This window comes from Dunckerocampus dactyliophorus, chromosome 13 (genome assembly GCF_027744805.1).
Source record: "Dunckerocampus dactyliophorus isolate RoL2022-P2 chromosome 13, RoL_Ddac_1.1, whole genome shotgun sequence".
NCBI lineage: Eukaryota > Metazoa > Chordata > Actinopteri > Syngnathiformes > Syngnathidae > Dunckerocampus > Dunckerocampus dactyliophorus.
The window spans coordinates 30,117,595-30,234,403 of NC_072831.1; the positions used below are offsets into that span (position 1 = coordinate 30,117,595).

At 43.4% G+C, this 116,809-nt stretch overlaps 5 protein-coding genes across 8 annotated transcripts; all 5 read right to left on the bottom strand.

Annotated features, from left to right (window-relative positions):
* Nucleotides 1-13,033: 13,033 nt before the first annotated feature.
* pdzd8 (PDZ domain containing 8) lies at nt 13,034-57,455 on the bottom strand. Its single transcript, XM_054796027.1, has 5 exons — nt 56,502-57,455; nt 52,150-52,275; nt 46,756-46,858; nt 19,188-19,350; nt 13,034-18,975 (listed from the first exon to the last, which is right to left on the bottom strand). Exons 1-5 carry the CDS (start codon nt 57,350-57,352, stop codon nt 16,640-16,642), a joined length of 3,579 nt encoding a protein of 1,192 aa, XP_054652002.1. The 5' UTR covers nt 57,353-57,455; the 3' UTR covers nt 13,034-16,639.
* A 6,826-nt stretch (nt 57,456-64,281) lies between these two features.
* On the bottom strand, nt 64,282-72,344 carry fbxo30a (F-box protein 30a). Of its 2 annotated transcripts, none has more exons than XM_054797322.1 (3): nt 72,156-72,344; nt 66,489-68,501; nt 64,282-65,817 (listed from the first exon to the last, which is right to left on the bottom strand). In XM_054797322.1, exons 2-3 carry the CDS (start codon nt 68,451-68,453, stop codon nt 65,614-65,616), a joined length of 2,169 nt encoding a protein of 722 aa, XP_054653297.1. In that variant the 5' UTR covers nt 68,454-68,501; nt 72,156-72,344; the 3' UTR covers nt 64,282-65,613. The 2 variants fall into 2 exon arrangements, with proteins under 2 accessions (XP_054653297.1, XP_054653298.1); XM_054797323.1 differs by having other exon boundaries at nt 72,130-72,344.
* Nucleotides 72,345-72,518: 174 nt separating this feature from the next.
* Nucleotides 72,519-81,164, bottom strand: si:dkeyp-110a12.4 (pancreatic secretory granule membrane major glycoprotein GP2). Of its 2 annotated transcripts, XM_054796922.1 has the most exons (9): nt 81,025-81,164; nt 79,166-79,254; nt 78,973-79,077; nt 75,533-75,693; nt 75,316-75,451; nt 74,814-74,908; nt 74,242-74,410; nt 73,937-74,051; nt 72,750-73,011 (listed from the first exon to the last, which is right to left on the bottom strand). In XM_054796922.1, exons 1-9 carry the CDS (start codon nt 81,110-81,112, stop codon nt 72,836-72,838), a joined length of 1,134 nt encoding a protein of 377 aa, XP_054652897.1. In that variant the 5' UTR covers nt 81,113-81,164; the 3' UTR covers nt 72,750-72,835. The 2 variants fall into 2 exon arrangements, with proteins under 2 accessions (XP_054652896.1, XP_054652897.1); XM_054796921.1 differs by lacking the exon at nt 73,937-74,051 and having other exon boundaries at nt 72,519-73,011.
* shprh (SNF2 histone linker PHD RING helicase) lies at nt 79,086-102,371 on the bottom strand. 2 transcript variants are annotated; one of them, XM_054796920.1, is made up of 29 exons: nt 102,205-102,371; nt 101,376-101,912; nt 101,186-101,315; nt 100,894-101,112; nt 99,874-99,952; nt 99,629-99,779; nt 99,437-99,539; nt 96,366-96,625; nt 95,326-95,856; nt 95,013-95,264; nt 94,875-94,953; nt 94,637-94,800; nt 93,472-93,728; nt 93,187-93,308; nt 92,899-92,987; nt 91,418-91,510; nt 91,244-91,351; nt 90,348-90,490; nt 87,826-87,999; nt 87,690-87,752; nt 87,392-87,617; nt 87,181-87,318; nt 85,536-85,637; nt 85,387-85,458; nt 85,111-85,299; nt 83,815-83,907; nt 83,476-83,741; nt 82,957-83,037; nt 79,086-82,076 (listed from the first exon to the last, which is right to left on the bottom strand). In XM_054796920.1, the coding sequence occupies exons 2-29, from the start codon at nt 101,901-101,903 to the stop codon at nt 81,977-81,979; spliced, it is 4,812 nt and encodes a 1,603-aa protein (XP_054652895.1). In that variant the 5' UTR covers nt 101,904-101,912; nt 102,205-102,371; the 3' UTR covers nt 79,086-81,976. The 2 variants fall into 2 exon arrangements, with proteins under 2 accessions (XP_054652895.1, XP_054652894.1); XM_054796919.1 differs by having other exon boundaries at nt 93,187-93,356.
* A 1,083-nt stretch (nt 102,372-103,454) lies between these two features.
* stx11a (syntaxin 11a) lies at nt 103,455-106,977 on the bottom strand. The gene is made up of 2 exons (XM_054796803.1): nt 106,818-106,977; nt 103,455-105,117 (listed from the first exon to the last, which is right to left on the bottom strand). The coding sequence occupies exon 2, from the start codon at nt 105,110-105,112 to the stop codon at nt 104,240-104,242; it is 873 nt and encodes a 290-aa protein (XP_054652778.1). The 5' UTR covers nt 105,113-105,117; nt 106,818-106,977; the 3' UTR covers nt 103,455-104,239.
* Between the last annotated feature and the right edge of the window lie 9,832 nt (nt 106,978-116,809).

Here is a 116,809-nt window from a genome sequence, read left to right on the forward strand (position 1 = left end):
CGTTTTTAAGCTTAAAGCTGCATGAAAAGTGGCTCTTTCATTGTGCACTTGCGTCATTGCCTTTTTTTTGCCTTCCAAGCAAAAAAATTACGTCTTTGGGAGCAAGCTAGCGGCTAGCTAGCGTGCCTGCTACTATTTACAACCGTTGTCGTTTTCAGTAATGGCAAGCTAGCACAGCGATCCTTTCACCGGCATGCCAGGCTCATCCCGGATCAGCTGACTGCTTCTCTCACGATACCCGCCGCATGTCCACACTCCATTCAGCTCAAGATTTTTGGCTGATTTTTATCGACTCGTCCGCTCGTCAACCCTACTGTCCACACGGCAAATTATTTGATGGTTTCAGACTTTCATCCACATGGAAGCAGCGTTCTGGGTGACCTTGCCCACAGGCCACTAAACCACTAAATGGAGAGCTTTGCCTTCCAGCTCAGCTGGGCTGCCTCTTCAACACCACAAATCACTGCAGAGTCCGCACCAAAGCGCCTGTCCATGTTGCGTTCCATCCTTCCCTCACTCGTGAACAAGTCCCCGAAGTGCTTCAACTCCTCCGCTTGGGGCAGGATGTCATCCCCGACCCGGAGATGGCACTCCACCCTTTTCTGAGCGAGAACCGTGGAATCCCGGAAATGTTTCCGTGTGGACTGGGCCATGGAAGGCTGACTTCAGAGTATTTGTGTCTTCTTTCTCCGGTTTTTGCTGAAAATTCAGACAATAACGAAAGCGACGCTGAGTCCAAATGGGAACTATGATGTAATGTCCATGATACACTCAAGGATGCTGCAGAGTTTTCCCATGGATACACTTTGGGGAACTGTTGTCACATCGTGGAAGGTGAAGCGTGTTGCTGCTGTGCTAACCAACGTTGCTTTGAAGAACAGCGTTCAAGTCCGTGTTGCATTCAAGACACGCCGTCGTTTTGGAGCATGTTTAGTACAATTTAAGGTAAGTTTAAAGCATCGGGGGTGTCCAAACTTTTTCCACCAGGGGCCGCATATGGAAAAGTCAGAGGATGCGGGGGCCATTTTGATACAACCCCTGGCAAAAATGATGGAATCACCAGTCTCGGAGGATGTTCATTCAGTTGTTTAAATTTGTAGAAAAAAAGCAGATCACAGACATGACACAAAACTAAAGTCATTTCAAATGGCAACTTTCTGGCTTTAAGAAACACTAAAAGAAATCAAGAAAAAAAGATGTGGTAGTCAGTAACAGTTACTTTTTTAGACCAATCAGAGGGAAAAAATTACGGAATCACCCTGTAAATTTCCATTCCCAAAACTAATATCTGCATCAGATTAGATCTGCTCGTTAGTCTGCAGTTAAACAGGAGTGATCACACCTTGGAGAGCTGTTGCACCAAGTAGACTGACATGAATCATGGCTCCAACACAAGAGATGTCAATTGAAACAAAGGAGAGGGTTATCAAACTTCTTAAAGAAGGTAAATCATCACGCAATGTTGCAAAAGATGTTGGTTGTTCACAGTCAGCTGTGTCTAAAATCTGGACCAAGTACAAACAACATGGGAAGGCTGTTAAAGGCAAGCATACTGGTAGATCAAGGAGGACATCAAAGCATCAAGACAGAAAACTTAAAGCAATATGTCTTGAAAACAGAAAATGCACAGCAAAACAAATGAGGAACAAATGGGAGGAAACTGGAGTCAACGTCTGTGACCGAACTGTAAGAAACCGCCTAAAGGAAATGGGATTTACATACAGGAAAGCTAAACGAAAGCCATCATTAACACCTAAACAGAAAAAAACAAGGTTACAATGGGCTAAGGAAAAGCAATCGTGGACTGTGGATGACTGGATGAAAGTCATATTCAGTGATGAATCGCGAATCTGCATTGGGCAAGGTGATGATGCTGGAACTTTTGTTTGGTGCCGTTCCAATGAGATTTATGAAGACGACTGCCTGAAGAAAACATGCAAATTTCCACAATCATTGATGATATGGGGCAGCATGTCAGGTAAAGGCACTGGGGAGATGGCTCAATAAATGCACAGGTTTACGTTGACATTTTGGACACTTTTCTTATCCCATCAATTGAAAGGGCGTTTGGGGATGATGAAATCATTTTTCAGGATGATAATGCATCTTGCCATAGAGCAAAAACTGTGAAAACATTCCTTGAAGAAAGACACATAAGGTCAATGTCATGGCCTGCAAATAGTTCGGATCTCAATCCAATTGAAAATCTGTGGTGGAAGTTGAAGAAAATGGTCCAACCTGCAAAGCTGATCTGGCAAAAGCAATCAGAGAAAGTTGGAGCCAGATTGATGAAGAGTACTGTTTGTCACTCATTAAGTCCATGCCTCTGAGACTGCGAGCTGTTATAAAAGCCAGAGGTGGTGCAACAAAGTACTAGTGGTGTGTTGAAGTATTCTTTTGTTGTTGTTTTTTTCATGATTCCATCATTTTTTCCTCAGAATTGAGTGACTCCATAATTTTTTCCCTCTGATTGGGCTAAAAAAGTAACTGTTACTGACTACCACATCTTTTTTTCTTGATTTCTTTTAGTGTTTCTTAAAGCCAGAAAGTTGCCATTTGAAATGACTTTAGTTTTGTGTCTTGTCTGTGATCTGCTTTTTTTCTACAAATTTAAACAACTGAATGAACATCCTCCGAGACTGGTGATTCCATCATTTTTGCCAGGGGTTGTAGTTTTTAATTTTGTAGGAAGGCTAAAAAAGATGCGACGGAGTATTCGGGCCGCATTGAAAAAAAATAATCATCTGAGATTTCGAGAATACAGTATTCCCTCGCCACTTCGCTCTTCACATTTTGCAGCTTCAGTGCTTCGCAGGTTTTTCCAAAATATTCATTTTAAAAAAAAAACAAAATCATCAAAAAATAAAAATGGAAAAAATACAGCCATATCGGCAGTCATATTGTGGAAAAAGGCGTTGTTTCATGTTGCTGCGTACCGTACTGTACTGTACGGTACTGTACCGTACTGTACCGTACTGTACTGTACCGTACTGTACCGTACTGTACTGTACCGTACTGTACCGTACCGTACCGTACCGTACCGTACTGTACATGCCACGGGCACTCAGACAAGGCGCGTGATTGGTTTCCGGCGTGACATCCACCAATGAAAGCACGAGTGTATTTATCCCGTGAACTGATTGGTTGCGCGTCATGGCAGCATCACCCGGCATCTTCCCTTGTTGTGTCTCGCCAGTCTCATCCACGCTGTTGACTGGCTAGCATACTGTATCTTGGTGTTGTGTTTGTGATAACTTTTTGGATGAGTTATGCCCTTCCGATGCCGCTTCAGTAACCTTCAATACGAAAGCGAAACGTGTGGTAACTCGCATAATAAGAGAATTGTGAAAATGGAAGCTGCATTGGCATCGTGGATTGCTGATTGCAGGAAAAAGTCAGTAAGTTTGGACACTAATATGAACACAAAGGCAAAGGCTCTCTACGACCAAATCTTGTCCGATGACGGCAATGAAGAGGCTGAAGAAGGTGCTGACGGACCTGACGAACCTCAAGCCAGTATTAGCGCTGCCAGGAGTGATTCGCCCCCTCGAGTCTCCGAGTGAACCTAAAGCCTCTACGAGTCAAGTGAGAGCCTCTCCACTACGCCACCAACACAAGCCTGTTCGCCTCTCAGAAGGCTGTTGATGAATGTTCATGACTGTGTAAGGTTTTATAGTGAAAGAGTTAAGGAAATACGTGTACTGTTGTAATCTTTCTCTCAAATATGTGAAGTATAAATACTGTTTACATATTTGAAACATTCTGGTACCCATATACACATACATGAAAATTCCTGGGGGGGCGGAATCCTACTTCGCAGTTTTTCATCTTTTGCGGGAGGTTCTGGTCCCCATTAACTGCGAAAAACGAGGTATTACTGTAAAGTCGTACATTTCCAGGTAAAAAAGTCCATTTAGGAGAACGAAGTGGTGACGTGAGGTCTGATGCTGTCATACGTCATATCATTTTCACCACTGGAAGAAAGAAATATTGCAATGGTAAGTCATAATTGGGAGATACAAAAAGTCCAAATTAGGACATAAAGTCATAACTGTGACATGAAAAGTCAAAATTATGAAATAAAATGTAAAAATTGTGCAATAAAGAGTCGGAATTATGGGAGCAAAAGTCCAAATTATGAGAGAATTATAAGATAGGAAAGTAACAGATATGAGATAAAAAGTCAAAATTATGAGATAAAAAGTCGAAAAAAGATAGGAAACTCATAAATATGAGAGAAAAACTTGAAATTATGGGATAAGAAAGTCAGAATTGTGAGATAAAAAGTCCAAATTGTGCAATGAAAAGTGGTAACATGAGGTGTGATGGTGTCATGCCCAAGGCCAAAGGTCACATAAGTCCCCCCATTTCATAGTTGTCTCAGGCAATGCCTGTAACATCAAGTTATCCCTTTTTTCTCATAAATGTACGACGTTATTCTCCTAATATTACGAGTTGTTAAAAAAAATACATTTAGGACTTTATTCTTCAAATCTCAAGATTATTTTTTTTTCCAGTGTGGCCCTAAGATTCCGTCATAAACCAGCGTATCATTATTATTATTAACACCTCCCCCCTTAGTTTGGACCCCCCTGATGCAGATGACATAGTGATATATATTAAAGTCATACTTTATTTGAATATGCACGTTGCTTAGAAAAGAACTTTTGCAACTATTTTACTTGCAATGTCACACTTTTGCAGAATCCAAGACATGATATCATTTTCGCCACTGAAAGAAAAAAGTCGCAACGGTAAATCAGAATTGAGACATCCAGAAAAGTCAAAATGATGAGATAAGAAAGTTAGATTTATGACATAAAAGAGTCCAAATGAAGGGATAAAAAGTCAAAACTACGAGATACAAAGTCAGAATTCTAAGGTAAGAAAGTCATAAATATAAGATAAAAAGTCCAAATTAAGAGAAAAAAGTTGAAATTGTGTGATAAGAATTCGGAATTATGAGATGAAAAAGACTAAATTAGAAGATAAAAAGTCGTCATTACCAGATAGGAAGGTCACATGATCATTTTGAGATGAGAAAGTCAAAATTATAAGATTCAAAGTCAAAATCATGAGATCTATTTTCATCTCATCATTTGGTCTTTTTATCTCATAATTCTGATGTTTTATGTCAGAATGTGGATCATATTTAGGATTTACCATCGGGATATTTGTTTTCCTTTCAGTGACGGAAACGGGCTTCCATAGTTTTGGTACTCCTCCCTGACCCAAAAGCGTCAAAATTGTTTATTTCAAAACCCGCGACTTAAAAGTCATTTATTTACTCACAAAGTGCTCATCAAAATCATTCATCAAGAAAAAGTCCATAAATGAGAGCATTTTGAACGTAAACGTTACAAGAGAGATTTGAGTGGCTGAACAAGAGCTCCTTGATGTTAACGTGCACATTGGCTAGAAAACAACAACTGCAATTGCTTGCTACGTCCGCCCTTTTTAGGAGAATAGTAGAACTCATTCAGCTCAGGGGCGGATCTAGCTTTTTTGAAAAGGGGGCGTGTGGCTGAGGCCGTAGGCCTATGAGCTGGTAATGGAGGGGTGGGGTCTGGGGACCCTCCCCCAGAAAAATGTTTCAAATTAGACCTCATTTCCTGCAATCTGGTGATATCTGGGGCCAATTTTATGTCCTTAATTTCAAGAGTTTCAAGAGGAATACATCGTTTAATCCAAAACATTCTATTTATAAAATGACCGGTACTAGGAGAAACCCATTTTAGCTCAATTTCCTGAAATATTTTCCAATTTGAAGCAGCTGTAAATTCCGAGGATTTGAGTGTAATTTGACGTCACTGGGGATCGCTTTTCTGGTTCATTTTCATTGAGAAAAGACAACAGTTTTCCTTATAGTCATGATGCCAGAACCTTTATTTTGCACCTCCACCTGAATAGCCACGTACAGCACACGTTCGATGTCCAATGTCAATGATCAGCCTGACGGTGGCTTCAGGATTAGCATGCGTCTCGCTTGCATTCTGGCATATGCGTCCACCACGCGCCCATAATTCAGATGCACGTCCCCATGGACATACATCAGAATCAGACCATTGAGTCTGTCCTGGCCCACTGATGACCTCATGACACTTTCCACCTGCTTCAGTGCGAGTTAGCACGCTCCACGCCTGCACTGGTCACAGGGATGATCAGCATCAGGATCAGGATCAGGATCAGGATCAGGATCAGGATCAGGATCAGGATCAGGATCAGGATCCTACGTGTGTTGGGGTACATCAGCCCATTTGCCTGAGCAAGAGCTTCAGAAAAAGAGCTTCTGAAAAAAATCGTGGGTGCCTCAAAACGGGGGGTGTACACCCCTCACACCTCCCTCTAAATCCGCGCCTGCAGCTCCTTGGCTCTGTCTGGGCCCCCTCCTGCTGCTTGGCCCCTCATGTTTGAAAACCACTCGTGTGGAGGACGTTGATGTGAGGTCACCCGAGTAGAATGATGTAGATGTAGGAGAAATAGAACAGATAGATCACAAACACACCGCATACCTTCCAGCTGCGTGTCGTCTTTAGCTGAGGATCAAGACAGGAAAATGTGCTAGCGTGACAGGAAAACGTGGGAGCGGGCAAGCAGTAATCAGCCTGTCCATCTCTTCACCGGCCTTCAATTACTTTGCTTACACAATGGGGTCCTTTTTTTAGCATGGAAACCCACAAAATAAGTTGCTAGATGTCATTTGTGAAGGTGGAAATGTCATCTCCTGCATACTGCATGTGATGCTGGGAGACTACGGCAACACTGGCAGATAGATTTGACAAAGTTTTATTCATCGATTTAATCCAACCTACCTTTGCGTTAGCATCAGGGACTGAAGTGTGGAAGTTGAACAGCTGCTGCCGTGTTCGTGTCCAAGCAGAAGCTGTAGTAGTTCTACATTTAATCAAAGTTACCTCAGATTTGTCAGATCAAAACACGTAAATACATGAATTTCTCTTATTATGTCTGCTATAGTTTATTGGGTAATAGAAGTGTAAAATCAAAAATCAGATTGAGAGGGTCGTCAACAGGTGACTACGAAAACATTCCATTTATAAATAAGGAATCCTACTTTACGGAAATTCACTTATCATGGTCGAGTCTGGAACCAATGAACCGCCATAAATGAGGGATTACTGTAATACGTTACGGAGCCATGTTTTGGTGACGATGTGCGAGAAGCCATGCAGTTAACCCGGGGTGGGAAAACTTGATGGTCCCATCCGATAATTAATCATTCTGATACTGGAGAAATTCACTGCATTCGAAACCTTAAAAAAATAGAACCCCTCCAATTGGATCCAAAACTATCTGGTAAATGCTGAAGTGAAGATTGCGAGACGTGTGGCAAACAGAAGCAGTAGTTAGCCAACACGCTTTGGGCCATGCGAGTGTCACAAGAGAATGAGCCGCACTACCCATTGAGCCAAAATCTCTGGCTGTTAACCCGATGTCCAGCCAGGCTCCTAAGGCATCAGGGAGTGAGGTCACACCGAAACGAGTTTATTTGACCATTAGCAGTGAAAGGACAGCCATGAACTAAAAGCCAGAGTGATGGGATCGATTCAAGCGTGTTTATTGAGGGTAGGTACAATAAAGCTTCATGACATCAACCTTCAGAAGAAGTGTCCTTCACAAAAGACGACCATCAACATTTGGACCTGCTGAAAAGCTGTGACGGGCAGAAGCCAGTGAAAAACAGTTTTGTGGTAGAGCATCAAAAGCGAAGCCTTTTTTTGTTTTTTTAAGTCAATTGCACCAGTGATGTTCCTATGCGCCTCCAGAAACTGGAAACATACGAGGGTCATTCAAAATGTTCTAAGCTTCACCCAGAAGGACTTGCAGGAAAAGACAGTTGTAACGCACTTGGTCCAACGATGCTGAAGCACTGCTATCCCATCACGGAAGAAGGTGGCATCCTGGCCCCCTAAAAACTCCCCATTGTTTCCAAAATGGCGACCATGTAGGTGCGATTTTAGTTGAGGAAACAGGCAGACGTCAGATGGATCCAAGACTGGAGAGTAAGTGGGTGGGGTCGCTCAGTGGCGGCTGCCGGTCATTCAAGGAGGGGAAGCTCATTTTTGTCCAGCCTATAAACGTGTTTATTTATTTCTATGTAAATTCTAGTATCTGATTGTGAGGGGGGGAGAAGCTCTGCAGCTGCCGCTGCTCGCTGGGGAGAGTAACCGCAAAGTGACACAAACGCTAGGCGCTTTTAACAACGAGGATAACAAGGGGGTCAGGCAAGTCTCCCGATCAGTTCAACTCGGAAAATGCGTTGGTGGAGGTTTATACTTCAAGATCGCTGATTCGCTCATTTCACTGTGAAACAAAAAGAGATTCCGCCTCAGACAGATCATCCAATCATCATGCAGAAGCCGTGCGGCTGGGCCAGCCCACTGCCCCATAGACCCCCAGGGATGCTGAGGGCGGGCGGGGGCGAAGCCCAGCGTTTATCTAATGACGGTCCAGTTTGGCGTAGTGGTGTCAGTAGACGCTCAGCGTCCGACAAGGCACTTTTGCACATGAGGAATGAGAAGGAAGTCCTGTCGGTTTCAGTGATGAACAAAGTCAAAGGTATTCCAGCGTATTTAGTCAATGAAAAGCACGCACAGCAGCACATATTTCATTTCAGGGGAAGCTGAGCTTTCCTTGTGCCACTGATCTGGCGGCTTCAGCAACTGGCAGCGTGAAGCAGCACGTTGTCCTGAAGCGAGAGCACACCTGCCCTCAGCTTCCCTCAACTGTGTTCACTCTGAAGCCAAGTAATAGTTTCTCCCTTTTCCAGGTAGTCTGTCATGATTACTCCTCCTGAATCGCACAACACCGAAGCCACAATCTTGCCAACAGACGCTGCATGCGCGAACTTCTTTTTTTGGGGGGGGGGGCCCTTTTCATTCAGGTTGGAATGGATGAGCCTGGTCACGAGTCAGAAGTGATCTGGAATTGTCCATCCTGTTGAGTCCATCAGTGGTTGAGGTTCGTGGACGACCTGACGGGGGTCATCTTCTGTGCAAACCCTGCCTCGCTTCAACTCAGCAGCCCACTTTTCCACAGTCGGAAGGGGAGTCCTGAGCAAGCGTCTGTACCATCCTTATCGACTTCCTTGGGGTCCAACCTTTCTTTTGCAGAAACTTTATGATTGCGCAAACCTTTGTTTTGTCCATCTTCAGATGTCACCTTCGCCTGCCCACCACCCAAGAAAAAATAAAGACGGAACACAAGAAGTGTCCGTGTGTTGCCACAATACAAATGTTGAGCTCCAGGTTTTTAGAACTTTTGGAATGACCCTCGTAGATCCAGACCACACAGAAGAAATAACAGAAAATAGAGATGTTCATTCTTCAGTTTGAGCTCCAAGAAAGGAATATTCACAACAACGAGGACTTCCAAGTGTCACGTGTAGAACACACAAATGTCTGCTACTGAGGGAACAACGTGGAAAAGGAAACTGTTTCACTGAGTGTGGTCATTTGGGGGGGGGGTGCCTTACTCCTATCCACTTTTCCCGTGTTTGATATCTCAGGAGTGCACGTTTGGCACCAAACCGCCTCTTTTCCTGCTTTCGTTCAAGCACGTCCTTAAGATTTCATGATATCACACAATTCATTAGGTGTAGAGATGCACGGTATCTTCTTTTCAAACCGATACCGATAACATTCTGCCTCTCATGTTTGATAGGATACAGATAACCTATAACAGATAAGATGGCTTCCGATTTTGATTTCATTGTGGGACATTTGATTTAAGTGTAGTTTGTGCACACCTGGAGGTAAGAAGGACTGGAACAAATTAGGATGCGACCAAGTGTACCTGTTGATTATATCATGACATGACCACTAGTGGGAGAACCAGAGTATAGGCGGGGAGGAGACCTGCTGTGGCCCAGCAAGGTGCACTGTATTCGGGCACACGCTCCGAGCAGCCGGTGTGACACCACAGAGGTCTCTGGCAAACCATCTGCACTTTTCAAACACAGCGGCGCTGGCGTTTCAGGTGGATGATAAAGTTTTTGGTGTTTTTTTTTTCCTCCCCCCTCATCATGGAGCATTTGGTGCAACAGGCACATGAAATGTCTCCTGAGCTCAGGGGGAAGTTACGTCTCAGGTAGGAAAAATAAGGAACTCCCTTGGGCATTTCTGTGTGGAGTTTGCATGTTCTCCCCGTGTGTGGGGGGGTTTCTGGGTACTCCGGTTTCCTCCCACATTCCAAAAACATGCATGTTAGCTTCATTGGAGACTCTAAATTGTCCATAGGTATGAATGTGATTGGTTGTCTATATGTGCCCTGCCATTGGCTGGACACCAGTCCAGGGTGTACCCCGCCTGTCACCCCAAGTCAGCTGGGATAGGCTCCAGCATGCCCCCGCCACCCTAATGAGGATAAGCGGTATAGAAGATGGATGGATGGATAAAGTCGGACTCTTACGAGAACATTTTGCAATGTGACAAGAACAAAATGAGAAAAATGTATTGTTTTACAAAATACTGCAATTTTATGAGGGAAAAAAAGTTTAGAAATATTACAAAGAAATAAGAATTCTACAAGATGAATCTCGTAAATTTACCAGCTAACTCTAGTCTCAGAATATTACAGCTTTTTTTCCCTCATGAATTTACGAACTTTTTTCGTGTAAATTTACGACTTTATTCCCGTAATGACTTTTTTCTTGTAAAATTACACCTTTATTCTTGTCAATTTACGACTTTATTCTCATAAATGTATAACTTTTTTCTTGTAAATTTGCAACTACTGTTCGTGTAAATTTCCAAATTTATTCTTCTAATACAACTTTTTTTCTCATAATTTATGCTTTTATTCTCATAAATTTCCAACTTTATTCTCGTAATATTATGCGTTTATACTTGTAAACTTACGCCTTTTTTTCTTGTACGTTTCCAACTTTATTCTCCTAATATTAGAACTTGTTTCTCATAAATTTACAACTTCATTCTTAAAATCTCCCATGTGTTTTGTCCCTGATGCTCTGTCTCCACTTAACCCAACCTGGATATTTTCAGGAAATGAACTCCACACCAAAATGGCCAAAGAGAGATAGGAACTGAGCTCTTCCAGATCTCCTTACGAGGTGGCCGACATGCTAACCACCAGGCCACAAACATTTCAAAAGAAATTGTTGGAATATGAAAAAAAAAGGGGGGAAAAGGAGAAAATCCCAAAGTTGAAAATTTTTCCCCTTTCACTTTTTTCTTGAAATATATAACATTTCTCAGCTTGCTTTACAAAACATCAAAGTGGCAAAATGACATGCTTTCTTTTTTCGCTAGAAATAGTTAGGACACCCCTGAGCTAGACGGATCAAATGTACGGCATTTTGTGGGGGAAACACGTGAAGCAGCACTCGATTGGCAAATGAGCAGACACATAAAGAAAGATGTGAATGTTTGTGAAAACCATTTTGGGAAAGACTCTTCCACTGATAAAAAGGACAAGGCTGGCTCTCCGGGACGCATCGAGAGCAGAGATAAATAAATAAAGCTCACGTCATGTCAGCAGACAAACATGGGGGCCATCAAAGCACTCCTGAACACAAACAGGATGTACGACGCCACGTCAAACACGCAGTCGTCCTCTCACGATAGAAAGACAAACACGTCAGCGGAGCGTCTAACATGTTGCAAATCCACCAGCGACTTGCGTGACGTTTATCAAACCAACATTGAGAGAATTGATAGAAATATGAAAGTCAAAGTGACAAGACACAAATCCGATGTTGACGCTGCAGCTGCTCACAGTTTCTTCATATAAAAGCGTCAACATTTAAAAGTGCTGCCAACAAAAAGGTAAAAGCTCACAGAAAACACGCTTCACATCCACTCGTCATCCAGTAGCAGGCTTCAATGTCCCCTCATGATCGATGCCAAGCCTTCGACACCGCCGCGTACTTCACTCATTTTGGAAAACAAGAACCGGGTGCACAACTTGCATTTTATTTGGGATTTCCTCTCGTTCACGCAAGGTGGGAATGATAAACACCAGCTCAAATATTTACACACAGTCTGAATCCGTGTACAGTCGTCCCTCGCCACGGCGCTGTTCAAAGTTTGGGGCTTCGCTCTACCGCGTTTCTTCTAAATAAATTCATGTTTTGTGGTTGAATACGGACAATTGTTAGGACAAAAAATATGCATCGTGTTCCCTCGTTTACCGTGGGGGATACGTTCCCAAAATAGCCCGCAATAAATGAAATCGGCGAAGTAGATTCTCTATGTTTTAAGGCTGTCAAAGCCCCCACCATACACTTGATGCACTTTTCTCAGACAGACATGAACATTTGATCACATTTCTCTCTTGTTTAAACACCTTTAAGTTCAAATTTCCTTTGAATTTTAATGATCAACCTACTAGGTTGAACACAAGAAATGATTATGTGACTCGCGCGTGTTTCACTCCTGTAACCGTGCTGCTTCAACCTGGCGCCGTTCCGCTGTAGCCTTTTTCCATCCTTGTTAAAACGTATCGCTCCTGTGCTGGTATTTTCCTCACAGTGTTAGCTTCTTCTGTTTCTTCTATTGTTTACAGTATTGGTGGTTAGCAAGCAGCTCACACGGTTAGCTCGTTTGGTAGCCATGACCATTGCAGGAGATGGAACGAAGGAGGTTGATTGACAATGGTCTACAGCCAATCAGGATGCAGAAGACAATGTGTGGTGCAGACAGAAGAGAGGGAATAGAGAGACACTGTGCTAAAGCACAGAACTACACACACTCAACTTCCCACGATGCAATTCTTCTTAAAGGGCCAGGCTTGGCTAGGAACAGCGTTCATATGCTGTCAATCTATAATTTCTACTATGTTACACTCTTCTGCACTTTGTGTGTATGCAAGCGGCCCCGCCTCCACCCACTGATACAAAGACTGTATGACAGTTCATGCTGTTGCTCTATGGAACAAACGCTCCAAGGTGCTGAAAGCAAAGCAAGGATGAACCCTCTTCCTGCCTGTTGGGAGGCGGGAGACGAGGAAAACAGACATGCATGCACATGGCGATATATTGAGGCCGGCAAAATGATCCAGTTCACTTTCATTTATTGTGGGATTAATTTATCATCCCAGGCCTACAAGAGTTTTTTTCTGAACGACAGATCTTGTGACGGCCCTAATTTTTAAGCAAAGTGTACATATTCTTGGTCCAAATTAAGCATTTTCTAGCATAAAAATGGTTAAATTAAGTAAAATACAGAGGAACCTCAGTTAGCATCTGACCTGGGTAGCATGTTTTTTGGTTAATGTCTAAAATTTATGCCACAATTTTGCTTCAGGGTGTTCTTAATCTTGTTTTTTTTTATCACAAAGCACCCTTCCTCGTTAGCATTCTATTAGCTAGCTAAACAAAATGGCAACCAAAACTGGAAGTTATGTTGCATGTTTATGACGTCAGCAGCAGTTGGCTCTCAAAAATGTTACCACAAAACACATTTTGATAGCTTTCCAATCTGCATAAAACCATTCTAAACACATATAAATGAGGAATGAAAGGGATAAGTGAACATTTAACCCTCATTGAAGACGTGTGTTCCCGAAGACGCCATGTGGCAGCGAGATCAACCACCCCCACGTTCCTGTTGTCAGTCACGTCTTCGATGACGGTAAAGTAACCATAAAGGGACAGTTGGCTTCATTTATCCCCTTCATTCCTCATTTATATGCATTTTTCATTGTTTTATGAATGTCAATCTGTAATTGTAAAACCATAAAAAGCTTTCTGGAAGCGATTCCTTGGATTTACTTTATTTCTTATGGGAAAAAAAACCTGACCTTCTGCACCAAATTAACGACGCTAACCAAGGTTTGGCTGTACAAACACAAGGCATCCAGAAGACGCATTCAAAGACGTGGTGACATGTAGTATTGTACCTGGGTCACTAGGTGTCAGTAACGTTACTGTAGCGATGGAGGTTTTGTGTAGTTCTATAAGAGCTGTGTAGTTTAGACACGACGTAACACACACACTGCTTGTGTTGGTTGTCAACTGATGCTAGCGATTTGGCAATGTTTAGCTTCTAATGTTAGCTATCATTGAATGCATAGCCAAGGGGAGGGAACTTTTTTGGCTAAAGGAGCCACACATTTTTACAAATGTATTTCCGTGAGAGCCATAGAACATTTTTTGACACTGAATACAACGAAATACGGCCTTTTTAAAGCAAGACCAACCATTTAAGAATATAATAAGACTTGGAATTTTTTCTTTTTAATAACGTTGTTATACTGAAGCTATCCACAAATATTATAAGAAAACTAGAAAAAATGTCAGTAGAAATGTTGAACAGGCCTGCCCTTTTTACGCTTTGCGTTTGCTCTCTGCAGGACGCAGCGAGTAGTATTGTATTCCTCACTAATTACTCTGGCAACGTTATTTTATAGGCAAAGACAGCATTGCTGGGGCAGCAGGAATACGTACGTTTGGGTCATTGCCTGAAGAATATTGTGCTGTATAATCCTTATATCATGTTTATTTCTCCATGAAGCCAAGAAAAGATAAAAGACGGTACGTCGTTGCTGCGTTTACATCCTGTCGGTGTGTTTCATTCAGCGTTGTCCTTTAAATTTGCTAAATTCCTGGTTTTATTTAGACGTTTAAAGATGCTTTTATTTTGAAGCGATGTCACAGTTACACAAAATGTCGCACCACCAAGGATCAAACCCTGGACCGCTAAGAGTGCGAGGCGAGAGAAACACCACTGAGCTACTGGCCGGCCTGTCACCCCCGCAGGCAGCGCAGCCTGGAAATGTGCAAGTGAGCCTGTTGCCCTGGAAGAAGCTTTTTTCCATCAATTACTTTGCCACGGTTACACAAAATGTGGCACACTATAACTCGCACACTACCCATGACCAGGACCTGTCCAATCAGGTGACGTATGCAGGGAGGGGCTCAGTGCACCGTTCATCCAGCATTAATGCTAGCAGAATAAGATATGATTATAGAACATTTGGAATGGTAATATGGGCTTGCAGGCCCATAAGAATGATCAGATACTTCTTATCGATAATGCAAGTTCTGGTGCTGCATGGTTTTGCACGGCACTCCTCATCTTTCTTTCCTTTCGCCATATTCTTCGTCAAAAGGGTCGGCTCTGCAGAATTAGTCAGTTGGCTATTTGCTTGACCTCTCAATGACCCGGGTAGGCTAGCACATTATCCAAAAATGGAGTTTAGGCGTCTGACCCAGAAAATGTTTTATATTTTGAACGTTACTTTTAACACTGTGATTTCTGGAATGTTTTACTTTAAAATGTCAATGGAAAATCAATCAACCAACCAATGCTATGGTGCTAAGAAATGAGAGCCAGATGCAGTCATCAAGGTTCCCTACGCTGGTCCAGCCTTGGCATCACACCCACACCATGACTCCAAGATGCCGGTCGCTTCTCTTGAGAGCCACATAGTACACGAAAGCGGGCTTGTGCATGTGCATGTGCATGTGCATGTGCTACGGCCAATTTTTCGGATGTTTTTAGTAACTGTGACAAATAAAGACATTTTTTAAACCACTACAGTCCCTTCAACTTGACAAGACCGAGTGCCATCAACTTCCCATTCGTGATCACCATGGACTAGACCAGCTTCTTGTTGAAGCTCTGTTGTCCATTGAAGTCTTGTGCAGATCTATAAACATCTTGGTGGTGTTGTGGTCCATTCTACTGGAGTCTTGTGCAGGTCGACAAGCTTGTCCCTGAGGTCAGCCCTTTGTCTTGTCCATGGTGGTGGGGAGCTTTGAATGGAAGAGAGTGTTGGTGTGACAGGTGTCCACATACTGACTTGAGATTAGGAGTACTTTCTTAAAGTGACAGGGCTCATTTGTGTGTTTCGTGGACACGTAACCACTCTGTGGGGGTCACAATGCTTGCTGGCTGGTGGGGGATCAAATTCTTATTTCACTCCATCCGATAGAAATTAATGAATAAACTTGAGTTTTTACTAGAGTTTTTCCTACTGTAAAATGACTAAACTGCTCATGCCCTTGTAAGGGGGTCCCCGATGTACGTCTATGTTGGAACTTCTATGTATCATTTTGACTCTATGTAAATTGAGGAAAATTAGAAATAAATTCTACCTTGTGCACCCAGTTCCTGTGTGTGTGTGTGTGTGTGTGTGTGTGTGTGTGTGTGTGTGTCCGTGTATCATCATTCCACCCTAGCAAATCAACGGTTTTAATAAATCATCAGGGGCCCAAAATGGACATATTCAATCCCACAATGAATGAATGTAAACTTCTGAGCAGAACTGTGCAGTTTTTTTCTTTTGCCATGTGATCTGCTGGAGTCGGTTTGACCTTGACAATAACCTTGAACGAGGATCACAAATGTCCACAAAAAAAAAAGAGGGCCACACTCAAACCGTTAGACGTTTCAAATGATCAGTAAAATGACATCTAGATTGGACAACATACCAGAAACGCTTCCCTTTACAACCCGAATGAATGGACACAAAAGGTGTGCAAAAACCATTCATCAAATTAACAGCAATTTTAACAAATACCCATAGGGGGAAAATCCCACCTGGATTTCCTTTATGGACCGTAAGACCCTTTCAAATGGACCATAGTGATCTCAAATGACCCCGAAAAACCACCAAAGTGTCACAGGTCCAAACATGTTCCTCTTCGCTCTCTGATTTAGTGGAGGGCTTCCACACAGATCTGTTCCTCAGTAATGTCATCCAACAGTTGGACTTCCACTGGGCTGCACATGTCACTGTCATAGACCTCCGCTCCCATCAGGGCCTCGTCTTCTAATCCATCTCCTTTTCCCTTAAAGCATTGCTGCTCTGAAGGAGAGGTGCTTTCCACTGACTCCAAGTCCTCGATGCCTGCACGGTAGTGGATCATGAGCAGAGTGAGTGCCTGGAGTCTTTCCCCGGACTTGGACAAGGCTGAACTAATCAGCACTTTACGCCTCGGATCTGCCGTCTCTCTCTCTTCCAACAGGAGAGCGTTGTTGTGCTCCAACTCCTGATCAATTTCCTGCTGCAGCTTGTCCAACATCAGTTCCAGTTTTTGGGAACGCTCATCTGTGGGTAAACCTCGGTAGAGATCTCGTCCTATCTCTTTCACAGCGATGAACACGCTATCGTCCAAACCGCCCTCCTTGCGAACAAGTTTGCTGCTTCCCCCACTGCCAGAAGGTTGCTTGGAGGGGCTGGCGCCACTCGTGTAGGTCTCTGTATCGCTGCTCTCATTGTCTGAGGTGTTGGGAGTCTGCTTCGGGGAAGGGTCTGCCGCTCCAGGCACCACATCAGCTACCTGCTCAACCAGACGAGTCTTGGGGACCTGCCGGAGATTAAGCAGCCGGGAGCTGGTGTTGATGATGTGGCGGGTTAAGCCAGTGGTGGCCCGATTAATGGTGAACTTGGCCTCAGGGTCAGCTCCTCGACGTTCAGTTGCCGCCACACAGAAAGGATTTTCAGCAAGGCATTTTTCCTGGCATTTCTTGTGGCATACATAGGCACAGATCATACACTGAGACGCTGCCTTGGTCCAGACTTTCTTTTTGCAATATTCACACCAGGTAGGATTTTGGAATTGGGTGTCCTGGAAGTTGTGACGAACCTCAACCAGCTGCACGGCGCCATATGCCAAGTCATCACGTGACGCTGCGGCGACATGGTCCCTCTCTCGCTCCCTTAGATCGTCATCATGGAGACTGCCCTCTCGCTCTCTCTCTGCCAGTCCTGGATAGTCTAACTCGTCCCCTGCTAGGTAACAGAAATTTAGAGTAATGTCTCCATAACACAGCTTCTCGTTGAAGCCCTTGTGGGTGCTGAGGCTGCGTAGTGCAGTGCGGCTGACATTAGCTCTTGGTTCCGGAGGCCCAAGCCTAAATGTGCTCTGGTATTCTGCTGAGGATGTCGCCATACATTCGAGGGCCACATGCTCCAGCTGAAGGCTGACATGACCCAGGCACAACAAACTGCCCAGCTTAAAGGGATCTTTACACCAAAGGGCCACATTAAGGTACTTATGGTTGCTCTCCACATCAAACACAGCAGAGCCCTTAGGCCAACGTGCGGTCTGATTACGAAACATCGTTTCTGAAGACTCCCAGAGGGAGTGATCTTCTAGACTGTCCCGTGTGCTGCAGGAACTCTCTGAAACTTTGTCCTTTGCCTGGTCAGCCTTGCTGCCGGTGATGGACGAGACTGAAATCTCATCACTCGACTCTGATGGCCTGGTGGACTTCACCTCTGTCTGTTTGACCCCTGTCTTCTCAGTGCAAGCCATGTCCTCGCTGGCTCCAGCCAGAGCAGCTTTTTCAGGAGATTTCTCAGAAGTGCTGATGGTGGTAGTCACAGTAGAAATGGCAGAAGTTGTGTTTGGAACATAATCTACACTGTCAGAAAAACTGTTTTCCGAGCAGGCAGATGACAACCGTATTTGAGGTCTTGGTGGAACAGGGGGACGAGAAGGTGGGGGTGGAGGGGGTACCGTGGGACGCTGTAAACTATCTCCTGAATCATTGTTTGTCTTCTGTCGTGAGGGCTTTGGTGATTCTTTCGTTTGGGGTTTTAGTGGGGACTGGAGACCCACCAGATTTAGCTTGCGGTTGAGGATGGGAGATATGGTCCCAAGAGGTTTAGAAGCCAAGGTGGCCACTGTTCTTTTGGGGCTTTGGTTTACTGCAAGTAAGAAATCATCCTTAGTATCACTGGTGCCGATAGGGACAACACTCTGGCTGGGCTTGGAGTCCACAATCAACTCTTCAAATTCAGAGTCCATGTCTTTCGTGTCAGATATGTCAGACAAGGTGGTGATGGAGGCTGGGTCTTCTTCATACCCCCCTGGCTGGGATATGAAACCTGGCTCTTCCAGCTGGCCAAATCCCTCCTGAAGTGTTCCCAAGCTTCCCAGAGAGGGTGTTTGATGGCAAACGGGCCTCTCATACAGTACCACTACCCTGTCTCCAGCCTGCTTTAGAAGTTTGGGCACTTGAACTGACGATGTCACTTTGACACCTGTCAACATAAGCAATGGAAATGATTACACCATTCAATTATTCATTCATGGAAATAATACACTACATACTACACCACAATACTTTGTATTGCCATTTGCTAAAACATTTCTTTTTTGAAGGAGATTCAAAAGTCCCATTTTGAAATATTACTTGATCCTCATCAATGCACTCAAAGACCAAAGACCAAACATGACCTAAGTCATCTCAGACCTCCGATTGCGATGAGGCGATCTCCTCGCTGCAGGTCTGCCAAGGCTGCAGGGGAGTTGGGCGTGACCGTCTCAATGCTGACATGCACTGCATCACCCTCACTGGCAGGCACATGCCTGAACGTCATTCCCACGCTGCCACATGGCCCCTTGATAACCTCCGTCTGCATAAACGCAACAAAAATAATAATAAAAAAACAGTTATGTTGCATAGGTCATATGCCACATTCACAGTGCATGCATGTTAAAATTCCTTCAAGTCAAGAATATCATGAGGTGTGTCTTTCAGTGGTTGTGTGACTAAATGGTAGCCCAGTCACTGGGCCTGTGTATTGGCATCACTTGTCTATAGGTCATTCAATTTATTGCTATATGCTTTTCCACAAAGGCTGAATGGAGGCAACTGAACTCCTTATTTAAATTAGAAGTGTGGAGTCCTTCCATTTATGTCCCTGGTGGGGGGTTCACAAAAGGGCTCCTGCGGAGGTTGTTGCCCGGCATGGCTGGGAAACGACAGTCCTTTATAACAATAGGTTGTTCACCTGCCTGGTGGCAAAAACAGCTTGTTTGTGGCCACACTTCCCGTGGAATGAGATAATCTTTTGGGGAGTGCTGTTAGGACATTGTTGTAAGCCGATGACGTGATTGAACAACCCTCCTCCTCTGTTTAGGAAGGACCTTTCCAGTTTGACAGATTTTTTCACATCTCTTTCAAACCAAACCAGCGGTCCTCCCTACCCGGAATTTGGACATCTTTGTCCTCAAAGGAATGTGCCTTCTATTTGAAATCTACATGAACTGCTGACTCTGTGCCCGAAGAAACTGCCTTGCTATGTTGTGGCACGTGTTCGTATAAGGGTTGATTGGTCTCTCCAACGTAGAGGTCTCTACTGTGACCAGCCACAGAGGACACACCCACCAGAAACATAAATAGTAGTCATAATAATAATAAATATTCTGTAGACATTTGATGTAGGTTCAGTGAATCAGGACATTAAAATGCAAGCATGGTAATCCAGCATTAGGTGGCCTTCTTTCAAGGAGGGCCTGCTCCCAAACGAAAAAGCAAGGGTGCAGAGTTCAACAACCCTGACAGTAGGCCTGTCACACTAATCAATAAATTGATTAATCGCACGATAAATAAAAACGAAGTCGATAATTTTGTTGGCCTCGATAAACTGACATGTACATGCGTGTTTGTTTCTGAGGTGGATGGTTTGTTTCACAAGGTGGATGAGCAGAGGGTTCACGCCGCATCTTTCTGGGCATGGTGGTTCTACAGCGGAACGACCAGAGAGAGTCAAGTGGAGGCGGGGCTGCTAGTGAGTGGATACACACAGCTGCAAGTTAGCCTAGCAAGCAAACAAACGCAAATATGAATGAAGGTCGATGGTTTCTATACCGAATGCCACCGTCCCAGTGTGGGAATATTTCGGTTTTAAACAGACTGGACAAGCTAAGCGCATGAACACAGACGGGCCGATGTGTCGCATTTGTTCGAAAGTAGTGACGACAAAGACGGGGAACACGACCAACTTGCATGCCACCTCAAACACAACCATCCTGTCCAGTTTTCCCAAACGGGAAAGAAAACAAAAAACCTACCACTTGAGGTGCAGCAGAGCCTTCGTCCCGACAGTCAACGCTTACTGGGGCGTTTGGTCGACAAAGTACATATAAAGAAAACAGTGAAAAATGGTGCACGCTCACAGCCGGTGTGGTTCGCTCTATGTGAAACCTTCCTGTTAAGGAATAATACAGATGAATTTTGTTTACAGATGATATTCAATTTTATTTATTATAAAAACAATAAAAAAAGGTTGTGTATGGTTTTTATTGGAGTGTTTTTTTTTTCTTAACAGAGACAAGGTCTATTTTTTCTTGTTTTTGGTTATGATTTTTGATTTTTATTTGATTGCAATTTTTGCTAAAGGAGACAGTGTCCATTTTATTTTCAGTAGTTTAATTTATTATGTCGTTTAATTTATTTCATTTAAAAGCTCTACATTCCATTCCATAGTTACATATTCATGAGAAGTTCAAGTTTATTGCTTTTGATGCGATGCCATATATTTCACAATATCGTTCATCAGCAATCATTTCTAGGACAATAAGTGTCAGGAAAATTTGTTATCAAGACAGATCCACCTGACAGAAACCTGGTGTATGTTCAAACAATCTAATTATGATCTATTATTCCCTAATTTGGAATAATAATAATGTTGTTTTGTTGTGGACAACATGAAATGGTAGTGTGTCTTCCCATTACAGATATATATGGTGCCACACATCAACAGCTCTGAGCACTGAAATGCTTTGAGTCCATCACTGACATCTTTTTGTGCAATGACTCGAAGCAAAAGTGGCAATCCGGTTTGAGGAGAGAACTGCAATTAAACCCCACCCCCGCCTCGCAGAATTACAGCCATGGCTCACAAGTCACGTATCCCTCATGACATCTGTTGTGATGCAGAGGGGGCCTGCGTCAGGCCCAACAGCTTGTCTGGAAAACCGTCCCATGTCATACTACACTCACACATACATGATCACATCATGATACTACCGACACAAATTGATTGCATTTGGTCGTAGGGCTTTGTTAGGTAAAATAACTTAAAATATATAAAATGGAGAGTTAAGTTGTTTTTTTACATTGTGATTATTTTGGCGAAAACACCTAAAAAAGTCATACCAAAAGGAAAGGTAAAGCTGTCATTCAACCATTTAGATTAGCGGCATGGCTTTGGGCTCTTTTGAAAGCTAATAGGTTGAATTTTGATCTCCAACAGTGGGAATGTGTTTTTTGGGACAGACGTTTTCCTAAACATGTGAGGTGTATCCCTAACATAAACTTGGAGCCTGCCAAAAGCCTCACTTGCGTAGATGGAACAGTGTCCACACAAGGAGTAACTTCTGATAACGTCACATCATTTGTTATGGTTTGGAATGCTATTTAACTATTGTCGAATTAATGAGTGAGCCCCCTTCTCCCCCGTCTTTGAGTGTTTTTTCAACACTCCACGACACTCTGTGGCTTCCTGACATGATCTTGTCTTTTTTGGTCAATGGCTGTTGGCTCCCAAGAAACGGTGTAAACAGTCCAGTGCTAACCAAATCAGCGGCCAATAAAATGTGGAAAATATTGATGCTGAACTGCTGTCTATCAGTCATCTCTTTATGCACAAATAGGGGACGGCGTTAAACCCCAGTTTTATCATGTAAGTAGTTAACGTGCTGCGGTTAATACCTGAGTGTCGTATGCAGAACGTGATAGGGATGTCACCATCCATATTTTTTGGCTTTCAACCCGATCCGACTTTTTTTTTATAGTCTTGCCGATCTGATCCTGATGCTTTTTTCTTTTTTAATGAGCTTTTGTTCCAAACATGAATTTGAGAAATTGAATATGGTTATGAAAATAGCTCTTCAAAGCATTAAAAAGATTGCAACCTAAGTATTGCTGAATGTACTTTTTTATTCCACAGCATGACCAACAATATTGTTTGGCTTTTGGAACAAACCTTTGTGAGTCAGCTCCCTAATCCAATAAAGGTCCATCCAATAGATTCAAGATTCAAGAGTTTTATTGTCATATGCACAGTAAAACAGCAGTTATACTAAGCAAAGAAATTCTTATTCTGTTCATTCTCCCAAGAAAAGAAAGAAAACACAAGAAAGAATAAGAACATAAGAAACATAAATACCAATAAATTAAGCAACAACAACAGAAAAGACATTAATACAAATAAATAAATAAATAAATAAATAAATAAATAAATAAATAAATAAAGTGCTATGAGTGTGCGCGTGTGTTGCGTGTGGCGTGTGTGAGAGTGCTTCGTTGAGAAGCCTGATGGCCTGTGGGTAAAAGCTGTTTGCCAGCCTTGTGGTCCTGGACTTCAAACTCCTGTAGCGTCTGCCTGACGGTAGGAGTGTGAATAATGAGTGTTGTGGATGTGTTCTGCATAGGACTCTAGTTTTATAAATGTCTTGCAGTGAGGGGAGGGCTGCCCCAACAATGTTCTGTGAGGTCTTGATCACCCGCTGGAGTGCCTTCCTATCACGTGTTGTACAGTTACCGTACCAAACAGTGATGGAGGCGGTAAGGACACTTTCCATAGTGCATCTGTAGAAGCAACTCAGGATTGTGGTGGACATGCCAAATTTCCTCAGTCTTCTCAGGAAGTACAGTCTCCTTTGGGACTTCTTCAGAATTTGTTGGGTGTTGTGAGACCAGGTGAGGTCCTCGCTGATGTGTGTGCCAAGGAACTTGAAGGTTTTCACCCTCTCCACCTCAGTCTCATCAATAAACAGGGGTCTATGCGGCTCCTTTTCCCTTGTTCTTGGGTCGATGATCATCTCTTTAGTCTTATCTGTATTGAGAAGGAGATTGTTATCACGACACCAGGTCGGTACAGATGCTTGTGCGAGCGACAGGTTAAATATGTCAGCAAGCACATCAGCTAGCTCTGATGAGCAAACCCGAAGTGCACGTCCTGAGATGTTGTCTGGGCCTGCTGCTTTTCGTGGGTTTGTTTTGTTCAGAACCCTGCGCACATCAGCTGATGTCACCATGAGAGGTGAGTCCTGTGTGCTCCCCAAGTCCAGCCACCCTCTCTGCTCATCAGGAGTTTGGGTGTCAAAGCGGGCATAGAACTCATTCAGCTCATCTGGAAGTGTGGTTTGGCTGGACGTGGCTACGCTACTCCGCTGTCGATAAAAGATAAAATTGGAAAAATGGGTAGAGATTTACATCTCTACTTATTATGTTAAAAACTTCTTTCTATTTGCAATTATGGTGATTAATGATGAGTTAACTATGGACAAAATGCAATTAAATATACAGTATTATTCGACTGACAGCCCTAATTCACATGCATTGTTTTGTGTTTTGTGTTAAACTGGAACAGATGAATTGGATTCACATTATTTCGTGCGGGGAAAATGGATTCAGTTAACATCCGTTTCAGTTAGAAAGAATTAACGCTAACGCTAACCAACGTTCCACTGTGTAACTTTTTAGGCAATTTTGCCAAAAAATTACAACTTTATCTGTTGTTTTGTTTCTCATAATATTACGTCTTAAAAAAAACATCTTTTTTTTCTTTCATATTTAAACTTTATGCTACTGAAGTGACTTTTTTTTCCTGTTAGATTACAACTTTTTTTTTCTCTTAACAATTTACGTTATTCTTGAAAAATTAATGCTGATTTTACATTTTGGCTCTTTTTTTTCTTGTTAAACTATATTTTTAGAATGTGCCGACATTTTTGATGAGTTGCTCGACTCAGGCGACAAACAGGGTGGACTTAAACGGGCTTCCGCTCAACATTATACACGTTGGATGCAAAGATTTCTGGGCGAGGGGCTCCATCGCTTTCATCAGATTCTTAAAGGGCTCGGTCACTCAAAAGGTTAAGAACCACTGCTCAAGTCCAACGTGATGGTGGACACAAGAGCATGTAGTGTGGGGGAGGAGAAAGAAAACGAAGACAGTCCAGGTGCTCTGGTATAAAAGCAGAGCCAGGGCCACGTGGGTCGACTGAGACAAATGATTGTAATTTCCCCTGCAGTCATTCGTTACGCTTCTGGTGGAAGTCTGTGATTGAGTTAGGGTTGGCATGATGATCCACACAAGATGGCAAGAGGGGAAGATGACGAGGGGCACAATGGATGATGGACAGTCCTGATCCACGCTTATGGCGGCCAACAGAAAAAAAGCACGGCCTTAACACCAAACCTATATTATCCAGACTCGTTTACTTGATGGTAGAACGTCAGGACGTCAGGTCTTTAACTACATGTCTTTCATCAACACAGGGGGACTAATTGTCATCGTTCAACATCACTAACCGAATGCGGGCGCACTTCACCAAATCCAACAGTGTTGCTTTGTGGAAATGTGAATGCTACATCGTTGCGCCACATGTTATTTATTTACGACTCAGGCTCTTGTGTTTTCATTAGCTGTTGCCCACTACGAGCTGTACTTGCTATTGTTGTTCCCTGCCCGGCTTACTCCGGCAGCGTAAGGACATTGCTAGTTTTCTCCTGCTTGATTTGTTCAGCAGTGTTTTGTGTTTCCTGGCTCTACCCTTTTGGTAGCTCTTTTATTTCTTGCCGTTTTCCCGTGTACCATCCGGGTCACCTTTAGTTATACATCCCTTTGTTGTACCCTTTTTCTTGTGTTGTACTTTTTCTTCGTGGTTTGGAATTAAACTCTTCTCCAAACCCCAACGTTGACTCCCGCGTCTTGGGATCCAACCCGCGGCACGCACCGTTCCTTAACAAGAAAAGCTAGTGCAAAATAATCTCAATGAATTAGTCTTAAAAAGCTCATTCATCTATGACCTATTGCACCGTCTACCTCACATTACATGACAAAAGGTTAGGGCTTTTGCTTCTATACACGCCTTCCTCACTGTTTGTGCGTCTCCAGGTCAAATCTAATCTCATCTGGCTTTCTAAGAGCACTTCCATAAACACTGTGGCTACAAAATGGAGGCTCAGAGCCCAGTCAGCTTCACGTCACACAAAGACCAGTACTCTGTATACACCACTGAGGTGAATACGGCAAAATCACTTCACCCAAACAACAACAAACTCTTCACTCAACTTCACTTCAACAAACTCTTCTGAGTTGATTTCCTCAGACATGAAAAGATAAACTGTTTCACATCAGCTGATTTGAGTTAGTTTAAAGTATATGAACCCATTCGATCCCAGACATTTTTCAAAAGACAACCCCTTCAGTAGCGGACATTTTAGACCATTTTGACTCATTTTCCATGGCACACAGAATATTGTGTTCGATGGCTATATAAACACGGAACCTACGAAAAGAATCATTAGACTCCCGTCTTTCATCAGAAAAAAACATAGGTAGGTCACAGTTGATGCACTACGCTGCTGATGGGGATGTCATACAACATATCAAAACACCCCAACTATCCCTTTAAGACCCAACAGTGCAAAACGTAGATTTGTGCAATTTTTCAAGTGGTCTTAAAATATCGATCAGGATTATAAGTGTACATCGTGTCTGCGAAGAGCAACGATGAAAGTAGGCTGACTAGTAGGCTGACTGTGTTGCCAGATAATTTGACAAGCATTTGGCGGGGTAAACAGGTAGCAGCACCACACCCTCGTTACTGGGCTTGACAACATTTAGACTGACAGCCCATGTGGAAAATACTGTGTGAACAGCTGAGAGCAGTCTTGTAGGTGCTGAGCGACCCTCATTACAGCAGTACTGTAGCTGTGTGTGTGCAGCTGCCCCACTGGCAACAATGTGCCTTTATCTACATGGGGGACCCATTGAAGAGCAAACAGCTGCAGATTCCTGTTAACACACTACAAAAAGTGTGGGAATATTTTGGTTTTATACAGAATGAACACAGTGAGCGCATCAACTCCGACGACTGACGCGGACAGTTTTCTCAACTGGAGAAAAAAACTACCGATGGAGCTGCTCCGGTAGTGGAGCCTTCGTCCAGTCGTTTTGTCGGCAAATATAAACAAATGATGCGCGCTCACAGACAGTGGCACTGGCTACGTTGCGAAAACATACATACAGGCAACTTCTGTGCCAAGCTAACGTCTCACACAGGTACACTGTACACGATACTTGAGTATCATCTCGTGGTTCAAATGTCAATTACATCTCTCATGACAATAATTCATGAAAAAACATCTCAAAAATGTTGCAGATAAGCAAAATTTGTTATCGTGCCAGGCCTACAACCAGCTCAAGAGACGAGACGATGCACAAGATGGGGTCCACGAGAACGAGACATGATGAGACGTGAACATTAATTTACAATAAAATTAAAATTATTAAAATTACAATAAAAATATATGACCAGACAAACAAACTTTTATTTGACCGAGTCACAAAACAATGCAGGAGCGTTTTCATTATCCCACAAATTGATGCTAAATGATATTATTATCAACATTTTTAGAGCCATAATAATACACTATTTCCCTTAATATGTCATCTTTAACTTTGCAATGTTGCAGAATTGGCGTTTGTGACATGTACTGTATGTTCTCACAGACAATTGTCTGGCTTTCAGGGGTAGGGGTGTCAGCATGTAGTTGAACAACGCCAGCCAACTGTTTTTGTCTTATCTACTTGTCTTTGTCTATTTACATCAGAGCTGTCCTTTGATATTTAGAATAAAGCATCTATTCATAGTAAAATAAGCTAATTTTCTGGGTTTTTGTTTATTGTATTTCTGCAATGAGACACGTTCCACAGATGGCTCCTGGGCCACGCTTTGGACACTCACGCGCGTTTGGCCAGGAAGGCGAGGTATTGCCAGACGACGGAGGAGTGTGTTCACGCTCTGTCTTTTTTGGCTCTGTTGCAGGTCAGGGGTCAGGTTGCATTGCAGAGGGGTTTATGCAGATTTCAGAATCGGAGGTGGCGCTCTACTCCCGCTCATCTGCACAGCAGATACTTCATCTTTGCTGGCCGCTTGTTTTTAATTACAGAATAAATGCATGACGCAAGAAACACTTCCTAACTTTCACTTTTAATGCTCACCCCTACTCGCTAAATACTGAATAACGACCATGTCGCTAAATTGTCAACATGGATCTCTTCTACATATGAGGTTTGCTACAAAGCGTAACCGGTGATCGCTGGTGCCCAGCCAAATGTAACGAACGTAAATATAACTGCTCGGCGATTCAGTGTGCAGACAAGTCCGAATGTCTGCGTGTTTTGATTTGACAAAACTTAAGTAACTTTGATCAAACGTAGAATTACTACAGCTTCTGCTTGGACATTAACATGGCGGCAGATGTTGAACACAGCCACATGTCATTTGCTGACGCTGGGTTGGATTGCAAAGTCGTGTGAGTGCGTTAAGCACTCAATGAGCGGTTCCACTAACGCCTCGCACACTGTCACTTCCAAATTCCGTATATCAATCATAGTAGTGATGCCATAGTTCACAATCTGATTGACTTCTGGCTGCCCTGTTCTTGCAAGACAGCTTTTCTCCAAACGAGAATCTGGTCATGTTTTAATCTTGTGACACCCCTCGTATCTAATGACCGTATTAACATGGACTAAGTCTTGGTCTCTGAGAAAAAACAACAACTGAGAGGCATCTGCTGGCAATACACAATTTGCCATTTATTTCAGCAAATCCAGCCGCTCTTTTATCTGGACTGCTACAGGGAACTAATGAAAGGCTAATATGTTCAAATGGCAGCTAGCACTATCTTACAGTTGTTTTACCTCAGAACAGACACACTCATCCTCTTCCTTTCATCCCAGTGACTATCGTACGGAATGTATTTCAGTCATCTGCCTCACTCTTACACCCCCCCCACTAATACAATACAGAGACTTCAAATCTATTAGTAGTACAGCGGAACCTTGGTCAGCAACATTGATCCCTTCCAGAAGGGTCCGACCTAACCGAAACGTACTCTAACCAAATCAATTGTTCCCATAAGAAATTATGCAAATTCAAATATTTCATGTCTTGCGGCCGTGATCAAAAGAAAAGCAGAGACCTGTGGCGTAACTGTGTTAGCTAGCAAAGAACTACAGAGGCAACCGCCGGTGACGGAGCTGACTTCTGGTTCTGGTTGCCATTTTATTAGCAACCTAATTGGCTGCTAACAAGGACGTTTTGCGATATAAATACATGTAGAACACAGTTGGACTCACGCATTAGTAACACGACAAGATGCACACCATATTGTAAACTAAACGGAAAATGAACACAAACCGAGGCAATATTTGGGCGGACATTTTTTTATGTTAACCGAAAAACACGGCAACCACAGTGTACGCTAACCAACGTTCCACTGTATAATATACTCAATATTTATTTGCTGAGTATAGAGAGCTGTTGTCTTTCCTGTTCTCCAGTGCCTTCAAAGTAGGAATGCGTACAAAAACTTGGTACAATTTGTTGTGAATGTCGTTTCCTATTGGCAAATGTATTACTCTGTTATCATTTGAGTTATATTATTCAAGTATTTACATTACTATTCTTTTCAACTCACATTACTGGTTACATTAGCACATGCATAGAGACTGTTACCACCACCAAGTATTACAGAAAATACCCTAATCAAAAACCATGGATGAACTGTGATGTAAGGGCTAAGCTACGTGCTCGTTCGACTGCATTTGTCATGGGCACCGCTGAGGACTACAAAAAGGCCAGATATGACCTGAGGAGGTCCATACGAGAGGCCAAAAGACAGTACAGACAGAAGCTGGAGGGCTACTATTCCACCTCAGACCCTCGGCGCATGTGGGCGGGGCTCCAGCACATCACAGACTATCGACAGCGGAGTAGCGTAGCCACGTCCAGCCAAACCACACTTCCAGATGAGCTGAATGAGTTCTATGCCCGCTTTGACACCCAAACTCCTGATGAGCAGAGAGGGTGGCTGGACTTGGGGAGCACACAGGACTCACCTCTCATGGTGACATCAGCTGATGTGCGCAGGGTTCTGAACAAAACAAACCCACGAAAAGCAGCAGGCCCAGACAACATCTCAGGACGTGCACTTCGGGTTTGCTCATCAGAGCTAGCTGATGTGCTTGCTGACATATTTAACCTGTCGCTCGCACAAGCATCTGTACCGACCTGGTGTCGTGATAACAATCTCCTTCTCAATACAGATAAGACTAAAGAGATGATCATCGACCCAAGAACAAGGGAAAAGGAGCCGCATAGACCCCTGTTTATTGATGAGACTGAGGTGGAGAGGGTGAAAACCTTCAAGTTCCTTGGCACACACATCAGCGAGGACCTCACCTGGTCTCACAACACCCAACAAATTCTGAAGAAGTCCCAAAGGAGACTGTACTTCCTGAGAAGACTGAGGAAATTTGGCATGTCCACCACAATCCTGAGTTGCTTCTACAGATGCACTATGGAAAGTGTCCTTACCGCCTCCATCACTGTTTGGTACGGTAACTGTACAACACGTGATAGGAAGGCACTCCAGCGGGTGATCAAGACCTCACAGAACATTGTTGGGGCAGCCCTCCCCTCACTGCAAGACATTTATAAAACTAGAGTCCTACGAAGAACACACAACCTCATCAAGGACAGCACACATCCACAACACTCATTATTCACACTCCTACCGTCAGGCAGACGCTACAGGAGTTTGAAGTCCAGGACCACAAGGCTGGCAAACAGCTTTTACCCACAGGCCATCAGGCTTCTCAACGAAGCACTCACACACGCCGCACGCAACACACGCACACACTCATAGCACTTTACTTATTTATTTATTTAATTATTGGTATTAATGTCTCTTCTGTTGTTGTTGCTTAATTTATTGGTATTTATGTTTCTTATGTTCTTATTCTTTCTTGTGTTTTCTTTCTTTTCTTGGGAGAATGAACAGAATAAGAGTTTCATTGCTTAGTATAACTGCCTGTTTTACTGTGCATATGACAATAAAACTCTGGAATCTTGAATCTTGAATCTTGAATGTCACAAAATTCAGTAAAACTGTGTTGGAAGTGGATATAAATTAACCAGCAATATAATTATCACTCATATATCACAGTAGTGAAAAAGTGTGCTTACCCTTTACAAATGTCTGTTTTAGGAATACAGCGGTGACCCAGCAACAGAGAAAGTGGCTCATGGCGCCACTGTGTCTGTTGATACTGAGGCTGATACTCAACCGATGTCCTTCAAGGCTGTGCTGAAATGTGTGTCATAACACAACCAGAGAGACACACACATAGACAAGACAAGTACAGATGTGCAACTGCTTGCTCACCCCCCCAGAGTTGCACAACCATGTAAATAGGGAATACCCAAATAAAAAGAGAGGGCTCGGAGAGCGTATTCAGAGCGGTGTGGGAATGTAATTTTGGTACGTTCCTCCGTTCTCCTTGCGAGTAAAAAGATATGCTTGTTGTCTTGTCTCTTCTGTAATATTGCTGTGTTTTACAAGTGTCACAGGAGTTTGAACCTGACAAACTTCATGATTGCTTTTTTTTAGTACTGTTCCTGGCACCGGTATGGGATAATATGTGACCAATTATCAACCCGATTTAAAAGTCTGTGGTCTTGGCAACATTGGAGCACATAATGAAATCTAACAGGTAAAAGAACGACAAAAATAAATGCTAAATACCGTCCTGCGACCCCTCTTTGTTTTGGAAAAACATTTTCAAAATGAGATCCAAGTCAAATGCATCTTCTTGTCTTTTTTTTAATCGTGTTTTCACTTCCTGCTGCACATTTTGGTTGCGTTTACTTAGCTTTTTGTCACCAGCCCCAAAGGGTGAGCAGTGGGGGTGTCACAAGATCTCGTGAGATTCATTTCTCGTTCAGAAAAAAAAAGTCTTGTGGGCACTAGGCCTGGGATGATAATAAATCAATTAATCTCAGTAAATGAAATGAATTCAATAATTTGGCCTCCCTGAATACGTTGCATATATATGCATGTTTTCCTCATCCCCCGCCTCCAAACAGGCAGGAAGAGGGTTCACTCTGTGCATTGGTTTCAGCGCCTGGGCAGTCAAGGGAGCTTGGAATTGTCCTGACTCTTCCCCTCTTTATATGGCACCCCCGGCCAATAGCACTCTTTAGAAATACATTGAAAAATGTATAATTACTCCATGTGATCGGTATCGGCCGAATTCAGTCCTGGATGATTGGAATCGGCAGCATAAAACCCTGATCGGAGCATCTTCATTCAGGCCAATAATATGTAACACTTGCTTAAATATGCATTTTTTTAAACTAATAATAGGCCTTAGTCAACTAAAAAACAGCCATCATTTATTAATGAATAATCAACCACGAAACAGCAATCATTTATTAATTAATACATTTGTGAAAAAAAAATAGTGTGAGAGGGCGATATTTTTGGACGGGGGGTTTACTTTATTTCTATTATTACTGGTGACTTCCACATTTCTGTGTGATTATTCAAGCAACAATATTCCCTTGAATGCGTTTGGCCAGCTGCGTATATGATGAAGCAGTCAGTGGGGGCAGCATGACAGGTAGCGAGGGATAGGATAGAGGAGCGTCTCATGTTGCTTGGCTTAACATCCCACTGCTCTCCAGCTGGTTTGGGAGGGTGCGTGTGAGATGTACTGGTGGGGGTTGAGCACATCTTTTTCCCTGTGACTGCGCTGCTCGGTAATTTAATCTAATACCACATGTCAGATCGATTTGTGTATGGTTATAGGGTACAAGTCGCTGCAAGGCAAGTGCACAGCAATTCCCTGCCATATCCAATTAGCAACCCTTGTGCTGACGAGAGAGGCTGAAGGGTGGGGAGCACAGCCAGTAGCTGCTCAGGTGTTTACGTACAAGGGCACTTATGATGCCAGTTAACAATGTCGTCACATCATTTGGAATATGCGTACACAACCAGCAAGCAATCAGCACTGGAACATGAAACCCATCTGCTATCTCTGAAGTTAACCACTGACAGGTGAAACACCGCTGATGCTGTCGTGCCATGTGCACCATTACTTACCTCACCGTCAATTATCCCAGTCAATCCCAGCCATTTTTCAAAATGTATCCCCCTCAGAAGCAGCCATTTCAGACCATTTTGGCTGATCTTTCAAGGCACACAGAATATGCTGCTCTATGGCTGTAGGAACATGATTAGTCTTTCATTTGAAAAAAGTTAGTTTTACCTTCTTTAGTAATCAAAAGTACAACATAGCTAAGTTTCAGGAAAACATCCCTTCACAACTAAAAAAAAGGGAGAAAGGCAGCTTTTTGTGAAGCATAACTTTCACTAGACAAATATTCGGCTTTTCCGACAGCTCAAATATGTAAACAACTACACCAACATAGACGACACAAAAAAAGGTTTGTTTTACATCAAAGTAACATTTTTTTTTACAAATACAACACCATGAACCATTTACAATTTTCACATTTGGAACCAGGCTGTGCGTGTGCACACGCGTGTGCATGCGTCAAAATGTCCCTACGATGCGTAACCTTCTTCACGCTACACTCCTCCACGCTCTTTCACTTCCTCCTTGCTGTCGAGCGTGTTAACAAACGCAAAAGATGCGTGCCGAGCTCTTATCAAATGCACTTCTGCCACCAAACTAACAATAATAGGAGTGTAAAGGTGACTATAGGGATGCTATTTCATGTCTACATGGCTACGATAATGCTAAAAATCCTATTTAGAAAGTCTACACAGGTTTTCTATGCTCTAACTACAAAAATATCCCATCTATTAATATTGAATCCTACTTTATGAAAATTCACAAACGATGGCAAACCGAAATATATCAAATTATACCAATTATCAAAATATATCATGTATAAATATATATAAATATTAGGGCTGTCAATAGCGTGTTATTGGTGGTAACTAATTTAGTTAATTATGTAAAATATTTAGCGTAATTGACGCATACGCATCAAGCCACACCTCTGTTATGATGGCAGACGAAACGTAAGAAGGCACAGCGTAGCGTCCCCACAGAGTCTACCACTCATTTAATAACTTTATTCTGACCTGAACACATCAACTCCACATAAAGTGGTGTGAAAAAGTGTTGGCCCCCTTCCTGATTTCTTATTTTTGTGGCTGTTTGTCACACTTAAACGTTTCAGGTCATCAAACAAATTGAAAATAAGCGTATACAACTAATGGGTGTGCAAGCACACTTTGATTCAACTGGGCGTCCGTCCGTTTGGCACTTGTGCTTGTCACCTGAATTTTAAGTTGCCTTTTCATGCATAGCAAAATGGATTTCAAAAGCATTAGGAACAAAGTGGTCGTTATGGAGACACATGCAAACGAAAAAGGAGCTATGCCTAATTTGCACTTCTATGAGACGCCACAAGGGCTCGGTCGCCCACATGATCCTTTTTGTCATCGTCATTGTCCCCGCATGGAAAAAAGATCATCCTGCTTTGCTAAAACTACTCGCTGCTAATCTACCTGCAATTCGTGTCAGGGAGGAAGAGGAAGTGGTACGTCATTCGTTTCCACGGTTATCAAGTTGGCATTTCAGTGTTTCTTTGCCTTTGAAACCCAACGCGTGTCACTCATGCTAGCACTGAGCTATCTACTTCCTCCTCAAGGAACACGTGGCTCGGATGAGATAGCGGAACGGTTAAGTTGCTGTTTCATTGCTGGAAGCAATCTCACCACTTGACCAAAACATTTCCTTATCATTACGTGCATTCTCGTCCAATGTGCGGCCAACTGTGCTCAACTGATGTATTCCAACGTGCAACTCCAAACAGCACAGCCAAGCCTAATCACACATCAGTGTCATTTGCATAATGGACACACAACTCAGGTGTATGTGCGAGGACAGGTAAAACCGTGTATTGGGGGCGATGTTCACACTGCAGGGTATGATGCCCACTTCGGATATTTTGTTCAAATCCATTCTTTTATGCAGTCGCTCACAGTATAAAAAAATTGCAACCTTTAAATGTGAACGCGAAGTGGCTCACATGTGGAAAATCCTGACGTCACGACATGTTTACGGAAGTAAACATTTATTAATGAATGAATTAATTAGGGACAATGCATATTGATGAACATCTGTAAATACAACTGCTAGTTTCCACCTGTAGTCCCCTGGCAGGTAACAAATAACAATAAACAATGGAGAAACAATACACAATAAAAGGCTAAAAGTGGTCACAGACTTGGTTTTGTTCCATCCACTTTTTGAGATTGGTTTTGAAGATTGTGTAAGTCTGAGAATGTCTTATTGCTGATGGCAGGCTGCTCCAATGTTTTGTTCCTTTTACTGAGAGCGCTGTCTGTCCAAAACAAAGTGGTGCGTCCGTGTGGTACCTCACAATCCCCACGAGTTGTGGGCCTGGTGCCCATCCCGCTCAACTTTAAAAATAAGACAAGATTTTTGCATTCAGCGTCATAAAAGGTCTTATTACCACAGTTTGTGCTGTCCTTGCCTCTCAAGTATTTTTTGTTCAGCAGGAAGCAACATTTTCTTTACCTAATGAGTCACGTAGGAGATGGACTTTTACATGTCAAGCTGTATGACATCCCCATCAGCAGCGCTTTACCCCACACTTCATCCTGTGAGCAGAGTTCTGGAAGGTACTGCCGGCTCGTTGCTGGGGTCCCTTAAAGGGACACTTGGGGTTGACTTGAACTTGTATCCCAACTACCCTTTTTAGTAAGCGTTTAGCTTCTCATAACAATATGCGTTCAAAAGAGTAACATTTGCATCACAGAACCGTTGCCCACATAAAAGTCAGACCTCTCAATCGCTCAGCGTTATTTTCTCTCCATTTGCATCACTTGTCCATTGTTCAGTATGTGTATCAACCCTCGACAGACTTTAATGATACAATTAAACAAGAAAAATGGGAAAATGGCAATAATGTTATAATAAAAAAGTACAAGTATTAGAATAAAGTCATAATATGAACTGGCTCAATACCAAAGACGTATTTAGATGTTTTTAGAAACCTGACCCCAAGGATGTGTTTATATGTCTTTTACATGTTTTTGTGCACTAAAAAATGTCATTTAGAGCCAAAAAACGGCCACAAAATGGCAGAAGTGCATTTGATAAGAGCTCGGCATGGATCTTTTACATCTAAAAACACACGACAGCAAGGAGGAAGTGGAAGAGCGAGGCAGAGTGTAGTGTGCAGAAGGTTACGCATTGTAGGGAAATGATGCGCATGCACACGTGCACACACACAGTCCAGTTCCAAATGTGACAATTGTAACTTGTTCAAGGTGTTATTTTATTACATAAATAGTTATTTTGATGTAAAACCAGCCTTTCTGTGTTGTTTATGTTGGTATAGTTGTTTAGATATTTGTGCTGTCACAAAAGCAAAAAATATTTGTGTCCAAGTGAAAGTTATGCTTGAAATGTATCTTTTCAGACAAAGCTGGGTTTCTCCGTTTTCTAGTTGGGAACTGATATTTTCCTGAAACTTACCTATGTTCTACTGTACTAAAGAACACAAAAAGGTACAAAAAACGTGTTTTCTGATGAAAGACGGGAGTCTAATGTTTCTTTTGGTAGGTTCCATGTTTATAAAGCCTTAGAACACACTATTCTGTGTGCCTGAAAGATCAGTCAAATCATCTAAAATGACCGCTACTGAAGGGGTTGTCTTTTCACAAATGCCTGGGATTGAATGAGTTAATATAAAAAATTGGAACATTACGACAAAAAAGTGTTATAACGTCGTAAAACTGTCAGGAAAAAATGGATCACAATATTAGCAACAAAATTCAGATATATACAGTATAACATAATACATTTACATCTACATGGGTTGGTTTACAAAATGTAAAATATCAAAGTGGCCCCCGTATCCTTTTATTTTACCGCATGCAGCCCATGCTGGGAAAAGTTTGGACACCCCTTCTGCATCCATGCACAGTACAGCTAGTACGATGTTGATCACTGTAAAGAAAAGTGATGTTACACACAGGCCTACGTCACGGGTGCTCTCTGATCCAAAAATAGAGCCTTCAGGGTCTTTTCAAATGAAATCAAGAGCCTGTTTTAGCGTGCAGATAACAGCTCAACCCAACTTTGAAGTTATGTAGGTTACACAAAGAAAAGGCCAATCCCTGGTTAAATAAAACAAAGGTCACGCAATGCAATGCTAAAAGGATGCTGGGTGGAGCTGCTGAAAGGTGACAGGATCATTAAGTAAACTATGCTTTGGAATACAAGATGGAAGGACTAATCCATGCTTTTTTACATTGTCAAGTATCTGTGGCTACGTATGTGACTAATTACTTATCAGTGTGGGTACTAGGAGCGCTAAAATTGACAGGCAGCCGCTAACATGTCATTTCCTGACTAATGAGAGCACACGCTATAGGATCAGCAAAAAGGAAATAGCAGGAACGCGTAATGTGGCTGTGCCTCTGTGTGTCATGCACACGGCGGCTGCTCCATCTACTTTCCCTTGAGGTGAATTGATCACTGGAAGAAGTCATTACAAGCAAACAAAAACAGGTTGTGGGGAAAATCTCTTGTCTTTAATCCAATTTTCACCGTGCCGCCACAAACTGTCAAACAGCATTAGAATGGGGCGTGTATTTGGACCCGGAGAAACGCAAACGAGATGATGAATGTATTATCTGCTACAAATGGGCCGGCGCAAAACGGAAAGTAACCAAAGGTGACAGGAAGCTTTGGTGTTACTCGGGTATGTTCACGTGACAAACTATTCTGTCCATGTCTTTATACTTTGAAGTGAGACAGTATAGTTTTATACTTTGCTGCTTACCGCCATTTAGGATCACATGGAAGCTGGAGCCTTCTCACTGGAGGGCAAGAATTGATCCCACAGCAGGTGCACGAAAATGCACATTTCCTCAACACTGATGGTTTCATTTCAACAAACACTGCAATGACTATGTTTTACTTAGGGCTGCAAATCCAGTCAACTATTTAATAGCGATGAATCACATTTTGTACATAGTCAACTCATACTTGTACTTGATCGAAGATAGGAATATGTTTGTATCTGTAATAAGCAGGGATGTCCAATAATATCGGTGGGCACCACTCTTAATAATAAGTGTTTTACAATTGTAAAAACGTCTTTTGTGTTAACATTTTTATTTTTGCTTTTCTGGCACGGATTAATTGGATTTACAGGGTTTCTTATGGGAAACGTTTTGGTTAGAGTTGGACTTTCTGGCAAGAATTAAAGATGCTAACCAAGGTTCCACTGTATGCACATTATTGTAAATATAAATGACTACCATATTATTACAGATGTAATAGATCAGTGATTCCTAATACAAGTGATAATATGACCATTATAAAAAGTCGTTTCAAAATAGTCCAGAGTAACATCCTCTGAACGCAGTCAGACCACGGAACTGAAAAGCATCAAGGGCCTGATTGTATTGGGACACGGGAGCAGTCGTCCGCGTGGACCACCTGCGTTGCAATCAAATTTACAGACAGAACACGACGTGTAGTTTGACCACTGCGATGGCTCTGTTCAATTAACTGGCAAGCGCATGGTCATCCTATCAAGTGATTTCCAATGCACAGAGAGGCAGGTGTTCCGTCGGCACGTCAAGGTTAGGAAATAAAACTGTTGAAAATGGAACGTGACCTCATATCTCTATGACCAAGTCTCTCGCTCTACAACCATCCTTCATCACGCGGTAGAGGCTGGTTAGAGATACAAAGACACCCCAAGTGGGACATCAAACACAAGGCTGGTGGGAAAGGGTGTGTTTGCATGTGCATGATATGGGTTTGTGAATGGGATCAGTGCCGCTTTAGGGTGACAGCTGTGAACGTAAGGACGTTTTGTACGCCTCTGGACGCTAGTTTGCGGCCTGGTAGCAGTGACCATTAGTGACATCATCATCCAGCGTGGCGTATCCAGGTCAAAACACATTTGTGGGAATGTTACAAATACAATCCCCGTATTTTAGCAATGCAAAAATCTAACACGATAAGAACAGTCCGCGGGGATGCCTTTTAAAAATGCAATTTGTTCATACGATATCGGGTGTATTTTCATTGGTAGAAAAGTTCACTTGGCTTTCATATCTGTCTGCAGATGAAAGGGGAAGCAGTGCCCAGTTCAAACTGTTTACAGTGGGGGCGGGGGCCTGCTGACCTCGACTGAGGATAGAGTTGGACGGTGGAAGGAATACTTTGAGGCCCCTCTCAATCCCGCTGACATACCTTCCATAGAGGAAGCAGAGTCACAGCACACGGAAGTGGACAGTTGCATCACCGTAGCACTGTGGCATCTGGGAGAGTCAAAACGCTCCCCATTCCATTGCATTTTTAACTCATTTGTTGTACTCATTTCATCAATCATTTGTACCTGACAAAAACCGACAGGAATCTAGGAAACCTCACCTGCACTGTCCAGTATCCAGGTATTTATTTCACAGTCACACTGGTTGAATTTTTGGCTAAAAAGTTACAGAATCAATTTAAAGTTACTGCATCGTTTTGGATCGTATCGTTCTAAATGAACCAATATCGTCCTTGAATTGTACACGAATTGAATCGTTATTAAAACGAATAGTTACACCCCCATTTGTTGTAGATTGAGTCTAAAAAGATAGAAGACATTTGAAGAGTACAGACATCACATCACCCTGATATTTGTGTGCTCGTTCCAGGGTGAAGGCATGATATGTTGTATTTCCAGGACCTTTCCATTACAAATACAACGTCTCAGCATGGCTACTTGGGTTGCTTTGAAAAAAATGTAAAAGTGGCCCCCACATCCTTTGATTTTGGGCCCAACCAATTACCCGATTCATCGAAACAACAAGCTGCAGATTCATCGGCTCAGGAAGTAAGCGTTAGTTGTAATCACGGCACAACACACGGTAGGCTATCAATACTGTCGCTGTCTGACATCCAAGTACATCGTGTGACGCTGCACATGCACTTAAGCATGCATTTCATTTTAATATGTCAATGTCAGTGTTATGCTCCGTCTACTATTAACAACCAAGGAATTCTGAGCAAGAAAATGGTGATTCACATTTTTGTCCATCTGAACTCCTCATACACACTTTACTGCACTGTAGTCATCAGCTGCACAGCCCAGGCCTCATTCCATCCAGGATGTCACTAAAACACGAGTAAATCTCGAGTGACAGTACCTCCGTATGTTTTTATTTTTAACTGAAAGCCGGCTCTCGGTTTGAACGAGACGGTCCAATCAGAGTCACACGAGGGCTGGATGGGGCTGCGATGTGATGTGTGAGCACACGCGCGCACACAAGCATCACTGTTCAGTCAAGCTGTCAGTAAGCATCAAAGAAGAGGGCTGGCAAGTGAGTCACCCGGGCATATGCGCAAACACGCCTGACATGGTCCCCGCCTACCAGTGATCATGTCAATCAATTATTCTGCCATCGGACATCGGCAGAGCTCAAGTCATGTTGTTACAGTGCTGGTTGTCAGATGCTTGTTGTTTGGCAGTAAATGTCACAGTTTGCAAAAATGTTTTCCTTTTATTAAAAAAAAAAAAAGTGTTCTTGAGTTAGGTTATACAAAAAAGACAATAACCTTACTTTGTGGTAGAAAACATTTATCATAAATGCTTGAACTGTCACATCTGCCTACGTCACTGCCAGAAAGCGATGAAGGGTGATGACATAATGAGCATCAGATGGCGTCCCAATTCTAAGCGGCTTCTTCCCCTTGGCCCTCGGTTTTTCAAGGGGTAGGGGTAAGACAAATGGGAAAGGCCAAGGGGTGGAATTGGGATGCAGCCTCAATATAAATACTCACTTCAACACCACAAAGCTGCCATAAGGAATAATAGATGGAAGATGGATTAGGCTTGAGAGGGGAGCGAAAAATGAAACACACCGAAAAAGGAAAGGATGCAAGAGCCACTTTGAGATTTGGTCAGCCAAACCAAACCCATGAAGAAATGCAGCACTTCATTTCAGCTTTGTGATATACATGAAATGCTACTAAAACATGGCAAGATTACTCTTTCGACTTTATTTTCATGCAATTTCTGCTCTTTTTTCCATTTGTGCTGTTGCTGTTTTTCTAGCTACAGTAGACGCTCCTACAAGGTAAATAATCCGTTCCGAGAACCTTTATGTTATAGGGATTTTATGTTATACGAAGCGTAAAATACATGTAAATAGCTAATCCGTTCCAAGATCTTCCCAAACTCACCCCTTTGGCCCTTAAAAATATTCAAAGTCCACCAAATATGGTGGGAAAATATAAGAAAACGTTAGCATAAACATAGTAGAGTAACATTCCAATATAAAATAAGGTAATAAATAAGATTAATCAGGAGCGCAAGTGGAGGCAGGAAGGAGGAGGAGGAGGACTAGCAAGTCGAAACGCGACTCAAAGAGTCTAAGAGTCAGCTGGTCTCACAGACAAACGCACACGCACTACACGATAATGCTGTGTGCAAAATGTTAATTTGTAACTTAACTTAATTGTTTAAGTTAGTTTCAGGGGGACTACGAAGAGGAAGGAGGTTGAAGGGAGAAGCCTGTCTCTCACACAAACTCATGTACGTGCTGGATAAGTCAGCCAATGAGATGAGAGTGTAGGCGGTGCCCCAATAATCAGCCAATGATTTGAGCGGAAAATCAGCCAATGAGAGCGTGGAGCGTCAGAAGGCGTCACCAAGTGTTAGTCTGAACTTGCACCGACTTGAGGCATTAATAAAAATGATTGAAGAAAAAAAAAAACTTGCACCGACTTGATGCTTTACGTTATATGGAATTTCGTATGGAATACGATGCAAAAGCTTTACATAAATTCTTTACGTTTACGTTATGCCAGGTACTACTGTATTTTTACAAACATTTCAACTTTCTTTTGGTAACATTAGAACATTATTCCCATAACATTTCAACTTTATTTCCGTAATATGAGAACCGTCCCCCCCCCCCACTTAATTTTCCAAAAAATGACAACTTCATTCTTTGTTTTGTTTCTTATGATGTTACGACTTCAAACTAAATAATGACTTTTTCTTTAACTCGTTTAATACCAAAGAGGTATTTAGAAGTTTGTATAATCCTAAACGCCCAATCCCAATAACGTATTTATACGGTTTTCTTTTGCGCGAGAGGAAAGAAGAGGTGATGACGCAACTCTCACTAATGGATTTCACTTCAGAGCAATTTTAAGCCATAAAAATGGCCACAGGGTGACAGAAGGGGCATTTGATAAGAGCTCGGCAGGGATCATGTGAACGGAAAAAAAACACCACACATGACAGGAAGGAGGAAGTGGAAGAGCGTGGAGGAGTTTAGCGAACAGAAGGTTACGCATTGTAGGGACATTTTAACGCACGCGCGCACGCCCACACACGTGCACTCACATAGTTCAGTTCCAAATGTGAAAATTGTAAATAGTAAATGGTGTTATATTTGTAAATAAATTGTTATTCCGATGTAAAACACCCCTTTTTTGTGTTGTTTATGTTGGTATAAACTTCCCGTGTGTTCTACAGCTGGTTACTAAAGAACCTTTCCTGATGAAAGACGGGAGTCTAATGTTTCTTTTGGTAGGTTCCATGTTTATATAACCATGCAACACAATACTTGAAAGATCAAAATGGTCTAAAAAAATGTCCGGTCCTGAAGGGGTTTTCTTTTGAAAAACGGCTGGGATTGAATGAGTTAACTTTTTCCACTTTATGCTACTAAAATGACATTATTTTTCCTAATAATATTACTTCGTTCTTGTGATATTATGACCTTTTTCTCAGAATATTCTGACTTTACTCTCGTAAAATGACTGCTGATTTTTCCATTTTTGTTGTTGTAGTTGCCTTGTTCAATTCTATTTTTAGAATGTGCCACAGACCAATTAAAAAAACAGCCGCGGTCCGTAAAAGGCCCCCAGGCTGCAGTTTGAATAATGTTCAACAGAGGTGTAAAAATACACTTCATTCAAACACATAAAGGCTCCCCAGCGAGACACAAATCAGCGGAAATTTGATAGATAAAATCTAGCAGCACCAGAAAGGGATGCTGCTTATCGCTGGGTCTTCGCTATTTCTATCAAGCGCTTGCATCAGACTCTGTGGCAAAACAAAGAAATTGAGGATGTCACAATACTGACAGAGAAGAAAATTGTATATATTGCCGATGATGTGGAAGCTTTTGTGAAACAACCAGACTAGGCCTGCCATGATAATCGATAAATTGATTAATTCAACGATTACAAAAAAAAAGGATCATTTTGCCGGCCTCGATAAATTGACGTGTGCATGCGTGTGTGTTTGTTTCGTCCCTCTTGACCACACAGGCTGGATGACAAGACGGTTCACTCTGCATGTGAACCCTCCTCTCAAGGTGAGCACATGAACACCGACGAACCGACATGTCGCATTTGTTCAAAAGCAGTGGTGAGGAAGAAGGGCGATACGACCAACGCTTGCTGAGGCGTTTGGTCGGCAAAGTAAAAATAAGCAAACAGACAGTGTCGCTCGCTACTTTGAAAAGCCAACATTTCTGGAAATGTTGGGAGAAGCCACATGTACATGTCACAAACGCCAATTCCTGAACTGGATAACCGAGTGAGATAAGACGCCACCACAGATATGTGGTCCAGCTCTAAGATGACCGCCTACATCACTTTAACAATACACTACATAACTGTGTGTGGTTTTTATTGGAGTGTTTATTTTCTTCACAGAGACAGGGTACTGTATATTGTCTGTTGTTTTTGGTTATGATTGTGATTTTTCAAGTGCAATTTGTTTTTGTGTTTTTTGGTTTAATTTATTTAAAACCTCTTGACATTCCAATTACAATGTTAAATACTCTTGAGAAATTAAAGTTTATTGCTTTTGATACAATATGCCAATATTATACAATATTACAATTATACAATATTATACAATATATATCGATTATCGACAATAATTTGTAGGACAATTATCATCCAGCAAAAATCGTGACAGGCCTAAACCAGACACAACACTACCGATACTGATGATGGTCCTTACAACGCAAGACCAACCAGGACAATTCAAACATGTTCACGTCTAGCATTATCTGCATAAAAACATAAACATTTGTTTTTGATTGAAAAAATGTATACACTCCAGATACAAATTTTGAAGACCTGTTGAAAAATTGCACATTTTGCACTGTTGTACCTTAAGGAGGTTCTAAGTCGAGCTTCAAAATGCAAAAAGAAGAAACTGCTCTGAAGTGAAACCCATTGTTGGGGAGTTGCGTCCTCGCCTCCTTTTGCCTCTTGTGCAAAAAAAACATGGAAGAAGTATAAATGCGTTGTTGGGATCAGGCGCTCGGGTTTATCAAAACCTGAACTACGGTAGGTCTTTGGTGTTGAATGAGATAAAGGACAAATAATTAAGACTCAAACTGTGACGAGCACCGCTGGACCCAATCAGGACAGTGGAAGAAAACCAACACGGTGACAGCCACAAAGCTTCCAGACTCAAAGGGAATAAACGGCTCATAAGGGCCATCGTGGGCACGAAGAGACGTAATGCAGGAGATGTGAGGGTGATCTGACCTTTTCCAGATGGCAACCCTTGTGATCCGTACTACGGTGACCTGCTGGGGACATGCAGACTGGAGACGTCTGATAAATCAGGCTCAAATGCCACCTTGAAACTCCCCCTCTCTGTATTTATTAACACCGAGGGGGGAAAGAGAAGGGTGTTTCTAGCTGCACCCACGGTTGGTGTGCGGGCACAACATATGAACATATGATCAGCTGGCACAGTCACAAGCATGAATCCACATATCAACTGGGGGACACTGTGAAATCTGTCTTTTTTTTCCCCAAATTCCGCATTTTTTACCTTTTGCATTTATTTTACTTTACTTTTGTGACAGCCAAAAAAAATGGCTGTTATTGATGCAACACATGTTTGGTCCATTTGGCCCAGCGGCTCAGAAAGGGATGCAGCTTGTGCCAACTCTTCTAATTGGACGTCCTGCTCGGCACACGTCCTCAACAAGCCGTCATGGTGAACTCATTCAATACCAAAAATGTACTTGCAGTCTTCAAAAAAATGAATTGTTATTTTGATGTTTTTTCTGAAAGTGATGTCAGGAGTTCAGAGTTGAGTTTTGGCTTGGTGTGGGTTACCGCAGCAACGGCAGCTCCTGTTTTTGTGAGTGATTGTGAGATCATTCAGACCTGCAATAAAAGCCTGTTGCTCCGGCGATGATGCTGGTCTGGTGCTTGTGTGTCTCACCAGACCTTACAGTGACATTACCGACACCTCATGTCATACTACAGAACATAGTACAGTACATTCTACAGTACATAGTACAGCATATACAGTACATCAGTACATACTACAGTACATACTACAGTCCATACTACAGTATATACAGTACATACTACAGTACATACTACAGTACATACTACAGTACATACAGTAGATATTACAGTACATACTACAGTACATTCTACAGTACATACAGTACATACTACAGTACATACTACAGTACATACAGTAGATATTATAGTACATACTACAGTACATACAGTACATACTACAGTACATATAGTACATACAGTACATACTACAGTACATACTACAGTACATACTACAGTACATACAGTAGATATTACAGTACACACTACAGTACATACTACAATACATACAGTACATACTACAGTACATACAACAGGGCATATTCAACAACAGAACAGCACGACTTTTTATGAAAAACTGGAATGGAGTGAAGCCACGAAATTCAAGTTCAAAATTCAAAGTGGCACATGCAAATGCATCCCTGTGCCCGGACTGCTGCGTCATGGCGCGGGGAGCTCGCACAGGAAGTGCCGCTCTAACTGCTGGTTGTTGATACTAGGGACTGTCCATAAATTCCTATTGCACTGAAGAGAGTTTGTTCAAAAAAGTCATATATTCCAAATTACAGCACAAGCTGACCTATAACCATGTCACATGATTAATCCTACCCTAAAAGTATTTTGCACACCCATCTTTTCTTGGATGGACTTTTATTGGATTAGGGACCTGTCTCACAGAGGTTTGTTCCAAAAACCAAACAATGTTGTTGGTCACGCTGAGGAATGAAAACGTACGTTCAGCAATACTAAAAAATCACATCAGAAGCCAAAAGATGTCGATCGGGACGTCCCAAAGTCTAACGATACAAAACCTTGCAATTTTACGATAATAAACTGGTAATATGATGAAGAAAAGGCATGTTATTTTAGTAGCATTGAGTTGGGACAACTGCACGTGCAAATGCATCACTTAGGCAAATTTGATGATGACACCATGCCGCCCCCCGACCATGACCACTCCAGGACATAGCTTTTTAGTGTATCATATGCGGACCACAAGACATATACTGTACATATACCACAGCAAAACCTGCTCATTCATATTTTGATGTTATTCTTATAAAAGAAACGCAGCCCTGAACTACGGAGATGCTACAGAAGCAACGACAAGGTCGCCGTTTAAAAGGACTTCAATTCAAAAGGAAGATGCTAAGCAAGCCACACCGTTTCATAAAGTTTACGGAAATGGATTCATTGTCATTTGTCATTTCTGCAGGTAACAGACACACATACACACGTGTACACAGGCAAAGGGGGACAAAATGAAAAGTGACATTTTCCTGCCCCCTGTTGGACAAAGAGCGGTACTGTGCAACTCCATGAGCATCATCGGCTACGTGAAATGTCACTGGGGGGGGACGAGGCAAAGCAAGCAGCACGCAGTAGTTAAGGCTGGCATTTCACACTAAAACGCTCATTAGTGATGCCTGGGATGGCTCAAAATTGCGGCAATCAGAAAAGGCTTGCCTGGGGTCTGAAAATGTTGGCGGTCAATGCGAACAAAATGTCAACAAGGGTCTAATCTCATCAATAGAAGGAAGATGAAAATGGGCTGGTATTAATGTGTCAATAAGAGCAGGTGCGGCCAAAACGTGGTGTAATTGTGTTACACCGCAATGCGATGAATGTTCATCTGTCCGCGTCCATTCAGGAAGCCATGCTTCTCAACTCTCATTTAAGTGGAGACGTTCTCGCGCAGACTCGCTGCTGCTGCTCTCTCTTTTCTAATAATGAAGGAAAATGGTGGTTACTCACTCGTTTGATGGAGCTGCGAGTCTTCTCCTTCCACTGGTGGCTGCTCAGCTCCAGAGTGCAGTGAACGTAGGTTTCTCTGTCATACGAGCCCAGGATGAAGAGCCTGCAGCGGAGGACGAAACGGCGTGCATCGTATGAAGGTTTCTTTCGCTATTCACCCATGCCTAATTTCAAAAGTACGGAGCCCCCGAGGGGACAAATTGATAAGTTGATGGGTTAAAAAAAAAGAAAAAAAAGGACACATTTTTGCAAGTGGTCGCACAACTTTTTGTGAGACAATGCAATGCTTTTGCGAGAGCTCACAAAAAACTGTTTACATTAAGAGCATCTGCTACTTCCGTGTTCAGAGCGCATGTTTGCGTTGAAACTTTGTATTAAAAGCGGCACATTGAGTTTCTGATATGACTGTTTACTTAGAAAACTAGAAAAGCACTCGGACAGAGCCTCCACCAAGCACCATAGTTCCCCCCGTATTGTGATTTACAACATTAATATTAGTCCTACATTTATTGTATCTACATGTTTACAGTAGATTACTAATGTTAGCATGCTAGCAGTGCTAACATGCTAACATCAGCATGCTAACACCTAGCATAATAGTGATGTAAGTGTTTATATAAGTGTCAAGCTATGAAAATGGCAAAAAAATGCTGCTTTGCTAATGTTAGCATGCTAGCAATGCTAACATGTAGCATAATAGTGGTGTTTATATAAGTGTATAGCTATGAAAATGGATAAAAAAGCTACTATGCTAATGTTATCATGCTGGAAATGCTAATGTTAGCATGGTAACACCTATATATATATATATATATATATATATATATATATACATACATATATATATGTGTGTGTGTGTGTCTACCCATGAAAATAGCTAAAAATGCTAGTATGCTAACAACTAGCATGATAGCATAATGTACCGGGAAGGCTACATGTCCCGAATGAGTTGAGAATTTTTGACTTTGGAATGGTCTGAATCGGCTGAGAATGTCAAAGTAGTTAGAAGTCTTTAGATCACAGGCATTTTGCATTCCGAAAAATGGGAATGTCAAGCAAAGTAGGAATACTTGGTATGTGGAAAATGGCATTCGTGTCCTTAGTTAGTCGAATGCTTTGATGTTGGAAGGGTCTGAATGGGTTGAGAAATGTGGACGTAGCTAGGACTCTTTAGATCAAAGGCATTTTGTGTTCCAGAAGAAAAAGAGCGTGGATGTTGTTGAATGAGTTGATGATGGAATGAGGTGACTCGGGTGAGAAATGTGGAAGTAGCAGCAAGTAACAGCACTTTTAAGGGACAGTGTGAATTTTGGGAAAATGTAGATTTTTTTTCAGATAAAAAAAAACAGGCAGCCTGGACTTGTTGAACAGTTTGATGTTGGAATGGCTTGAATGGCATAACAATTGCTAAATGAAGGAAAATACAAGCCTGGCTATACAAACTATACCGTACAGGAGGTTTTTGTTCAGTATTCCCCCCCCCCCAGCGAGCCATAACATGCTGTCACACACAATTAGCCAGCTAACCAATTCAAATCCTATTGGCTTGCATTCATGTTCAAGTATGTTAACTACAGTCTGGAAGTATCCTTCACATCACTTATGGATCAGTTACCAATGCTGCACCGCCCCCATCCGCTGAAGAGGCCTGCACAATGGTGAGCCCCCCTCCTACTCACTGTGTGATGGTGTGTCTTTCTACAGTATGTTGGCTTTGCAACACATGATGCTCATTTTTAGGGAACTGCTGCCCCCTGCTGAGCTCACTAAGTCAATGCAACAAGTGTCAATACACATTATTGTCAAAAGTCAAAGTTTACTTTCATCAATAACGAATTCATACACTAAATTATCATGTACAAAATAACAATTGAGAAAATTAAGAAACAAAAATATATGTAAAACAAATAAAATATAACATTTATGAACATAGTAAAAATATATACAGTGGTGTGAAAAAGCCCCTTCCTGATTTCTTTTTTTTGTTTTGCAGGTTTTGATCATTAATCAAATGTAAATATTAGCCAATGACAACACAGCTCAGCACAAAATGCAGTTTTTATGAAATTAAACTTTTTATTCTTAACTCAATCCCTGCCATTTTCCAAATTCAACCCCTTCAGGAGCGGCCATTTTAGACCATCCTGACTGATCTTTCAAGGCCCACAGAATATTGCGTTCTGTGGCGATATCAACATGGAACCTACCAAAACAAAGATGAGAGACTCGTCTTTCACGAGTCAAAAAAAGCTTGTTTCTACCTTTTTACATTTTGTAGTAATCAGCAGTAGAACAGAAGACGTTTCAGGAAAATGTCAGTTCCCCACTAAAAAAAGGGAGTAAACCAGCTTTTTGTGAGAAGATGAAGCATAACTTCCAATTTGACACAAACATTTGGTGCTTTTGTGACAGCTGAAGTATGTTTGTATACCAACACAAACAAGACAGAAAAGAGCTTGTTTTACATCAAAACAACTATTTATAAATGGAAGTACAGTCAAACTTGTCTATAGCGGCCACTAGAGGGAGACTGCCAAAGTGGCCACTATAGACAGGTGGCCTCTATAGACAGGTTGGCATCCAGTTTGAATGTTGACCAGTAGAGGAAAAAAAAGAAGAAAAAAAGGGGGGGGGGGAATAATAATGTTGACGAGTAGAGGGCACTGTGGGACTGCAGATAAAAGTTGTACAGCACTACTGATGTTCTTATTCTTTTTCTTGTGTTTTCTTTCTTTTCTTGGGAGAATGAACAGAATAAGAATGTCATTGCTGAGTATAACTGCCTGTTTTACTATGCATATGACAATAAAACTCTGGAATCTTGAATCTACTAGACTTGTTGTTATCCACGACCCACAGAACAAAGCTGTGCTAGTAATGTCTTACGCTCATTGTTAATATTTTACTTTTTATACGGCAGAGTGTCATTACCGCTTCAGTTCATCAGGAAGTGACGGGAAGTGACGGTGGGCGTCCCGAGCAGGAGAGCTAGGCTCAGTGCTAGCTGTGAGTTTGGAGAGAGTTGGGAAGTGTGTTTATGTTGGCGTGGATGTAAAGTCCTGCAGTGTTCTCCGCTGTTAATAAAGCCATTAAAGTGCATCGGCGACGTGAGTCTCTCCTTCCCCACAACAAGCGGCATTACAGTATTGACCAGTGCACACCAGGAAATAAACAGTGTCATTTCTTACAGGCATTGGCTGGACAGCTATGTAGTGGGGCTTGTTTAACCTTTGCCTTGTGGGCAAGCAGGAAGGAGAGACGAGATGTGTGTGTGGCCGCGTTCAATAAATAAAGTTGGCAGAAGCAACAGGAGAAGTTTCCTTCTTTGCTTCGGAGCTGAATAACACTGACAAGTTAACAGACTAGTAGCGAACGGAAAAGAAGACAACTTTGTTTGTGTCGAATACAGAAGATGAGGACTTTGATGGATTTGTGGATGAGGATTGATGAAAAATAACGTGAGTACATTCTAAAATACTTCAATTAAGTACAACCCAACTCAGTTTTGCTCCCGCTGCCGCATGCATGCTAGCGTATGTTTTTTTTTTATTGTAGTGTTGCTGGGAGCACGTCCTGTTCCCAGCATACTTTGCGGTAATGTTTTGGTGCAAATGCTCTTAAAGTTACATGTTTGACCAGGAAATAGCAAGCTCAAAAGAAGACGGCTTTTTTATGTGGAACAACTGACAGTTTGTGTGGATCTTGTGAATGATTGTGACTGAGCTAGGACTCAGTAATTAAAGTCTACACACGACGGCTTCATTGATTGAAAAACAAAACTTTTTCGTGCATGAAGCTTCTACTTGAGTCGGTAATTTGGCCGCTATATGCAGTCAGATATTGACCAAGGGAGACAAAATGGGTGGCCGCTGGCCGCGTTGGACAGGCGACTGCTATACACAGGGTCTATAACATGTAAATTTGCTGCGGGGGATTTTTTTCAGTGGCTGCTATAGGCAGGTGGCCGTTCTATAAAGGTGGCCACTAAGACAGGTTTGACTGTACTAGAAGATCCATGCGAGCGCTTATGAAATGCACTTCTGCCACCTTGTGGCCGTTTTAATGTCTGAAAACTGCATGAAACGTGACCGCTTTTATTGTGTACTTCTACCATCACCTCTTTTTGTCTTTTGCACAAAAAGGCGTAAAAGACGTGTAAATACGGATTTGGGAGCGAGCGTTCGGGTTTAAAAAAAAGGCAAAAATACATCTTTGGTATTGAAAGAGTTAACCGGGAAAAACATCCAAAGCTACATGTCCTGTGTGAAAAAGTGATGGCCCCCTAAAGCTAATAAGTGGTTGGGCCCCCCTTAGCAGCAACAACTGCAATCAAGCGTTTGCCATAACTTGCAATGGGTCAATGAGAAATTGAGTTCAGGTGTAATAAACCACAGTTATGTTATGTTTTAATGGGGGTGGGGGGCATCACTTTTCACACAGGAAAGTTTGATTTCACAAGTGCATGCTGTGCTGAGTTGTGCTGTTGTTGACTAATATTTACATTTGTTGGATGATCTCAAACATTGACGTGTGACAAACATTCACAAAGAAAAAAGAAATCAGGGAGGGGGCCAACACTTTTGCACCCCACTGTTTGCCAAGGTAAAAAGATAAACTAAAGAAGTGAACATCTATTCAGTAATGGTGGGTAATGAAGCCATGCTCTCAGCTGGCTACCAAGTGCCAGGGGGCGCTAAACATGACTCTGTTTTAGAAAAGCCTGCTTTGTTTTAGGAGGATACACAAATGCAGCCAACATCTCAACAGGCCACACGTGCAGAGGAGAATGCTAACCGAGAGATAAACCTCACTTTGGGTCTGGTTAGCATTTCCACCATGGGGGGAGTTTTCACACAAAGTGAAGCAGAGCTGCACTGAAGCTGCTTCTCAATCGCAGACTTTTTTCTTTGTGTTCCAACACGTTGCACGTAGTTTACTGTACTTATTGACTTTATTTTGCACACCCATTTTTCCAAATTGTATCTTTTATTGGATTAGGGAGCTTCCTCACACAGGTTTGTTCCAAAACGCTGTGGAATGAAAACGTACATTCAGCAATACAAAAAAATCTGACCAGAAGCCAAAAGACGTCGATCAGGACATCCCGAATTCTAACGATATACTGTAGAACGTAGCAATTTTATGATAATAAACTTGTCATATGATGAAGAAAAAGAATGTTATTTTGGTAGCGTTGAAATCAATGAAACATTTATTTTGTGATCATGTGAAAAAACAAAGTAAAGAAAATAAAGTTGCAATGTTTGGAAAAGGAGGTTGTGGAAATGAAAGAATATTACGGTATCTGTTAGAGCAGTACCGTACTGGACAGCTGGACAGGCCACTTAAACATGCAGCAGATAAGGGAATGAACACAGCATCCAAGCGTCTGACCTGCTACACTCAATCAGGGTGACCTTGAGGCGGCCCTCCACCAGTCTGCTGTCCTGGACTAACAGTTCCAAGTCAGAAGTGAATCCCAGAGGAGGCTGCACTTGGAACGGGAAGAAAGGCTTGTACCTGAGGACAAACACAAAACAAACATGTCTTTAGAGCAGGGGTGTCAAACTGGTGCCTTGGAGGGCCGAGACACTGCAGGTTTTCTTTCCAGCCAGTCACTAAAGCAGGTGATTTTAATGATCAACACCTTCAGTTTGAGGGAAGGAGCTCATCAATTAAATCAGCTGCTGAAGAAACTGCTTGGAGAGAAAACCTGTAGCGTCTCGGCCCTCCAGGGCACCAGTTTGACACGTGTGATATAGACAGTCGCTCGGTGAGCCCCCTTTCTCCTAGAGCAGTGTTTCACATATATTCTTTTTCTTCTACAGGTTTGGCCCACCACACAAAGATTTTGCAGTATTTTTAATTGGATTTTACAGACGTGGGGGGCGTGTGCTCGCACCCACAGCGGAGTGACGTCATTCAATGAACTGCAATTAACCAAGAACGCGGTGCACCAGGACTTGATGAGCTGGTCCACACAGGCAGGTTGTCAAGAAACCGGACCAACTTAAGCGGGTTCGAGATTCAAAGACTCTTTATTGTCAGTTTTTCCACATACGCAAGACATACTGTAGAATGGAGACGCTCTCGCCCAGGAGTCTCGAGCAGGGGTAGGGAACCTACGGCTCGGGAGCCAGATGTGGCTCTTTTGATGACTGCATCTGGCTCTCAGACATTTCTTAACACCATCAAATTTCTTTCTTTTTTTTTTTGCTGACATTTTAAAGTAAAACATTATAGAAATCACAGTATTCAAAATAACGTTCAAAATGTAAAACTCTCTAAAGCATTTTAATCCATCCATCCATTTTCTAGCGGCATGCGGGCGGCCTGAGCCAATGCCAGCCGTCCTTCCCATATTTTCCAGGTCAAACACCAAAACTTGATTATTATTGGATAATGTGGTAGCCTACCCGGGTCATTGAGAGGTCAAGAAGTAAACTTCCCCCCTTTAAACAGTCAGCTAGCTAATTCTGCACAGCAAAACCTTTTGATGAAGGAGATAGCAAAAAGAAAGACCGATACGGAGTACGATGTAAAGCCATGCGGCACCAGAAGTTGCATTGTGTTATTAAAAGGAATCAAGTGAACGACTTACTGTATTCTAAAATTGTTGGTCTTGCTTAAAAATGCACACATATAGTTGTATTCAGTGTTGCAAAATATGATGTGGCTCTCAAGGAAATACATTTTAAAACATATTTGTATTTGTATTTGTACTTTATTTATCCCACATGGGGCTTTCATGGCTCTCTTAGCCCAAAAGATTCCCGACCCCTGGTCTAGAGCGACTTCAAGAAAAAACTAAAGAAAAGACGACAAATGATCATAAATACACTGAAACATATACGGATGATCAGTATCAAAATTGGCAGCATAAAAACCTGATAGGAACATCCCGAGTGTTTACTGGAATTGAGAGATTACATCTCGTGGGGAGCTGCCCCCACACACACACTCACACACACTCACACACATGCACAGTCCCATCTGCAACAACAACAAACCCCAGGGTGCAGTTCTGCTCCCTATTACGGCATCTTCTCTCTCTCTCGCGCACACACACACACGCACACACACACAATGCATGATTGCATACACAAATCAAAGACGGTCTGCATTTGCTAGCTGAATGGTGCATCTCAAGCGTTGAAGCTATACAGTTGTCCCTGGTTTATGGCGATTCATTGGTTCCAGACTCGACTGCAATAAGTGCATTTCCACTAAGTAGGATTCAACATTAATAAATGGAATATTTTCATAGTTATGGCATAAAAAACACTATTTCCAATCTTCTAAGTACGGGTTTTCACATGATTGGAGCCCTCGAGACATCAACCAGCACCCATAGAGTGCCCTTTACGTTGTATTACATAACAGGAGATATCATCATAATCACAACATCAATACCAGACTCACACATGCAGTGCTACCTCGCTTAACGTCCGCCCACATTCACACATTTTTCAATTAACATCCACATTTTTGCAAAAATTTGGCCATGGCTTGCCTTTGCCCGCTAGTTTGCTGTCCAAAATACCGTCTGGTTTGTTTGACTCACGCACCCAACACGAAATCTCCAATATATTCACACATGATGGCGCAATGCACCGTGGGCGCTATTTTCAGACAACAGCGTTCGTTTATATCAGAGTCGTAGAGCGATACACGACGTAACAAACACCGGGACCGTACCAAGACACAGGTGCAGGACCTCCCGATATCACGGCTTAGAGCGAAGACCGTCGTCGTTTCGAGGTATGTAAATGTGACTCGTCTGCGGTGCACAGACATCGGCGCCAGCGGTTCAACGGCAAGTCACATGTTTATTGGTTCTACAATGTTGATATTTGCTTTGATATATTTTTTATATTTTAGCAAATTGTGGTTGCAGCAGAATAATGTGTTTCTTTTGTGTTGTTTTGTTAATTGCCGGTTTTTTAACCTAACCTTTTTTAAACTAAGTAAAAGTGATGTAAAATGTTCAGTTGTCCATTCATTCATCATGTCCAATGATTTTTGCATCATTTTCTGCATGTAAAACTATCATTATTGTCTATAAAATGTGTTCTGTGTTAACATTTTTAGGTATCTGGAACGGATTAATTGGATTGACATTATTTTCTATGGGAAAATGTGCTTTGGTTAGAGTTCATTTTGGTTTGAAGTCGGACCCTGCGGAACGGATTCCTGACGCCAACCAAGGCACCGCTGCATTTCCAAAGTCATACACAGGTTTAGGTTTTCATGCTCGAACTATGGAAATATTCAGTTTTTTAGAGAAAGACTTCTGTACTTCTGTGAAGAAACGACATATTATTCACAGAAGTACAGCTGACGTCTCAAGAAGCCTTTCCCTCATTGGACACCTCCTGTACGACTGAGAGCCTACACAGACGTATTCTGTTTATTAACACTGAATCCTACTTCACGGAAACTCACTTATCACGGTCGGGTAACGGACGATAAACCAGGGACGACGCTAATGGCTTTTGTCGGGTGCAATGACAGCAGGCAATTCATACTGCATCCTGCACCAGCAACAATGACCTCATTGTTCATTTATTCATTCATTCATTCTGCCAGCAGTCAAGTGGTCATCACGCCTCTCACAAAGCAATGCACCAATAATGGTGGAGAGACACAAACTAAATCGTGACAGGTCACTGAGCTTCTGTCAACTCAATAATTATAGCTCAGCAGAATGTAGACCATTTGGATTTTTTTTGTAGTTTTTTTGACGTAATCATTATAAAACACGACCACAAACATGTGCACCAGTATACTCAGCAAACGGCACATCAGTTCAAGGTCCTCGTCCAACTGAGTGAGCAGAGAAGTGGGGCCTCATCCATGAAAACGTGCGTGGAAATCTGACTAAAAGTCCACACACGCCACAAACCCAAAATGTGCGTACGGGCAAAAATATTCCGATCTATAAAAAACGGTGTACGCACGCATTCATGCAATTTGTGGTTCATAGGTTCCACCTGGGGGGAGGAGCCTGCGCATGCAACTCCGCCTCAAGTTCCACCCATTCCATGCCTCCACTTCGCCACAGAAGGTCAAAGCAAAGTGACTCATCAATGTGGCGTCCATGTTAATGACATTAAATACAATTTTAAAAAGCGGTCCAACACCAAGGCAGACATTTCCATTTTTAGTGAAAATTTAAATTATGTCGAAAATTCCATTTTCTTCCGCTTATCCGGGTCTGGGTCGCGAGGGCAACAGTCTAAGTAGGAATGCCCAGACTTACCGGTCCCCAGCCAGTTTAGTATGCTTTGCTAAACTAGGCTAACCATGCTAGCTCCCATTCACACTCCGTAAGAGAGGAGTTTTGAAGTTTTTCCACCAACTTTTGCTGATGTTTCAGGTCACCCTTTCAACATGTTTAGTTCGGGAGGGGGCGGGCTAGTGCTTGTGATGAGACTCTGCCACAATTGAGCGGTCCGCCGGGGAAACACTTCCCCGCACAAACGTCCCTTCTCCTCACAATGACAGCATTTCATTCACATTGTCGATTCCCGCCATTTAACAGTAGATTCTTTTAATGCAGATTCCGTAGATTCTGGAAATCATCAGGACTTACATGACGGGCACACGCCAGTTCTTTCGATATTGATATAGATATCGCAGTAGATATTATAATAGATATTATGAAATACATATGACTAAATACAATTACAAAATAGTATACTGTATTTCCGAGTTGAGTCGACTTAACGGTGCTTCCATCTGACCTGATTTTGTAGTTGGGTAGCGTGTGCTTCTTCTTGATGACCCTTTTGAGCTGGTTGACGATGATGGAGGTGAGCTGAGGAAGAGGTCTTCCTTCAAACTGGGACTTGACCTCAAAGTCCACGAGCGGATCCTCCAGGAAGGAGAAGGACCAATGGGAGAAGGGCAGGCGCGTGAACTGCAGCCTCAGCCGCCCGACCACGCGCCGCATCTTGACGAACAGGTACGCAGACTTCCAGAAGACCAAGTCCACGTCGATGGCCAGGTGGAAGCCGCCATTGTACTCCATGTCCACTTCAAAGTTGAGCTCCTCCGGCATGCCGTCTTCGTTCACCTGGACGGGCTTCATGAGTTTGGCTGTTTTAAAGACCGGTAGCGAGTCGCCGAGAGAAATGTCTCGAAGGCTGAGTCCCTCCAGAAGTCGACCCGCTGTCTTTGTTTGCAGCAGCTCTTCAAACTCGACCTTGATCTTCTTGGTCAGCCAGTGTCTGACCACAGGAGTGTCCCGCAGCTCCCTGAACAGGAACAGGAAGATGGCATTAAGGAAATGACAGCTCTCGGCTTTGTCCGCGTCAGCAGCGTCGCCTTGTTGTTGTTGTTGTTGTTGTTGTTGTTGTTTGGGGCTGCCGGCGGTGACTTCCGGCTGTCGCGACGAGGCTGTGCCGTCCTGCTGCTGGCCCGCATCGACATGTTGAGTATTAAAGTAATCCTTCAGCGCCTTGTCAGCCACTACTTTGACGTACTGCTCCGCCCGCTTTATGGGCTCCGGGCTCCTGCGGCAGAGCAGCAACAACTGTAAGAGCAACGTCAGCACTGCTCCGGATAACGCAGATATCACGATTAAGTAAATCATCTCCAGCGGCTGTCAAAGTGTCTTCATAATCCAGTTCCAGTCGTCTTCAACAAAGCAAGTTGCACCTAGTCGCTCCCCGAGCTGCCATATCGTCTGCTTCTTTCCGGAGCTGCGGGATTCTTCCCTGATTGGACGAACGTCATGACGACAGCAGGACGTTCCGTGTGGCGTTCACAAAGTACAGTTAAAAGAGTTATTTATCATTTATTTTATTATTTACTATTTATTTTGTTCGTTATGCGTACTTTAATTTCCTAATTTGACTTTTCTCGTCTTGATAGTGCCTTTTCGGCACTATTTTAAGTTAAGTTTGGTAATATTGCTGTCACGACGGGGGTTGCTGCTGTCGAAGACTTGACCCCCCCGTATGCAGAGAGGAGGCGGCGAAGTGCAAAAATACTAGTAATTTTATTGCACAAGACAACAAGAACAAAACTAAAAGTAACAGAGAAAAAACTCTGTGGGAAAAATAATACAAAAGTAGCATAGATCGGTAAGTCTAGGTGACAGCACTGGTAAGGCAACAAGGTACATTAACAATGAACCAGCGCCGCACACACGAAGGCGCTGGCCTTTTAACCGCCGCCAATACAAATTGTCCGCAGCTGTGCGGACACCAAGTGTGAAGCGGCTGTATCTTCCACCACACCGGAAGTCCACCTCGCCAAAATAAGGGCGCAAGACAGGAACACTCGCTCCTGTGCTGCGAAACATGACAGTTGCCGTATTTGTTATACGTGTTTAGAATTTAAAAAATATTTTTAAAAAGTAGATACGAGGCCACTACTGGCGATGCTGATCCATTTTCAACATCTCTGAATGGTTTTGTGATTTTGCCTTGCCATGATTATAATCACAATAAAAGACAGAACAAAGATGTTTATTAATATTATTTTATCAACAAAATTATTTGTGAATGATTAAACACCACATAAATAAAATCTAATATACATGTATATAATATATACAATATAAGCTAATGTAACAATACCAACAAAATAATTATTCCTTTGAATTACATACAACTATTTGAGCAAAATAAAATCAATAGTGCAAAGTAAGTCAAGAACAGCAAAAACTACTGATAGCTCTTATTCTAATCCTTCAAAGCTCTTCTGTGTCCAGCAACGTAATCCCTGACTTTATAAGCAACACAACTATTACAACAGCAACAATTGTGTGACAACTACGACGGAGCATTAGGGCCGAAAACAAAATAAGTCGTAAATTTTACGAGAAAAAAAGGCATCCATTTCCCAAGGACAAAGGTCACATAAGTCCCCCCTTTCACAGCTGTCTCGTGCAATGCCCGTTACGACGGAGTATGAAAAGAATCTGAGCTTTCGAGAATAAAGTCGTAAATTTACAAGAAAAAAACTGGTAACTTGATGTTACAGGCATTGCCTGGGACAGCTATGAAAAGGGGGACTTATGTGACCTTTGGCCTTGACATGTGGAGGGGCCGGGGTAAGGAAGCTGGAAGTGAGAAGGGCTAGCTAGACATGCTAATCTAAATGCTCAACTGCTGTTTTGCTGCCACATTGTAAATAAAAGCTTGCCTGAAGCAAGTGGAACGTTTCCTTCCTTCCTGAAGAGCACGTGTCAAACTGGTGCCCTGGAGGGCCGAGACGCTGCAGGTTTTTTCTCCAAGCAGTTTCTTCAGCAGCTGATTTAATTGATGAGCTCCTTCCCTCAAACTGAAGGTGTTGATCATTAAAATCACCTGCTTTAGTGACTGGCTGGAAAGAAAACCTGCAGTGTCTCGGCCCTCCATGGCACCAGTTTGACACCCCTGCGAAGAGCTATGCTCTATTTTCCCTCTCACACGTACTTTACCACTTTATTCCCGTACATTTACAACTTTTTTTTGGTAAATTTATGACTTTATTCTTTTAATTTACAACTTTATTCCCGTACATTTCCGATTTTTTTCTTGTAAATTTATGACTGTATTCTCGTAAATTTATGATTTTTTTTTCTTGGAAATTTATGACTTTGTCGTAACTTACGACCTTTTTCCTGTATGTAATTTACAACTTTCTCCTCGTAATTTTATGACTTTATTTTTGAAATGTCAGATTTTTATTTCAATGAGTCCCTCATACTCTGTGTTAATTTAGCATGTCTTTTCGTAAGCACACATCAACATAAATGATTAGCAGGAGCTACAACTGCCATCATTATTTTATTGACTTTTTTGTTTCAATTTGTGGAAGTGTTCAAAGCATCTTGCTTAGGTCATGCATGCAAAGTTATCAAACACTTCAAAATCTACCTGCGTTGTTTTCAGACTCAGTTAAATAATAAAAAAAAGTGTTTGTCCACTTCTATCCTATATTGTGTCACTGTGGTTGTCTTAAAAGTAGTGTTCCCTCGCTCCATCGCGGTTCACTTCACTGCTTCATTTGTAGTGCAATTTTAGTGGGGGTTTTCAGCGTATGAACGCTGCTACAGGCCGAGCCTGAAGCTAGCAGTGTGAGGAAAACACAACGACAGGAGCAATATGTTTTAACAAGGATACAAAATGTGAACTTGTGAACTTGGAGTGTTTAAACAAGAGAGAAATGTTGATGTCTGTCTGAGAGAAGTGGATCAAGTGTATGGTGAGGGCTTTTACAGCCTTAAAACATATAGAATTACTGGAAACAAAGTAGGCTACTTTGCAGAGTTCACTTATTGCGGGCTATTTTGGGAACCTATCCCCCATGCTAATGTTAAAATCTCATCTCGTCTCGTGAGCGGCGTGTATGGTGTAACGGTAGTATATAAGCATGACTACATGTGTTTTTGTACAAAAGTGCGACAAAAAAGAGGAGCCTCTTTTTTATTATTATTATGAAAATGCTTCAAAGGTCAAACAAATGAAGCTGGCAAATGGTGGTGAAAGCACAAAACAATCATAGAACACAAGTGAGGTGATGGAGGAGTGCATGAACCTGCTGGACAACCAGCACATGAAAGCCACCCTCTGGTTTGCCAGTTGTTCACATCACATGAAGATGTGCTCCCTGAACGCACCATGCCTGAGAAGTCGACGCTACGAGGAACTAAAGTCAGCAAACTCATGCGGAATCGTCACCACATTTGACAGTACATGCTTCATGTGCAAATCACTTGGAAAGACGGCTTTCCGAGTACCGCTAACTGTAAAAAAACAACAACAAAACACTTGCCAGGATAAAAAGATGGCAAATAAAAACGTTTCACCCACGAGTGGAGATCACGCCATGACTAGAGAAAGAGAACACCACCAAAGCATGTCGGTAGGAACACAGCAACACTTCCACCTTCTCCGTCGGCCTGCCGCAGCGCCCCTCCTGCTCAGACCGCCGCTCGCGCTACCCGTAGTCAAGTCAAGTATGGCTGGCGAGGTTCTTCCGACGGCCGCCAGACGACCCGGCCCGCAGGTTGTTCTCTGACGCTCGCTTCTTCTTCAGCTTTGAACGCTCGGATGGATTCATTCATTCTTCACCTGCTACGTTGTTTTCTCAGTAGAAACATTTGCTATAAACGACCTGCGGGTGGCGCACAAGAAACAGTGTCCGCTCCTGAACAAATTGGAAAGCAGGTGGGTGTCCAAAGTGCAATCCCAGGGGGGCCTTTTTTTTATTTCTATTTATTTTTTAGCAAAGTCAAAATATTAACAAAGGTAACAACAAAGTCAGAATTTTAAAAATAAATTAATTTTAGTAGCATACAGTTGAAATATTAAAGAAAGATTTCTTTGAAGTCGTAATATGACTAAAAAAACAAAACAATACTTTTGGGGGGAAAATGTATAATATATATTACTATTAATAATAATAATAATAAGTGAAATATAATATTACATGCTGAAAAGACATCATATGAGAAACAAAACTAAGAATGAAGGTTATTTTACTGGACTCAAGTTCAAATACGGGAATAAAGAACATTTACAAGAAGAAAGATGAAATTGTTGGAAAAAAAAATAGAAGCAGAAACGATGGGGGAAAAAAACAAGCTGTAATTGTACAAGAATAAAGTCAAAATATTCAAAGAAAAAAGTTGTATTCTAACTAGAAAAAAGTTGCAATTTTACCAGAAAGCAAAAACTAAAAGCAATTCTATACGAATGAAGCCACCTAAAAATGTGCATGAGGTGCTACTAAAACAGGCGGTGCTTCGACGGTGACCGAACTACAGATGAAATATGAATACCTCATTTTATGACAAGAAAACAACGTTGCCGTTTTGGGAAAGCACAGTAGGCCGGGAAAGAAGTTCAAGAATATTACCAGAAGAACATTTACGGGAGAGTATTTGAGAAGGGAAATGTAAAATAAATTTAAAAACAGCAAGAATGGGGAGGGTAAAAAAGAGCCAAGAGTGAAGTTGGTAGTAAACTAAAAGGCGCACTGACTGCAGTATATGACCTAGCTGAGGTGAAATACTGCATACGGACGTGGTAGCACCCTTTCATTTTTCACTCTGAGGCCCTCGCTGGGAAGACCTTTGGACACCTCCGCTCTAAAGACGTTGGCAGACTGCAACCCAATCTTAAGTAGAGCACCAAAAAGTAAAAAGATGGGGCAAAATACTTAATGAAACGTGCATTTCAATCCTTCAAATGTCGACGTTTGTCTCGTGTGTCATTTTCTCTTCGATGGCAAAGGCAAAAGGGCTTTCGGTCTTGAGCGAGGTCACTGAAGCGCACGAGCACGGCCGCTTTGCCAGCCCTCAAGTCGTTTGATAAGTGGGGGGTGCCGGTGTAGCGTACGGCGGTCAACCCTAAAAGCAGCGACGCGTGGATGTGTACATGTTGGCAGGTCTGCTCACTGCCCAGGCTGGACACAGTAAGGCGGGGGTTCCAGCGGGGGCCACATACTGGAGTGAAAAATGAAAGGATGAAACTTTGCCACTTTGATATTTTGTAACGATATGCTAAGAAGCTCCATAGAGTTCAAGATAAAAAAACATGTCAGCTTTGTCACGTAAGGGAATTGCTACCAAAACATTATAGCCCCCCATATTATTATTATTACCATTATTCTTGTAATATTGTCGCTTTTTTCTCTTAATATTTGGATTTTCATCTCCTAAAATGACATGTTTTTTTTCCCATTTCCGCTGTTATTTTTGTAATATTTCCCGACGATTTCCATCTTTCCCTTTTTTCCTCGCAATTGACTTTATTCCCGTTATGTTTGGGCTTTATTCTCATAACAGGACAACTTCTTCCACAAACACATTTTCCAAAAAACCATGTAGTTCCTGTCAACGCTTACTACAAAATGACAACGTCAAGCTTCTTCATATTTTGACTTTCTTCTCGTAAAGCTTTTCTGCTGTTGCTCGTCTTATCATTTTCCAAATATTTTAGCTTTCTTCCAGTACATTTTCATCTGCTGCTGTGAATCATGTCCATGGATTGTCAGGGCATTCAAGCCATCGCAACTGGACGGTTCAGGTTCGCGACTCGGTAGGACACACACCAGTCGGACTAGATAGGACAGCTCTGTGACTTCATTCCCAAAATATTTCAACTTTAGCCCAGTCATATTGTAACTTGTTCATTCTTTGTTTGTTTCTCATATTACCGTAAGTATTTTTCTTATAATATAAGATACTATTTTTCATGATAATATTGTAATCCTATCATTAGAATATTAAAAATTAATCGTATTTCAACTTTGCTACTAGAATGGCATTTTTCCTCATAATACTGTAACATGACAACTTTACTGTATTCTCATTGGATGAGAACTTATTTCTCTTCATATTCTGACTTGATTCTTGAAAAACAACTGCTGATTTTTAAATGTTTGCTGTGGTTTACTCATGATGTAACATTTTCATTTTTTTTCTTTTTTTGTTTTAGTTGTCATATTACCACCTTTTGTCTTTGTCCTGGAATATTTCAACTTTATACGACTAAAATCACATTATTTTTCCTCAAAATGTTGAGAAATGATGACTCTTAATATTTGGACTTTATGCTCACATGATGATGGCTGATTTCTGCTGTTTACTCCTGTAATAGTATTTGAAACCTTTTCATTTTTTCTTCTGGTTCTCATACTACAACTTTTTTCTTGAATATGTCGTCTTTATGCTACTAAAATGAGATTATTTTTCCTGCCAACATTGTGAAACTATGACTTTTTTCACATTGGATACCTTTTTTCACTTCATATTTTGATTTCATTCTTATAAAAATGACATTTATTTGTAAAATGTGCACCAGGCCAATAAAATACATTTTTTAAAAACAGCCGTGTGCTGCAAGTAGCCCCCTGGCCGCCCTTTGGCTACCCTGCAGTTAGACATCCATCTGTCCCCCATCTACAGCACTCGTCCTCCTCATAATGCAGTCTCTCCCAGACGTTTTGGGGTTAGGCGCGGGGTACACCCTGGACTGGTCACCAGCCAATCACAGGACAGCTATAAACAAAAAAAAACACAATCACATTCATACCTATGGGCAATTTAGTCTCCAATGAAGCTAACATGCATGTTTTTGGAATGTGGGAGGAAACTGGAGTACCCAGAAAACCCACACACACATGGGGAGAACATGCAAACTCCACACAGAAATGCAACAGGGCATCTTTTGAAAGGTCTCAAATCCTCCAGAGGGTTATGGGACAAAAAAAGTCAGCATCTGTAAGACGTGGACCCGACGGGCTTGTCTGTGAAGGCCAAACCTTGACCCAAATGAAACGGGTGATAGTGAAGTCTACGTGGACAAGCCCATCACATTTTTGGGGGTGGCCACCCCACCGGCCATGTAGACATTTCAGGTATCAACTTCGTGCCACCCCCATATGAATGATGGCCTCACCTTGGCCACCCCAATCAAACATTGCTGGCTCCGCCCCTGCTCACATGGGAAGTGCTGCTGGAACTGCTGGTTGGTTAAACGAGGGACCGTCAATAAATTACTATTATGCTAAAGACAGCTTGTAAAAAAAAAAAAATAAAAATAAAAAAAAAAAAGTCATATAGTATACACAAATGGATCTATAATCGTGTCAAATGATAAGGCCTACCCTAAAAGTATTTTGCACGCCCATTTTTTCCAATTGGCTCTTTTATTGGATTAGGGAGCTGATTCACAGAGGTTTGTTCCAAAAGCCAAACAATATTGTTGGTCATGTTGTGGAATCAAAAAGTACATTCAGCAATACCTTGCTTGTATCATTTTGAATGCTTTGATGAGCTATTTTTATAAGCAGATTCAATTCCACGCATGCATGTTTGGAGCAAAAGATTATGATAAAAAAAAGGGTTAGGGTTCCGGTGCATGTTGGCCTCACAGTCAGGAGACCTGGAACATCTGGGTTGGATTCTCCGTTGGGCATTTCTGTGTGGAGTTTGCATGTTCTCCCCGTGTGTGTGTGGGTTTTCTGGGTACTCCGGTTTCCTCCCACATTCCAAAAACATGCATGTTAGCTTCTTTGGAGACTCTAAATGGTCCATAGGTATGAATGTGAGTGTTTCTCTATATGTGCCCTGCCATTGGCTGGACACCAGTCCAGGGTGTACCCCGCCTGTCAGCCGAAGTCAGCTGGGATAGGCTCCAGCATACCCCCGTGACCCTAATGAGGAGAAGCGGCACAGAAAATGGATGGAAGGAAAAAGAAAAAAAAAATATCGTTACCGTATCGGCAAGACTATAAAATAAGGAAATCAAATCAGAAGGCAAACAATGTGGATCGGGACATCTCTAATTGAGACGTAAAGACAGAAAGAGGCGATGAGTGTGGTGTGTCATCTTAAACTAACCCTATGCCTGTCTGAAGCTGAAATGGACTTGCACTTCCTGGCGTCTATTTGTGCCTATCGTTTTGCACTTTGATGCTCCACTTCACAATCCACCAGCGCAAACACTTCAACACAGTGGAACCCGTTTTCAGTCGACACCCCCCTAGGGTTACTGGCTGCCAGTAACCCTAAGCTAGCGACTGCTTGCACATGTACCTGTGAGTTTTTGTACATATTTTCATACCATACTATATGCGCTAACCTTACGGGACTGTCTTTAGCGGGTTCCACTGGTCTCTTCATTCCCCTTGCGGTCTGAAGATGTCGTTCAGGAGCGTATTGTCAGCACCATAGCCCAGTACTACTTTCTGGAGTAGAAAAAATACTCATCAGTGATTATGTACACAACAGTGGTTTGGTTCAACCGGTCGGGTTGCAGCATCGCTTCGAAGAATATCAGGTGGTATTTCTGTAAACACTGTAGCATAACACATTATTGTTATTCTTCTTCTTATCATAGCGTGGAGCATCACTTAGGCCACGGGCTTGAGGACCGAGCGTAAACACCTGCCCTCCTTGGTGAGCTCCCGGGTGAAGCACATGCAGGGTAGCGGGATAGCCTCCTCGCGCCGCGCCACCGTGTTGAACTTGCACGTCTTCAGGTGGTCGGCCATGCTGGTGATGTTGGCAAACTTCCACTCGTTGACCGTGCCGAACGCAGTGCTGAAGCGCCACACCTGTTTAAAAAAAAAGGCACGGCGGTCACAAATAATAAACAAAACAGTGCAAAATGGTGCGCGCTCACTCACTGTCGCTGGCTACGTTGCAAAAACAGACACACAGGCAAATTCAGTGTAAGCTAATGTCTGACACAGCTACACCGTACACGATACTTGAGTACCAACTACTGGTTCAAATGTAAATTACACCTCTCATGACAATAATTCATGAAAAAATGTCTCATGTAGCCGATAATATCAAATATCAACGATAATATGTAGCACAATTGTCAATTATGGTGACAGGCCTAATCACAGGCATAGTTATGCTTGCTTATTTTATATTGGATTGTTTTTTATGTGATAAAAATATTTCCACATACATTCATATTCTTGTGTAAATAATTCACTTTTTTTCCATTCTTTATTCTTTCAATATTCATATCTTCAATTATTGTTTCCACATACATACATACAGTACATGTAGTTAACTGTATATTTTAAATTCTTATTTTTTTAAATGTTTTCAGTCATCATTTATATATTTATTTGACGTTGTATTTAAAGAAAGATCTAAAATGAAGAAGACAATGAAAAGTTCCTGGAATAGTTAAAGATCTATTTCATGTGTCACCATTGCAAAATGTTACGACAAATGTGGACCAACACCTTTAGCACAGAAAACATACCTTGTCCGTGATCTGCCATGACGGTGACCCATCTTCCCGCCGTTTCTTCTCCCACAGCAGGACCACCATGCCTCGCATCTGCAGCAGGCTGGCACAGACGTCCCTCATAGTGCGGGACACCCTGGAGAGCTGACACAGGCTGAAGCTGTCCAGGAAACTAGCCACGTGCTGCAGCACCTCAAACGGGAGGCTGCTGAACTGGTCGCAATGAGCTCCTAAGCGGCGGGCGCTCCTCGGCAGCTTGTCGCCGCTTTTTAGGGGCAGACCCGGCTGAACCCCAAAAGAGCCCAGGTGCCTGTCGTGGATGATCCGAAAGCCTTGCACGGACGGGCAGAAGCGTCTTTGGGAGTAGGTGCAGCCGTAGTAGGCTAGAGGGCAGCGTTGCTCCATCCAGCCGTTGAGCCCGGCGTGGATGTCCCCGTGGACGTTCTTGAAATGAGAGGAAAACTCATCGCGTCGAAACAGCTGGCCGCACACGAAGGTGAACATGCAGCGCTGCTTGGTTTGGTAGCGGGCCACACATTCCAGCACCAGGTCCAGCCGGAGCGTGTGGAAGGGGCTGGGGTTGGACAGCTGCGGACTGGCGTGGTCGCACGCCGACGCCGATGCGATGTCCCCCACCATAGTGTTGGTGGCCAGGATGGCCGAGGGGTAGGAGAAGGTCTGCGTGCCAAAGTCGATGTGGTACCCATCCACAAACCTGCTGTCGGAGATGCCGCGCCCCCCCGGGGAGTCGCCCAGGCAGAAGAGCAAGGCGGCGGTGATGAGGTCGATGCCGTGCAGGCCCATGGGGTCGTCGGCAACCTCCAGGTCGGACGTGTCCACCGCCTTGTCCTCCATCTTGGCTCTGAACAAGTACGGGTCCGACAGCAGAGCCCGGCGGCCGTTGAAGGTGAACATGCTGATGCCACGGAGCACCTCCACGCTCTGCAGCTTGCGCTCCAGGCAGCGATACCTGAGCTCGGTGGGCAGCTGGTGCAAAAAGTTGTTCCTCACGTTGTCCGACAGCAAGAAGGGCACGGGCCGGGACAGCGGTTGGGCTTCGGGCTCCAGCGCAACCACAGGCATGTAATTCTGAGGCACCTCCGGCCACACCGGGCGGGAGTCCTCCACTGGGTCTTCAATGACATCCTCCTTCTCGTCAAAGAAGATCTCCACAAAGTCCTCCTCCTCCGGCCAGGTGAGGACATCCTCATCTCCGTCCGTGCCCACCGCGCAGTCCACCCCGCCCACCGCCCCCAGCTCACACTCTGAATCAGAGTCACTGTCTCGCATGTCCACATTCTTTCCCCCGGCTGTGACATCATCAGCGTGACAGCCGCCATTCTCCCCATCAGCTCTGTCTCCGTTCAAATTGCCCACAAGGACGTCAACGTCCTTAGAGTTAGCGAGAATGTCCAAGGCCGCCACTAAGCTTCGACTCGTCTCCACCGAGGCCCGGTACAAGTCACCGTAAGGCTCCTCCTCCATCTCCACCGACCCGTTGGCCGTCTCGCTCGGCATTGTGGCCATCTTGTCGTCTGCCTCCTTGTCGCTGTTCTTGGACACGGTGGTGGTGACCTTGAGGGACTCCAGGAGCATCCTCTGGTCCTGCAGGGCCAGCGCCATGTCCAGCTGCTCCACCTCGTCAAAGTCTTTGCTCAGGTTCTCGTAGGACTTGCGGTCGGCATAGCTGACGGGCCAGCGGTTCCACTCCATGGTGCAGCACACGATGCTGGCGGGGCACGTCTCCAGGTGCTGTGCCATCTTGATCCTGGCCACGCTGAAGGGGCAGCCGAAGCCGCTGTTGAGGCACGGCAGGCGCTCATACGGGCAAAGCAGGCGGTGCTCCGGGAGCTTGCAGGCATGGAAGACGGCGCCACACACCAGCGGGCAGCCAATCAGGTCACAGGAAAGGCCCGCCTCTGGTCTCGCCATGCATCTCCTGTTGATGCATTTAAGGCAGTGGGGGTGCAGCGTCTCCATTTCAACGGGACTGTTCTTTCCCCGGCTGGCAGGGAAAAGGGGACAACCCTGAAAGAAAAAGAAAATCCTTTTTTTCACCGCACTTTTCCAGCAGGATCACACATTAGTGACTTTTCAGTGATGTTGTGGCACCAAACGTGATGAATATCCATCATCTCCCGCGCTTCTCTGTTCCACTTCAAATGGAAAAGACGCTCCGTGAAGGACATGATACCACCACAGACCCACCCCTTGTTAGACCAGCCCACCCCGTGTATATGCCTGTAAAAGAAGCGGGCTTTGCTACACATCTTAAAATAAAGCTGTGCCAACTATCTGTCGCTCAGCTACAGATGTACACGCTCTAAAGTTTCATTTCTTTTTCCTCAGTGACTAGGCTAACCTAGCATGATGTTAAAATGCGAGTGTAATGTTAGCACTTTAGCATCACACATCTATGCTAGTGTTGCTTGCATAAAGTTTATGTCCCGCCCCTGTCTCACTCCTTCATGTTACACTGTTGTTAGTGGTATACAGCATCTACTAAATATGCCTGACATGCTTGTTAAACACACGTTGCAGTATAAAATGTATAGGTGCTCATCGCTAATGTTTGATTATCCTTGAACAGATGGATTTATGAAGCTGCGTCAGTGTTGGAGAAACAAGTTTGACATTTCCTTTGCCACACGCAACTATGGTGCACTCAAGGGCCGCCTAACAAAGTGCGACAGCTCAAGGCTTGGCGAAAAAAGCTATCAGTGAATCATAAACACTAGCGGTGTCACGAAACCTGAGAAGATTTCTCGTTCGGTAAAAAAACTGTCTGGTGATGATAACTTAAAATTGAAAATCACTCATCACATATTAATCATCAATTAATAAATGCAAACAAACCTTCCCACCTCAAACCCCAGTTTTCCCATCTGGGAAAAGAACCACACACCAAGATGCAGAGTCTTTGTCCCGACCGTCAACACTCACAGAGACGTTTGGTTGACCACGTAAATACAAACAACGCAGCGCAAAAGTGTGTGTGTTCAAAAAGTCAGTCAAAAGAAATAATTAGAGATCAACCAGTACCGATTATTAGTAGTTAGGGAGGCCAATATTTATGTGCAGTAAAGTCTAAAAATGTTGACTAATACAAACACTTAACTTGGTTTAACCGCCTAAAGCATGTTTATTAGGGGTGTAACAATATGTGTATCGTATCCAAGTGTTCCATACACACATGTACCCAGCCGTGACCCCCATCGAACAATACACACTTTCATATCCATTTGATCAACTTCTGATGGCGCTCTGCCCTGAAAGCTCGGTTTATCTGCGATCGACTACTCTTGCTTGGGTTGCACTGTCAAGCACAGAGCCACTGAGCTCCGCCTCCCACATTCACACCATGCTGAAAATGTGAAACATGTTGGCAATTTCAATCAAATCCAAATTAAAATAGGCAAGGTAATTTATTTCTTGTATCAAAAACATCAAACCGTAACACAAACGTATCGAACCAAACTGTGAATTTTGTGTATTGTTGCACCCTTAATGTTTGGCACACACATCAGCGAGGACCTCACCAGGTCTCACATCACCCAACAAATTCTGAAGAAGTCCCAAAGGAGACTGTACTTCCTGAGAAGACTGAGGAAATTTGGCATGTCCACCACAATCCTGAGTTGCTTCTACAGATGCACTATGGAAAGTGTCCTTACCGCCTCCATCACTGTTTGGTACGGTAACTGTACAACACGTGATAGGAAGGCACTCCAGCGGGTGATCAAGACCTCACAGAACATTGTTGGGGCAGCCCTCCCATCACTGCAAGACATTTATAAAACTAGAGTCCTACGAAGAACACACAACCTCATCAAGGACAGCACACATCCACAACACTCATTATTCACACTCCTACCGTCAGGCAGACGCTACAGGAATTTGAAGTCCAGGACCACAAGGCTGGCAAACAGCTTTTACCCACAGGCCATCAGGCTTCTCAACGAAGCACTCACACACGCCGCACGCAACACACGCACACACTCATAGCACTTTATTTATTTATTTATTTGTATATTTATTTGTATTAATGTCTCTTCTTTTTGTTGTTGCTTAATTTATTGGTATATATGTTTATGTTTCTTATGTTCTTATTCTTATTCTTTCTTGTGTTTTCTTTCTTTTCTTGGGAGAATGAACAGAATAAGATTTTCATTGCATGGTATAAACTGCTGTTTTACCATGCACATGACAATAAAACTCTCTTGAATCTTGAATCTTTATTGAACCAAACAAATGGAAAAATACTGTAGTTCCTAGACTTATAGGTCTAAATTCCAAATATGTTCCACTAGAAATAATGCTCTTTAATACAGTTGAAAAGCCAGCATTTCAAGAAATTCTGCAAATGTTGAGAGTACGAATTGCATATGAGAGAATACGTGTCACAAATGGCAATTCCACACCTTTACAACAGTGAAAGCAGACACCTTAAAGGAAATATTGCATTATTACCACATATTATTATTTATTCTATATTATAACATTAGTGGCTTATTTGCTCTCCAAAAATGTTGACAATATCGTTTAGCCTCAATTTGTGGGACAATTAAAAAATGCACCTGCATTGTTTTTGTTTTGTGACACAGTTAAAAGTTTGTAGGATTGGGTGATGGTTTTTATATACGGGTATAAATGATAGTCGATGACGTGTATTTCCTGCGAGTGCGTGCCACGTGGCTGAAGGCAGAGGAGAAGTGAAGACGGGGCAGTACCACTGTATTATGGAAGTGATTTGGTTTCGATAGAGCAGAGGTGGAGCAAGAGACCACAATATATTATTTTGGAGAAAATAAAATTGAACAAAAATTTGCAGTTTCCCAGTAGGGCCCATTTCCAAAAGTCTAAATCCCAGCATCAATGACTAGTGGGGTACCTCCGGCACATGGGACTTTAAATTGATTTGGATCAATCAGACCAAATTATACTCACAAGTACTGGACTGAGAGTCTTCCATCATCATCCATGTGCAATCAAGTCACTTTGTCCAAGTTAGAGCGCCTATCAGATAGTATTCACCATGTGTTTGTTAAGCCTCTTAAAATCACATGCTGTCATTAATACATCCCAGGGTCAACATATTATTGCTCCTGTGTTCCATAAACACACACTGCCTGGGAGTGTTTACTAAATGTGATGGTGGTGGAGTAACATTTCACAACCCTGCTCTTTGGTTACACGGAAACGTCACTTGTTCGCTTCTTACAGACGGACCCCGTTGGGCTTTTGAATGTACATTTTGGTGACCGCTTGGAGAGCAATCAGCCTCAAAACAAGCCCCCTACACACCGCGGGATCATTGCACAACACAAGCACTTGTGTCTAGGGGATTTCCGGGATAACAAAAGCTGGATGAAAGTTTCAGCGTGACACAAACACAACACTGCATGCAAATCCGGCGCTGCACAGGAGAGCTGCTGTTTATGTTCTGACGATAAAAGCAGTAAAATAATATGAGGACTAAACAACAAACAATGCGGTTAATAACTCCATTGTTAACAGACGCAGTGCCAACTTAGCCTGTAAAGCTACTGGGTGATTATATGGCAGGATACTTCAACATATGAAGTCTATTAAATCAAGTGAGAGAACTTTGTCAAACAAAAGAACAACATGGCTAGAACTAGCTAGCATGCTTCACCTGTTAGCTCGCCGCTAGCTTCTTACCCAGAGTTGAGGGATTCTGTGTGCGCTGTCCGGCTGGTTTTAATTTATATCAGCTCCGTAAACAAAAATACTCCACGCACAAATTTGAGGGGTGTTTTCCGCGGCCCCAAAAAATATTTCTCGGGCACTAAATGTCGCTCGTTCTTCTGCTCGGTCTTTCGCCGCTGTGCTGAGTTTTACGATGGAACTACTTTGGGGCGCCCCGCTATTACGTCATCACGCAGGGAATTAATCACGTGGGCTGGTTATACCAATCATTGCGCTCGGGCGTTTTATTGCCATCAGTACATTAATTTGGAAAAAAAAGAAAAAACAGCCACGTTCATAATATACAAGTAATAATTGAAATAAATAATACACAAGCGTTGCAGTACAGCAAAATTATGACTCAATAAATCAATCCAAGCTACAATAAGACTGAAAACATGTTTTCTCCAGACTGAAACCCATCAGTTTGGGATGATCTGGACAGAAGAGGAACTTCTGGCATTTATGTTTTGGGTTATTGTCGTACTGTTAGACGAACCGCTGACCAGTGAGCAGAATGCAGCGGTAGCAGCACAATGAGATACCAATGCGTCACTTGACTATCAATCACAGACAACAATGTGTGTAATAATGTCATGGAACTTTTTATTGAAGTCAAACCGAGACCATTTCCAACATGGATCGTCCTTGTATCAGGAGGACACCTCCGAGATGTGGTGAATGTTGGACAGGGTGAGCTGCACCTCCCGCGCCGGGTAGAAACGTCTGGAACGACTCCACAGCCTCCCAAACACCCCCGTGACCACCAGCAGGACCGCCAGCAGCCCCCCGAGGACAAAAGTCTCCACCGGAGGGACTCGCCCTGCGTCTGGATGGGGGAGGGGAAAGTGCCGTTTAGAGACGACCGGTGTCCACTCGGTGTTTTATAGCACCAATCGTCATTAAGTCAGTTTGGGGGGGGGGGTAGCAATTTTTACACTTTTATTTTAGTCTATTTTTAAATTTGTATTTATTTCTATTAATTTACCACTTTTATTTAAGTCATTTTTGTATTTATTTTTGTTACTTTTAAATGTTTTTGAGTCATTTTTATTTGTATATTTTTCCCCACTTTAATTTAAGGCACTTTTATTTGTATTTATTTTTAAATACTTTTTTACACTTTTAAGTAATTTTATTATTAAGTTTTATGTAATTGGGCCGCACGTGGTCGAGTGGTTAGCATGTTGGCCAACACAGTAACAGTATGGATGAAGATCTGGGTTGGAATCTCTGTTGGGCATTTCTGTGTGGAGTTTGCATGTTCTCCCCGTGTGTGTGGGGGTTTTCTCCGGGTACTCTGGTTTCCTCCCACATTCCAAAAACATGCATGTTAGCTTCATTGGAGACTCTAAATTGTCCATAGGTATGAATGTGAGTGTTTGTCTACAGTATATGTGCCCTGCCATTGGCTGGGATAGGCTCCAGCATAGCCCCGCGACCCTAAAGAGGAGAAGCGGCATAGAAAATGAATGGATGGGTTTTATGTAATTTTTTGTTATTTTTTAGCATTTTTATTCATCATTGTTCTTTTGATTACATTTTTTTTTACACTTTTAAGCCTTTTTTAAAACTTAAGTCACCATCTTTTGAAATATGAATGGGCATAATTACATGTCCGAAATGCATTTTAGAGGAATTTATGGAGGCATTTTGTCAGACGACTAAATGCTTACATATTGTATTTACAATGTCATCTTTGACTTGCTGTCTGCGACCCACCAGTTGAGAACCACGGTTTTAAAAGGACATACTCGAATTGGGCGTTTCGCTGTCATTCGGCAGCCGCCTTATGGGTCCGTAGGACACCGTGTGGGACAGGGGGATGTCCCGCCGCCTCCTCATGAAGCCGTCTTCGGCCGAGCAGTTCTGGAAGATTTAGAAATGTGGACAGAAAAGCTGGTGAAGGTTTTATTTGGACGCAGGAGCCGACTTAGCTGCCAGCTCACGTATCTTGAGGTTCGCTTATGGCTGCTTGTGTCTAAATTAAGGGCGCGAGCGAGCCGCGCTACTTGTCCGAGCGTCCAAGTGCGGCACTGCGCTGCAAGAGTGCACTCACGGGCTGGCACAAGCCGGCGCCGCTGTGGCAGATCTGGACGTTGCAGTGGAGGAAGACGTTGGTGTAAGAGCCGCCCACAAACTTGAACATTTGGATCCTGAACATGGCCTCCGGACCCTGGCCGTTCTTCAGCACGCTAAGGGTCCGCTGGTTTGTCAACACTGGGCAGCTGAGACGGGTGGGACACAAAGTAGTCAGACCATCAGCTTTAAAAAAAAAAAAAAAAAAAAAAAGAAAAAAAAGAAAACAGCACTTCCTGATAGATCGCAACGTTAAAGAGACTTTATGTGTTTTCTCTCCCCGCCGCTTTCATTGCTGCGCTGTTGCCAACAGCGACAAATGCTGCCTTGTTGTCAAGGACGTGCACAGCTGTTGAAACGCATGCACCCCCCGGTCACATGGTCGGGGTCTGAGAGCTGCTGCCTGTCCCGTCCCGTCCCGCAACACACTCTCTTGTTTCACATTTCCAGTCTGAGCCTCTCGTGGAAGTGTGGTGAAATAGTACAATGTGACACACACACATTTCAACACAGCGTCCATGAATTCAATGGCGACTCATACTACACACACACCTGTCTCTGATGAAGGTGTACTGAATGTTGCTGTACGGGTCACTGGTGGGCGTGGCCCAGCATCGCTCTATGCGCAGCATCAGGTGAGCTGGAATCTATGAAGAAAAAATACAATCAAATCAGTATCATGTGTCAATAAATTGTTATATGCCTTTTTGGTGTTGTTTATGTTGGTATAGTTGTTGAGATATTTGAGTTGTCACAAAAGCACCAAATATTTGTGTCCAAGTGAAAGTTATGCTTGAAATGTATCTTTTCACAAAAAGCTGGTTTACTCCCTTTTTTTAGTGGGGAACTGGTATTTTCCTGAAACGTACCTATGTTCTACTGCTGATTACTAAAGAACAGTAAAAGGTAGAAACAAACTTTTTTCCTGCTGAAAGACGGGAGTCTAATCTTTCTTTTCTTTTGAAAAATGTCTGGGATTGAATGTTGCAACGTGACCACAGTTTGACCCTGGAAGACATCCATTCTCTTTCCCGTCTAGCGTCCTCGCAGTTACCATGAAAACTTTGACAAAGATGTCATCGTCCAGGGTGAGCGAGGGCACCGTGGTCCATTTGTCCAGGAAGGCCTCGTCTTTGAACAGCAGCATGGACACGGAGAAGTTGCCGTCCTCTGTGTTCAGCGTGATGGTCCTGTGGAGAGAAGGTCGTCACGGCGCCATCGTCGTCAATGAAAAGCCTAAGAGGCGCAAACCCCGTGGCCCTGACGCTCACCTGACATCCACCCGGATCATGTTTTCCCTGCCAGGCTGCTGGACCATGTAGTTGATGGGGTAGCGGCACACGAAGGTGATGTTGATGTAGTTCCTGGTGATCACGTCCGTGTCGTTGTTGCGTATGGTGTTGACGAACATGATGTGCGTGTCGTCGGAAGTCTGAGGAAACACAAAACAAGACTATCTGTGAATTTTAATTGGCAAGGATGCTCATTTCCTCGTAGCAACTAATGGGATTACAGTATTTTACGGACTATAAATCACTTTTATCTTTCAAGATTCCAGAGTTTTATTGTCATATGCACAGTAAAACAGGTAGTTCTACTATGCAATGAAATTCTTGTTCTGTTCATTCTCCCAAAAAAAGAAAGAAAATACAAGAAGATGAATAAGAACATAAGAAACATAAATACCAATAAATTAAGCAACAACAACAGAAGAAACATTAATACAAATAAATAAATAAATAAATAGATAAAGTGCTATGAGTGTGTGAGTGTGTTGCGTGCGGCGTGTGTGAGTGCTTCGTTGAGAAGCCTGATGGCCTGTGGGTAAAAGCTGTTTGCCAGCCTTGTGGTCCTGGACTTCAAACTCCTGTAGCGTCTGCCTGACGGTAGGAGTGTGAATAATGAGTGTTGTGGATGTGTGCTGTCCTTGATGAGGTTGTGTGTTCTTCGTAGGACTCTAGTTTTATAAATGTCTTGCAGTGAGGGGAGGGCTGCCCCAACAATGTTCTGTGAGGTCTTGATCACCCGCTGGAGTGCCTTCCTATCACGTGTTGTACAGTTACCGTACCAAACAGTGATGGAGGCGGTAAGGACACTTTCCATAGTGCATCTGTAGAAGCAACTCAGGATTGTGGTGGACATGCCAAATTTCCTCAGTCTTCTCAGGAAGTACAGTCTCCTTTGGGACTTCTTCAGAATTTGTTGGGTGTTGTGAGACCAGGTGAGGTCCTCGCTGATGTGTGTGCCAAGGAACTTGAAGGTTTTCACCCTCTCCACCTCAGTCTCATCAATAAACAGGGGTCTATGCGGCTCCTTTTCCCTTGTTCTTGGGTCGATGATCATCTCTTTAGTCTTATCTGTATTGAGAAGGAGATTGTTATCACGACACCAAACTATGAGGTCCGCCACCTCTCTTCTGTATGAAGTTTCAACACCACCAGTGATCAGTCCGATGACTGTAGTGTCATCCGCAAATTTAATGATGCTGGTGTTGTTCTGGGAGGCCACGCAATCGTAGGTGAAGAGCGTGTAGAGGAGCGGGCTCAGCACACACCCCTGTGGGGTCCCAGTGCTCACAATTCTTGAGCTGGATGTGCGATTGTGGACTCTGACTGACTGGGGCCTGCCTGTTAGAAAGTTAAACACCCAGTTACAGAGGGAGGGTGACAGGCCAAGTGTGAGGAGCTTATCTGTGAGTTTTCATAGTTTGCTGGTCATGCGAGTCACAGTCAGGTGTGGCTTACACCTACACCATACAGTACATAATGGAATATGCGCTGCCTTTAAGTTAAGTGGGACGGCGGTCGTTTTTTGGCGACACCTAGTGGACGCAATAATTTTGTGATGCAGTAAAGCACACACATTGAATGATAGAAAACATACTGGACAGTGTTTACTACAGAATACTTTACTACGGAATATGCTTCTGCCTTGGAGACTGTGTCTGTAAGTAATGTGCGACTATAATGTGGATTCACAAAGGCGGTGTTTTACACAGCAGTGTTTACATAGGACGCTAATTATGTCTAGCTTGGAGATTGTAGCTACTGCATCAGCCACAGACTAACTAAATACACACATAAGATTTTAAGTGTATTTTAATTCATTTGTGAGCACCAAAAATGAAGTTTTGGTGTTAAAATACGGCTGTGATATGTTTCTACACACCGGAATGCATCCAGGCGTCATGTCGCATATGAAGTCACGACACGACGACACAACTCTCATCGGGCTGATCACTGAGGGAGACGAGTCCGCCTACAGGTGGGAGACGGACCGTCTGGTGCAGGTTGGACAACCTGGAGCTCAACGCCTTATAGACAGTGGAGATGATTGTGGACCTGAGGAGGAACACAGCCCCGCTCACCCATATCACCCTGACAGACGATGTGGAGTCATTCTGCTTTCTGGGATCCATCATCATCACCCAGGACCTCAAGTGGGCGATCACGGACACACGGCTGAGCGCACAGCTCACAGAAGCAACGGTGGCGTTGGATGGATTCTCTATCATACGGGTAGGTAAATAATCTTTTCATCATATTATTTTAACATTTTCCCCCAACCTCATTTTCCAAGAAGGACAACTTTATTTTGTTTTGGTTGTTTCTCACAATATTATGACTTTGAAAAAAAAAACATATTTTTTCTTTAACGTTTCAACTGTGCTACCAAAATGGTTTTGCCTCATAACATTATGAGTTTATTCTTTTAAAATTGCAACTGTTTTGTCAGTTGAATGCTACTTTTATCTTGTAATATTTTGACTTTATTCTCGTTAATTTACGGCTGTCTTTTCTTTTCAAACTATTTAAACCTTCTTCTTGTAAACGTTCCTCTCGTAATTATGACTGTATTCCCATAGTTTGACTTTATTCTTCTAACATTATAACTCTTTCGCAACTTAATTGACAGCTTTATTCGTTGTTTTGTTTATTTATGACAATATGACAACTACTAAAATGACGTAATTTTGACATCATTCTAATAAAATGACAACTTTTTTCTCTAAACATTTTGCCATAATTCTTGTAAAATTACTTCTGATATTTCCATTTTTGCTGTTTTTTTTTTTTTTAGTTTTCTTTTTAAATGATATTTTTAAACTGTTCCGCGAGCTGCAAATAGTCCCCCAGCCCCACTTTGCAGACACCTGCCTAAGAGACACATCATTGTGTAGTAAGAGCTTTTTAAAAGACTGCCATTTCAAAATTGAGGAGTTCTGGGTGACCTTCTTTCCGCCTAACCACACTTTCATGCAGTGCCCCTTCGACGAGTCAACGCCAGCAACGTCGATGTCTGACGTTGCTGAAACCTAAACTCAGGACAGACACGAGCACTTGCTACTTACGTGTGCGGTGAGTAGAGTCTGGAATAGAAGCGAAGAGGAGTGAAAGGCGAAAAGTTGCCACCACACTCATCCTGGTCGTGTGAACCTTTTGCTTGCTCCTCAAGCCCCCCCCCCAAGAGACCAATGATCTGCAAGCCCCGTTCCCTTGTATTCAAATAATCATCATTTCCTGATCCATTGTGGGGAAGGGAGCCTCTTTCAGTTGAGTGGTGGTTCTTCCTTGACATACCCCCCCCCCCGAAAGAAAAAAGAATTTACCGGATGCTCGGGGGCAGGAGGGGTTTGATTTATCACTAATGAAAATGTAACGTGCACTAACCCCAACCCAACCACCCTCAAATTTAGTGAAGGGGCTCTTACCACGACAGTCCCACAGTCAGACAGATTGGTCTTTATGCTGAAGACGTAGTCGTCGCCCACCTCCACCCCTTGGCATTCGGGGTCATTTAGATGCAAATCCCAAACCTGACACAACAGGACAAAAGTAAAAACAAAATAAAAACCCATCAAATCTGCATTTTGCATATGTAGCAGTTGGAACTGGGTGACTTGCGTAGACTGGAGGATCCTTGCGCAGGAAGAAGGCGCCGGGGATGACCACCTCCATGTGGTCATTGGTGCAGATGACCGTTTCATTGAGCTCTAGTGGAAACCAGCAAAATCAAAAAAAGCCAAAAAAACATACTTTGTGTACTTTAACAATAAGATTGACTGGTTATAAAAACATCGCTATCAAAAAAGCACTTGGAGGAAAAAAAAAAACTTTGTGGAAGTCCATGTTGAGTATTTGCACTTGTTTAAAATAACAGACACTAAATAATAAATGACAAACAAAAGTACAGTTCCACTGTTTAAAATATCAAATTATTTTTAATCAGATTAATCACAGTTTTCAAAATTAACTAATCATGATTAATCCCCACGTGCAACAATGTCTGCAAAACGCCAATTTTTTACCGTATTTTATTGGAAGGAAGACAAATGACAGGACAGGATTACCATGTGTTTGCATGTGTTCACAGCTCCATTTTAATCAAGCTAAAAACTAGCACAGACGTCTGAAAATGTATTTGTCTAACACTAATCTCTTTAATGGTAGCGCATCATTTCACATGTTAACCGTGTTATTATGAGGGGTTGCATTCAAAGACACCATGTCATTTATTTTCTGGGATTTCCGAACACACCTAAATGCAGCAAATTGTACTTGGGTATTAACAGTAAAGTGAGTGACAGATTTATTGTATTCCTGTTTATTATATGCATTATAAAGAGGTTGTTTTGAAGTTCGGAGTGCTCCGAGGACGAAGGGACTACAGACGTGTGTGTGAGTTGGAGGTACATACAGTATATAATGTTGGAATTGCACTGCTGTTGATGTGTTCAGGTCCGAATGAAGTCATAAAAGAGCAGCCTTGGTATCGCCCACACCTGCCTGAATTTGACTCCGTATCAGAACAGGAACGAAATCAGCAGTATTGCACATCACCACTAGGGAACCAAGTCTAGCGCCTGTCTCACCGAACAAGTACTGACACCCAGTGGCCAATGTGGACTACTACATTCACAATTACAATGCTTCTTCTGCCATGTATTAGCGTTTTAGTTCATTTAGTTAGATCATTAAACCATTTTTATGCTTGAAAACACTTAACTTAATCTACGAGTCGGTACAATTTGCTTAAATATGCATTTTTTCACTCACACTACCGGTCAAAAGTTTTACAACACTGCACTTTTTCCAGTTTTAATTGAAATTCAAGTGGTTCAAGTCCAATGAATAGCTTGAAATGGTACAAAGGTAAGTGATGAAGTTAAAATAAGGTAAGGTTACCCAAAAGTGAAAAAGAATGTGTATTTCAGAATGATACTGTTTCAGGGAACACAAAATGGGTCAACAGACCGTATTGAATGATTGAATTTCTTTTGCGATGTAGCCAGCGACGCCGTCTGTGAGCGTGCACCATTTTGCACTGTTTTGTATATTTACTTTGCTGACCAAACGCTGCCGAGGCACTTCCTCCTGTCTGCATAAAAACGGTGTTGGGAACACACTGTGGTACTGTACCCTCGTGAACATCTGTTCCTCCAGAGAAATTAGAGTGCTCTAAAACTTTTGACGGGTATTGGATAATAGGCTGTATTCAGCCATAAAAGAGGCATAATTTATTAATAAAATTTAAAAAAAAAACGATACAGCAAGGGAGTGATATCATTAGGGACGACTGTATGCTGCCAAATCAACAATTTTGTTACGCCTGCAGATTTTCGGGGTGTAATAAATACACAAATTTGAATTATTTTGTGTCTCATGATATAAAACTAATCTTCCCAATACAGTACTATCAGTATTAGAGTGAATATATTCTACAAAACACGGTTAGATCATTGGGAAAACTTCCTTGACCTCACCCTCCTCGTGCGGCGGTAGATCGACGTCGGAGAAGACCGCCCTCAAGGTGAGCAGTAAGCAGGCAAAAACCAAACAGGCGCCTGCCATCGTCGCTTTCCGCTTGCCGCCGCCCTTTTCCCCCGCTCGTGTGAATCTTCTGGGAATGTTCACCACTGCCGCCTCCTCCGCTGACAACTGTCAAGGCAAGACGTAGTACCCTCCGCTCCCACTCGGACCCCTAATGAAGTGGGAGCCCCTCCGGCCCCTAAAACAGCAGCGTGAATGATGTCCCCGCCAACAATGAGATTCCGCACATGAATAGGGGGAGCTGAGAGGAGTCTGAGGTAACGCAACCTCCCGCCACCGTGTCCTCTTAGTAAACATCTTACGACTGCGTGGTAACCATGCACTACTGCACTTTGTTGTCTGCAGCCTTTTGTCCAACTCTTTACTGCCTTGCGGGAACCCCGATTGGCGTCAGGTGAAAAAAAACGAGGGTCCCAAGAGCGCACGTGTGCGCTGGACCAGATCATAAAGCACTTGATCGCTTCTCGACAATTGTGAGGGGAAGCAATGAGAATATACGATACAGGACGCGTACAAGCCACCAGTGCAAAAACACCTCTGCTTTTACGAGACGGCTTTACAAGATTGGTTTCCAAGAGACCGAATCTCCGAGCCGCTCGCCTTGTAAAGAGGACAACGTCGGAGGGAAAAAAGCAAAAGAAGGCTCAGAGAGACGCTTCCCTGAGTAGGAGAAGGCTACAATTTTTTGTTTAAATTAAAAACAACGGTCTGCTTCCCGCCACCAAGCGAGCGTTTATTTCCTGAAACAGAACAGGAGTGACATATTTCAACTCATAACAAGACGACGCTAAAAATGTCTCCATTGTAAGCTGTATAAAAAGTGGAATGTGCAAAGTCAAAGCGCGTCCGTCACCGCTGAGCAGCGAGTCCTGTGCGGTAGACGTGTCACTCCAGAGGCTCCGCCTCTTCCTCTGTAAACAGGTCAGCCAGGTCGGCCACGGTCAGGACGGCGGCCTCCGAGTGCTTCATGGCGGCGCTGCTGTGACTGCAAGACAATGACGTGCTTGCTGTTAAAATGCTCCCCATCATGCAGAAGTGACTTTTTAATGATGAATGTGTGTAGAGGATGAAAACACATCTTCTCCCTCGCTTCTTTGCTCCACTCGAGACGCTCACTGTTCAACCTCCGTCCTCAGGCTTTGCTACACATCTTCAAATATAGCTCTGCCAACTATCCATCATTCAGCGACAGACGTGGGAGCTGCACTCGGACGAGTCGTGGCTGCACTCTTGGGGTCATTTTGGTTGGCCGGCCACTCCTGGGAAGGTTCACCACTGTTCCATCTTTTGGCCGTTTGTGGATAATGGCTCTCACTGTGGTTGGCTGGAGTCCCAAAGCTTTACAAATGGCTTTATAACCTTCTCCACACTGATTGATTGCAATTCTTCTCACTTACTGTAAGTTATGTTTTAACGTGTGTGTGTGTGTGTGGGGTGGGGGGGGGTGGGGGGGTCCCCCCAATCACTTTTTCCACACAGGGCCATGTAGCTTTGGATTTTTTTTCTCCCTTAATAATAAAAGGTTTCATGTAAAAAGTGCATCAAGTGTTGAGTTGTGTTGTCATTGACTAATATTTACATTTGTTTGATGATTTGAAACATTTAAGTGTGACAAACATGCAGGAAAATAAGAAACCTGGAATGAGGGGCAAGCCATGACATTCAAAGTGGTAAGTGACAGGGGACCACTTTGTATGTTAAAAGTGGAGTACACACTTTTAGTACACAATAGCGTTGTTGGAGACACACAGCTAATAAGCATTAAAGACACACACACACACACACGCACAGTAGGGCTTACTAAAAGCACTTTTAGACTGTCAGAGTTCCAGCATAGTTCCAGTATACTACTGTGTGGCGCCCACCTCTTCTCTGCAGTCTTGAGCATAGCCTGCATTCTCTCCTCGATGGTGGACTTGATGAGGAACCTGTGCACGAACGTCGGCCTGGGAGGGGCAGAGATGGAAGACGATATTAGTGAGGCCGACCTTGATCCAGACTCATCTGATGACCGGGTACCATCTGATTCAACCGAGAGCAGCGTTTTCTCCCTTTTGTAGTTAGGAACTGATATTTTCCTGAAGATTACCTACTGTATGTTCTACTGCTAATTACTAAAGAACGGAAAAAGATAGAAAGTATTTTTTTTTCCTGATGAAAGACTCCAGTCTAATCTTTCTTTTGGTACGTTCCATGTTTATATGGCCATAGAACACAATAGTCTGTGTACCTCAAAAGATCAGTCAAAATGGCCGGGTTAGGGTTAGGGTTATTGAAGGGGTTGTGTTTTGAAAAAAAGGCTTGGATTGAATGAGTTAATTGGTATTTTCCCTGATTATTTATCCGCCAAAAAATTCCCGTGGAACACCCATCTCAGCTCTTACTTGGTTTGTCCAATGCGGTGCACGCGTCCGATAGCCTGCAGCTCATGCGCGGGGTTTAGGATGGGCTCCACCAGCAGCACGTGCGTGGCCTCAATGATGTTGAGGCCGTTGGAGCCCGTGTGCAGAGGAAGCAGGAGGATGTTGATGTTCTCCTCGTACTTGAAGGAGCTCAGGTTCTGCTGGAATTTGTGGATACCGTTGATCTGAGAGAACTCCATGTTGTTGTCGAACAGAGCCTTGGCGATGATGTCCAGGACGCTCTGCCACTATGGGAGGTGGGGGTTATCACATCCTGACGCATCTCTTCACACAGACATGGTAATGGTTCAAAGAGGTTACCGTGGAGAAGACCAGACACTTTGCTCCAGGGTTGCTCACTTGGATCCTTATCAGGGTTCTCACCACGGCCTCCACCTTGGTGGAGTGGCTCCCCTGAAAGAGACGCAGGAACGGTTCGGCTCACATCGCAACGGTACGGTACGGTTTGGCTTGGAATGCCAAAGTACTTTTGCTATTCCACAGGAAATTCAAGTTTTGGATATTTTGGTGCTCTTTTGACTGGATGGAAACGCAAAAAAATTATGAACAAGACCAAAGTGAAGTGCACTGCTTGGTGGCTTGGTGGAAACAGCTCTAAGCTCGGCCCTATCATGCCCCGCCTGCAAAAGGCTGTCAAACGTGCGTCCATCTATAACTTTTGTTATATAAATAATTATCTTAGGCCGCACGGTGGCCTAGTGGTTAGCATGTAGGCCACAGAGTCAAAAGATCGACAAGATCTGGGTTCGACTCTCGTTGGGCATCTCTGTGTGGAGTTTGCATGTTGTCCCTGTGCGTGCTTGGGTTTTCTCCGGGTACTCCAGTTTGTTCCCACATTCCAAAAACATGCATGTTAGGTTAATTGGCGACTCTAAATTGTCCATAGGTATGAATGTGCTGCCATTGGCTGGTGACCAGTCCAGGGTGTACCCCACCTCTCGCCTGAAGTCCGCCTGGATAGGCTCCAGCATAACCACGACCCAAGCGGGGATAATTATTTTACCGCTGAGTTAGTTTATCCAGAATCAGAAAAAAAGATGAAAGTTGCGTCTCTGTGTGTAGCCTGAAACGCCAAGGGGGAGCAAGAGCCAAACAAGATGGGAGCTTAATGTCAGCTGACCGACGTCACATGACATCTACAAAGTGACGTTTACACGTTTGACCCAAACTACCTTGGCGATCTACCGTTAGCTTGCGATCGACGTAATGGCCACCCCTGCTCTAGCACCACCCCATCACTACTCTACCACACCAAAGATACTGTAGTTATAGCACAGTTTGGTTGTTTTTGGCACCCTTTTAACGGCACTTGCAAGTGGAAACACAAATAAATAAGTCGCATACCAAGCTGAAGTCTACTGCTTGGTGGAAAGTGGGCTTAAGCTCCACCCCATCACTAGTGTACCATAATGGTACAGCTCAGTTATTTTGGGTACCTTTTCACAATGGAAATGCAAACAAATAAATCTGTACCACAACAAACTGTACTGTTGGTGGAAAGGGGGCCCTCGCACCGTCCCATCACCACTGCACCATAACAGGTGCAGTGCAGTTATTTCTGGTACCCTTCCAGTATGTTTGAGAGTAGAAGGCAACCTTAACAGGGATGTCCTGGTCCAGACTGGATGACTGCGCGGTGAACACGTAGGAGATCTCCGTGTGCGAGGTGGTCTGCCTGCAAATGGCGCACTTGATGGCACGCCGCCGAGAGCCCACGCTGTACTGCTCCAAGATGATGGCGATGCACTGGTTGCAGAAGCAGTGGCCGCAGGTCAGCACCGCCCACTGACAGACAAAAACAACAAACGCAGATCAAGACAAGTAGAACAGCATGCAACACGTCACCTTTCTGCCAAGAGCGAAGACACCAACCTCCTGTCCCAGTGAACGAGCGCAGATGGGACACGGTTCTGGGTTCAGGCCCCCGGTGGACTTGTCCTGGGACTGGCTCGAGGGGATTCAGGTCACAGTTAAACAAAGCAAGAATGCTGTAACATGTACGCGAGAAAGGGGTGCACTACCTTCTCCAGGTTTGTGAGGTACAAAAACTGTCCAAGCTTCTTCTGCAGCTGAGACTTTGCCACTGCTTGGTCGTTGAGAAGCTTCACTCTGTTCTGCTCCACCTGCCCGGGGGTGGGGACACTGTCAGTGCGTCCAGTGCAGAATGTGCCACAAATATAGCACTAGATTAGAGATAACGAGGATAAAGGTTTCCTTTTTTTAAAAAAAAAAATAAAAGTATGGCCCACTGCGGGTTTTTCATTTTTGGCTTGCGGCACATTCTACAAATATAATCGCACAAGAAAACTAAAAACCTGCAAAAATGGAAAACTCAGCAATTTTACAAGAATAAAAGTCAAACTACGTATTAAGAAGAAAAGTTTAAATCTAACAAGAAAAAGTTGTCATTTTACAAGGTGAGGAAAAATGGTCATTTCAGTAGCATAAAGTTGAAATATTCAAAAAAAAATTTAAGCCATAATTTTATGAGAAACGAGAAAAATTTTAACTTTTGAAAAATTTGGTTGGAGGACAAAGTTACAACACGATGGAATAAAGTCATAATTACGAGAGGAAAATGTAAAAGAAGTTGAAATTGTTTGAAAATTACAGGAAAATAACAAAACAGCAGAAATAGAAATAAAGTAAAAATATCATGACAAAAAAAGTCTAGCGAGAAGACAAGTCGCAGCTTTACGAGAATGAACGCAGAATATGATGAGGAAAGATAGTGTCATTCTAGTAACATAGAGTTGAAATAGGAAAGAAAGAACTGCCATTAGGGCTGTCAAACGTGATGCGTTAATAAGGACACTTTTGCTAACGTGTTACGTTTCCTTTAATAGCTTTTTTTTTTGGACTCGCGATTAACGTGTGCGCATCCTTGGCCCACACCGTCGTTTGAGCAAACGCAGCGGCGACTGTGGGGGGCTCAGGAGGTCGAGCGGGTTGTGCAGAAACTGGATGGTTGGGGTTCTGTCCTCGCTCCCTCCACCCAATCAAAACCAGCTCTAAATTGTTAAGCTACGCCTGCCATTGGACCAAGCTGAATGGGTCATGGTCTCCCTTTTTCACTTTTTTATCAGTTTTAATAAGGTAAAAAAATTTAAAAAATAAGTATTTCATTCTAAAAATAAGTATTTCCAGCTTAAAGGTCCTGCTTATTTTTAGACATAAAAATTTTAAATCTAAGATTTCGGTCCTGCTTATTTCTAGCTATATTAATCTTATTTCTTACCAAGTAAAATGTACAGATCATTTCACTAGTTTTAAGTAATTTTTTCCAAAAATGTAATCTTTTTTTTTTTTATCTTATATTTGGCCAGCCCTTTTTTGCAGTGTGTGTGTGTGGGTGACTGTGTGGGAGCGCTAAAAATGTTAACAAAATTAAAGACATAAATTAGTTACCGCCATTTACGTGCCTTTTTTGACATCCCTATAAAATACATACAAATGAATGAAATATAAATGTGTCTCGAGCCACAGTCCACCGAAGGAGAGTCGAATGCGCTAGCCATCAAGCTAAAAGCCAGAGCTATCAACACGATGTCCAGCGTGACTCGTACGGTGTCGGGGAGTGAGGTTTACTGGCACAGCACGTCCCTGCTGGCATGGGTGACACTCATTACCAACTAGGGGGGCCATGTGTCACAGCGGCTGTTGTACCTCATGCGGCTCGATGATGTGCAGCAGCTTCGGCTTGGGCTCGTCAGGAAGACGCACACGTAGTCTCTCGGTGGCCATTCCAAGCTCATCTATTGCCGACACGTGATTCCGCAGGACCATCCAGTACTCATGCAGCACCTGAGCGACACAGGTATCTTTCAACCCGACCGCACGGCTCCAGACGTCGCAAGGAAGAGACCAGGACGCAAACCTTGTATTCCTTCTTCCAGGTCTCAAAGAGATCCATGAAGGTGTTTCCTTCCTCCACCAGTTCCGGGTCCAGGCGCTTGGCTTTGGCGAAGGCCAGGATGGCCTTTAGCGTGCGCTCCATCTCGCTGGCTGCCCACAGGCCCCTGCTGGTGGTGGGAAGGCGGTCGTCCACCAGTCCGTCTTCATCCTCGATCATCTCTTCAAAGATGGCCGTCTGACCTTTCACCCTGTGGAGAAATTGGGTGTGCTTGATCAGGAACGCTCAAGCGGCAGCTGGCCTGCACCGGTTTGTTACGTACGTGTGCGAAAAGAGTTTGGATTCGTAATCGGTGAAAAGCTCATCAGCTTTGCAAAAAACGCAGCTAGAGTGCAAGAAAGAAAAGAGGTTAAGAGTGGAAAATGTGCCGAGTGGGCGCTCTTCATTTGCAGTCTCACTTATTGAGCGGCAGCCGCGTCGGCCGGAGGTGACACGCCGTGGCCTCGTCAATCACCTTCTTGGACGCCGGACCTTCCAGGCTCTTCACGGCCGCCCGTACAATCTTCTGGGACTTGGTCAGGTCTTCCATTTGAGTGGTGAGCAGGAACTGCAGGCCGTGGCCGTCGCGGAATCTGCCGGAAGTCAGTGGTGTTATTTCCTGTCGCGACAACCAAGCAATAACTGTCGGGGAAGAGTTTTGCACTTTTTTTTTTTTTCACAGTTTCGCTGCTCCTGCGACTACTTGTTAGATGCGACTTATAGATCAAAATATATATGAAGAATTGCTTTCAAATTAAAGTAGAGTGGGTGGTGGTGGTTGTTTTTGGCGACACCTGGCGGCTGCATTAATTTGTTGTGTTGTGTCTGTGATGCAGTTAGGCACACAAATTGAATGATACAAAGCAAAGGAATACTTTCTAATATGCTTCTGCCTTGGGGGGGAGACTATGTGTCTGTAAGTAATGTGCAACTATCATGATATGACACCTGTGTGGATTGAGAAATGTGTGTGTTTTTGTCTCGCTTAGAGAGTGTACCTGCTGCATCAGCCACTGACTAACTAAACGCACATGTATGATTTTCAGTTAACTTGAATTGATTTGTGAATACAAAATGAAGTTTGCGTGTTAGAATACGGCTGCTTGGAATGTTTCTACACACCGGGATGCATCCAGGCTAGTCATGTGCGATACTACTGATTTTGTTTCCAAAACGATACTGAGTAAAATTCGGGCTGTTATCAGTGTTACCGATCAAATTCACCTAATGTGTTTGGTAAATTTGAAAAAGTAGTGTATTTCATATCATAACATAGCATACAGTAAAGAATATAAAACTGCGAAAAATAAATTTAAAGAAAGTAAAAAAAATGTTTTCCTAAAAAGAAAAAATATCTTGTCTAGCAATTTTCTCTTAAAAAAATAATCCTATATTATTAAAGTATAGCTACCCAATTCTTATGAAGATATTTTTGCAGGAAATTATTTTTTTTTTCTAACAACAAGCTAAAAATCTTTTTTGGATTATTCTTCAACAACAGATGAATTTATATTTGTCTTCAATTACAGTCAAAACTGGTTTCTAAACTTGAAGAATGGACTCACACAGAAAATATATCTACACTGCAAAAACTACATTTCAAGAAAGTAAAAAAGTCCCATTGTAAGCAACCACTTCTTAAAGTTTTGCTGATTTCGGACCGATGTGAAGCCTGCGCAGCAAATTTCATAGAGCGTACCAAGATGTATTATAGTAAAACTAGTCATAAAATCTGTGTAAATGTATACAATTATTCAAGGAACTATTACTCTCTCTTTGTCCATCCATCCATTTTCTGTGTCACTTTTCCTCACAAGGGTCACGGGAGTGTGCTGGAGCCTATCCCAGCTAACTTTGGGCAAGAGGTGGGCTACACCCTGGACTGGTCACCAGCCAATCGCAGGGTTACTCTCTTTGGATCTTGTTTAGAAATCTAAAAACTAGAGCATTTACATGCCAAAACAGAATTCTTAGCGTTTATGACAATATTCTTTTCTAAATTAACTCAATTTTTTTTTTTTATAAAAAAGTTCTATCCATATAATTTGCTTCGTGCTCATTGAAAAGCTCAGACCGCTGAAGAAGTAACCAACATAATTACCATGTCGACAAGGAGACATGTTAGCTGTTAGCTGTATGGTCGCCGACTCACAGTCTGACTCACGGTGTCATCTTACAAACACTAAACTCGTCACACAGCTTAACACTCAAGAGGTATACCTAATAAACATACAAACATGCACCAATACTAGTTTAAAATGAAAAAAAAAAACAACATTGTAAAGTTTTCCCATGATGCATTTTGTTGGATGTCTCTGCACTGCTGCCTCAGTGCACCAGAGGGAGCCAGAGGAGCCCGGAGCCTGTAGTCCCTTGATAGAGACTCAACCGGAGCCCAGAGGGAGGCTGACGTCATTGCAGTGCCCAAATGCACATGACAATAAAACTCTCTTGAATCTCTTGAATCTCTTGAAATGAATGCATTGCTCAGATGCAATGCATTATGGGAAAACTTTAAGAGTTGTTTCTTATTTGAAACTTGTATTGGTACGTTTGTGTATTTGTCAAGTATACCTTTAAGTTGCTGCGTGATGATTAGTGTTCACAGTAAGATGACACCGTGGCTCAGACTGTTATGTGATAGTGTTATATATAATGACCTCCTGGGATTTCCAATGGCTTGACAGGCTCGTTGTGAGTGCACTGACAGCTTGTGATTGGCTCCTGCCAGAGAAAGAGCTACCGCTTCCTCACTGACTCGCGAGCGGCACTGTATTTAAACAATTAGTAGTAGCTCTGAAGCAAAGGAGATGTCACGAGATTAGAACTTGGCAATGAATTAGCCGCAGCGCTGTGTAAACTGCAGGGTTCCAAGTTGTAAAAAAAAAAGTAGCGTCTTATATGCCAGAATTTACGGTATATAGTCTGTAAAATACAGTACTTGTCAGCCATGGAGAACTTGTGAGCTTGCTGCTTGTAGCTGGACGTCAACTCGTTCTTGACGCGGCTCACCAGGTCATCGTCGGCGGAGCAACGGATCGCCCGCTGAATCACCTCCAGCCACCAGGGGGAGCTCAGGTTAACCTTTGCAAAATAAAAGATTTAAGTTTGATGAAAACCTGACTAGCTCACGTCAGTCAGTTGACGTATGTATTTAATTCAGTCTCCCATAGTCGCAGGGTTTAACCGCTGCTAGGATTTCTAATAAGCGCCGGGTCAAAAATATTAACCTACATCATTCCTGACGCAGTTTGTACTGTTACTGCATTGGAACCATCATGAATGGTCAGCATCCCGCAGCTTTATTTATGTCTGCATGTGCTACTGAGATGTTGGTGTGAAGCTCCTGTGTGTCACACTTGTCGTACTGTTGTTTACAATAAACTAGTCACCTCTACTCAACTAGTCACAAACCAACGCAAATAACCGCAAACCGACAGCTGTGGCTGTAGGCAACCTCCTGATTCATCTACCTCCCTATGCATGCGCTTTAAAATGAATACTGACTGAACAGTTTGCTGCTTACAGCTACTACAACATTGGTTCTGTCGCTGCTGTGTTGTTCAACATACTTGTTCGTGAATGACCACGTGGTTAAAGAGAGCTACGTTCTCCTTTCCATTTTCTCATGCACTCCAGATCATAATTAAAGGTTGTTTTTTTTTAAAAGCTACCAATTTTCTTTGTAGTTCCACGTGTGGGGAGTATTTCAGAGACAAATTTGTAAGAAATAAAACATTTGCAATTGAATCCATTTGTTCTTTTCAGTGGCAGGCTGTTTCCTGTAACAGACTGGTTTAGGTCATTCTAAATAAGCGGAAATACGTGGGTGCTCACTTTGCGCTTCAGCTCTTTAATGTTCTGCAGGACCGGCTGCAGGGCGTGATGGGCGTCGGACACCTCCAAGTCGTACTTGGTCATGTAGTGCTGCCGCAGCTGCTCGGCCTGCGTCACAAAAAGCGGGGATAAGAAGCACGCAGACATGAACAGTGAGCTTGGACTTGTAGTTACCTCCTCGCTGAGCCGGTCGTCTCTGAGAGTGGGGGGAATCCCAGGATGCTTTGCATTCAGCAGCTCCATTAAGTTGTGAGTGGCATGAAGCCTCTGGTTTTTATGAAAAAGACACAAAAATGACAATCAAGGGAATACTTGACAATTTTAAACATGTAAAAGTAGTGATTAGAACCCCCATACATGAAATAACACCCATAAGTCACCTGTACATTCGTACTAGCCAACATAATAGACATACTAATGGAAAATAAGACAAGTAGATAAATGAAACATAACACAGACTAACACGTTATGTGAATGTCAGGATGGTTGTAAATTAGTCAGCCGTTTTATGCAAAATAGACACAAGGCACTACGTCTTACAGGCAGACAATCAAAACACAGCATGAACAGTTCAACACTTCCCAGTTTTCTTCTTCTCCGGACTCATTTCCTAAAAGCCACCAGACCATAACATTACTGATACCTAGCGACCAGAGCAGCTGATATTACATTATCACCCAATCCACATTCTTTGGCTTCCAATCCGATACGATTTTTTTATAGTCTTGCCGATCCATTCCTTTTTTTAAAATAATTTTTTGTTACAAACATGAATTTGTGGAATCGAGTATGGTTATGAAAATAGTTCTTCAAACATTAAAAATACTGCGAGCAAAGTGTTGCTGAATGTACTTTTTTATTCCACAGCATGAGCAACAATATTGTTTGGCTTTTGGAACAAACCTCTGTGAGTCAGCTCCCTAATCCAATAAAAGAGCCAATTGGGAACAATGGGCGTGCTAAATACTTGTATTGTAGAACTAATCATTTAACATGATTATAGATCAGTTTGTGGTGTGGTTTAATAGTAATTTATTGACGGTCCCGAGTATAAACAGCCAGCGGTTAGAGCAGTGAGGGAGCCAGAAATGTTTCATTGGGGTGGCCAGGGTGAGACCATTACTCATATAGGCGTGGCAATAAGTTGATACCTGAAATGTCTTCAAAGATGTGATAATACGTTATGTAGAATACTACACTGGTCACTAGGTGTCAGTGATGTTTCATTGATGAGACAAGAGCCACTATAGCAAGTAAAAAAGAACAATAACAAGAAACTCTCCCAATACTAAAATGGGAGTCTATATTATGTCTTACTGTATATGTTTTCCTCTTATTATGTCTACGATTGTATATTGGGCAATACAAGTGTAAAGGTGATTATAATTAATGAATAAATGCTTGCTGTTTCGTGGTTGACTATGGCCTGTCAAATAAAATTAATGAACCAATGAATCATGTTCATTATTTTATGTTAATGAAGAGTTGATGTATGGCTTCAAGTCAAATGTCTGAAGAGGTCCGGCACTGTGAAAAGTTTGGGAAGCCACCATCTAGAGTATACATACGTACTGTATGTATATAAGCAGCGTTGACTCTTCATATGTAAATTCAGGATGCATCTCCACAGACATGGAGTGTTTTTGCTTGTATACCTGCAATGAATCTGTTTTCAGTCGGCCTTTGTGCTCCTCTGACGAACGCAGCACTTCTCTGTACATCTCGGCCGCCTGCTCAAACTCATCTGCGTGTGGCAAAGGGAGCCATCGTCATTACCGGCACTCAATGTGATGTTGGACACAGCCGGCGCTAATGACATGCGCCATACACAGCTGCTCACAATATACACCCCCCCAGCCCCAGAAAGCATCACTAGTTACAAAAAGGTTGGGTTTGTAATTGATTCCCACGGGAAACGCCGAGCCCGATGGCGTCTTTGTTACCTCTGATGATGTGAATTCCAGCCAGGCCGTTGAGAGCGCACACTAATTGCCTGTGGGCTTCTTCACATTCCACTCGACATTTCTTCTGCAGGGACTTGAGGAGCTCCTCCATTGTCATGGTGCTGCCGAGGGAGGAGGGGGCGTCACCATCAAAAGCCACTGGACAAGCTCTCAGGAGCAAACAACACCAAAAGTGTGAACTTCAAAATAAACACGCTCTGCCGGGGCCCGGGCTCCAAGCTGAAACCTTAATCTGGCTCAAGTGCTGCTCCGGCTCGCGCTCACCTTTTCTGCAGCGGCAGGAACTCGCCACGCACCGCCTGCGGGTGGCAGCAGGCCTGGCGCAGCCTCAGCAGCGGGCAAAGGATGGTGGCGACCGTACGGCGGTCCAGGCTGCCCAGCTTCAGGCTCCAGTCGGAGAGCTTCCTGAGTTTGACCAAGGCGTCCTGGGAGCAGACCTCGTGTTGGCGGTTGTAGAAGTGACCCTCCACCGGGGAGAAGTGCAGCCAGTGGACCTCCTCAGTCTGTGCTGGAATCTGGATCTAGAAAGAATATTGCAATCTAATATAAAACAGTGGACGGATAGAATCATGAAGATGTGGACCCAGTATTACAGCTCTGTACAGCCGCGCTATTTTCAGGGGGTTCCGAGACCCCAGCAATGGTGAACTACCACAAATAATGGACGCACCCATTAAAAGGCCCAAAAATGCGTATTTTATCTTTCGCGTATGTGTACAAATAGGTGCTCTTGTTAAACGTATTATATTTATATGAAAAAAATCTATTATGATTATGAATCAAATAGTGGACATTGCTGAAATAGATGCTGTGCCATAATCAATAGAAACTGCAATAAAATGTAAAAAAACTTGTTATTAAATATAATATTATATAAATATTATATAAATTAATTATTATATAAATATTATATAAACTAAATAAATACACAAAACATTAATAATATTTCATTTAATAGTTCATCAAATTTCTCTAAAATGTTTTTTATTTTGTGCAAATGCTTGACCGTGAAAGGCTGCCTAACGCTCTCTGCAGTTGACTAAATACACCCCCCCACTAAGGGCTACATAATTTTAAACATCATATAATAATTGAACAATAACAAAATAAAATTCTTAGCAATACCTAATATATCACTTTAAGTAGATAAAAAAAATCTATATAGAATTATGATTATTATGATTATTATATATTTTATTCATTATTCTAACTATACTTATTTAGGTCATTTGTGAAAATATATGCTTCATCGTGAAAGGATGACAAAGACTCTCTGCAGTTGACTAAATGCATACCCCGGCCGGCCACTTGATGTGGAAACTGTGCATTCTTTTAAGTCAGCCCGACTGCTTCTCTTTAAAAAATGTTATCGATCTATAAAATCTCTAAATGCCATAAACAGTTAACACCAACCGCTGTTGCATATTACCTGATCGATGACGTCCTTCTTGGCCGACCGCCACAACAACTTAGCAACGACGCCGTAAAGTGGCTCTGTGTTTCCACGGCGATAGGGCCTGTAGAGCAACTGGTCCCACCAGTGTTTGACCCAGTACGGATCCACTCCCAGGAAGAGCATGAGGCCATAAAGGTCTGGACAGAATGTAGGATGCTATGGAGACCACCATTGCTAAAAGCGGCATGTCGGAACACGTGTCGCTGATTACCTTCTAAGCCTCTCTGGACAGGCGTGCCACTGACACACCAGCGATTGACAGAGGCAAGACGCAGCGCCATCTCTGCAGCCTGTGAAGACCAGCGTGAGTTAGTCAACAAAAATAAGATGTTATCCATGTCTAACTGACCTTGGCGGTGGGACACTCCACCATCTGAGCCTCGTCCAGACAGATGCGCCACCACTCCACGGCCACCAGGGGGCTGGGCACGGCCATGTAGCGCTTCTGGTTGCGGAAGCGGCGCCCGTCCTTGCTGTTGCTGTGCGGGATGTCCACGTAGTTGAGCTCCGAGCGCAGCACGTCGTAGGTGGTGATGACCACGTCCTGCTCGGCCAGCATGTGCGGTTGGATGAAGCCATGCTTCTTCACGCCCTGATACACCTGGGGAGGGCGACGTTAGGGAAGTCTTAAGGAAAGACGGCAAAGAAAACCGCTGTCTCACCAGCACCCGCAGCGATGAGGACCTGACGTGGCGGTTGATCTCCTCAACCCACTGGTGGCAAATGGAGCTAGGGGAGATGATGAGCGTGGCCCCCGTGGAGACAGGCTTCATGGCCACCAGGCAGTGGGGGCAGTAGAAGGGTGTGGTCTCCAAACTTTCCTCCTTGTAGTTGACGCAGTCGGCGTGCTGCCACAGCTGGCAGTTCAGGCACTGCACGCGGGCTTTGTAGTCCACGATGCCCAGCTCGCCACAGATGCACTCAAACCTGTAGTCCGTAGTGTTGAAGGGGACCACGGACGCCCTGACGGGGGGCTCTTCCTGAGAGCTGGATGGTTGGGTCTCCTCAGAGGCATCAAACATTCTGTCTGCCTCCCGTGGTCCTTCGCTTTCACCCCAACCTGTCCGCTCGGGAGCGTTGGTGTTGCTTGGGTCGTCACCCGTGACGGAGTTTTGGAGAGCTGCTTCTGCCTTCTCCTTTGCTCGTCTCTGGAACGTTTTCCTGGGCAACCTCTCTTCTGAGCATTTGGTATTCTGGCAGCAGAAAAACAAACTTGGAGTACAAAGTTTCCAATAATTGGTGCAGATCCAGATAAAGATGCAATATTACAGTAATCTCTCGTTTATGGCGGTTAATTGGTTCCAGACTCCACCGTGATCATTGCATTTCCGCCAAATAGGATATTTTAGTAGGTAGAGCATAGAAAACCTGTTGACAACTTTCAAGACATGAAATAACACCCCTATAGTCACCTATACTTGTACATGCTTTTCCCAATATAGTAGACATAATCAGAGAAAATAACACATAAATACCACTTGTGTGTGTTGCAATAAATGTGTTCCGTACGTGTGGAGGACAGGAAGTGACGTTGGGGGTTCACAATTAAGTTTTAGCTTATCGTGGGTCACAGCCGCAACAGTAGCCCGCGTTATTACGTGATATGATTACGCTCGTGGAATACTGGAATACTAGGTGGAATACTTGTACCGCTGTTTGAGAATCCCGTTATCAGGCTTTCAAGTTGTGTGTTTGTCCTCACAGATTTGGGTGATCCCGCCGCCGTCTTCTTGGTCTCTTTGTACTTCTTCCCCAAACGAAAGGAGCCCGCCAAGCCGCGCCCTTTGACCTGCTCCACCAGGCCTTCCTCCATCAGTTTGGCCAGCGTCTTCTTCATGTGGCTGCGGTTCTTCAGCAGGTCGTAGCCGTAACTGGCGCGGATGTACGTGAAAACGGCGTTGACTGAGGCACCTTTGCCCGAGCGCATTTCCTTGATGGCCGTGAGCAGCATCACACGGACGGCTGCGGTGGGAAAACAAAAATCAGACAACGTTCCGTCGCCACAATCTAGTCAATGCAACATAGTGACGAGGCTTTTGTTGCTTTTAAGAGAAACTGATGTTATGTCTCGGCTCCCGAGTGGCTCCTGTGCCAGAAATAGATTGCAGTCCTGCGGGAAACACTGGCAGGTCAATGCTAAACCAGGGGAGTCCAAACTTTTTTCAGTGAGGGCCACATAGTAAAAAATGAAAGGATTTGATTTTTTCAAAGGATTTTGTAAAGCAACACGTGTAGATATGCTAACAACTTCTATATACAGTACATGTATATTGCATCTCAGCTTTGTCATATACTGTAAGTGAAAAGCATATTATTTTGCATTTTGTTTGTGAATTTTTGAAATGTTACAAATTTCTCCATAAGCAATTTTCGTAAATGTTCTTTTCCTAATATTTTGACTTTATTCCCACAATATTATAACTTTTCCTCAACCTAACTTTTCCCAAAAAATGTTGTTTTTTGTCATAATATTATGACTTTGGAAAAAAAAAAACATTTCTGTTAATATTTCACCTCTATGCTTCTAAAATTATTATTAATATGTTATAATATTTTTCATCATTAGAAATCAACTTTTTTCTCTTGATATTTTGACTTTACTCTAGTAACATGACAGCTGTTTTTTTTTTTACATTGCTGCTGGGTTTTTTTTGTTTCATTTCCTACTACTTTGTTTTTGTACATTATGACTTTATTCCCATAATATTTAGACTTTATTCCCCTATTAAAACTTTTTCTGCAAACTAAGATTCCAAAATTTACAAGTCAATTCTTTGTTTTGTTCGTTTCTCATAATATTACGGCTTATTACATCTTTTTTCCTATTATATATTTTACCGATTATTTTTATGATCTATTATTATGATCTATTATATAGTTTCCTTACGAATATTACCTATTATAGACAGTGTTCCCTGGTTTATCGCAGGGGATAGGTTCCCAAAAATACCCTGCAATAAGTGAAATCCGCAAAGTAGCCAACTTTCTAGGTTTCCAATGATTCTATACGTTTTAAGGCAGTAAAAACCTTCACCATACCCTCGATACACTTTCCTCCAACACTCTCAAAGTTCACATTTCATCTGAATCTTAATGATCAACCTCCAAGGTTGGACACACAAAATGATGAAGTGACTCACACACATTTCACTCCTCTGACTGTGCCCCTTCGGCCCGGCGCCGCTCTGCTGTAGCGTTTTTGGATCCTTGTTAAAACATATTGCTGCAGGCGTCGCAACTTTCCTCCTCCTTTATTTAATAAATCCAAGATTCATTTATTCTGTAATGGCGCCCTCCAGCCGCGTGACTTCTACCTTCCTTCAGCATGTCCACATGTCCAACTTTTTGTGCGATGGTCGGCTTCCTCTGCCTTTTGGAATATGCTCATATTCTGGTTTTTAAAAACCCAAATATTACCCTTGGATTGCTCCTTTTCTAAACCGAAAATCGGGTCATGTGTACACCTATGGGGATATCCCAACTGAAAGTAGCATGAATTTGTGCATGTTTATTGGAAAGGAATGTTGCGTCTTTGGCAGGAACTACCATACTTGTAAACGTGGCGACACACAAAACCCCACACTTTTGGAGCGAGGAGGAAACAAGCCACCTCGTTAGTGTGGTAACAGACAGGAACATTCCGATGTCTTTTATAGACGGTAGAAAGTACCGCCATAGCCAAATCTATCAGACGGTGAGCGAGAAGTAACGTGAAATAGGGTTTGTACAAACGCATCTTCAAAAGTGTCCAGGGGGCTCGGGGTATGTGGCACGGATGTGGATGGCACAGCTCCTCACCTTCCGTTAATGAGGAAAGTGAGACAGAATAGTGTCAAGTACTGGTGGTGGGTCAGTGCCAGCACCAAAATGCAAACATTATCCGCCATGCCGGCGTTGTTGTTGTTTTTGGATACAGGAAAAAGAAGCGGAAATGACGCGCATTGCATCAAGACATTTACCGTGCGTCGAAACATTGTCCATGCGGGGTGTTTTTGTTTTTTTTTACGTCACGCAACGGGTTATTCCGAATGTTTCAGAAAGCGGAATATTCACCTAAAAAATACAAAATAAAAGCACTAAAATTGCACACACAAAAAATCGGCGAAACAGAGAGGCTGCAAAAGGTGAACCGTGATGTAGCAAGGGAACACTGCATTTCAAATCTGTGCTACTAAAAATAAATTTTCAAAAATGTCAAAATTGCAACTTTTTTCTTGTTAGATTACGACTGTTTTCTCAAAATATTCAGACTTTATGCTGGTCAAATGACAGCTGTCTTTTCCATCTTCTGCTGCGTGCTTTTCAACTTTTGTTCAACTTTCCGTTTGTAATTTTTCTTCGAGTAATTAGGACTTTATTTCCATCGTATTTCCAACTTTATTTTCATATCATAACTTTTTCTCCAACCTAATTTTCCAAAAATTACGACCTTATCCATTGTTTTGTTTCTCATAATATTAAAAAATAATGTCTTTTTACTTAATAACATTTCAACTTGAAGCTACTAAAGTGATATTATTTTTCCCCACATACTATTGCAACGTTATTCTGGAGGAAAAAAAAAAAAAAAATCCTGATATTATGTCTTTATTATTATATCATTTCTGCTGTTTTTTCCATTTTCCTTGTTAAATGATATTTTTAGAATGTGTTGTGGGCTGCACTTTGGACACCCTTACGCTATGCTGTCTGGACAAAGCATCCAAAAAGCCAACGGGTGTAACATCCAATAATCTCACACATCACTGACACAACGTGAGGAGGGCAACGTACCCGGGTGAGAGATTTTCATTTTCGGCTGCGCTTCAGGCTTACATCGGATGGCTTTCTTTCTCTCCAGTGGAGGAGGAGGTACAAAATAATTCACAGACTGTCCCTGCACAAACAGTAAATAAACAATTTTACAGCATTTTGAACACATGCGATGTTACTGTATTCATTATTAGAAACGCCGGTCCTCCTCACCACGGGCAGGGTGAGGGCCTCCTGCTGGACGTCCTGTCGGCTGTGAAAAAGAATGAGAGCCAGGACTTCTACCGTCTTTCCCAGACCCATCTCGTCAGCCAGGATCCCGCCGGGCCACTCCACGCCGGCGAGGGGAAACGCACGAATGAGACTGAAATGTAAGAAAACCATGCAAAGAAACTGTTGAAGACATGCTCTCAAAGTCTTTCAGGTACTGGAACGCAGCCGCCTGACGAGGCCCTCACCAGCCGGTGTAAGGGTTGTAGAAGAGCTTCTTGCCACACAAAGTGACCAACTCCCGCCACAGGAAATGCAGCGACTGCTCTGTAAAGAATGTAAAGAAATATCTCATTAGCACCACAAACTAAATTGTACTAGACCTGTCACGCTAACAGATTGTGCTGGATTACAATTGGCCTACAAATTGCTGGCGATAAACAATATTATTGTCAACATTATTTTGAGACCATTTTGTCATAAATGTAATGATAATAATGCGAGTACACAGTATCAAAACTAATTTTGAGTATTCAGAGTATTTAATACTCTGAAGTTCAGATTGTGTGTCAATGCAGACGTCAACTCATTTGCATACACGCTTCCTCTATTCACCTGCAACATTGTGTGTGGAATACACTGTTTACCTTTGATAAGGTGTGATGTTTTGCTGGAGTTTGGTGAAAGTCTGTGTTCTGGATGCAGCAAAATGCATTTCGTGCACAATGAGGTCTTATACTTCGGGAATCGTAAGTTCCACCATTCTGTATTGTTTAGTTCACTGTCTTTGTCACAAACAAGTGCAAAAGAGCTGAAAATGACAACTTCAGTTTTTGTTTTTATATTAATCAATTGATCAATTATCGTGACAGGACTACACTTTGTTAATACCACTATAGAACCAACACGCCCAGCTTTTGGGACAGATGCGCAGAGTGAACCCTCTTGTCATCCAGCCTGTTAGGTGGAGAGAGGGGAGGAAAACAAACACGCATGCACATGTCAATATATTGAGGCCGGCAAAATGATCGAGTTTGCTTTTATTTATCATGCGGTTAATTGACTTATTGATTGTCATGACAGGCCTAGTGTGTCGAAAACTATTAACCGGATTCTAAGCATAATTTTAACATTCCTGAGCAACTGCCCTGCTCATGGGCACCTTGACAGCTCGTATTCTTCCTCCCGGCCATCCTCATGTCCAACAGACTAATAGTAGCCGAGAATGAGCACAGTGCTCAGAGTGTCTTCATGTGTTTATGTCTTACCTGTTGGGGAAGTATTTCTGAATTTCTCCCGCTTTAGCATCCAGTTGACGGCCTGGCTCTGATAGGGCCTGAGGACCGGCAGGAGGGCCTGGTGTTGGACGTCAAAGCTCACGCCCTGGCTCTCCATCTGGTGCACACGCCTGACGTAATCGTAGAGCTCCTCCACGTTCTGCCTCTCCAAGTCTGTGTCACATTCCTCCTCCTCGTTGTCCACCACTTCTACACATGGAGAGAGAGTGAGGTCAAGACGGGCAGTGAAGGCATCATGGTGTTAGGATGTTGCATCACTTACCAGGGATGATAAAGTCATAAAAATACTCCATCATCTTCTGCATGAGCTGATTGGCTTTCTTCATGCGAGCGTTTCCCTCACTGAGGAACTCCGACTTCCATAGTCCGCTTTCCAGCAAGTAAACCCCAACCTGGCAGAAGCAGGGAGATTTTGGAGATGTTGGAGTCACGTTAATGCCATTCACTCATACCCTGAAGGAGTCCTCTTCTTCTTCATGACAAAGCTGCACCACCCTCCTCTTCTGCAGCCACTCCATGTCCTCCAGCGAGATCCGAGTGAGGCTGCACTCCGCGGTACAGGTGTCGCCATCAGGCGTCCGCAGCGGCTCGGTGGACTCGTCGGAGCCGCTGAAGCTGATGCATAGCTGCTCTGCCCTCTTGTGAAAAGTAAACGGCCGAAGTCCGCACTCGGGCGGGAGCCAAGCCGGCCGGGCTCGGAACTCCCCGACGAGAGCCTTCCAGGTGTGGCTCAGCTGGGAGGTGGGCAGCACCGTGAGCGCCAGGGAAGCAAAGGAAGTGGGGAGTTCCTCGGCGAACCGGAGCGAGCTGACAGAAATGTCAGATGATGGCTCGACAGCAAGGGTGGAGCACGTCGGGGTTTGGCCGTCGTTCTCCTTAATCGCCTCATTCCTCCGGTCCTCCAGCATGTTCCAGTTTAACCTCTTTTTAGCATCCTCGTCCACCCTCACAGGGGGGGCCTTTTTCCTTCGACTACTCATGGTTAGATTCTACAAAAAATGAAAAGTGTTTTTAGTGTGCAATATGTCTACACAAGCAGCAAGAAAAATTTCAAAACGTTATTCACGCTAACTTAACACTGCAGCTACACGTATCCAGCTAGCAAACGAGTCTTATACATGTGATGTCTGCTAAACGTTAACATTCTTATACTAAAAGCCACAACAAAAATTAAGTTTACCCAGACAGCAGAACTACAACGTCATATAAAGAGGGTGCTTTGGATAGCTCAGCATTCCTAATATTTGAATAAAATAAGAGTAATTATTAATACATATTTACAGTTTGGGGGTCCCACAATACGCTCGGACGTTTAGCGCTGTTCAGAGATAGGCGTTGTGCTGCTCAGGGACACCAAAAGAATCATAATTTTTATGTTGACTATTTAGAGTCGTCGGCTGTTATTGCCGTTCGCCATTTTTATTCCGAAAGTGACGTCAAAAACTCGCGCCCTCAACACTGCCAGAAATTATTTTCTCACTGACATGTTGCGTTTTAATCCTCTTAAAAATTGTGAAAATTGTAGGTCATTCAACAATGTGTTTTATTATTTAATTATTGTGGTGGCTAAATGCTATAACCAAACACTCCGACGAGGAGAGATTAGCTAATGTCAAATCCAGTTCCGCTAGCTAAGCGGAAGTATCACAACAAAAGCAACAGCACAGCATTGCTCGCTCGTCTCATTCCGTTTGCCAGATAGTAAACATGTACATACATTATTAGCAGTACTGTATTATTATTATTGTGGTTGTTAAACGTTAAATGTCGAGTAGAAATTTAATTAATTGGTACAACTTGTATGTTAATACGCGGCTTGCTAGCGGAAGTACCAAAATAAAACCGCGAGAGTAAAAAATCCGCAATGTGCATACATCCGGACTGTATTACGTTCAGTATAGATACATAGGTTATTAACTTATTACCATTATTATGATATATTATTATTATTATTGCTTGGTAAAAGATACATCTAAACGTTGAATTATCAAATAAAGTACATACTAATTGGTTGCAATGCATGCTAGCAGAAGTACCAAAATAAAAGCACTCCAGTCAAATATCCTCTGTCAGGGGCGTCCACAGCGCAGCCCGCTGCTGTTTTTTCTTTTTTTAAATATATAATATATGATATAAAAAACATATAAAAAACAGCAGCAAAAAATGGAAACAAGAGCAGTAATTTTACAAGCATAATGTCAATTTATTAAGAGGAAGAAGTTGTAATCTAATGAGAAAAGACGTAATTTTACGTAATATTATGAGGAAAACGTAATATTATGAGGAAAAACATCATTTTAGTAGCATAAAGTTGTATACTGAAAAACATGTTATTTTTGTCATTCATTCATTCTTTTTCTGTGCCACTTAATCCTCATTGGAAGGATGCTGGAGCCTATCCCAGCTGACGGCCCTTGCTGGAAAAAGTTTGACCCCCTGCTCTACGTAACAGGAGTGTTCTGCTGTTTTCAAGAAACTACGGCAAAAACACGAGTCAAAGATTCTAGTTGGTGTTGCAGTCAAGCCTTTATTCTTAAATAAATGATATATTATATTGACCATTACAGAAAACATCATCATTTACCGCAATGTACACAAACTAATGATGGCTGTGACTTTACGACAACAAACATTTGCCAAGAAATGGTGGTCTTTTAAGTCCTGACTTTTGTTTACAGTAACCACAGTAAGTACTTCTCATAAACAGCCAGGAAGTTACGCTTACATCATAGTTGAGTGTGGCGACACGTGAAGTGTTGACGTGTTGTTGTCTTTAAGCGTCAAAGTGCAGCGAAACCTCGCAAAGTCAGGCACCTCTGATTTGTTTCTTTGCTGTGGAAACGCAATTCCCCCTTAAGAAATCACCTGTTCCTGGGTCAAACGGTGGCCATCATGACCCCTTTTTAGCTGCATAGACACTGTCCTAACATTCAGGAAATCATTTTACTTTGAAAGGCTGTAAGAGATAGGGTGAGGAGCTCAGAGTAGAGCTGCTGCTCCTTCACATACAGATGAGCCAGTTGAGGTGGCTCGTGCATCTAGTCCGGATGCCTCCTGGACGCATGCCTAGCCAGGAGAAGGCCCCGGGGCAGACCCAGGACACGCTGGAGGGATTATGTCTCACATGGCCCCGGAACGCCTCGGTGTCTTCCCGGTGGAACTGGACTTCCCTACTGAGACTGCTGCCCCCGCGACCCAGACCCGCATAAGGGGAGGAAAATGGATGGATGGAACACTCTGATCACAAGTTCTTTGGAATTGCCTTGCCAAAAAAGCCAAAGAAAAAGCCAGAAATGCTGCCGAGTGTTTTTTGTCATCAGTTGCAGCAAGGGAAGCAGCAGCAGAAAAGTTTCTTGCAGGGGTTTTCCTTCTTGTACCGGACGGCCTTCTGGATGTGATCCGAGGCCCTGGCCACGTAGTCCCGGGCGTCGAGCACGTTGGCCTCGATGCTGTCCACCTTGCATCCCTGCTCCTCCACCAGCAGCGCCATCTGGAAGAAGAGCTCGTGGATGTCTCGGATGCGTCCCTCCAGCTCCATCAGCTCCCGGTGGCGGCTCTCGATCTCGCTCAGGGCGGAGCGGGCGCTGCGTCCCTCCAGGATCAGGTTGTCGGAGAAGACGTTCCACTTGCCCGTCTCAATCATCTCCTCGATCTGCTGCCGGCTCACCTCCTTGCCCACAATCTGCGCCTGCCTCTGGATGCGGGTCTTGCAGTTCTCCCTGAGCTCCATCTCGGCCCGGTTGTACTCGGACATGGCCCGGTGAAAGGCGGCGGTCAGGGAGGCATGCTGGGAGCGAGCTATGCGGGCCACCGCCGAGGAAGCGCCGTGCTCCTCGGCCAGCTCCTCGCTCAACGCCTGCAGCTTGTCCAGACGGGCGTAGATGGCCTCCCCTCGGGACTTGATGCTGCGCCCCAGAGCGTTGGAATCCCGCTTGATGCTGCTGAACCTCCTCACCGACGTCAGGAACCTGGTGCTCTGCTTTCCCAGACGCTTCACGTCCATCTTGAGCAGCAGCATCTCCTTCCTCATGGCCTGGGCCTCTGTGTAGATGCCCACCATCACCTCCTCCCCTCCAAACACCACAGCGTCATAGTCTTCCAGTGAGTCTTTCTGGCTGTCACCGAGGCTGCGGTCCAAGTCTGGGGGCTTGGAGGCGACGCTGAGGAGCTCGCTCAGTCTGTCCTTCATCTCAGCTGCAAGATGATTGAAGACCGTTTAATGATCAAGCCTTCACACTGCGGCAAATGGGCTCAATCCAGATCATGGAGTGAAAAGCAACCAATGAAAGTGCTCAGGCGTCATAATGACAATCTTATTTGCAGCCACTAGGGGTCAGATGTGTGGGATATCTGGAGCTTGCTATGATATGTTGTGATGTATTGTCACCAGCAATGAAAATTGAGCTCAAAACTCATTTCTACATCTTTCACCTCTACAGAAATACACACACACACACAATACTTTTGAATACTTCTCAATGATTATTTATTACATCTATCTTTTTAATTCTATAAGAATAAAGCGCGTATATTTGTAATAAAGTATCAAGCAGTTACCGACTTCATTATTAAGACTCAGTGGCAAAATAAAATACATACAAATCAATTTAAATGTAAATAAATGCAAAATCAGTCATGAAATTGTTCATTAAATCTTGAAATGTGATCTGAAACAATTGTTTCTATTTGTGGGCTAATTTAGACCATTTTTTACTACTTTATTTCAAAGTCATTCATTTCATAATTTATCAAATATGTATAAATAAATACTTCATACAAAGCTTTATTACTTTTTGTGACTTGGGTGTTTAATTAATTGTATTGAAGCTGTTAATTTGTGAATTTCTTCCAGTGCAGATTTATGTATTTATTGACCTTTCTACACTTGTATTTGTATGCAATTCATTTCATAAATCATCAAATATTTATATATAATTCCTAAATAACTGAATTATATTTGGTCACATTTCACAATTCATTACTTACATGTGATATTTATTTTTAATTCACTATATTTATTTATAGATTTATTTAAGAGCTGATTCATAATATTTACTGACCTCTTTACTCATTTAGTCATTTAACAATGAATCAAATATTTATAAATAAAGAATGTATACATTGCTTTATTGTGTTTTGTTATTTAGTCATTAATTAAATATTTACAAAAAAATCCTAAATAGCATAACTATTGTATCACATTTTGCAATGTATTACTTCTGTTTAATTCAGTTTATTTTAAATGAATTATAATAAAGCTATGTATGCTTAGATTTATTTTGGGGCCGATTTATTGTATTTATTTACCTTTTGACTTATTTATTTGTAAGTAAACAATGTAATAGTTCATGAAATATTTATAAATCATTCATAAATGGCTGTAATTGTTGGAATTGTTGGATTATTTACAGACAAAAACCGGAGGACCTCCGGTCAATTCGCCAAATTGGCTTTAATTTTAAATAAATAGGTGTCATATTTCACCATTTATTGTTAATTAGTTTTTAATTAGGTGCCAATGTAATATATAGTATGATTCCCTGTCGAAATGAAGTGATTGATAATGACTTTCGTGTCGCATGTAAAGCTTGAGTGTATGACTTATGAGACGGTAATAGTTTCCGTGAAGGTTCGGCACGTGGCAAATGAGTCATGACGAGGAGAGGAAGCAGACTTGAGTTGACTTCCTCCACTTCTGTCCGGCCACTTCATTAGGTACACCTTCACCAGCTAATCCCAGCCCAAAGCCAACAGCACCCGCCTTGGTAAAGATAATAAAGCTCACTTTACAGTGTGTTTGTAGCTTTAGAATCACCTGACAGTTGGCGTTTCCGTTCGAGAGTACTTTACCACACAATGTATCACAAACAACACAATGTCAAATCAAATTTTACCTTTTTCTCCGCCACGTGGTCAGAACAAAAGTGGACAAAAGACGGCAGCAAACGAGTTGATCTTTTTGGATCTCTCTCCCTCTCTGCCCGTTAGATGTGCAACACGTTTCGATTAGAGATGTGCGAGTGTTGAAGGAGTCTTTCAGAAATGAGGAGTGTTTCACTGGATCGGCACTCACGGGTACTCGTCTCTATTGACTCGTTCACCTACCTCACCCCTGCTACCGCTAGGCGTGATTAAATGAGGGACAAGTCCGCAGAGGCGACGGAACTTTATGCGCATGCGCTCTGTGATCGGCGACGCAAGTGAATTGAGTACCCGATTCACGCAGGTTTCGGTGCATACGCTCCGTGACAAGGGATTCGAGCGACTCAAGTATCCGATTCACTCCAGTGAGTGAGTCATAAGAACTCGAGTCAGAGTCAGTCAAGAGGAATCGAGTTTCCCATCACTAGTTTCACAAGAGCGATGCTCTTCACCTCAGCTAAAAGCAGGAAGAAGAAGAAGCGGAAGGAAGAAGAACATAGGCTATTTTTAGTACATGTGTGTTCGAGTGACTTTTTCTTTGCACGCTACATTTTTAAACTAGATCAGGATTCAATCTAAAAACAATTTCAAAGTAAAAAAAAATGCAGTATTGATTTTGTCCAACAGATGTCAGCAGTCAGCAGTAACATAAATTGTTTGGGCTCACGTTTACTCGAGATTAGAGTATAATTGCTTTAGTCCCTGGGTTCCCCAAGTGGGCTACCCAGGGAGATTATCGTAGGGCTATAGTTTCCAAAGTGGGGTACGCAAATTGTCATTAAAAACAATTAGCGCCTAATGCTCTCAATTACCAGTGCGCCTGAACGCCTCACGGCGCAATGACAACGGAGGAGCAAGGAGACAGCGTGAAACCGTCCATTGCTCTGTGTGTGTGTACATCATACAAAGAAATAAGTACGTTTGGTGATTTGGTGGCATAAAGACTGTTTTGTCTTGAATATTTTATTGATGTTGATATTCCAATCCCCGCACCGGGCAGCAGTGAAAAGCTGTCATGGCGTTTGGGGCTTTAGCATTTATCAGTGCTCATGTCAAACTTTATTGAAATTGTCGCCATGTAAAATTCTCCTTTGTGACCAGGATGTCACGCGCTACGGTGAAACCTGTCGCCTGTTTTAGTTTAGTGCTGCTTTCCTTTAGGTTGTGTATCATTGCTGACCTCTCCTGTTTACTTGCTCAGACGGTGACACCTCCTGAGCTGGGCGGAGCTACCGGATCCCTGCAGCTGTGTTCAATCAGCTACCTTTTTAGTCTCCTCACCTGCAGCCTACCAGTGCTGGATTATTGTCAATGGTCGTGCTTCCAGACCATGTGCTCTTCTGCTGCTACCACTTACGTTATCCTCCTGTTGCAGTTTCATCTGGCTACTCCAACCAGCTTTGTCGTCCTGCTGCACCAGACCTCCGTCCAGCTCACGTGGTAGTTCCAGTTCCTTTTTGTTCTGTGCTGTCCTGGTTTTTGCCCACGGTGCCCTCTTAGTTTTTTGCACCGTCGCCTTGAGTTCCTGTTTTGTGCCTCCTTTGTTTGCACATTAAATATATTTTGAACTTTTGGACTTGTACCTGTTTCTGCATCTCGGGACCCAAGTTACACGGCTCCCTGAGCCTGACAGAATAATCCAGCCACATTATGGATCCCGCAGAACAGGAGCGTCTCCAGTTTGCCCTGAAGACACAAGGCCAAGTGCTCAGTCGCCATGAGCAGACACTGGAGGACCTCTCAACACTCATAAGGGACATGCACGCACGCTTGACAGAGCCGTCGTTGGCAGCAGCACCAGACGCTCCTTCCTCGCTGTCCTCAGGCTCACCGGCCCTCCCGTCCTCCAACCAGTCCCCACGGGAGCCCAGTCTGCCACACCCTGCCAGGTATGCAGGGGACTTTGGGGGGTGCAGACTTTTTCTGCATCACTGCCTTCTGGTTTTTAATCAGCAGCCCCAGACTTTTTCCTCAGACCCTGCCAAGGTGGCGTATATCGTGAGCTTGCTGTCAGGACGAGCCGCCAAGTGGGCCATGGTAGTTTGTGAGAGCAAACCAGAACTTCTCACCAGTCTGTCTAATTTTATGGAGGAGATCAGGAGTGTATTCGACCACCCGATGAGGGAGCGGGAGGCTGGCCTACGCCTCCTGTCTTTGCGCCAGGGCTCTGGTTCAGTGGCAGAACACTCCATCTCTTTCCGCATCCTGGCCGTGGAAAGCGGCTGGGATGAGAAAGCCCTGCGCTGTGTGTTCTTGGCCAGCCTCAGCTCCCGTATGCAGGACGAACTGGCCGCACGCGATGAGACCCGCACGCTCGAGGAGCTCATCTCCCTCTCCATAAGACTGGACAGCCGCATGCGAGAGCGCGCCCGACAGCGGGGGGGGCTTCCAGCTCCCGTGACGGCGCCATCACCACCACACCGCCAGGAGATGCTTCCACTTCTGCCACCTTACTCCCCGCCTTCGTCTGGACCCTCGACGGACCTCACGGAGGAGGTGGTGCCTATGCAGCTGGGAGCCAACCGACTGTCGGCCGCAGAGAGGAGGCGTCGCATGCTGTTGCAGCTGTGCCTGTACTGTGGCGCAGCGGACCACTCCATCTCCCGCTGTCCCAACCGTCCTCGTCGATCTTCTCCAGCCAGGAGCACCACTTCAGACGGTCAGACGGCACTCCCCCTCCCGGCCGTCAAGTCTACCGTGGGACGTCTACAAATTGAGGGTATGTTGTCCTGGGGGGAGGGAGGTGGTCATCACATAAACATATTTATTGGTATATATGTTTATGTGTTTATGTTTCTTATGTTCCTATTCTTTCATTTGTTTTCTTTCTTTTCTTGGGAGAATGAACAGAATAAGATTTTCATTGCATAGTATAACTGCTGTTTTACTATGCACATGACAATAAAACTCTCTTGAATCTTGAATCTTGAACATTTGTGCCCTTATAGACTCGGGTGCGGATGAAAACTTTATTGACATATGACATCATATTGACTTATGATTGCGCTATCGATCTTTTACCGGGTGCGCCGCTGCCCTCTGCACGGCTGTACAACATTTCCCAGCCCGAGCAGAGGTCCCTAGAGGAATACATTTCCTCCTCTCTGGCCGCGGGGCACATTAGACCTTCTTCCTCCCCTTTGGCGGCGGGTTTTTTCTTTGTTAAGAAAAAAGATGGCACCTTGCGGCCATGTATTGACTTTCGCGCACTCAATATGATCACCGTTCGAAATAAATATCCCCTCCCGCTCCTCGACGCAGCATTCACTTCTCTGCATGAAGCAGTTATTTTCACCAAATTGGACCGTCGCAGCGCATATCACCTTATTAGAGTGCGTGAAGGAGATGAATGGAAAACGCCGTTCAGTACACCGCTTGGCCATTTCGAGTATTGCGTCATGCCCTTTGGCCTCACCAATGCTCCAGCTATATTTCAGTGCCTTATTAATGACGTCCTGCGGGACATGTTAGGTAGGTTTGTTTTTGTTTACCTGGACGACATACTAATTTTTTCACCTTCGTTACAGCGCCACCGTTTGCACGTTCAGCTCGTCCTTCAGAGGTTATTAGAGAATCGTTTATTTATTAAAGCTCAAAAATGTTCCTTCCACGCGTCTTCGGTACCCTTTTTAGGCTTTATTGTGGAGAAGGGGCAGATCAGACCAGACCCTGCTAAGGTCCAAGCAGTGGTCGAATGGCCCACTCCTATATCTAGAAAGCTTTTGCAGAGGTTCCTTGGGTTTGCTAACTTTTACCGGCGCTTTATTCGGAATTTTAGTAAAGTTGCCGAACCTCTGAACAAGCTAACATCTCCTAAAGTACCTTTTTCCTGGACACCCGAGGCCGACCTAGCCTTTCGGCGCCTTAAGAATTTTTTTTCTTCCGCTCCGGTCCTTACCCATCCTAACCCCTCTCTCCCTTTTGTTGTCGAGGTGGACGCGTCCGACACAGGAGTTGGGGCCGTACTCTCCCAGTGCTCCAGTTCCGACCAGAAGCTGCACCCCTGCGCCTTTTTCTCCAGGCGTCTGTCGCCCGCTGAGCGTAACTATGATGTTGGCAACAGGGAGTTGTTGGCGGTAGTCCTGGCCCTTCAGGAGTGGAGGCACTGGTTGGAAGGAGCAGCTCATCCATTCACTATCTATACAGACCACAGGAACCTGTCATACATCCGCTCCGCCCAACGCCTCAACCCTCGTCAGGCACGGTGGTCGTTGTTCCTAACTAGGTTCAATTTCACTCTCACCTATCGTCCTGGGTCGCGCAACGGGAAGCCGGACGCGCTGTCCCGGATGTTTGCCCCTACTGTGGAGGACTCCTGCCCAGAGACCATCCTTCCCCAGGCCCAGATCCTAGGTGCTATCCAATGGCAAGTGGAGAGGCGTGTGATGGAGGCCGGAAAAGATACACCCCCACCCACTGGATGCCCCACTGGGCGACTATTTGTTCCTCGTGCCCTCCGCTCTGAGGTATTAATGTGGGCCCACAGCTCCAAGCTCGCCTGTCACCCTGGGGCTAGGCGGACGGCCTTTCTCATTTCACAACGTTTCTGGTGGCCGACTCTGCACGCAGATTCCAAGAGCTTTGTGGCGGCCTGTTCAATTTGTGCCAGAAGCAAGTCCTCCCACCGGGCTCCGGCTGGTTTCCTGCAGCCACTTCCCATTCCCTCCCGCCCTTGATCACACATTTCCCTGGACTTTGTTACTGGACTCCCCGCCTCCAGAGGCTTTACAGCCGTTCTTTCCATCGTAGACAGGTTCTCCAAATTTGCTTACTTCGTTCCTCTCCGCAAACTCCCTTCTGCCCTCCAGACCGCCAAGCTGTTAGTCCAACATGTGGTCCGCCCCCATGGCATTCCCAGTGACGTGGTATCCGACAGGGGTCCGCAATTTTCCTCTGCCACCTGGAAGGCATTCTGTAAGGCTCTGGGGGCCATGGCCAGTCTCTCTTCAGGGTACCACCCCCAATCCAACGGGCAAACGGAACGTGTCAATCAAGACCTGGAGGCCTCCCTTCGGTGTGTTTGTCACCAAGACCCCACCTCGTGGTCCCTCTTCCTCCCGTGGGTGGAATATGCACATAACACGCTGGTGTGTTCCTCCACTGGAATGTCCCCTTATCATGTGGTCTACGGTTTCCAGCCTCCAGTTTTTCCCTCCCAGGAACCCGAGTGCACGGTTCCTTCAGTCGCCGCCCATCTACGCCGCGTCCACCGCGTTTGGCGCAACACTCAGGCCGCCCTGACCCGCACCGCGTGCCGCAATCAGAAGCTGGCCAATCGCCATCGGACTGCCGCCCCGGACTACAAGCCAGGGCAGAAGGTGTGGTTGTCCTCCCGGGACCTGCCTCTACCAGTGGAATCAAGGAAACTCATGCCCAGATTTGTTGGCCCATATGAGGTGGAACGGATGGTGAACCCTGTTTCGGCCCGGCTAAAGATCCCTCCCTCCCTCAAGTCCCACCCGGTGTACCATGTGTCTCGGCTTAAGCCAGTCACACCCTGTGAGCTCTGCCCTCCACCAGCGCCTCCTCCTCCTCCGCGGGTGATCGAGGGTCACCCCGCTTTTACCGCCAAGGCTATCCTGGACGTCAGGAGGCGGGGCAGGGGTGTTCAGTACCTCATTGACTGGGAGGGTTACGGTCCCGAGGACCGCTCATGGGTCTCTCGGGCTCTCATTCTCGATCCATCCCTTATCACTGTGTTTTACCGTAAGTTTCCTGATAAACCAGGTAATCCGCCAGGCGGCGTTCGTTAAATTGGGAGGGGGGAATACTGTCACGCGCTACGGTGAAACCTGTCGCCTGTTTTAGTTTAGTGCTGCTTTCCTTTAGGTTGTGTATTATTGCTGACCTCTCCTGTTTACTTGCTCAGACGGTGACACCTCCTGAGCTGGGCGGAGCTACCGGATCCCTGCAGCTGTGTTCAATCAGCTACCTTTTTAGTCTCCTCACCTGCAGCCTACCAGTGCTGGATTATTGTCAATGGTCGTGCTTCCAGACCATGTGCTCTTCTGCTGCTACCACTTACGTTATCCTCCTGTTGCAGTTTCATCTGGCTACTCCAACCAGCTTTGTCGTCCTGCTGCACCAGACCTCCGTCCATCTCACGTGGTAGTTCCAGTTCCTTTTTGTTCTGTGCTGTCCTGGTTTTTGCCCACGGTGCCCTCTTAGTTTTTTGCACCGTCGCCTTGAGTTCCTGTTTTGTGCCTCCTTTGTTTGCACATTAAATATATTTTGAACTTTTGGACTTGTACCTGTTTCTGCATCTCGGGACCCAAGTTACACGGCTCCCTGAGCCTGACACAGGAATTACTATAACATTATGTTCAATATTTAATGAAGATGAAAAGGTTTATGCTTTTTTAAGTGTGCAGGAGTAGGGGGGTACATGGCTTCAGGTCGAATGTCTGAAGGGGTACGCCACTGTAAAAAGTTGGGGAAGCACTCTAAAAATGAAAACGGCTTGATTACATTAGCGGTGAACGCTGAGATTTACGTAATGCGCTCTAAACTAGTAAGAAGTGCTAGCAAGCCACGCTACCTGGCTAACCGCTGAAGTTCAAAACGGTTGCCTCGCAGCAATGCCAAACACAAAGCAAAATGATACCGGAAATCCGCATTCACAATCAGATACAGGGCCAGTCTGGCTGTCGGACGAGGAGGGTGACACCTTGGCGATATTCTCGAGAGCAAACATTTGTTGTTATTGCACGCCTTGTAGCACATGAGAGCGATACAAGAGCAAACCGCAGCACAAACAAGCTGAGATTTTAGGTGTCAGCTATCACAGATTTATTATGTACATTCGCAGAACGACACCGTCGACGGAATAAACCTTAGGGAGAAAAATAGAGCACTGAGCAAGGATACCAAGGCACTACGAGAAGATATCAAGGTATTATAAGATGATAATGCTGCCTTGCGCGCTGCTCTTAACTCATTCAATACCAAAGACGTAGTTATACGTTTTTATAAACTGAACTTAATTGTTCCGTATCTTCGCCTTGACGCTGGTGGCATGAGGTATTGATGCAGTGGGTGGGTGATGTCCTGTGCTATGTTGTTAAGCTATGCGAAAGAGATGATGATGCAACTCTCCACTCATGCATTTGGCTTCAGAGCAATTTTACAACATAAAAGAGGCCACCAGGTGGCAGAAGTGCATTTGATAAGAGATCATGTGGACGGAAGAATCGCACATGACAGGAAGGAGGAAGTGGAAGAGTGTGCAGATGGTTACGCATTGGAGGGACATTTTGACGTACGTGCACACATACACGCATGCATGTGCACATGCGCACGCACATAGTTCCAAATGTGAAAATAGTAAATAGTTCATGGTGTTATATTTGTAAATAAATTGTTATATTTTGGTGTTGTTTATGTTGGTATAGTTGTTGAGATGTTAGAGCTGTCACAAAAGCAACAAATATTTGTGTCAATGTGAAAGTTATGCTTGAAATGTATCTTTTCACACAAAGCTGGGTTTCTCCCTTTTTTAGTGGGGAACTGATATTTTCTTGAAACGTACCTATGTTCTACTGCTGATTACTAAAGAACGCAAAAAGGTAGCAACAAACTTTGTTTTCTGATGAAAGATGGGAGTCTCATCTTTCTTTTGGTAGGTTCCATGTTTATGTAACCATACAACACAATATTCTGTGTGCCTTGAAAGATCAGTCAAAGTAGTCTAAAATGGCTGAAGGGGTTGTCTTTTGAAAAATGGCTGGTATTGAATGAGTTAAGGAGGTTCAATAGGTTAAACAGAGCATTACACAATGATATCAGGGTTCTACCGGATGATATCAAGGCATTATTGGACGATAACGCTGCCTTGGAAGAAATCCCATGGAAGAAATGGGAGCATTATGCAATGATATCAAGGTTTTACAGGATGATATCGAGGCACTATTGGAAGATAATGCTGCCTTGCATTATGTTAGCTCTGTGCTGCTGTGCATTTTTGCGTGGTGCATAATCTCAATGTGCTCGTATACCCATTTGGCTCAGTAATTGCACGCATTTCCTGACTGATATCTGCATGTTATCTGCCTTTGTTGTCATAATTATTTACACGTTTACGTGTAACATTTGTTGCATTGTGCTGATAATTTCCATGTTGTTGCACACCAAAACACAACAAAAGAATGAGGGCTGGCAAAGTTAACATGTTAATAACGGAGGTTTCCTTGAACAGCAGTATTTTTTTCGTGTGATTAACGTACGCACGTCCCCTTTGTAGCTTGAGAAAACACAGCGGTGGGGGAGTTGACGTGGAGCCAGAAGCGGGAACAAGTATTGAGAAGAAGAAAAGGGTGCTTTGAATGGTAAATTTAGCCTCAAAGCCCCAGACAGACCAAAGTTATTTGCAAGGAGACCAGAATTGAGTCGGACTGTCTCCTCCCTGCGAATGAATGGAACAGAGTGTAGTACGCCATGATGGTGAGAAAGCGAGGTAGGCGGGGATAAGCGTCTCATCGCTAGCAGCTTGCAGTCTTTGCAAGTTTCTCAAAACCCACAATGTATCTTTTGTGTAGGGCGCCATGCTGGAATAAATGAATCTTCTGTTGGAGGAGGAGGACGAGGAGGAGGAAAATAGGACCGCAGCAACAATATGTTTCAACAAGCATACAAAAACGCTTCACGACGAAGATGCGTGGCCAGAGGAGTGAAACACACATGGTCATCTCTTGTTTAAACAAGAGAGAGATGTGAGAAAATGTTCATGCGTGTCTGAGAAGTGTATCAGGCGCATGGTGAGGGCTTTTACAGCCTTAAAACATATCATTGTGAAAAAATAAAATTGGCTACTTGGTGGATTTCACTTATTGTGGGCCACTTTGGGAACCTACTGTATCCCCAGCGACAAACGAGGGAACGCTGTATATAAATGTGTAAAAGATCCATTTGACTGCAGAAATATGACCTGCATTTATCCTCCTTTGACTTTTTTCTTCTCTTCCAGTGTGACCAACACCAATAATACTTACATGATGTGGATCATGAAGGGAGATTATTCACACACGGCAACACGTACAGTATTTCAGTAATGGCATTGATGTCAATACCGTACGTTTGATAGCCTAAATCAGGGGTGTCAAACTGGTTTTTGCGTGGGCCACATCGCAGTTATGCTTATCCTCAGAGGGCCACTTTTTACAATTCTATTTTAGGCCTTTGTTCATTAATTATTACATTAATTTTTCGTTAACAACTAATACAAAAATAGTCATAATAGTCATAACGTTAAATGTTAATTATTGTAAAAGCAATTTTTATAGATAAAAATTTTTACTTAATTAAATATATTTATATTAGGTAAAAAAAATATTAAATTACAGCATACATATAAAAATAGTGTAAATAGTGTAAATATAATTTTACAATAGTATAAAAGTAAAAGAATGAAAAGTAAAGCTTAAAAAAAAGACAAAATTAATAATAACAAAATTACAATAAATAGATACAAATATTTTTTAAAATAATATTAAAATAAGTGTCCTTTTGACATGCATTATTTCAAGGCTTTCGTGGGCCACATACAATGATATGGCGGGCCAAATCTGGCCCCCAGGCCTTGAGTTTGACACCTGTGGCCTAAATCGTCGACATCACTGACTTGTCTGACATTTTCACGACACATACCTGTCTTTGTTTTTGGGGAGCTTGAAAAATGACAAATTTGCTCTTTTGGAGCGTCCATTGGAGCCTTTAATGGCTGAGCAGTGTGCCGAGGAGGACATGTCAACAATGCAATGTTTCTGGACTCAGCTCACCATCATGGCGGCCAGACCAGCGCAGGGCATACTACCGAAGTGGATGCAGAGTCGACAGTCCGAGTCAGTTTTAGTGTCCTTGGTCATTTGTGTGGCTGTGGGTGAGTTGTCACAAAGCACGTTGCCAGGGAAAAGAGAAGCTACTGGCGCTGCAGGTATTTTTGAAATTGTCATTTATGCAGTGGCACCGT

Excerpts from the sequence above, each read along its gene's own strand:
- fbxo30a (XM_054797322.1), bottom strand. The coding sequence starts at position 68,453 with ATGGAGACGCTGCACCCCCACTGCCTTAAATGCATCAACAGGAGATGC. Across the intron at positions 65,818-66,488 it reads CATGGCAGATCACGGACAAG|GTGTGGCGCTTCAGCACTGC; the intron begins GTATGTTTTCTG and ends TTTTTTAAACAG.
- pdzd8 (XM_054796027.1), bottom strand. The coding sequence starts at position 57,352 with ATGATTTACTTAATCGTGATATCTGCGTTATCCGGAGCAGTGCTGACG. Across the intron at positions 46,859-52,149 it reads ACCCTGATTGAGTGTAGCAG|GCTCTTCATCCTGGGCTCGT; the intron begins GTCAGACGCTTG and ends CCTCCGCTGCAG. Across the intron at positions 19,351-46,755 it reads CTCGCAGCTCCATCAAACGA|ACGGAGGTTATCAAGGGGCC; the intron begins GTGAGTAACCAC and ends GCGTTTATGCAG.
- stx11a (XM_054796803.1), bottom strand. The coding sequence starts at position 105,112 with ATGAAGGACAGACTGAGCGAGCTCCTCAGCGTCGCCTCCAAGCCCCCA.
- shprh (XM_054796919.1), bottom strand. The coding sequence starts at position 101,903 with ATGAGTAGTCGAAGGAAAAAGGCCCCCCCTGTGAGGGTGGACGAGGAT. Across the intron at positions 96,626-99,436 it reads AATGAAAATCTCTCACCCGG|CCGTCCGTGTGATGCTGCTC; the intron begins GTACGTTGCCCT and ends TTCCCACCGCAG. Across the intron at positions 83,908-85,110 it reads ACCAGGACATCCCTGTTAAG|GGGAGCCACTCCACCAAGGT; the intron begins GTTGCCTTCTAC and ends CGTCTCTTTCAG.
- si:dkeyp-110a12.4 (XM_054796921.1), bottom strand. The coding sequence starts at position 81,112 with ATGGCAGGCGCCTGTTTGGTTTTTGCCTGCTTACTGCTCACCTTGAGG. Across the intron at positions 75,694-78,972 it reads CTGACTGTGGGACTGTCGTG|ACTTCCGACGACACGCACAT; the intron begins GTAAGAGCCCCT and ends GTGTTTCCTCAG. Across the intron at positions 74,909-75,315 it reads TCTTTGTCAAAGTTTTCATG|ATTCCAGCTCACCTGATGCT; the intron begins GTAACTGCGAGG and ends TTTTCTTCATAG.